Genomic DNA, 144,179 nt, shown 5'->3' with positions numbered 1-144,179 from the left:
GTTTTCAGTCCGAAACCACGCTGCTAGAAAGCTAAAGATCACAGCGTTAGTGAGACTAAATGTCCACGTGTTTCCATTTTCAGTTCCTTGTTTGCCTTTAAACATATCGTCAAACACTGAGCTGTAGCTGCGGGATCAAGTCTGTGACTTTTCGGATTATAGAGCAGGTTTCCTTAACGTCCCTCCCTCCCCCCCCCCCCATAACTCACCCCTCCTTCCCCTTTAAACTCTGTTTTGCCCAAACTCAATGGGATTACACTGGGCCTTGGTGAAGGATAGGTCAAATGAAAAGAAAGGAGGGAGGCGGGGTGGAGGGATGAGGATGTGATGGATCAGGGGACTGATGAGCCACAAACACTGTGATACTGTGAGATGGATGGAGGTTTGGGAGGGCGCTAAGAGAGGAGATGTCATTTAACTGTTAAAGACGAGACGACCTAAAGCCAGAAAACACTGAAAACACAGTTAACTGTTTTAAAAAAGCTGCTCTCACGCGATATTTTCTTAAGGGACATCATTTATTCCATCAGAAAGTAGAACAAAGCCTTTAAGTGAACACGTCTTTCTAGAAAAAAGTCTTTATTTTATCTCAATATACTGTCTGTCTCTGCTCCTGAAAGTGTTTCATGTCTGTCCTCGTCGCCCCTCACCCAGCCACCCGCCATCCGACACGACTATCGGACATTCAGCTGGTCAAACAAGTGTTGGATCTTTAAATGGGAATGTTTGACTCCACGCCGCTGCTGAATAATTGAGGAGCTCGTGGTTAAAGGAGGCGGATTAATGCACATCTACAGGCTCTCTGCTGTGCGTCCTGAGAGAGCGCGACAGACACCGAGACAGCGAGAGGCTAATAACACGCTTACTGCGACACCCAAACCCTTTTTGCAGCATAGCACGGACAACCATAAGATTTTAGCAGGCGGGGGGGTGGTGCTAAAAGCTAATAGTCTGACTTTAGACATACACCCCTCCACCCTGCACCTCAGCCTCCTCGTACAGCTCTTTAAGAAGGAGTGCTGTAATTGTGTTGTGACTCTGCAGACCGGATCGACCCTCTTGACCCCCCGGGGAGGCTGTTTCTGAGATGTGCCAAGAGTCACATCTCTAAATATGGCCAGAGCGAGGGGGGGAGTCACCTCGGCATGTTAGACTGTGGACTTCACCTCCGTGTCCTTCTATTAGTTTGACCTCAACTTCAGAACTCCACACTTCAGCTCCACAGATTTTCACTTTGGCAAGGAGGAGAGAAGGAGGTCTGGCCCACGGGAAGCTTCACACCGAGGCTGGAAAGTCACAGTCAAAGTGAAGGTCGTCGCACAAAGTTGTGGAAAGTAGTTTTTTTTTCCTACGTTAGGCTTTTGCTTTCTTTGCACCTTCAAGGTCGAGCTTTTGGTCCTGAATATATGAAAGTTACTGCATCTTTGCTCTTTCAAATGACCTGTGATGGGAAAAACATGCACAAATAATTATTTTTAGATCAGATTATGATCACCATGTTAAGAGATACAGATTCATTTGTATGCTTTTCAAGATGTTATGTTGTGTCACCTCCAGGAAAATGTTAGTCGTACTAGGATTTGATTTTAAGTATCAAGAAGAACATCTTAAGCACTATATTTATTAACTATTCCTCTAACAGTGTGTTTCCACCCAACTGTTTCATGTGCATGTTCAGTTTGTGCACAAAAACACAAAAAGCCTGATATAAAAACTTTCAGGTTTAGACTTTCTAAAAAATGTGTCAAAATTTGAGCTTGATTTGGAAATAAACCCGGCTTCATTCCTCATAATTTCAGAGGTCATCGGTGTCCTTAATATTGTCTGAATTTAATATGTGAACTCAAACTGTCATGGCAGATTATACATACACAGCTCCAAAGTCAGAATTCGAGCAAAGTTCTGCACATTAAACAACAGATGTGAGAGGATTTTGGATGCAGATTCATTAAAGTTCATCTACCGTTGCCATTTAGGGAAGGAGCAAAAATAATCTATCACAAGAACAAAAATCCAAAAGCTAAGAGTTTGAATGATGTATTAAGTAAATGAAGTGTGAATGTGTTTCGGTCTGAGATGCTGGTGATGTAGTGTGATATCAAGTGGCAGTGAATGCCGTTCAATTCACCTCTAAGTCTTTAAATTTGAATCAAACATGGTTTATGCTGTATTTACTGCAACACGTGAAATGCATTTAATTCATCGTAATGTGAATAAGTGAATTCAGTCTGGTGGGAACAGGGTTTTATCTCATGATTGTGAAAATTTGAGGACAAATTCTCAACTCGAGCAGAGAAAGAGTTAACTTACTGTGAAATCTGTTTTCAGGTGCACCCTTTTAGTCTGAGAGTATCACAGATCTACTACGACTTACATACATACTTACTACATTAGATCTGTGTTGATCTCTGCATTGTCGTCTCATGCATCCGTGTGTGTGTGTGTGTGTGTGTGTGTGTGTGTGTGTGTGTTGGTGGGGGTAGCTGGGGGCTGCAGGACGGATCTGAAGAGCAGAGGGATGCAGGGTGCTAACAGCCAGCGCAGCGAGGGGAGGCAAAGGCACTGCAATGTGCAAAGAGCCCCTGTTAGTAGAACTGACTCCAACCTTTATTCACTTAAACACCCCGACAACCCCGAGCACCCTCCCTCACCCGCCACCCCCTCTGCTCCTCACCCACCCTGCCCAGACTCTCCTCAGGGTCCGCAAGGTCGCTCAGAAGACTTTTTTTTCCCTCTTACACATCAATTTGATGCTCATGGTTTCATCCTTACATAATATCTCAATGCACGAATTGTTCAAGTTTGCACTGACTTCCCAATTTTTTGTGATTTGTTTAAATCTTGAGTTCTCTTAATGTAACAGACACAGTTTTAATTTGTTTGTTATATTGTCAAGTCTAATTTAAGTGGGCAGAGTTTGCCAATATGACCACTACAGTAGCTAACATAGCTCACTAGCTAACTGTAGCTAGAGTTAGCAGCAGTTAGCGATCACCTTGGGGATACGCTGCCTCATATTTGTTCGGAGTATGAATTCATGTGGCCAATTCTTCAAATTGCACCTTTAAGTAGAAAAACCAGGTATTTTTTCTAGCCGTGACTTAACATCAAAGCCCTTTTCAAGAAGACATCGGGACAATATAATTAAAAACGTACTTTTGATGAGATGTCAGATTATTTCCCGCCGTGTCTGTGGTGACAGAACCAGGTTAGCCACAACAGGATCTCTTCTCAACCCTAAGCAAGTGGCTTTTGTGCCTAAACCGAATCCAAGCACAGTGTTGTCACAACATAAAATTGAAAACTGAACATAAAGAAGTGTAAGAAGTAAACATTGCCGACATTTCATATCTTGCTTTGTATCTCACCTAGGCTATATGCTAGCAAAAAAGGAGGTATTTGCAGTATTTCATTGTTTTTTTAGAGTTTGTAATTTCCTTGAAAAGGTTAAAAAATATTGATGACTCATCCTGCACCTGGGGGTGTCGGCCTACACCAATTTTAGTTTTTTATGGCTGCAGCATGGACAGAAGCCAAATCCAAATTTTGCACAATGTGGGACAATAAAGTGAATCTTGAATCTTGATCTTAAAGCTAATTTGACCTTTTTATAAATGCTACGAGGACTTGCGAGTCCTGACAAAGCTCTGAGGACGATCTAATCCAAAATACGCAAAAACAAAAACAAAACATGTGTAGCACCTGTGACAAAGAGTGAAAAAAAGATAAAATAAAATAAACAATTCTGGATAACCATGAGAAAATAAAAGTAATTCCTGTGGTGGCAGATTAAAAAAACATTTCTTACATTAACTCCTGGCATAAACATCCAAACCCACAGACTCTCACCTTCCGCTCGACTCACACACACTCAGATGGACTTCCTGTGGGTTAGAAACAGCGATCTATAAGCCGTAATCTTGCGGTCTCATGGCCTGTGTTCGTCTCGGCTGCTGGACGGGACCGAACGCTGCTCGGAGCGGGATTAGCATCGCCGCTAAAATAACACAGAGAAAACTGGAGGGGAGCCAACGCGCCCGGAGAAAAGGTCCATTGTTGTCCAAGTGTTGTTATTGCCTGGTATTATCTGCGCTTAGTTACACCATAATGCACACACACACAGACACACACACACACACAGCTAAACACACACCAGCACATGCACAAACACACGTAGACAGTGTTGTTCTTGCGGCTTTCACACACAGTTCCCATGCATTTGTTGGTAATCCACACACCTTCCTCCTTTGTGGTTTCATACATGAACTGATGACAAGCGATCACCTCCACCGCTGCGTCCCCATCAATACTATCGATCGCCCCTGTGTTTAATCCTCATGTTTATCCGCCGCAGGTACATAATTGCTGAATTCCTGATGTGTGAAGGCATGAAGAGCCCCTCAAAGCGTCCTCTCGCCTCCAGCAAGCCGATACGTCAGAGTTTGCGACGTCGGTCAAGATGTGATGTGATCCGCTTTCAGTATTTGACCCCATTAAAATGGCTGTCGCGGGTCGGAGTTCAAAAAGGGGATTATGGCTTCTTGCCAATGACCCGTTTGAACCCTAAAGGGTGCCACAGCGTTGATTAGGGAATATTATCAAGACGACGTGGCTGAGACACAACAGAGAGAGACAGAAGCTGTATGAGTTCCTGTATGTAGTCATGTTCGTCGCTCTACAGACGTCAGTCAGCCCACGACTTTGGCTCGGACTGAAATATCTCAAGAACTATCGGATGGATCGACACTGAATATTGGTTCCCAGATAATGAAGAGGGGACCGTTCAGTGTCTCATGATGTTCATCAACAGTTGTCATGGCAACATAGGTCTTCAGATTTCAATTTTTTCATTTTCGTCGCACTTCTTGTGCACGTTGGCTCAAAAGCTGGAGTTCAAAGTCCCGTCTACAGCTGGAGATCGTGTTATTTATCCAGAGTAGCGACTAAATTGACCTTGTGGCGTTCCCGTGGTCTCAACTGCTGATTCAAGATGAAGAATGAACCTCAGCCTCCACGCCAACACGGAGGAGAAATCCTTAAACTGCTCAGAAAGAAATGCGAATTTGAAACATAAATTCCACGACAACAATGAAGACCAGTTAGTTCCTGCAGAGTTCATATCAGAAAAAACTGAAGAACTGGAAGATCACACATTATTCCTATAACTGGGTGTCATACAGACATTGAAGCGCATGAATAAGAAACGGCAGCAGATATTATACTTTATGCATATTCAAAGGTAAAGTTTGAGGTGAAAACAACATTTATATTTAGCTTTTCTTTACTGCCTGTAGTAGAGAGAGAAAAATCTTGATATTAACATTTACAAAAGAAAAAGTAGCAAACAGTAAGACCTAAAAAGCAATGAAAGAAAATGTGAAACCATGTGGGAAACATCAACTCATCCCTAATTTCCAGGCTGATATGAATGTTTTCCTCCCATGGGAGCTCATATGTCCAGTTAATCTGATATAAGAGGGCACTTTCATGTTTAAGGTAATTTTACTGTAATATAAAGATGCAGAACAGAAACATTTCTTCATAAAAACCTTGATTATGATCATAATTATGATCTCTGGAAGTTGAGATGGAGACATTGTGAGTGTTGAGGGAGACATGAGGGGAAGTTGATGGTGGGGGAGGCGCTGGTTGGGGCGGGATGGGGAGCCTCTTCCTCGTGCCTCCAGTCGAGCAGAAAATCTCAGCAAATTAGTTACCGCGACGACGGCTGGTCGGGGAGCTTTCATCCAGCGCAGCAGGGGAGCCGCCATGGGACGGGGATAAGAAACACCCCCTCATAACAACATCTTCCCTCACCCATCTTCACCCCCTCCTCCTGTCTCCTCTCCCCCCTGAGTCACCGTCCAACCATCCATTACTGTCTCCTGGCAGCTCGGAGGCCTCGGCGGCCTGTTTGGCTGTTAAACGGCTCTGCAGCATTAGCACCCCTGAAAAGGTGTCACATAAACACCGAGCAGCTGCTAAGAACTGCTGCAGCCCCAAGAGACTGGACCTGAATCTGTGTGTGTGTACAAGTACACAAAGAACTGATACACACAGAAATGCAAACAAGGTGAACTTAAGACAATAAACACAACAGAAAAAGCATCAAACTGTTTTTTTTTTTTCAAATATTTAATTCAAAAAGTTGATCCCACTCAACGAGAGAGGCTCGCAGAGTAACACTCTTTATTTATCAAACAGAAAATGTTTCTGTCTGACTGATGAACCGAGAGGTCAACAGGTTCACTTCTCCTTTAAAGATACAGGACAGAGGAAACATCATCTGACGGATAAGCAGCAACAGATTCAGACTCAGTAAAGACGAGTTTATACTGTAGCACATTTCAACATTGAGGCATGAAAAGGTATAAAGACAAAATAAACTCGGTGGCCAATTTATTAGGCACACCTACACAGAGGATGACATCATGTTGCCAGAGTTTATGTTTATGTATCACGTGTAGTCCTGCAGGTTTAAAATATAAAGGGCCAAAATATCTGGTGGGAAATATGCAAAATGAATAAATCAACAGCTTATTAAATAACTTTGCCAAGACAACTTAAATATAAACGTATGCAGCAGAGTAGTTTTGCCTTCGCTCTGAAGACATCATGAGATTCACTGAGCTTTTAGTGCGAGCTGGTCTGCGACTGATATCAGTGTGATATTGCGAGGACAGAAAAGAGTGACTTTTTCTTGCAGAAAAGAAAAAAAAAGAAAGAAAAAGTTAAGGTACGGCAAACTGCCGCTACTGAAAACAAAATATTGCATCGGCCCATAATGAACATGTCTCTCGATATGACAGGCCCAGTAGTTTTCTGAATTGGCCCAGTGAATGTGAACATTTTAAAAAGCATTGTTTGTCTGAATCTGCTGGTGGACCATCATGATGGAAGAAGGAATAATTAGATTTTTTAGTACAAGAGAGACTAAATGTTCTCTGTAATTGGGTGGAAACAAATGTTCAGACAAAATGAGTTTAAAAAAATATCAACGTATCAGATATCTGCAAAAATCCAGTATTGTGCATCCCTACTGTTTTGGACCTGCATGTTGGATTGGGTCTGATTAGTCTAAAAAGGGTAAAACAAATTCTCACAGTACAATGGTTTGTGTACGTGCACACTCAATACACACTGCACTGTACATGCATGTACACACACTCTGTGTCCAAACCTCCAGAGAAACACACCATCTGCTGAAGACTGAGTGATACCCGGTGGACACACTGCTGCTAAAATCTATGGAAGAATGAACATAAACAGCATCACCTCTGATTGGTCACCCATCTGCACGCACGCACACACACACACACACACACACACACACACACACACACACACACACACACACACACTGTAAGTGTCTGATGACACATACACACTGTCACACATCCCTGCAGCCCAACTCCCGACACAAATAAAAATTGTGTCCATTTTGTCACATTCAGCGTCTCTCTGAGCTGAGGAATGAAAATCAATCGTAAGAATCGTGTTTTATCAGGTTTTAAAACACCGACGATTGATTTCACTTCACTACCAAAGATACAGAGCCTGGTGAGCGTAAGACGGGAGACTTTTCATAAATCAATCCTGTAAATTGTTCAGTAAAGTCTTGCCTTTAAATTAAACAGTTGAGGCACTCACAGAAAGACAAAGAGAAAGAAAGAGAAAGTCTTTCTGATTAAAGGAAAATAGATTTTTTACATAAAAACTGAAACTTTACTGAGTTGTGTTCAGTTTGTATCAAGTAAAAATGTAAACAAATCACCAGAAGTCGTTCTTTTTCCAGAAATGAAGTGTTGATAGTTCTGTCGTTGCTTTGCTGTCGATTCCTCTGCTCTGCTCTGAGAACGAAGGCGAAGAACGATGGAGTGCTGATAGACAGATGTGGTCGGGGACTTCTGTTTCTCTGTGAACTTTGACCCCCGGCCCGGCCTCCCTGTCTGCAGCGACCGGCATGACGATGGATGATGGACGCTGTCACGCACACACACACACCCAGTAAAATATCTTTCTTGGAGCTCAGATGTGACAAACACACACACACACACACACCAGGGACAGATTCATGCAAACGCAGAGACGCAGATATAAACACACACTTGGCTTCGTGGTCCGGTCTGTGAGGTTGTTGGTGGTAGAGAGGTCAGGTCTAAGGTCAGGTGTGTGTGCTGGAGGATTAGCTCCCAGACAGACAGCCATCCCCTGAACCTTCAGGCCTCCCACTGTGACCTGCTGACCCTCCTGCACAGCACCCTGGACCCTGATAAACCCTCAGATACCGTTTTTCCACCAGCCCTAGATTCGCCTTTCCATCACCAGCTTCACTGCAGCAAGTTGTGCCGCCAATGGATCTGCTCCCGAGTAAGGCCAAGCCGGACCTGCCCTGCCTCCGAGCGGGCTGCGGAGACGTCTTGTGACTGCGGTCAACCAATAATGAGTCCCTGTCTCACCGTCAAACAAGTGTGTGTTGTAAATCAATGCTTAACTCATGTCTGTGCTGGAAACCTGAGAGAAAAACTTTCAGCTTCTTACTGAATCGCTTTAGTTTCTCTCATCCTGTGTTTTACTGTTTCATCGTGTTCGCTTTCAGCTGTTTCAGGAGTCGTGTTTAGTCACTGCTGGTGAAAACGCAACGTTTCCTGTAACGCTGCTTCACAATAAAAGCTTTTAAACGACTAAATAACAGGGGGCTTTTATCGTAAAGAAGTTAAAGGAGTTGAAACATGTTTGTAAGTGAATTAACAAAGTCATTTTGTTAGCCGTGATCTTTCGATAGGCCTGTGGGATCAAGACAAGTGCGTCATTGGCGGTTTAAGACACACCTTCAAGCAGGTAGACCCACACTGCTGCATCACCAGAGAGGAAGATTTAAGATTTAACAGTATTGCTTGAATACAAACTATATTAAATTACAGTTAAGATATTAATAATGTTTACAACATTTAAATTATTGTCTCACCAGTGCTGTATGTTGTCTACATCCTTGTAGTATTTTTAATAACTGTGTGTCGGATGTCAAAGGCCACAAATGTGTGCACGTGGTTGTGTATCTGCGTGTGTGTGTGTGGGGTCAGCTCATAGATAAACTATCTCACAGATCCTAATAGGAGCTCTACAGTCCATTAGCGAGCCACAATTAGAGAACGTCTTAAATTAGTGAAGAACTGAACACAACAAGGCCTCTTCTTCTTTATCAGCACGCAGCTCTGGTCATCACCGTCCAACACAATCAGCTCCCTGCAGACTGCAGGTTACAGCAGGAGAAGCTGCTCCAGAGGCCAAAATAATCTCAAGAAGACCTTTAGTGAGAAGGTGTGTCGAGTATTTAGGACAGGCGGAGATGAAGGGCAGGATTGTGAAGTGTGAGCAGATTCTCAACTGAAAATGGGAACAAAATATCAACTAAAAACATAATTTATTAAAATGAGAATATAAGTTATGTGGTCACTTGCATTAAATAAAGTAATTGAATATTTGTAACTGTCTTGTCAGCAGCTCAGTCAGGATCTGGTCTTGGTCTTTTGAAGGACTCGGCTCCTCTGCTCGTCTTATCTGAGCGCGCTCAGAGTGGTATGTAACGCTAACAGTGACGGCCTGCTGTCCTCTCACCCTTTCCCAGGGAGGAGGGGTGTGTGTGTGTGTGTGTGTGTGTGTGTGTGTGTGTGTTTATGACTGTGAGAGTGAAAGTGTCCGGGCAAGTAACAGTATGAGTCAACCAAACTAAATCTGTGGTCTAGTCAATCTAGTCATTCTCTGGTACAAGTGAGTGTGTCTCTGATGCAGAAAGTGCATATGTGCAAGTCTGCAGTGTGTGTCTGTGTGTGTGTGTGTGTGTGTGTGTGTGTGTGGTGCTCTGGTCCATACTGGGAGGACTGGGATGGTGTTGACAGTGCTTTGCTCTCTCCATATTTGTACATGGTTAGTGTGTCAAGATGCAGCCAAGGAGCTGAGAGATAAGGAAGGACGTCTGGATGGTGTGTGCGTGTGTGTTTTCAACACACCGTTTGTGTGTGTGTGTGTGTGTGTGTGTGTGTGTGTGTGTGTTCACATAAGTGAGGTGTATTTGCCTTATGACTTACTTTATTTACCTACTTGAAACACAACCCCTAAAATCAGAGCTCTGAACATTAATGTTTGTTTTTCTATAAACTACTTCCTGTTCATTAGCCAATGAAACGACAGCACTGCGGATCGTCATGGTGAGCTGTCAGTCCTGATTTCATTAACAGGCTGGATGGGAGACATGAAGCGACACAGAGACAGCAAAAGATTACAAAGTACTCTGATTACTTTTGGGAACTAAGAGGAGCTTCAACTCACTTTTTGGAAACACAATTTTTGTGTCTTTATATTTTCAACATTTATCTTAACATCTTAACACAAAAAAAGACATTTGAAATAAAAAAATGTAAGTAAATAATAACTGGGAATGCAGGTGTGTTACAGACTGTCACTGACAGCTTCTTCACTCGTTAGTTTCATTGCACCTTCGTTACAGCCCAAATTTAACTCCGTTTAATTCTATATGGAGTGAGGCGGGGCTGATTATCCCTCCTCACCTGCACTGCATCTCCTTTATCAGCCCAGCCCTGTTCCCAGTGTTTTCTAGCCAATCAGCTCCTTCCCTGCTCTGTATCCCCTCACCTTTGTTTCTCCACCCTACTCCACCTGCACCTCATCCCTTCGTTAGTTTAGTTTGTATTTAAGCCCAGTCTTCAGGACTATGTTTGTCCAATCAGCTGTTGTGTTTTCCCTTCCCTGATGCTGTTTTTGCCTGTTCCTGTGATTCACTACTGTACAACTCATGCTGCTACCTGCCCTCGCTGCTTTTCATCACACCACTTAAATTAATCTCACCTGGTGAAGTCAAGTCCGACTGCAGTTCATGGTGTTTGGTGACCTTCAACTTCAACCCTGAGCTGAACTTTATATTTACCAGAAAACTGTGCAGGGATTTAAAAAAAAAGATTCAACAGGCATCAAATCCAGCAGACAATCTGCATCTCTGTTTTTCAGAAGCTCTGTAATGTTCAGTTCTGTTAGAAGAAACAAGCAGTGACATGTTTTGTCTTTAGTAGGACTTCTTCAGTTTATGTGGTTTAATCAGTGCATTGAGTCTGATGATCTCATGCAGTTGCCATCACAGCTCCAGGTCCAATCATCTAATAACTGAAAACACCAGTGCAGATGATGAGATGTGCTGCAGAACCCCTGCTTTTTAAAAAGAACTGAAGTAGTTGAAACAATTTAAATTGGACCTCACAAAGACGGTCAGACACTCGCTCACGCAGTTTTCGGTTAGTAATCAGTGTTTTACTGGAAACCGGTCGTAAATGGCGGAGATGGATCCTGGTTAACTTATTTACCCATCGGGCTCTGCTTCCTAAAGCCTCGACTTGTTTTTTTTTTTCTTTCTCTCTCTCTTTTTAAAAGCTTTTCAGAGTGATAAGACCTCCAGTTCTCCCTCCTCCCACGGGACGGATGATGCTGTTGTCACGGCAACCGCAGGACAGTCCACCATCTCCACCAGACACACACACACTTCCCCACTTTACGTCCAGTGATGTCATCCGAGGCACGGAGACAGACGGGGGCCACGGCAGGACACAAATACACACAGTCAACACACACACACATGCACACTTATCAGGAGACATGGAGGACGGCAGTGTGTTTTGGGGAGGAGGTGGTGGAGGTGGTGGAGCCATGGAGGACAGGAGGAGCTGATAAGGGGGTCCAGGGACGGTGAGTTGGGGGAGCAGAGGGGGATGTCAGCCCCCTCACTGTGAGCTGACAGGATGGACAAACAGTAGAAGAAAAGTCGGCTGGTTCCTGAAGTCCTCTTTTTAATTCTCATTAAAGGAGCACTAATGAATAAATCTTATAAGAATAAGATCTTCATTGACCGATGACAAACTGATCTTAAAGAACAACACACAATTTCATACTGTTTAACTTTGTTTGTAGCGACCCGGCCACTTTTCAAGCTTCAAACAGTGTTCTGGGGACCTCATTTCCCTCTTGAAAAAATAGATATGTCTGAGTTTGTATTATTACCTCATTAATATTGTAAATATTAAAATTCAGGGATTGAATTTCAAAACAACATAGTGCCCCTTTAAAGTTTTCATATCCTTCAAAACAAAACTGCTCCGGAGGTCTCAAGATATCAAATTAATTTGAAACGTTATTTTACACCTTTTTCAAGCTGAAATCGTTAGCACACACCCCGTATTTAACATCTATTTGATGAGAACAGGTGTCTCTTTTTCAGACATCTGCTGGAACGAAGCTCTTCAAATGCTTATTATGGTTAACGCTGAGTCGAGGTCTGCAGAGGTCAGTTATCAGCTCTGCTCTGTGTGACTGAACTGTGTAACGCCTGTGAACAGCAGTTCCTGTAACAGACCTGCTGAAGGAGATCTGCTGTTTATCTCACTGATAGGCCAGACTCCAGGAAAAAAAGTGTTGAGAACAACAGCGTCTTATTCTGCCATTTACACACACACACACAGACACACACACACAGGACAGAGTGATGTCACATGTGATGAGCAACAAGCAGGCTGCTGATTGAAAGCAGCACATCAGGGTGTCAGTGTCCGTCCAGGAAATGACGGAAAAAATAGCAGAATGAGGAGAGAAAAAAATAACAAAAAAGTTTGAGCAAAATATTCTACATCAGGAAAAAAACATTACTTGTTGCTGCTCAGCTAATAAGCTGTGATACTTTCTCTTTTATTGGACTTTTCCCTCTAGTTCGGCACCAACTAGACGGCTTGCTATTTGTCAACCAGTTCACCAGACTTAACAAAATGCGAGCAAATGTGGCGTAATCACTGACCTCAGCAACTCCACTGCCGTGAATTGATTTCGCCACAAACTTCAGCCATTTTAAATGCCGGTGTGAGTACTGAGATGTACATTTTGTTGCATTTTTGAAGCACACTTGCATCTGAACATCTGAATCACTCCACAGCATCAGCCAAACGAGTAAATGAAGTGTAAAATGGGTCATGAGGTCAAAACAATGGCAGACCGATGGAGAGGGAAGTAGGAGGGACGAAGGAGAGGAAGTAAGGAGAGAAGGGGAGAGTAGAGACAGTAGGAACTCTGTCTGTCTCTTCTCTGGTGGAGGTGGAAACAGGGTTGTGTGTTTTTCCCACACTGGTGATTGAGCTATCTGTGTCGGTCCCAGTCATCCTGGCACTGCCCCCTCCCTCCACCTCCACCGCCGCCCTCCACCTCCACCCAGCATGGCTTACAGGCTGTCCTCAGGAGGAGCCAGCCAATAAAGATAAGCTTGACGGAGGAGCCAGCCAATAAAAGATAAGCTTGCGAGGAGCCAGCCAATAAAAGATAAGACCTGCGGCATGTCTGAGACTTCCTCACTGATCTTCCTTCAGTAGATACAAGGCTCCGCGCTGATACGGCTGGCGTCTCGCTGGCATCCACAGAGAAACCAACATAAACTGCTCACATAGTCGACTTTCAAACACGTAACAGGACTGCTTTTGAGGCAGTGTTTGAATCCAGATTCTTCGTTTTGAACAGACGGGTCTTACTTTTGTTGTTTCGGCCATCGTTCCTATCAGTTACGACAACATCTTTATAATGGAGTCCATTAGGGCTTCAGCCATCAGACAGACCGTCAGACAAATCTGCTGTTTAATCATGCAGACCCATTATTCAAACCATCCTGAACACTTGCTATATTTGGCAGAGATGCTTCCTGGCCACACAATCTGCTAAAGTTTTACGTGCACAGTTTTAACGACTTGTTTTCACTTTCAGTTTCACTTCATCTCCCGTATAGGCTGACCGAGCACACCTTGTTTCCTTGCAGACCATGTCCACATCGTGGGTAGAAGTGCACTTGGGGTGAAGTGCTTGTGTGCTGAGAGAAAAAACGCTGCTCAAATGTCTCTACGACAACAATATCTTGACCACCTCTGTTTTCTCTTTGACATCTTTTTTTTACCATCAGCTTGACCTCATACTTTGTGTGGACGATGAGCCTAACAATGTCCCCGCAGTCAGGGCTCCAGATATCAGCACCAAAGCAGCAAAAAATGCAGTGAAATACAATGCCTCCTCCAGGAAAAAGAAAAAGAGCAAAGGCGACCAGCGCCTTCCTGAAAAGTTGAGAGATTTTCAACCAGACGCAGCAGTGATGGTATCACACATGGCTAAAGCCACGCCAGCAGCTTTGTTAGGCTGTCTTCAAGAGGTAGAGCTAATTGTCCACTACCTGCCGCGTTGGTTTGACATGTTCCTCGCCCGCATGTCAAAGTTCCCCCCCAAATATCTGCAGCAGATGTCATGCCAGTTCAATTCTGAGAACTTCCTGCGCCGCTGGCCATCGATGTTTGAGCGTGTGATGAATGACAATCAGTTTGGTTAAAAGTTTCAGTGTATATCTACCAAGAATTTGGAGTCTGTAGCTGCTCTGCTACTCTGCTTTTACTGATCACAGCGACTGTCTCCCCATCACTTCATCCACTGAGATCAGGATCCAGATTTTCCTGAGCTGAGAAGATCAACAGGATATCAAAGATTAACGGGACTAAAAACATAAAGTGTCCTGTTTTTCCACTTATTTTTTAACCTTTATTTACACCCTGTGTCTCCTCTGAACGTGAGGCCCACCGCAGGAATCTGCAGCACGTTTGATAATCCGACAAACGTTTCATAAAGACGTTTTACCGCCTGCTTCATTGTTTTTCTAATGGCCGCTAATGGGAAGTCTACACGGGACATTGGCACATGAAGACAGAGGAGACGTCTTTGAGGCAGCAGAGATAAAGTGTAAGTCCTGCTCTGTCTCAGACACACACACACACACACACACACACACACCTCCCTCCACCCTAACAGCACCCTCGGCGAGCCCCCCTGTTCTCTAGTCGCTAATGACGGACAGCTGAAGGCACACTCCTGGGGCGCCAATCAAATTTGCAGGCCTGTAATTGGATTACGGCGGGCAGGGGGGAGGGCTTTTATCTCTCCCTCTCTCTCCCTCTCTTGTTGGTGCTCTTGTCTGCGGGTGAATGATGGACAAAAGAGCGGCCTGTCAACGTCAACTCTGGGCTGACAGAGGATGTGTGTGTTTGTGTGTGTGTGTTGCTGATTGTTGGGAGGTTTGGAGCCAGCTTCGACGGCTGCTGAGTGTATTGAAGGGACTTTGTGTTTTGTTTTTATACGTCTATCTGTGTGTGTAGATCTGTTTGTAGGCATGTGTGAGAGACAGCGCGTGTGTGTGTGTGTTTGTCTTGGTTCGAAGCAGGCAAAGAGCTAAACATCACTTAGCTCATTGCCTCGTCTCTGTTGCCTTTTCACCAGAGCTCAACACCAGAGCGACACAAAGGCAGCTGTCCCCCGGCCAAGAGTCCTGAAGGAAACGAGAGGATGACAAATCACAGACACAATAAAGCTAACAGCCGCTGTGGAGGCTCTGCTGAGTGAAGATGCTGCTGAAGAAGCAGGTGGGCCTCTCTCCAGAAAATGTTATTTGCTGCTCGGATTTTAGAGAGTAGGAAATCGGGAAAGACGAGAGGAAGGCCTGCAGAGATACTTACTTTAATAAAGTGCATATCAAGACATTTTAGTTTATCAATTACTTGTAAAACAGGTGAAGACTTTTGTTCAAGCAATTGAAAGGATGAGATATATAATGCTAAATGTGCTGAAAAATGTATGAATCTGCAAAATATTATTGCAAATGATCTTTCGTTGGTTGTTCCTGAACTATAAAAGTCTGTGATTCTTCAACCAGACAAACCAAAAGAATAAAGAAGTATGTATGCTGTTTATTTACATACATTTACTGTAAAGTTCATGCACAAAATGCAGCACAAACTGATTTACAATAAATCAAATAACCAAAAACATTTGCAAGAAAACAAGGATAAATACCACAAAATAGTATTTATTTAAATAAAAGGAAGATGAGATAAAATAATTGGAGGACAAAAACACTTAAGTGAAGATTTTATATATTGTATATTTTGCTAAGTCCCGTATTGATCTTGAACATGTTATAATAAAGTCTGTCTTCAGGTCTTCCATAAGTCTGACAAAGATTTTAAATTGTATCTGTAGTTTTCTAACTCTGAAAAAATTAGATTTACTTTCATAGATTGAGGAACTGAAATAATGCTGCGTTTACGCGTCTGACCAAAAGTAACGTAAAAGTGCAAATAAAATCAAATAAAGCACAGGAAGACATAAAGAGTGACTTAGCTTTAGTTACCTAAAAAAAAATTCTCGTCAGGAACATTGTGCATTGATGGATAATTCAACTGAAACTAGAAAACAAATTATACTATTATCATCTGTAAATCTAAACAATGTATATGTCTACATACATTTGTCACATGTGAAATACTGTTGAAAGGCTGCATGTGAAATGTTTGTGGCTGACCAGAAGAAAGCACATGTGTGTCATAGATGTGATGTCTCATGTTTCACAAATGCAAATATATGTATATATGGTGCCCCGCGTGAGACAAAAGTGCATTTCATGTGTGCTTTGTTGTAAAAGGTATTTCCCACAAAATAGGATTCCTAATGCAAAATAATTAAGTGTAATTTGTGTGAGACTGGGTCGTTTGAAGGACTAAAATTTAAACCGTCAGTGATGAATGCTCAGGTTCAAACCCTGACTGTTACTGAGTGAAGCACCCTGCTAAAGCTGCTGGAAATACCTGGATGAGGCGTCACTTTGTCAAAGTTTAAAAAGCATTTTGATCTCCTAATTGTCACCCGTGAAGCTTCCTCTTTAACCAACACCGACACTCACCCACCTCGTTCAAACACCCTCTAAATGATGTTTTTTTTTTTTTTTTAAACCATCTCTCTGGTTTCACAGCAGACGAGCTAATCAGTATAATGGCTCGATTAACTCACCACTGCTGACACACAGACGCAGCCTGAGGCTCCTCAGACGCCTCTCAGAGCTACGTGTGTGTGCTACTGTCAACATGACAGTGATGATGACGTCTGAACAACACACACACACACACACACACGCACATGCACTAACACACGTGCAGCGTATTAACAAGACGTGCATGGACAGAAAACACGCAAAGACACAAAGTCACCTGCTGCCTGGATTATGTCTGTGGGAGGGCCTGCAGTGTGTGTGTGTGTGTGTGTGTGTGACATTTTACAAGTTGATGTTATCACAACAGTTTCTCTTTTTACTGAAATATTCAAAGGTTTTTCAATAATCATTGAAACATTTGACCTTCTTGTCTCTTGACACTAACATGGTCCCTTCACTGGACACAAAGACCATCAAATATTCAAAAACACATCAGATCAACATCCAGTCTGGTTATCAATTAACTGACAGATCATCGCAGCACTAATAATGTGGATCTAGTCGCTGAAAAATCGGTGGGCCCCGGATGACTGACGGCAGACACGCTTGTCACCCATCAATGCTGTCAGTGTCGGTGGCTCTGGAGACGCTCCGTGTGGGAACGTTTCTGGAAAAGCGAGCTCCTATCAGCGCTTTCACACCGGGTTCCTGTCACCTTCCTCAGCCGACACCAGTGAAGCAGCCAGAGCCCGAGAGCGTCACGGTGTGAAACAGACCTGCTAACTCATGTCGCTGGTTGATTAAAGGCTCTGGTCTCTGGGACATCCAGGGAATGAGACCTTAATTTTCTCAGGAATTGCTACCAGCATGCTGTGAAGCAAACTACCTGTTGGAAAGAAACGTTTTGGACCTTTCTGATCATTTACAGAAGATCCAAAACTGATCATTTTGTTTACTGATCATTTTGCCCTCTTGAGCACAACACATGATGAGCGATGAGTAGGTGATTAACACTGCTCTGTTGGCAGACTGAGCTGTTGGTGCTGGAAAAGTCTATTACTGTGCTGTGCAGTGTTTCTAATCATGTCTTCTTATTGTTTATGATTTTTCTTGCAGGTGGATGAAAATAAAGAGACATAAACTCAAGTTTAAACATACTTTTATACTTACCTATTTGATATTTAATGTTATTTTGACAATATTGTATCATGCATATCTTAAATTCTGGATTTTATTGCATTTAATGTGTTTATTTTTATGGTAAAGAACTTTCTAACTCTGTTTTTGAAAGCTGCTTTATAAATTATTAGGTGTGTGTGACTATTTACACACAGTAGTTGCACCCACTTAACACCCAACCATAAATCCAGCATCAAGGCCAGCGTGGGCCTCGAGCACAGATCAGCCTCAAAATACTTCACATAACAGAAGATCATGCAGCAGTACGCAGCAGTCGACACTACTAAACGATTTCCAACCTTTAATTCATCTTCGCTGTGCAGTAATCTGTCACAACTTGAGTATTTTTGTCTCTAGACTTCGTGGATGTCGTCTGGGTGAAGGAGTAAAGCTTTAAATCTCTTTAAAACTTCCTCTCACTGTGTAATCCAGCGTTTCTGTGTGTTTCTCTAACAGAAGTGCTCCGGGCTTATGTCTTTAAGTAGGACTGAAGTGAGAAGGTACACACAGATGTGTGTGTGTGTGCATACAAATAGTTTCATGTTCTTTGTTTTTTTTCTCTGTATTCAGTTCTCACTTGTATTTGAGATCCCGATGTGTTTAACAGATTAAATAAAGGTTATATAAACTGTGAATAAATTCCTGCTTATTCTGAGTTGTACCTCATCCGTAGTGGAAGAGTGAACTCTCCCGAGGTGACTTCCTTTTTTATTATCTTATAGCTGATATATGCTGCACAGACTGCAAAACACTTTGAGGCAAATTTGTGATTTTGAGGGTGAGACATTTAAATTACTTCAGAATTACCAAGTAGACTACTAAATTTAAGTTGTACGAGCTAAAACAATTTTACAACTTCAAATGATTAGTCTACTTTGTAATTTTTAAGGTAAAGTCACATATAAAGTATATGTGCCTAACCCCAACCTTAAAGGTAGGGAAGGTGATCCTGGAGAAAGAACCAGACACCAAAGTACCAACGTATCAACCATCGTCTTCCTTTACCTAAAGGTAGCTTCAACTCAAGTCTTATTCCTAAAACATTTGCTGGAGTTGAATCCCCTTAATTTGACTGTGTGAGCAGATTTCAGGCAAATATTCAAAATGTTGTATAAGAAGACAATGTGTGTAAATATAGAAAGGGTTATTCATGTTATTTTATTTTAAACCTGGAGAATATATATATTAAAAAAAAAATCATTAGTTTGTGGAGCCACCCAAAAATCATTCAAATCACTGAGTGGTATCCTGTTGGATTGAGTACTAGCAAGTATTAGCTTTATTATACATAATGGCCCATTTTACAATAATGTATATTATGTCATTGTATAATAATGTGTAAATGTTGCAGCAGCTGAAGGTGATCTATGAAAATACATCAATTATTTGTTGATTGTATATATTTTTTAAATCTGAATCTGTGAGGTAACTGGTAACTAATGATTAAAAATCAACGTAATGGAGCATAAGGTTATATAGTAATAGTTAGATGGGAGGGTACGAAGGTACACAGGTTCAGGAATGGAAGTAAATTGATTATGATTGATTACTGAGTTGTGGAGAAGAGGTATGATTAAATAAGTGTATACTTCTTCTTACTGCTTTTCGGGCATGTCAGTGCTTGTTAATGGAATATAGTTTATGACATGCTTTTAATGTTTTTATGCTTATTTGTTGAACTAATTTAACTTTTTTTTTGTTTTCACGTGTCTAAAATAAATTTGCATTCATTCATAGGGTAGATGGTTGCATAAAATGGAAGGACAAGTACCTAAAACTTGAACAGTAAATTTACTTCGACTAAATACTTTCCATGCGTTTCATTGGTTGACCAAAGTAAGAATGTATAAACAAAGAGAAAACGATGACAAAACTTGACATTCAGCTTTAAATTCAGTAGAATCAAGTTGTCAGAGCAATAAGTGGGTCAGAGTCAGAGCCGGACCAGAGTGTGTACCTGTCTGTATTTAGGTGTTGGTGTGTTCTTTTTCTGTTTATGTGTGTTTGTGTGTGTGTGTGTGTGTGTGTGTGTGTGTGTGACCGCAGACAGGGCGTCTGGATGTTGCTGAGAACTTCCAGAGCCCCCCGCAGCAGAGTGCCTGTCCCTCAACCACGCCGGCTCTGAAACACACTCGAGACAAGTTAATCCTCCAGAGCTTCGGCTTTATCTGCACCCACCCAGCAGCCCCCCGACCGCTTCACTCCCTCCATCGCTGCCTCCTCGCTCACACGTTCCCTCCGTCCTCGTCCCTCCCCCTCCCGCCCTGTGTGATCGATCGCGTACTTTGCTAGCACTCGTTCAGCGCTCCCATTTGTTTCCTCGCAGATTATAAACGCCTCCATTCCTCAAACTGTCCACATCCACTTCTTGCAGCAAACGTCTTTATGTGGTTAACAGAGTGTTTTTTACTGGGTCGTCGTTCAGCTGAACGCACGTCTGACATGTAGACGTACAGGCAACTAACTGTACTTTCACAGTTTGGTGTTTGGCTTGTACAAAACATTTCTTCTTTTATTTTGATATTAGCCTGTGCTTGTGCTTTTCGAGCATTGTTTCCTTGTGTGATGGAGTTGTGGCTAACGGATATATGAAGGTAAATCTGGATACAGATGTTGAAGGTGGAGCCCCGTTCATTCCTATGAAAGCTGCTCATTGGTCCATAGAGTTAAAAAAAAATTGACTTCTTGGATAAAAATGACCCACAGCTTTTATATCGTGCACAGTTGCGCCAGCCGAGTGCTAACTTCTGGTTTAGCCTTATGCTAACTTGAACCAGGCGCTTGACCTGTGCAACTCTTTTTCAATGGTTATCGATCTAAATAAATCAAATTCTGACGGTGAAACCAGTCATCTCACAGGGTGACACTCAAAAACGTAACCACCGCTTTACATCTGCTTCTTTTTTGGGCCAGTGTGCATCATGTGATATTAAAAATTACACACTTTGGCCACTTTTTCAGATTGGCTTCAAAGCCCTGTGCTGTTCCCTGGGGGGGCTTTTTGTGGCCACCACATGTTAACACCACATAGTTCATCACACGGTAAATTCATATTTCCGTTTCCTTTGACAATCGCGGGATAAAGAAATCATGGTTTAGCTTAGAAGAGCTCCTCAGGGGATGAAATAAATTAAGGAATGTGTACGAGTGTCCTGTGATTGACCAGCCCACCCATCGCCCTTATCCTGAGATAACTGGTTCTCACATAGTTTCGTATTTTTATGTAATTAGGAAATTAACATACTCAAGATTAAATTAAACATAAAATATTAAATTAGGCCTTTTCTGTGTTTGATCCTTGTTGGAAACACTTGTAGTAATGTCAGAACACAAAACACAAAGCTGTCCAGAATGACTGGAAGCAAAGTGCATGTATGTGGAGAAACACCAACTGTGACGCTGGTTTACATTTTTATTAAGACCCTCCAACCCTTGAAACCTGCTGCGGCCACATTCTCCTTATTTCCAACCCAACTGTTCATCACTGAGCAACAAACCATGCTTTTCTTCAAAACTCACTTTTCGCAGATAAGTGCTCTCCCCTCGCCTGACGACAGCGTATCGAAGAAGGATGGCTGGATTAGCGGCTTGGCCCTCGTGTCTGCCCGCGGCTCGTCCAAAGACAGGTCACGGGACCCGGTGACCTATCGTTCTGCAGGGAGCGCCGTCTGTCAGCGCAGACCGGCTTGGGATGCAGAGCTCAGCATCAGGCTCTCTCACACCATCCCAGAGCTGGATGCCTGAGGATTAAAGTGTGTGCTGAGAGGTAGATCTGTTTTGTTTCTCTAATGCGCTAAGTACTTCTGAGGAGCGTACTTGCGTGAAAAATGTGGGTTTCATGATATTCATAAGTGTGGGTGTGAATGTGTGTGAGCCTGTTTGTCAGGATGTGTGTTTGTGTGTTTTCTGAGATGGTGGGTTCGACTGTATGAGTACCTGAGCATCCTGTCAGTAATAAATACAGTGAGGCTTAAGTGTGTGTAAACACGTCGGCAGTACCAGACTGTGAAACGCTCTCCTGTGGATGGAGGGAGCTGCTGGGAACAGCGAGCAGGTTTAGTGCCACATATATCTGTCTCCCTGATGTTTTTTATGTATGAGAAAACCAATCATAAAACTAATTCTCAACTCCACTCACACATGATTATATCAGGTTTGAGTCTCTCAGTTTTATAGCATATATAGTATAATAGTCAGGGAATTTCTGTTTCTATTAAAGAGGGAATTTAACATAAATAATAAATAATATAATAAATATCTAGAGAAAGCTAAATTTTACATCTACACAACATATTGATGCATATTTCCATGTTCTGTCCATCTGCCTGAATCCATGTGAATGCAGCCTGATGCAAGTTTTCCAATCACAGAGAGATGGTGAGAAATGTTTCATTTATTTGCAATTATATCATAGTGAAAGAAAGGTTCTGTAATAAAGAGTGAATATATAATAATACAAAAATTAATAAAGAGAAATATGGTTAGTGTTATTTGATGCTGTTAATTGAATCCTGCAGACGTGTAACGAAGCAGATGCTCAAACTCAAGTTGTTCCAGAGAACAGCTACAGTCGACTCATCCTGTGCTCGTTTATTCAGAAATAACAATAACTCTCATCTGAAATAATCTGCTAATGATCTAATGTGTGGGTTTACTTGCTGAAGCGGTATCATCCTGTTCCTGTCTGCACAGCTGTACGTGTATCACAGCTCCAGCACCGTCTCCGTTCCTTCCCCTCGGGGCTGATACCAAAGGCCGTCGACCCATTCAAGGCATTTACCGTTTCAAGGTGCAAAGTGGGCTCCCATTCTCACCCAAATCCTCCCAAAGCTCCTCTCTCTTTCCCGGCCCAGGTCCGTGGAGAGTCAGGCCAGTCTCCACAGGTGCAGCCTGGGAGAAGATGACAGCCTCTCTTCAGGAGGGCTTAGCTCCTCTTGTGTGGCTTTGAGGCTCTCAGCCGGTGGATTCCCCGGGGGCCATGGTTGCAGTTACACCCTCAACAACACAGCCACTGTTGTGCTGCAGACCGCACCGTTCAGATCCAAAATGGGACATCAACAGCAATTTGTGCTACAACAGACATGTTTGCGGTCTTTGAAGTGAGTGGATGATCAGGTGCCCTCTCCAAGCGTCTGTTAACACCCCGCCGACGCACGTTTGTTCACCGAGGAGGTGCGAACACCGAGGTAAAACCTGAGAGATCAAAGATAAAAACGGTTGTCAAGTGGTTTAAGTCGTGGCTTGTCGGTGACCTCACTGAACAGAGGCATTAATACACACTCAGTCACGTCCTGAAACATTAACACACTCAAGGAAATCTTTTAGGTGCAATACACTCCAGTTCATTTTGGAAATAAATCGCTCCCTGATTATTTGGATCCAGTCTGCAGTGAAGGATGAAGGAGTGTGCCAGAAGGGATTTAAAAGACCTCCTGTCCTTTCAACACTTCAAGGGGAATTCCAGTATTTTTAAACCCTGCTCTATATATAAATGTTTTGGTGTCTAAATGATTCATTCCTACCAAAGGTTTAGGAATCGGTCCAGTAGATCGTCTCAGCTGGCAGCAGCAACATGGCTGCAACTCTGACCATTAAAATCACGTCCACTAAAAGTGCTTGTTTTTGCCACCGACAGGCTGAAGTTGTGATTTAAGTGTCTGACAACATTGCAAAATGATTCCCATGGAGGTGGACCTTTTTGTAATCATAAACACAAATCTCGCTCAAGGTGAAGTCTCTTTCTGAAATCCTGCGAGAGGAGTGTTGTCGCAGAAAGACGAAGTTTACCGAGAGAGTTGTTGCAAGTCATGGCTGAATATTTAACTGATTTTGACGCTCTAGATGAGGCAACAGCTGTCTCTGTAGGATTTGTTTCTGTGATTTCGTAAGACACAGTGTTGCCTGTGAAACAAACACACACTTTTAATCGACGTAAATGTGATGGTTGGCGCTGCCCCAAAGGATTTACATTGCAGCCACTGCAGCCTTGTCGTGGCGGCCAGCTGGGACGATCTGCTGAACCGAATCCAAAACATTTGGTAAGTATGACCAAAACATGTAGATGTAAGGCCCAGGTTTAAAAATACCAGTTGTTAGTTGGCTTTGCATGAGGCTTAAAACTCTTTAAATAAAGATTGTCGAAAACATCAGTGGATGAATGGAAAATTCACTACCAGAACCGGAAACGTTCAAGAAACACAAACTGTACGACACTGAGCATCCACCCTCCAGTTCTCAGGAATTTGAAAAAGCTCAACTTGCCAAGTTCCTGAAGTTTCCAACCTGACGTTTGCTGCGTTGAGAAATGCCTTCATGCAACCCTCATGCTCACTCTGGAGGCAGGGTGGTCCAGCCCGCGAAGAACAGGAACTTAACATCTCCTCATTCACTCGTAAAAGCTGACACAAGCAAAACAACTGCCCGTAACGAACGGCATCCTACTTCCCATGGCATGAATGAGCGAAAGTGTGAGAGGGCGTACGCGTTGTTTGCCGGGCGGTTTTTAACAGCGACCGGTTGTTGTGTTTGACGCCTGGTGTTTTGTTTAGGAAGAGAAAGCTCTCCGCCTCTGTACCGTGTATGGTGCTGATGGCAGTAACCATTTTAAGAGCTTTTGTCCTGAACTTGACAGCTTAAGACAAAAACTCAAGACAGTTCGAAAATCCACACGCCTGAGTCACGGCTGGCTCCAACAGGAAGCATTAACGATCAACATCCTGTTAAATGAACCAAAGATAGGAACCAGCCTGTCTAAACACAGCAGGTAAAAGTGAAAGCAGCTTTTACTCTTCACTGCTGCTGTTACATTGCTTCATATTCTCATTATACTGCATTCATGATGAGGGATGTCAGCTTTGGTTTAGTTGCTTTCAACAGCCCGACACTTATAACTGGTAATTAACTGTGAAATAACACACTTGGACTCACACACAGCGGATACCGACTCAGTCATATCAAGCGACGACTCTTTCATTGTAATTAATTCATGTGACTATGCATTAACGAAAGATTTAGGGAACTTCTGTTTCAAGATTCATGTTACTTCACCTACTGTATGGTATGCAATGTGCCATGTAGCATTAGCTAACGTATCGTTTAACATAACGCACTTCTTCATTATACAGTGTTTTAGTGAGCTAATAACGTTATTAATGCATGTAACGTTATTTATGGTAATCCTAGGATAGAGACAGTAGATAGAGGAAGAGGCGAGAGCTAACAGGACACGAGGAGGAGGAATAAGAGGCAGATGTTGGAGAGGAGGAGAGTGGTGGCTCGGCAAGAAGAGAGAAGGATCAGGCCAAAGGTTTATAAAGGTTAGTTTCTGGACTATGTTATTCATTTTTAAGTATGAAGGAATTAAGTCACATTAGTCCAAGACAGGGACTTTCAAACTATACACAAAATATGTAATATGAATGCCTTTCCTCGCACATTCTGCCCAAACGTTTCAGTCACTTTGCTTGTGAGTGATGCCTCTCCACACTGTGTAGCGTTCTTCCATAACTGTGTTTTGTATTAAGACGACTTGAAGATGTTTTGTGTGAAAGTTTCTCTAGTCAGTTAAAAATCAGGTTTCTGAACTGCAAGACAGGAACGGAGGAACACTTTTAAATAAACTGCAGGCTGAAGTGAGCTCACTGAATCCTGTAATAGATTAGATTAACCCCAAACCTCCCAGCATGTGATCAGAATAAACATTCCCTCCTATAGTTTTGGATGCACACATGAATCTGCTCACAGCTGCTGAAGGCAAATCCAGTGTCAGGAAAGTAAATCCTGAAATTAAATGTGATCTTTTACAGAATGTTGTATTCATTTCCTACATTTTCATCATTCCATTTATGACGACCGTGCCGCTCTCCAGCTTCACGTGTCGTGTCCGTTATCTGTCTGACATTTACTCTCAGTTATTTTGTGTGCATATTTGTGATAGCGCTGTAAGTCTTTGAGCTGAGCACCGTATCACCTCTGCTGGAACCTGTTTGTCCAATCGGCGACCGACCAAAGTATTTGTGAGATTATAAATGAGCTTCTCACATACTTCAGCGACCCAGCTCTCACATCATCACGATAAGTTTTAAGTCTCGTTAGAAACAAAAGAACCAAACGTGTTTTTGTGTTTTTTCCCTGAGACAGCAGAGGAATGTCTCTGTGTGTGGTAGGGGGATAACGAACAACGTGAGGAATGCTAACAGACCGCTGGGCTTTATTTGGTGTGGCTCCGGCTCTTATCTGCTTCAGCCTCTCACGACCAGCCTTGTTCTCAGTATCGACCAATCACACTCCGGGTCCGAACTCAGGGAGCCAATCCAGACGGAGACAGAGCAAAACAACGTCAATCTTCCTTCCTGTGAATTGGAAATCACATGCAGACAATAATAATATGTTCAGAAGAATGCAGTTTGTGATAAGATGATACCACCGTCACTGTGATTTCAGACAATCAACGTTTTGAAATATTACAGGACACATCAGTGAGCAGATGTTTATATCAGTATGATAAGTTGTTAAACCTGCGTGTAAAGAGAATATCATGATTTAAGATCCTACCGTGGTGTGACGTCTGTCGGAGTTGATAAAATTTTACCTTAAAATATTACAGTATTGTCTTGGGGCAGTGTAGGCCTCTGAGCCGAGCCGTGGCTGAAGACATGATGTTTTCCCATGAAATTGTGTTTTTTTTTAAGCAAGTGTCTTGCTCCATGTATCACCTACGCACCACTATCAGGCCTGACAGTGGCAAAAAAAGCTGTTTTGTGGGTATTTTAATGGTATTTTACAGTTTGTTACTTCCTGGAAAATCATTAAAAATGTTGGTGACTCATCCTGCACTTGGGGGTGTAATTCATTTTTCGTCCCTGAAACACTTATTTTTTAACATCGCCATGGATGCAAGAAAAGAAAATGTTGCCAGAGTTGTGTTGCTAGAGACCGGACCTCAACTTTATAACTTTATTCAGTGATTTCAGTGAAACTTGGTCGTGTTATGGAGAAAATATTTCTGTTCTTCCTCTGCTGCCCTCAGGCTGCTCTGCCTGCTTGCCACTGTCAGGCCTTCTGCCTGGAGAAGTTCTGAATAAGTCACTTTACTTGTTACTATAAGTAACAGCTAACAAACGTACTGATGACCAGCAGCTTCTCAATGAACCCCTCCGGACGGGGGTCGTAACTATGCCGAAACAAACTGCACTCCATTAGCCGTTTCATGGGAACTTTAAATTTGGCACAAATGTCCACTTGGACTCCAGGCGGCAATGATTAGATTTTGTTGGTCAAAGGTCAAAGTCACTACGATGTCACGTCCGTCCCATTCTCCCAAACAATATTTCAAGAACCCCTCGAGGCTTTTTCTTCAAATTTGGCTCTAACGTCCATCTGGGTTCAAGGATTGACTGATAAGAATTTGGTGGTCAAGGATTGACTGTGTCGTCACACAACACAGTCCATAACTCTGAAATGTATATGCTAATTATGATAAAATCAGAAGAGACCTTGACTATATTTCACACTTGGACAGATACTGAATTAATAAAACTGTAGTAACTTAGATCTTCTGTGCTGTCGCGTTGACTGTGTGTGTGAAGCATTCTCCGGTTTTTAGGAGTTTTTTGTTTACAGAATGCAACCAAACAGCCAGAAGATCTTGGTCGTGTCTTCATGTCAAAGAGAATATTATGTACACTGAGAAAAGGGCGAGTGCATGACCACTGAACCGAACTGGCACCACCAGGAAACAGCACAAGTTCGGTGTGACTCAACCTCCAGGTGAACATTAGACCTTTAACACTGTCATTTGCATGTATCTCAAAGCACCACTGAAGTATGTAGAGATGGCTGTAGCTGTTCAGTCTTGCTTTCCTTAAATTGGTTTGTATTTCTTGACAAACTTGTGTGTTTCTTCTTGTGCCTGAACAAAAAAGGTTTTGTTCTGTTGTGTTATCTATCAGAATTCAGTGTCTGCATTTCTTGTTTTTAAGGTCTTTCATGTTCCTGACAGTTACCTAATGAAGCCAAACCTGTTTCCGTTTTTTTTCCCCCAGTCACCAGAAATGGCAATTGATGACATCATCAGATAGGGCCGGAGCTAATCTGGCCTCGTTGTCGGTCAGCAGCAGCGGTGGCGGCAGCGTGGTGTGATGCGATGCATCAGACGTGGAGCCACAGAGCTGCTTGGCTGCTCTGGATCTGGCTTTGCGGGGCCACAGCAGTGTTTATGGAGCCGGGCTGGAGATTAGCATGACTGCACCACACACACACACACACACACACACACACACACACACAGTCTGTCTCTCTCTGGGTTTCCACTGCTCGCCATGAACACTCGCTGCACCCCTCCTCTTTTTTCAGGGGGTCCCCTTATCGTCGGCCTGGAGACTGGAGCAGTGACACTATCTGCAGATGTGGGGAGGATGTGTGTGTGTGTGTGTGTGTGAGAGTGTGTGTGTGTGAGAGCAGCAGAGAGAGAGAGATTGAAGTGCTAGCGGCTGACTTGAAAAGGGTCAGAGCGTCAGATATGGCTGTCGCCAGCGCCGTCATGCCTTGGAAACTCCAACGCAACCCAACAAGGCATCACGGGAGGAGTTCACTGCGGCCTTATCGCGGCACACGGCCAATATTCACTAATGCTGCTGAAACATGTGGATACCGGGTGATGACCTCATATTGGCCAAATGTGTGTCAGCTTTTCAGGAACAGGGAAACATTTTGGGTTCGAACTTTGCCACTGTAAGTTTTTCAGATTTATTGTGTTTGCCAAAATCTGAGCGGAGTTCACATGACGGAGATATGAAGGTCGAAGCAGAGCCTCACTCGACATGTTTACAGTCACATGAGGTTATGTACATATACAGTACATGACCACCAGCGTGTGTGTGTGTTTGTGTGTGTGTGTGTGTTTGATAAGGAGCAGGGTGATGGCGCCATGTTGATCCTCCTCTCAACAGCGCTGCAGTAGTTCCCATGCTGTCCACATCCTTTAATGAGTGCACGTGTGTGTTCTCCAAGGATTTGTATGTTTGTCATTTTAGTTTTTTTAATGCTTTTCAACATTATACAAAAACGCTTGTTTTTTATTTATCAGTCCACGGGCATAATAAACAAGTTCTAAAACAGAGCGAACATAAAACAAGTGAGATTAACAAGTAAAAAGATTAAAGACCACCAATATTTTTTTTAAAGATACATAATAACAAAACAATAACTAACATATAAACCTTTTTTTTTTTAAAAAAGCAATCAATCTGAACAACCTCTGCAACACAACAATTAAACTGCCAGTTAATATCGTAAACCCTCTCAGTGTCGTTGAGGTCGAGGCGGATGGCCGCCCACCATTGAGCTCCGAGGTTTCAGCCTGCTATAAGGCAGTTTATTCCCCCAGTCGCAAAGTGCTTGATTGTTGTTGTTGCATCCGCTACAGCTAGCCAAGACCGAGATCACTGTTGGAGAAAGCGTGAAACCACTGGACGTGTGCGTGGTGACAAAACCAGGTATTTTAAAGCAACATGCTGTTACCACGAGAAAGGTTATTGATTGTTCAGCTTCATCCCAAAGTCATAAAGATGAGACTCGAGTGTTTTTTTGCCTAAACCTAACCAGAGCAAAGGTGTTGTTACAACATAAAAATGACAACAAAACCTAAAGAAACATCCGTGGTTTGCAGATGTATATTGCCAACGTTTATTCTGGCAACTGGATCGTACAGGCAGCTCCTGGTAGACGTTGTTTGAGCCCCTCTTTATGTTCTTTCAGGACCTCTTTCTAAAAAAGGACAATCCCACAAGACATGTAGACGTGTGTGCACTTCCTTGTTACATTTCAAACATTTATCATCCTGTTTCGAGGCTTGTAAAATAACATCTATGAACAATTTTATAATGGATGAGCTTACCTCTTGCATCCCGTGAAGCCTGGCCAACATGTTTTAACATTTTGTGTGCATGCAAGACCCTGTGTGTGTGTGTGTGTGTGTGTGTGTGTGTGTGTGTGTGTGCGTGTGTGTGTGTGTGTGTGTGTGTGAGTGTGTGTGTGTGAGAATCGAGTCAAAAGATGCCTAGCCTATCTGTAAGTGTGTGTGCCGTCTCCAGAGAGGGGCATTCTGATACTATTGTTAGTTAAATCTAATCTGTGTGTGTTGTATTGGGTTGGGGGGTGGAGGGGTTGGGGTATGAGGGGGTGGTGTGTGTGTTTATATGTGTGTGTGTCTGTGTGTGTGTGTGTGTGTGTGTGTGTGTGTGTGTGTGTGCGTGTGTGTGTGGTGTTGGTTTGGAGGACATTGTGCTGAGCTCGGGTCTTCAGCAGCCTCTTTCTCCATTAATGCTCCATTAGCCAAATTAGAGGCCTAATTGGGGAGGCGAGGAGAGCTCTGCACTCTTAAAGGCAGTGTGTGTGTGTGTATGTGTGTGTGTGTGTGTGTCGGTGTGTGTGCATGGGGGGTCATTTACTGTAAAAGCAGACATTTAAAGGGACGTTTCATTTCAGACAGGACGGCTGTTATCAGCAGGGCTTGTGAATGGGGAAAGGTGCAACTTTGGATGAGAAACGTCGGCTCTGTGGCTGAATGATGGACGGGTCGGAGCTCTGACGACAGTCGCTGATGCTAAAACTTCCCCGAGCCTTAAAGGGACGGGGACCTCAAATTTGATTAGCAGGTTATTAGCTAATTAGCTAGCTACTTACTGTGCTCGCTGCCCTGGAGGCCTGGTGGTGGTGGGGAGCTAAACTGGAGGTGACATGAGCGAGGTGTACGTCATTGTGTGAGTGTGGGTGAGGGTTTGTAGAGAGGAGGCGTGTTGGGTGTAGAAATGAGTAAGTAAAGGAGACAATAAAGACAGAAAGATTATTTTACATTTCCATTGAGTGAATTTCTAAAAATTCAGGATTAGACTTGAATCAGGAACATGAATATAAATCCTGACTCACGGTTCTGTTTATTTGGTTTCTAGCGGAGAGGACATGCGCCAGAGGCACATTTAATTTGAAGTAAATGAGTGCCACTTGTTCAGGGGCAGGTACACAGTGAAATGTGATCATTAGCATAAGCTCCGTCCAACATACCCTCTGTTCTGATCCACTGAGTGCAGTAGCAATGCCCGGAAAGCAGTTTTGCACAGTCGGTTCCCTCGTATCAAAGTCAACAAGTATTTTGAATGGGTTTTCGGTGAAATGCCTAAAATAACTTCTACCACAGGCTTACACGATTTGTTCTACGACATAAAATACATCATTGCTACACCGCTCTATTTGTTGTTCAGATTTCACTAAAAATGCCACCCAAGAGTAAAAAGCAACATTTCACACTACAGAGATCAACATAAGAAAACTTGAAAGAAATCAGTGTCAGTAGTGACATTAGGGGGACATCACTACACCTGTCAAAGCTGTATGAAGCCAGATAGATAAAAGATGGAAAAGGATATGAATTCAATTACAGGTGATGTATTGTCAAGTCTGCTAATTTAGCTACCAACTTACAGAAGAGTTTAAAAAATGTGTTAACAAGATTCTGTTTTATTGATCTTATTACAAAGTAATCAGATTTTTCTGTAACTTGAAAATATGTGATGTTGATTTTAGTACGTTTAATCACCACCTTCTTTGAACGTAAGGTTTTTTTTTAGTGTTTCATGAATAAAAATCCTCTGATTGCTAAATGAGACAAATTAACTTCAATCTGCCACTTAAGAACAAATCTATGCTCGTTAGAGGTTCTTGCGACAGGCCAACTGACACCAAAGCTCCCTTGAATCTTGAAAAATTAACTCTCTTCAGTTGATATTTGGTTCTTTCTGTGTGCATACGTCATATTGGGTGCATGCCTGCGAGTGTGTGTGTGTGTGTGAGAGTGTTGATAAGAGAGGCAACAATAAAGCCTCGATCTGTGTGAAACTTCCCAGACCCGACCTCGTTGCTGAAAGTGCTCTAAAGTAGTTGGCAGAAACAGCCGCTCCGTGATAGACTGTAAATGACTTGAGAGTTAGCTTAACCTAATCCCCAGCTTGTAGGAGGCCTGCAGGTCGCTCCAGCAACCTAACAGGTCTGTGTGTCCTGAGATCTCCACACCTCTGCACTTATCAAAGACTCGTATATCACACAGCATCTTAAAGGACCACTCACAGGCCTGGCTCCACAAACACTGCTCACACGAAGAGCAGAGTGGCGCTGGGGAGGTGGAGGGACGTTTGTGGGCTGAAATAGGGTTAGTTGAAGCCGCCGTGGCAAAAGCTACGTTTATGGTTTATGTAAAAATACATCTTCAATTAGAAAACGGTTTCTAACAAAGAGTTTAATAGAGGTGTGATAGACAGCAGGTGACATGAAGGAAGTTTTGAGGAGGGTTTCAGGATCTTTACAATGTGAGAACTATCACATCTTCATTGACGGTATATAGGAATAAAACATAACTAGCTGTAGGAAGACTGTGTGACTCTCACTAAGTCGAGCTGTCTCTCTCCTCAGTGTTGAATCACAGCCTTGTTTACTAAGAAAACAGCACAGCATCCAGGTATTGTGCCTCCGGATCAGCACCGAGGCTGGAGGAAAGAATAGATGTCGGTTTGAGCATTGTCTGAGAGACAGACGGCCACAGTGTGTGTGGTCGCACAAAAAAATCTGTAAATGTGAAGTTTAAGGTTTGTCTTTTCTTGGCTACTGTAGGAAGATGACGACGCAACATGGTGGAGTCAGTGAAAGAGGACGAGATCTGTCCGTAGATATTAAGGTTGTTCTGATACCGATACCAGTACGGGAAATGCCTCCACACAAGTCTGTGCACCAGTCCAATACCACATTATTAAATCGAAAATGCACCCGGACATTTCATAGTTGTGAGTTTTGACTGCACAAGCAGCAAATATCCGTAACATAACAACATGAAGACAGTAGAAAACAGCTATTTAAAATAATAATTATACCATTATTTTCTTCTTTTTTCCAACCTTTAGTTTAGTATCCGAGATTATTGCTTTCATTCCCACCACGGTCTGAAAGGATTTCCCCTTCATACCACCGCTTCCACTCTTAATCACTGATGCTGCAGAGGCTCATGGGTGATTATCCACAGGCACATCTCCACCTTCACTCCTCGGAGCGTCAGGAAGTGTCTGAGGATGATTGATCAATAATTTTAATGGCTGTTGTAAGTCTTTATTGAGGATCTCTCAGGGGAGAATGGAGGCATGTGATAATCGACTACGATGTAATACTGATGTGACAACAAGCACGAAGACGTTCTGATCAGATCTGACCTTTTTTATTTAAAGTATAACTTTAAATCTTTTCGGTATTTTACCCACATTAACTCATCTTTTGAGAACTCTTGAAACAAGTCGACCACAACAGTTTGGAAAATCCCTGATCAATAAAAAAACTCAACTCTCGACATCTTCCTTTATAAAGACAACCTGCTCAGCTGTGGTTTGCCCTTGGCCGAGCCGCTGTCCCCTGGAAACCCTGTCGATTTCCAGAAGAACTGAAGCCTCGTGGGTAACTGGGTTACCAAGCCTGTAATTTGTAAGTAATAGAAGTTGTCCTGGATGAGGGCACGTAGATATGGTCCAGGAAATGTTTTTAAACGCGGGAGGCAGCGGGGGGATCCGGAGAGGCCGCTCCACTTCAATCCTGGTAAACGGGGACAAACAGGATTAAGTTGGAGGTAGCGGGTTGGGGAGAGGGCGAGCTTGCCTCGGGACTTTCAACAGCTCTGAGTGGAATCTGCCAAAGAGCCGAGGAAGAATGGTCAAACACCAGTCATTCTTTTAGTCGGCCCGGTCCGCCGTACGGCAGCAGTTAATTCTCATTGGTGGAAATGTGCAGCGAGGCAAAGAAGATATCGTTTCTACCTGCAGTCTTTCAGTCATTTATTCCAATTACTTCCATATAAACCTGAATGTGGCAGTTCAATTCAATCCTGTGACGTTAACAAGGCTCTCGATATGCAGATTAAAACAAAATGTGACTCGTGCAGGATGGTGACCTCAACAACAACACCCTGTTTTGTTTTGTTTTGCTTTGCTGTGCAGCAGGCATGTTTCAGGTGGTTTAAACAGCTAATGCAAGCTGTCAAGTTGTGACTTTTTGGCCTCACTGTTGGTGCATATCATATTTTCTGCAGGGAAGTGAAAGCGTTCTTCACGTTGGCATGGAGATTAAGCAATACAACCGCTAGAGGGCGCCGCTCAGAGTCACATCGATCTCTCACGGACCTCCACTTTTCCTTTATCCCTGTCCAGTCTCCTACCGGCTGTTCTATATTAACTGTTTGTCCCAGTTCCCGGGCGAAGTAACATCATATACAGTAGATGTTCAAACGTCTCACCACCTCTCCTCATTTTAAAAACTCCTTCCACTTGTCCTGTGGTCATGTGTCATTTGGCTACACTGCCCCCCACGACTACCGGAGATACTTGGTCGATTCGTACCCTTAAGCTTTCAGAAAACGTGCAAAAATGTGGATGAAATGAACGCAGAGTACGGACGGAAGGCTCTGTCCCTGGCATATACGTATTTATTGTTGGGCATAAATAAACCTGTAGCCACCTCCAGTGGGTGTAGTAATTATTACAAGAGCAAAGGAGGAAGTCGGGCAACATAGTATGAGAACGACAATGTTCACAGATGGACAAGGGTGGATGTATAGGCACATATCTATCTTAATGTAACGTTTACGAAGCATAATTAATTCAACCCAAATCATGATCTTTTCCTTAACCTAACTACTCTGTAACGGTCATATACAGTATGTTGTTTAGGGAGTCACTGGCAATCGACCTATTCAGGTGTTCAGGCAGGAGGAGGTGTTGTCATTACCACTGCTGCTAACCCCTAATCTGTTTTGTGGCCAACAGGTCAGACTGTAGATGTGCTGGGCAGCTTCCAGATCAGGAGTGAAGCAGCTGTGGAAAGAGTATTTGTACTTGGCAAATCTCTCCTGGACAAAAACCTAAAAAATTTGAAGATTCTTCAATCCATCATCAGCTCTCTGTGTCGAGGTTCATTTCATTTTCAAACAGAAATTTCTTCTTCCGTCAGACTGTAAAAAAAAACGTCTCCTCTCTCAGCCGTGTCCGACTGTGGTACAGTTATAGCAACATTTCACTCCAGGGGCTTGTAATTGAATAACTCCCTCCCTATAAAAGCAATTGTACGGTTATTATCTTCTTAGGGCCCCATTTGTGTGGAGTGGCACTTAGAAGCAGGATAGTCAGAGGGACTAATCTCATATTTGGATTTTCTTAGTCATCAGATTCGCCAATGTCATTGCTGCTGCCGCTGCTGCTCATTCCAGCCGGTGTGATGATGATGGGTTCGCTGTGACCTCCTGACTGATGAATCTCTGTGTGTATGTGTGTGTGCGCTTCAGTATTGGTGGGACTTGGCTCATCAATGAGGTCACTATCGGGTGTGTGCGTGGCGACGCTGTGAGTGTGTGAGGTCATTTAGCACATTCTCGGGGTTTGCAGGGAGGCGACCGGCGAGATGTTTGCGGGGGGAAGTGAATATGGACGAGATTGATGGACTGCCAGGAGGAATTATTTTCCTGAGCTGATCAATGTCGCCCAGTTAAAACCTTGTGATTTGATTAGTAGACCACTTAGCTAATCTCCCTCTTTGATTTCATGTTAAGCACATGCAAAGAAGGAACACTTTCCCAAAGTTACGCTAAAGATAATAACGGTGCAAATAGACTTTAGGAACATTTAGCAAAAACAGGAGGTAGGCTTTTTCAAGATAATTATTTTACTTTTGACATACTCATCAAGTCAGTTGTTTGGATAGCTGTGACATCACTACAGCGTAGTCCGACGGGGCAAGAAAACACAAGCAGTTAAACTATCATACGTGTTGTAAACAAGCTGTTTATCTCAGCTTGACCATTGACCAACCTTGTATAGTCTGGTACTAGCATCACAAATGTGCAGAAATGCATCCATTTGCCAGTTTATATCATTGTACAATACATATCTTTGGGTATTAGACTGTAAAAAAAAAAGCAGTGTGAAGACAACTTTCACTGGAAACCGATAATGGGCATAATAACACCAAAATAAGTGCTCCTGAAATGTCAGTAATTCTTCCTCATTGTGCATGGATGGCCGACCACCTTGGTGCCGACTGAAATATTTCAACAACGATTAGATGGATTGGAATGAAATTTGGTACAAACATCGTTTATCTCAAGAGGATGAATCCTAGTGACTTTGCTGATCCTCTGACTTTTCCCCTAGCGCCACCATGAGGTTGACATTTTTGGCTTTCAGTGAAATGTATTTCAAGTCCTTGATGGATTGATCTGACGTTTGGTACAGATATCCCTGTTACTCACCGGATACATTTTAATAACTTTGGTGATTCCTGAGTTTTTGTCAAGCGCCATCCTCAGGACAAATTTAAGGTAGTCCAGTAATTTTGTTTATTATCAAATGTTTCCAAAACTAATGACATTTCCATCAGCCTCAGCTGTAGAGCCAGCAAATGCTAACGTGCAAAACACATTAGAGCTTCAACAATCCATTAGCTGTCCACTTTTAAATTAATTGCCAACTATTTTGATAAACAATTAATTGGTTTGAGTAATTCTTTAGAGAAAAAACAGGTAAACAATCTCTGAATCCAGCTTCTTAAATGGTTTCTTTCCTCCTCTATGACAGTAAACTGAATATCTTCAGGTTGTGGACAAAACAAAACATTTTCAGGATGTCATCTCGGCATTTTTCAGATATTTCATAGACCAAACAACAAAGTGATTAGTTGAGAAAATAACTTACAGGTAAATCGACAATGAAAATAATTATAGAGCTGCGAGCATGCCTGTGGACTTTTTGTGTCGTTTTACGTATCCTGTAAGGTTAGATCAGTATCATCCAAAGACAAGGGTTTCAATATCCGAATACGTGACAAAGGAAAATCCTCATTGGCAGCCAAATTGTTCTCTTACTCTTCCGCTCCAAAACATTAATCTGAAGCTCAATTCTGAGGCTGTTCTGTAAATAGTCTTCTAATAAATAGAAAATACAGGAACTCCTAATCAACCCATACAATTTAAGGATTAATGGACCCACTTTCGGTTTAAGCCCTGCCTACGAGTACGGATACATAACCAGATAATTTAGCTAGCTAATCCCTACTTTAATCCCAGTTTATTTGCAACTGTGATCTTTTCCAAACCGTAATTAGTAGTTGCCTAACACTTGGCTCTGGACCATGCCTCATCTGTGCCAGGTGACTTTGTCGTGTTTCTTTTGAAATACGCAGGATGCAGACGGCGTATATATTTCAGATTCAGCTGGTTTATGTTCGCCGAAGCCGAAGCTTCACCCATCACACTTTGGCTGCCAGCTCATTCTGCCTCTTCTGCTCTTCCCGCGGGGTGAAAGCTGTCAGAGGGCACGCTAGACGATGGGTGTCAGACTAAATAAACGCCGGGCAGCCAGACTCATTTGTGTGGTGTTAACAGTCTGACTGCAAAAGCCTCCACCACACCCCTTCACGATGAACCGCGGCCAGAGACGAGCAGGGGAGCGCCAGCCGTTGCCACAAACTGAAGGATTTACAGGTAAAATATACGTCCTGGATTAAAAACACACAGATGTGGGTATATTCAGGCCGACACACAATGAAAGAAGCTCACGTGGGTTCCAGCCAGTATTGATCTTTTAACATAGGATTATACAGTCTGGCTCTATAGGCTTAGCGGCCTTTAATTCCCTCACAGAATAGATAGACTGACTTTGGCTCTATACATATCTGGATCAATGCAAATCTACTTTCGCCCCAGCGGTTCAATTTTAAGCGAATTCCATTAGCCATAAGTAAAAGTTTTCTTGGGTAATGTGATTATAGAGGGGAGGAGGGGGGCGCTCCTCACCGATAGAGTCTCTCTGAAAGCGGTGAAACGTTTCTTTTTTCCCTCCTTCCTCTCTTCTTCTTCTTCTTCTTCTTCTACGTCTTCGATCTCGCTCTGCACGCGCTCTCTTTGTCTTTTTCTCCGGCGTGACCTGCGGCGGTGGGCGAGGAAGTGACGATAACGCCGAGAGACTAACTGGTTAGGATGCAAGGACACACACACGCAGGCACATGTAGCATCATGGATTGATTCTGCTTTTTGAGGACGGAAAGAGATTTTTTTGTACTTTCTGTATTACTGATATTTTCATGGACTCTTGGACAAAATTTCAGTTAAAATTTATATAATAAATAAAACAATAATTTAAAAAACTGAAAATTGATTAACACTGATTAATCCTTGGCAAAAGGATAAAAAAAAATTTATAAGCAATTTGAAGATTTTTCCTTGTGTTTTGGGAAAACTAATAATGATAATACATTTTATCTATATAGTGATACTCACAGACACTTAAAAATATGACAGTATAAAAAGAAACAAAACATTAAAAACAAATTGGAAAAGGATGTTGTAATGTTTGAGTATTTCTTTAGGTCTTACTGACTTTTGATTTATTTTTAAAATTAATAACAACAAAATGGTAATACTTTATATTAAGGTACACATAATAAATATTAACTAGTTGCTTATTAGCAAAATATTACTAGCTTATTTTCTCTTTATTAGTAATTATAAAGCACTCATTAATACCATATTCTTCACAATCATATTCTGCTACTACTCAGCCATCAACTAAGATTTTCCCTCGATTACCTCCTAATTACTGGTGGTGTGGTTAATAAGTGTACCCTAAATTAAAAAGTGTTCCCATTTAAAAAAAATGTTAGTTGCCACCATATTTGCCATCAACGTGTGGCCCCAAAGAAAAAAGTTCAGCCCAAAATTAAGATTCAGTCATTATCTACACACCCACAAAACATTTCTGCAACTTCACAGCAGAACATTGTTGTAGCTATGTACTAGTTGATGGGGACTGGGTCCAGTGCAATCTGAGTCACTGGAAACCCAGAGAGCCCAAATTAATTTTAAAAGACGTATTTACACCATTTTTAAAGATGAAATCTTCACAGTAGCTTCACCTCGTCTGAAGTGGGGGCACAACTGTACGCCAAGGGTGTAAATAACGTCTTTTTAAATCAATTTTGGGATCTCAGGACTTCTGTAGACTTGGATTATGCTTCACGAGCAGTATGGAGTCATTGTACGTTTTCTTTTTTGGTTGTTTTTGACGTTTTAAAACAAGTCCCCGTCTACTTCAGTTGTTCACGAGAATACTGCTGTGAAGCTCCAGAAATGTTTTGTGGGCGATGAATCTTAATCTTACTTTCATCAGCATGAGTGGTGAGTAGATAATGATTTTTTATTATTATTATACTGAGAAAGTTCATGTATTGAATAATCTTTGATTGGATTTCTTTTCTCTTTTCATTTACGTGCACATATTTGTATTTTTCTCCTCTTTTTGGTCGTGTTTTGCGTGTGACGTAGACACAACACAGAATTTTTATAATTGTAAAAAAAAACATTTGTCATTTATGAAAACAGAATTAATGATGAAGGTGAAAATATAAATGATAGTTTCTTTGTCCCCGTCGTTATCTGATCTCAAATAAAAGCCTAATATCGTCCGACAACATCAGTCTAATTCTGTTACACACACACACACTAACGCACACAACAGTGGATGAGACAGTAACAAGACAGCTGACGTCCTCTGATTGGACCTAATGCATCTGGGGGAATAGACACACAACAAAAAAAAACACACACACACGCAAATAATTCAGAACATTGTCCTGAGCAGTAAATGTAATCACGGTGACACGACTGTTTGTGTCTTAGGACCATTCAAAGAGCTCCCAGCAGGCCCGGCTCTACCTACAACAACAACAACAAGCGTCGCTAATATTAGAACAACAGGCCGTGATTTCCTCTTCACTTCCACTCTCGTCCCTAACGTGATTTCCTTTTCTTTACAGTAATTCGTTTGGTTGCGGAGGGGTTGGAGGGCGGCCTCGCGCCACGCAGCAGCAGCAGCTGTCTGTAAATGGACGGCTGGACGTCTTTGTTGTGTTGACGGGCAGGACGGAGAGGTCGCTGTCTGTCAGTCACCGGCTTTGTTCGACTGCTTTTCGATATGTCAGTTAAAGTGCAGGGCGGGACGAGCTCGGCCTGCTGCTGATTGTTGAGTTCTGGTCCCGGCACTAAAATTCTGTCAATTACAGGAGAAGTGACTTTATGTCTCCATATGGTCCGTATTGACTTCAGCAGCAGGGACACACATTAACATTATGTTTTTTGTGTGAGTGAAGGTGGTTTATCCTGACAAGCAGACTCAGACACATGGACACCTGGTTGCACTGACACATGTCACGTTACTGTTGACGTTTTAAATGTTTAATCAAATGGGGACCAGTTGCCCGACGACCCAGCGTCTCCAGGAAGTGAACGGGTCCCAGCCGAGGAGTAGAACGAGTCCTAACCCCTCGTGTTGTTTGTACACTTTTCTACAGATTTAACAAAAATATAAACACATGGATTTAGAGATTGTATGGAAGGAGCTACCTTGGAAAGTAATTAAATACATTTACTTCAGTACAAAGTGAGGTACTTTTCATGTTCTTTTAGGTCCATTTTATGCTTCTATACGTCCACTACATCTCAGAGGAGAAACTTTGTAAATTTTACTCTGAAACATTATATAACTATAATTATTATTAATTTATTAATTAGCCAATAGTTCACAAAGTAACAACATTACATTAAAAAGCAACCCCTGACCTATTTATCTTGACTTATCTTGTGACACTTCGGCGAGGGCCTGAAACCTAGTTTGGGAACCGCAGCCACCCGGTGAGGATTTTCCTTCATCACGAGTACAAACAATGATTCATCTTACTTGTAAAAACTACATTAACTGTGCCGGATACTCGTTTAGGTCAAGAATTGGCTCAACCCTATAAAGTATAAAGTAGATACAATTAGATCAACCTCGAGCAGCAACAACCTGCACGTTGATGTTAGTAACAATCTGATGACAAAGATTATTGATCAGTCTCGAGAGCCACCTTTCTGCAGAATGAGTACTTTTACTTTTTGTACCTTGAGTTACATTTTACTTAAAGGCACAATCTGTCATTTCTGCCACTAGGTGTCTCACAAGATGTAGTTTGATGACGTCAAGGGAGCTGTTGTCTTCATCCTCAAACAACCACCTACTGCAGATGAAAATCTGACTCAGATTTAGTCAAGTTAGCCGACTTCCTTCCTCACTCTCTGAAATATCATCTGGTGTTTACGTGGAAGCTTTGACTAACAGCGATCAGATGAAATGCACCGTTACATGCAATAAAATTCAGATTTCTGTTGTGTGAACATTGTTGGAAACAATTGGGATAATCTAATTAACAACTTAAAATTCAAATGCAGAAATGTTTCATATTATATGCTGTGTAGGGGTTTGCATGCAGGACTTTTACTCATATTGGGGCATTTTTACTAAAATATTATTATATTGGTGTTTAAGTAAAGTGTCTGAGTGCGCCTTCCACCAATAATGGATGAAGAACTTTATATTCTCTATTTATTTGGTTTGTTTTTATTCATTTTATTCAATATCAGTCAAATTTAAATAACTAATTGTCATAATTTTTATGCCTCGTGCATTAATCACATTTCTTTAATGTTTATTATTTGTGTTGTCTTATTATCAGCCTGTCAGTCGTCTGTAGAGCACTTTGAATATAACAGACCTCATGAAAGGTGCAGTTCACATAAAGTTTGATTGATTTTGATTGAATGAAAATACAAAAAATAAAGCAAAAGCTAAAGACAGCTCAGTCAAATACTGAACCATCCAGACTGCCTGAGTAAAATAAAGCGCCAGTGACAACTTTGAATTAACATGTTAATTAGCTTTTGGTTTCCAGACTGCGTGGGTCAAACCTTTTTTTTCTTCTTCCCTCCCTTGTTGTTACCTCTCTTCTTCTTCTCTCTCTCCCTCAGTATTCATCTGATGAGGCATTGAGCTGAAGCACCGCAGTAAAAACCCGTCTAACAAGCTGCTGACAGCGCGCTGAATCAGGGGCAGAAGCACAGAAAACCGTGGAGATGGATTTAAGTATGCCCCTCATCATTAGCTTCAACATAATCAAATCATTTTACTCATTCAGAAGTTCTCGGGGGCCCCGGTCGGGATGACGAACGCTGTCGAGAGGCTTCACTCTCCCCTCAGTCTCGCTCTGCCAGGAGAGCTGCCTGCTGTCCGTCCGTCCGTCCGGCTGCTGCTGCTGCTGCCAAACAAGGTCACTTAACAGCTTTTAATTGTTCGTGTCCGTCTCCAGACGCTTGGAAAAACATGTTGGCACTGCTCTGAAAGTAGAAAAGTGAGTTTAAGGGAGTTTAGTGCCAACTGCAGGTGAGACATGAAGATAGAGAGAGACATACAACTCCATACAAAGTATGAAATGTTTGGGTTTTTTTAACATCTAATAATTCAACTTTGCATCTCCATGTTTTAATATTAATATTTTATGTTTCTAAACAATTTAAGTTAATTTTTCCTTTAATTGGACATCTTTCTTTTAGTATAACAACAAAAGATGGAGCTAAATCATTTGAAGTCAGTTTTAGCATCATAAGGCTTCAGACAATTTCTCTTTAACTAATGAAAGACAAGAAAACAGATAAATGTGTTTCAAAGGTTAGTAGAAGTGAAAATAAATGACTGTCTTGTCCCTGAAGACGTTCCTCTCCTCTGTGACTCTTCATGTTTTCCAGAAGTGATTTCTTGTCTCTCTGCAGCACTTCGTCCTCACTGAGCCGAAGGTCAGGATGCTTCTCATGCTGTTATCGCCCCCTAGAGGTCAGCGGAGGAATAACACAACCCGTGCTCACTGTAGCTCCCAAACAGGGTAAACTGACTTTCTAAAGAATAATTATTGCGTTTTAAAGACACACATTATAAATGCAGAGAAAAACCTGAGGAGTCAAGGACAATAAATGCACAAATTTAAAAAAAAAATTGTATAAGCTGCTCATTTATCCAGCTTTTTTCTGTATGTTCAGATCAAGGAAATTATGCTGGACTTCCAGACACATCCATCAGTCCATTTCCATTTTTACAGAAATATCATCAGAAATATTGCATGTGTCAACTTTAATATACAAATATGGTGGATGTGTAAATAGGCAACAGTTTGAAAACAAATTCGACAGATCAACTCAAAAGGTGAAAGTGAAAGTGAAGTGAAAGGTTATTTTGGGACATTTCGTGGAAAATTCACATTCTTAAATCACCGTTTGTATAAAACAAAAGCATATTAGTCTTATTATCAACTATTTTTTATTATTATTTTACTCCTCTGTAGCCCGAGGAAGAATAAAAGCTCTCAAGTGTGCAACTAAACATCTTTGGCTTCAAGATAATCAAGATGTAATACATGTTTCAGGTTCATACTTATGTTTAATATGTATATACATGTCCTTTAATATTGGGTTGGACATGATCATTAAAACCATTTTTTCTCAATCTTAATTTTAAAAAAGCGTATTTTTAACAGAGATTCCAATAAAAGACACATTTCAGCAAAAAAACCTCCTAAAACTTTGATTAATGCTCTTCAACACAGTGATAACTCTGCTTTTACACCTTCTTACTCATATCGGCCCATAACTGAGATAATAAGAATGCAGGTTCTGAGTCGTGTGTGAGACTCTGATCAGTGTGTATCTGAGCTCCCTGGGTCTTGCTGTTGGTTTTTGTTTGTGTTTGGTCTGAGGCCCCGGGGGCCCGGTCCAGCTCAGTGACAGACGTGCGCTGCTCTTTAACGCCCCCCCCCCCTGCCCTCGGACTCTGAGAGATATATTGTTCCCTGGAACTTTTTGGTTCCCATGAATCCAAAGCTGTGTGTCCCGAGCTGGCAGGAGAAGAGCCGCCCGCCACATCAATTCATCAACACCGCCGGCCGCCCGTTTCACATGTGCTGTCTCGTCCAAGTGTGCCAGAGGTGTGTGTGTGTGTGTGTGTGTGTGTGGCCTCTGGATGCTAACACACAGCTCTTTTGTCTGTAATCTGTCTCCTTCTGACCTTTTCATGTTTCCGTCCCTTCGTTTATCTGTTTATAACACCATCAAATCAAACATATAACAAACCGGGCCATCACAGAATCCATTTTTTTATTCAAATATACTTTTCACGTGTGTCCACAGATCATCATGTTACGTGAAGGTGAGGAAAAGTGCGGTGAAAGTCAAACTTTCCAACATTTTTTTCTACCATGAATCATTCTCACATTGACGTGTTCGGCCTGTATTTTCTCACAATATCTCTATTTTACTCAAATATGAGTTTTGGGTACTTTTTTTTTTACAACACTGGCATCTGTCCCCGGGAAAATCAGATGTTCCTGGAAAAGCAGCAGATATCTGATAAGATAACTCATTTTTAAAAGCCTTTTGTTTCATGCGGGACCTTGCAGCTAAACCATGTGACTCAGCCGGCTGCCATTTGTCAAAGAAACGAGTGATCGAGACCAAAAAAAAAAACACTCCCAGTGATTCCGATAAACATCTGCGCTGATAAACTGATGAACCAACACATCGTTCGTTTCACTGAACCACAAGTCAGCGAATTCTTCACCACCACGCTTTTGTATTCTCCAGAAGTTCCCCTCATCATTTATTTTGACCTGAAACCAGCAGCAGTGATGGCAGCGCTTGATTTTTAGCCCATTTTCCAGATTAGGATCCAAACCAATAAAACAGAGTCTGGCTTCTCTCTTTTTTATATATATATATATATCTCATTTTTTATCAGAATTAAGGCCTGAAACTTTATCTCAGCTGCTTAATTCGTCGCAATTTTCTCCTGAATTAATCGTTAACGTCTTGGTCAACCGTATTAGGGCCCATTTGTGTTGCAGCAGACGGCGGCGGACGTCAGTTATTCTCTCGAACCTGCTTAATTTATTCATTAAATTGTTCACTTGTGCTGCAGTGGCTGTAAAGAAATTAATTATAAGAAGACAATGAGTTATTTCTCTGTGTTTGAGCCACGTATAAAACAAACGAGACCTGTGTCTTATTATAGCTTAATGATGTTATATCATTTAGTGTCACAGTTGCTAATTAATTAAAGTTAAGCCAAACAGATTTAAACATCTAAATGTAAGTGCTTGTGTTCTAATTTAAGTATTTTGTATTAAAATTGAATTGTTAAATTATTATTTTTGTCCAAAAAAAAGGTATTTTGAGTCTTCTTCCCCAGTATTGCTCATCAAAATTAATAAATATCATATGTTTCTGTATCAAACGAAGGTCAGCTGATGCTTCAGTCCAGTGAAAGTGCTTCTGTCCAGAACACAACTAATAAAATTCTCACATTTTTCCTGAGTCTATATTGATTAAAGTAATTAAAGCTTGAAATTAAATTCATTTTTCATGAGAAAAACAATTAGTTTCAATGATCAAAACCAACTTTTTCAAGTGTTACTCGTCATTTTTAACTTAATTGTACTTCGTCAGCTGCAGAAGTCGTGTGTGTGTTGAATTAGTCTCCATATGAATATGTTAATACTGCTGCCTGCAGCCTGTCCAGTGATGATTTGTCAAGTTGCTTTCTTAACTAAAGATGAGAGTCAATGAGGTTAATCATTTCTCCACCGGCTCCTCGGCCTCGGACCATCTTTCTTGGTAAGAACCTCGAGCCATCCGTCACGAGGGGCAAAAAAAACCCTCCAAATTCTCTGAAATTGCCCGACAGTTTTTCAGCTTACACTCAAAACAATCATCAGAGAAGATAAATATGCACAGCCATCGTAAAAATTGCCTCTATTCCGGGAACGGCCGACCTAATCCGTTCCGCTCCATCATCCCTCCAATTGACAGGGGGAGGCTCGGTCCGGGCGGTCGCGGACCAACCGCGAGGCCGGGGAGCCTCGCCACGGCCGGCTTCGTGGCTTCGTGTCCTCATGTCTTCCTGGACGCCGAGGGGGGCCGCAGCTGCTCGTCAGGGCTCCTCGTGCCTCCATTCTGTCAGTATCGGCAGCCGAAACTAAATAAAGATGTTTACTGACAGCCTAATGAACGGATGGGCCCTGGTGATTTAACCTTGATGAATGGTCCGCCCAGGTGTTTTCAATAACGACAATAAGCACTGCAAGCCACAGGCCCACTGATACTGGTATAATGCATTATTAGGCCATTAGAGGCAGGCCAAGAGAGACCACTTATGCACTGGCCTATCAATAATGCGGTGTCCCAGTCCACATTTGGGCCCGGGGAATTAGTCATACTGATATTCTATTTAATAAAAAAATCACAAGACGACGCATAAAGAATCTCATTACATTTTAACAGGGTTACAGTAACCCGGGAGGACTGAGAGTTTAATTTTCATAAGAGCATCCATTCCTCAATTATGTCAAGCAGAGAAAATGTAAATGGCAAATGGAATCCTAACAATATCTAACCAGCAGCGCATTGGCAGGAGAGCGAGGAGGGGGCTGTGTGTGTGTGTGTGTGTGTGTGTGTGTGTGTGTGTGTGTGTGTGTGTGTGTGTGTGAGTGTGTGTGTGTGCGCATAGTTTCTCATCATGCAAAGAACAAGAGAGCGAAGCCCACAATTTGTCAGAATAGTGTGTGAGCGTATGTATGTGTGTGAGTGTGTGTGTGTGTGTGTGTGTGTGTGTGTGTGTGTGTTAACCCATTCCCACCCAGTAAAACACACAAACACAGCGAGGTGTGTGAACTCAAACCAGTTTCAAACTGTCCTTGGTGTGATCGCACAGCTGACGGCTCGAGCATCGATGATGACGGATGCTCGTGATAATCGATCTGTTTGGACGTTGACGGCGACAGATGTGAACGTCTGAACGCCATTTTTGACCGGTTTGTAATTAAAGTCCAGATAATTAACTTTGCTGCGTCGAGTTGACTTGTGGCTTTGTGGTACATGACGAGTGTTTGGATAACATGCTACATGTTATAGCGACTTGTCAATCACAAGGTAGCCACGCCATGAAGCAAATTCTGCTTTATCCTCTATTTCACTCTTAATGACCTTGATTTACAAAAATGTACATTGAAGAAGACTGAGGTAATAAATCAAGTGAGAAGTAGGGTCATTTTCTCATAAGCTTAAATACAGTCAGATGTCTTTTTGCAACCAGTGGAGTAATCCAAGTCTCCCGAAGCCGCGAGATGCCCAATCTATTTGAAAAGACGTTACTTACACCCTTTTACAATCCGAAATCTTCACTGTAGCTGCAAAGGTTAAAGCGTCTAAGGTGTAAATAACATCGCTTCAAATCAGTTTGGGATCTGGATTACGCCAGATGAGCTGTAAGAAGCCATTTTATGTTTTTTCAGTTGTTTTTTTACCTTTTAAAACAAGTCGCCCTTTTATTTCAGTTGTTGACACTTCACCTGACTTTCCATCAGCATGACGGATGAGAAGATAATGACTGAATTTTACATTACAAGAAGCAAACGCTGAAAAATCTTATGTTAGATTGATTTGGCAGCCATACTTTTACCGAACAGAACATGTTTCATTGGGGCAGCACTTAGTCGGCACATGCAGACAAACACACACACAAGTGGATCTGTATATTGCAGAGGCTCGAACACACAACTCACCGCACGTCTCATCAAAAACCCCACAGACGGCTGCTGAAAGGTGTCACTCTGCACGCCGGCACCCCGTCTCTCTCCAGCACACAGCTCACAGACTGTCAGTAGCAGTATCGGCATGTAGCTATAAGCGCCCGGGGGCCGAAGCTGAGGGCCCCTGCAATAATAAACTGCTAATTGAAGGACTGCAGTGAGCAGAGAGGTGTTAGCGGGGCGCCCAGCCGCTGAAAGATCACTGCAGCACGCCGGCCAGCCGAGGCGCTGAAAGAGCCTATTACACCTCGCCTCAGTACCTGGGCCCCGTGTTAATGAAAATGCACACTAACACGCTTCTGCCTGGAAGAAATATACACTCTGTACATCTGACCCGGTCTGTTGGACGAGCATACGGATGGACGGAAAGGCAGGGAGGAACTGTGGGAGTGTTTCTCGACAGTATACACAACAAAACTCTTTTAATTTAGGTTTTATTACATATGGAATAACCTGAGATCTGGACAAGCTTGATGTTAACCGTTGTGGATGTCATGATGGTGTCTGAGTAAAACTGACTCAATGGTACAACTATACTACGTGAACAGTCTTGAGTTACTCTGGTCCAAAACCTTTTCATTCGTGACATCAGAGAGACTGTCCGCCCAAGAACGACATCACCAGTCGTTTCAGCAGCAGGTGTCCCAACACAGATGTTTATATTCAAGTGACAAGAACCTTTACCAGATGTGGTGATTTTAATAGGAGCAAAGGGTGAAGTCAGCTGATGTTATAGAGCTACAGAGTCCACAGAGGGAGGAGCTCGCTGTGGATGGATGGGCCAGCAAAACATCAGACGGTAATACGGGACACTGCTGTGTGTTTCCCATACAACTACAGTCTTTTTAAACATGACCAGGACCATTCCCTAACATAAACTTAAACTTAAACTCTCTAACCTTAGCAAAGTAGCCCTTCTGTATATATTTTAAGCCAATGATGTTAGATGGTTTTGAAGGCACAGAGAGTGTGCCACATTTCTGCCGCTGTAGGCACCAGACGAGCTCAACCTGCCTGATCGGCTCGGGGTGCTGCTCTCACAGATGACGTCTCCCAGACCTGCGAAAGTTCTCGCAAGAGTAATCATGATCTTTCTCTCACCTTAAACAGCTGTTTTTCTGTCCCAAACCATAAGCAGGTCTTAAACAACGCGTTGTCACGTTATAAAACATAATCTGTTTGAACAATGTGCACATGAAGAAAGAAAGCAACCAAATCATGAGTTTCACAAATGTGGCTGAGATGGTCATGAAACTTGCCAGAAAGGTCACTGCCATGTCCGACAAAACCACGCCCACCCGGGGTCCAGTTTTTAGTGAGACCCAGGTCTTAGCGAAGGGTTAACTCAGACTTATAAGGACAACCCGATGCATTTTTTCTTCTCAGGGAGTGGAATTTCCAACATTTAATGCATCATAAAAACCCTCCTGCTCTCGTGCCAACGAGCTAACAAGAAACCCACAGTATGGCACTGTGGTGAAGTGGCCAAAATGTTAGAAAGTTTCTCTCCCATATCTACGAGAGAAAGTAGAGGAAACTAAAAAAAAAATAAAAAATGCCCTCCACCACCTCCACTGCTCCTCCGTGCCTCTCTCTCCCCTGGTCGGCCTCCGTCTCACCCCCCTGAGAATGAAGTGGTGGGGCCCCAGGAGAAACAGCCCCTTATGCGGCGTGCATGAAGCCATGCAGAACGCTCATAATCTTTTAATACTTGCACAGGCAGGAAAGATTAAACCGTCAGGGTGTTGACAAATGACAGAAGAACCTCGTCGAGTGTGTAGGTCACAGCGGTCGACTCGCACATACACACATACCGTACTGCGCACACACTTCGAGCAGGGTCTTCCCACCTCCCCGAACGGTCAGGCTCTCTTCACCTTCATTAAAGCAATTGGCTTTTCCTGGTTGCTTCCCCAATACTTGATCAGGTACGTCTGTAGCAGAGGATTAGTCGGAGGATTAGTCAAAAATCGCTGTGGTAATGAGAGAGTGAAAGAAAGAAAGAGAAAGAGAGAGCGAGGGCACATACTGGAAGAGGAGGGAGGGCGAAGGAGGGAGAGGAAGAAAGAGAAATAAACACAGACAGAGGCAGACGAAGCCATTAGGATGAGACAGACAGACACAGAGAGAAAGATTAGGCAATTTATTCATATCACTCAGTCAGTCTCCTGCGAGGAGACATTAAAAACTGTGTGTAAAAACATCTTTACTTTATTTTAGTTAATCAATTAAATCTTGGCATCTCTCTAATAACAATGTTGTCACAGCAGGTTAAAAGTGAGTTATAGATGTGCAGGACTGTAGTTATTGTGCAAGATTCTCATTATACTGTTTTCCTATGGACGGTGACTTGTTCTGTGCGTACGACTTTCTTTATTCTGAATTATTTATTCCATGGTAAAAAGTTACATGGACAGTTGGACGTATGGATATAGATATTTTATCGTTATCGTCAGTGTGTGTCACTTTCAGCTCTTCAAATGCGGCAGCTTGGTCATTGGCCTTAAAAGTGCTAATTGTAGTGGAAGTTGATTTTTTGAGTCTCATTCCCAACTTGTCGAATAATGACACTCCTGGCCAGCGGACGACCCGTCCTACAATCCTAAAGAGTCATTATTTGAGGAGCTGGTCAACGTTTCTTACAAATAGCACCTTTAAGCTATAAACTGTAACGTTCTTCCTGCACCTCTAGTGTCAGTTTTGCATGTGAAGGGCTCGACGGTCAAGTCAGCAATGAAACGTAATATACAACATCTGGTTACAGCCACAACTCAGACTTTTCTTGGCCTTTTCTCGGTCCTCACACTACTGCACGAGAGGGGCGCTTCAAGAGACGGTGCTAGAGGAACACCTGCAGAGTGTTGGGCTGTTATTGCTTTATCATTATATTTGATATCAAGTGTCCTTTCCTGGTTTTAAAGGCTGTACTGCAGTGAAGTGATCTATTTTTCTGACTGTGCTACTTTTCTTTACCCATTTCATCATCCCTACAAAATTCTCAGAATATCAACATCAGTCAAAGTCAAAAATATCCACTCTGGTGAATATCTAGGTGTTAATTAATCTAATGCACGTATCATTTAACTGATCTGTTTCTCTCATCAGACAAACATAAAAAATCTTCAAACATTCACCGCGTTTGCATCCAAATGATCCACAACTTGTCATGTGTTTTGACAATATCTGCATGTCTCTTTCTTGAAAATGGTGGACGATAAAACTTTAAGATTAGGCAGAAGCAGTCACACTTAACAAGACATACATTTTGACTCCAAAGAAACCTAATAAAGAATTTTCTTTTTCTTTGGTAAAGAAGCTGGTCCGTGCATTTCAAAAGAAAAAGCTCATCATGTCTCTCTTTCTATCACACACACACACACACACACACACATGAACACAGTGTGTTTGGCAGACGGTCCCACATTGCTAACTGGTCCCCGTCTCCATTAGCCTGAAGGTCCCAGCTGTGGAGGTTAGTGGTCGCCGTGCTGAGGGAGAGCAGGGCCCCTCTGGCATTGTGTAGGGTCTGAAAAGGAGGTCACTGATTTGGGCTAATTATATTACATAGACCCTACTCAGGGCTGGTTAGGTCTGCATTTATGTGTCTGTGTGAGTGTGTGTGTGCATATATTCGTGAGTGTGCTTTGTACGTCTATGTTCGTGAGCACCAGTTTGAGTTTTAGAGCTTGAGACTGATGACATGTTGGAGAGAAAGCACATTTTAACCTTTATTTTAGGTACTTTATGTCAATGAGGGTCCATAAAACTATGTGTGTGAGGGGCAGAAAGTGTGTGTGAGGAGGTGAAAGGGTAACAAAAGAGGAAACAAAAGCAGTTGTAAGTGAGAAACGGCGTCAAACAAAGCCTAGGGCCAGCACTAACAGTGCTAACATGTAGCTAGCCTGGGTAGCTCCGCCGACATCACCTGTGTGTCTCGCTCTCTGCTGCAGTTAATCCTCAGTGTGTTCGCCTGCTGACTCTGTTGCCGCTCTGCTTCATTTGTCGGCACAGCCGGCGTGGAGCAAAGCCCGTCATATGACTGCATGCTCTGCACATCGGCCTAATCATATGGAAGAGATGATCACAGGGCAGGAAATCGCAGCACAGGGCCAAAGGAAACAATCTTTCTGCACTGACTTAAGCCAATCATGTCCTCTCTCTCAACTCGCCACTTGGCCTCTCGCCTGCCCTCCGTCCCTCTCTCCTCTTTAATTGTACCGTGTGTGCTTACAGTCGTCACATATGGCTGCCTTAAACTTAAAACATCATCAGTCCTTGAAATCATCTTCACCTTAATAAGGCTAGTTATTTTTTTTGTTTGAAATTATTATTTGCTTTGCTATGTTTATTTTTTAATAAGAACACCAGTAAAAATGCTGAATACATTGAATTTATTTATTTGTGGACATTAAATATCCATTGAAGTATTTTTGAAAGCGTGCAGGACTGAAAAAAACATTAACATCTTATAGTTTTGTATCTCCAAATTCAGTTATTGAAGAAATATTAAATTAAAGGACAATCATATCATCTTTCAATCTGGGTCTTATCCTTGTGGTCATTACACTTCCCACCTCTGTTGCAGAGATTTGGGAAACATAAAAGTCCAGCAAAATGATGTATTCATGTAAACTTATAAAGCTAGTTTGGTTAGCTACAATAGCTGATTCACTTTTTGTTTTTAACTCACCACAAAACCACATTAAGGTGAGGATCATGGTTAGAAAGTTCATGTTTTGTGTCCGTGGTTTTCAGAAACAAAAAATAACAACATTTTATTCTGGTGAACGCTCTGGATTTATGTCTTGATTAAGTTTATTTTAAAGGCTTCAGGTGGCTCATTCTGCTCAATGAAATACAAGACAAATCACCAAAAGATCCAGCTTGGAAAATATTGTACTTACAGGGAATTAATTTAACTGGACTTCCAGGTACAATAAGACAAGAAAATGCTCGACCCTTCCAGTTTACCCCAGCAGTCAATGACGAGAAAGAAAACATTTCTGATCCCGTTTGAATTGTGCCATGAGTTACGTGTTGTTTGTCAGTTTAAAAGATCATTTTTAAAATCAGGAAAGTCGCAGTTTGTCGTAAAGATACTGACATATCATCTAGTTTTGTGTTGAACAGCTCAGTGAACTAAAAATTAGTCTATAGTAAATTCAAATGAAATAAGGTCCCATGATGGTCCATCGTCAGGGCCGTGACTTTGCCTCTCTAACTTCTAAGAAATGAGCTGCAGGAGCTTCTGAAACTATTAAGCATTTGAGATTGATTAAAACACAGTCATGGATATCTCTGCAGATTTACCATCAGCTCAGCAACAATAAATCTTATCAAAGGTGAATGGCACTGACTTGCTGATATGAGTTTTGATGATCATCTGATACATCAACTAAAACACTGAGCCGGTCCCCCAGCAGCTTTTTCGTTTAATGAATTGAAGCAGCGTCTGTGATGTGTATCAGGCTCGGTTCAGCCCGACGTCTCCTCCTCGCCTTATCTCTCCATCAGCGGAGCGGCAGGTGAACCGGCCGACAGCTTTGTCCCGGGAAGCGAGGGATTCATACGCTCGAGGTCAAGGTGCGCCGGTAATCCGGGCAGCTGTGTTACTGGGATTAAGACGAGGCCAAGGCCTTCATCCTGTCCACCTAAAACAGGTGTTACCATGACGATTACCTGAGGGGGGGAGTACTCCAGCTGCAGCACCTGCTGGAGTTAAAGACAGAGCCGGACAAAACATCCAGTACAGTTCACATGTCGCACACATACAGGTACACACAGATACTCACAATCAGCCACACAATTGGACAAACTTTGTTCCTCTTTCACTGCAGATGAGACAGTTACACTCAGGACCCACAGCTGGTAAAGATATAAGTTAAATGAGGTTAGATTTCTTTCTAAACTTAATCTTAACCTCTGAGATTTAAATTCTCTCTCTCACACAAACAGACACACACACACACACACGTCCTGGCTGCGACAGCCGCTCTCGTCTGCGGCCTGACTGATGTGGTGCTGTGGCCCCGGGGCCCCTGGAGAGCGCTAATTGAATTGGTTTCCAGAGAATACTAATGGGCCTTAATGTTGAGATAACTGATACTCAAACAACGAGTGATCATTGACAGCATGTGTTTCTGCTCCGTGATAAACATGTCACAGCTACACGGCGAGATGGTCAGCCCGTAAATTAAATCCTCCCCCCCACCCGTCCGTCCTGGCACATCCCCTGTCTTACACACACACACACACACACACACACACACACACACACACACACACACACACACACAGTATTATAGACAATGTTTATAGGTCAGGCTTTGCAGAAAAGACAAACAATTTGATAAAATTATGATAATTGAATAGACAAATACTGTCAAATAAGCCTGTTTGAAGCTGTGAGACATGAGCTTTTTAGTTCTGATTAAAGATTATGTTTTTCCTTTGCGTGGGACATGATGCTACATGATTTCAGGAAAATATTTACCTGAGATCATGGTGCAAACTTAAAACTATGACCATTTTAAGGCTAATGATTTCTCCATGGGGCTAAAGTACCAAATAAATTGTTGACAAAGTAAAACAACTGTTCCCAGTTCCTAAAAAGACTTCCTGGCTTCCTGGTAAAGAGACATTTGACACAATTCCCTATTCAATAATTACTTTATTATTATTATTTTATTAATTACCATGTTTATCCTATAATCCTTAACCTGCACCTTACTTAACTTTAACACATTAAGCAAGTGTCAAGGTTGTCACACCTTCTAGAACGTTCAATTCAAGGACTTTCCAGGATCAGTTTCTCATTTAAACTATATGATATGAGGCGTGTGCAGTGTGCCATTTACATTTATGTACATTTATATTCCACTTTGTTGTTAAATGTCACGTCATGTTGTGGTTCTCAAGCAGTTGCCACAGACAGAAACAAGAATTTCCGAAAGGATAATAAACAAAACTAACTCAGACAGCTGAGTGCAGCCTATTTTCTAACGTTATGTTTAAAAAAATGTATCAAAAAAACTTTCACTTGCACAAAATGTTAAATTCAAGCACTTTCAATGACCCATGTCTATTTTCAGAAACCTTTATAACTGATATTTTCCTTAAATTCACAAACTTTGAAGGATTTCAAGGACCCGTGGGAACCCCTACGTCTTCAAACACTTTGAAGAAGAGGTCAAAACCCAAATATCTGGTATTTCACTAAAGAAAAGTAATGTGCGCACACGTACACACACACACACACAGGATGGTGCCCGTTGCTCCACTATAACAGCGAGGAGGTAAGTTCAACAAAAATTGATTCATACTTTTGCAATTTCGTAATTACTACCCATTGTATTTCATGATTGATCAAACACACACACACACACACACACACACACACAGCCATCTTCCCACTGTCCTCTGGTTACTTTGGCATCGATGGGTTCCCTTGCTCTCCGTGCCAGAACCCTCCTCCTCCTCTGTTTCCTCAGTTCCTCGCAGCCATCTGGGAGATGTTTGTGCAGCAGAGACGACCTCGCTGCTCTGAAAGCTCAGCCCGTAAACTGTTTCACACCTCAGCCTGCTCTCTGACAGGACACACACTATTTTGGAGTCCGCTGCTTTAGATAAATAAATGATAATACTGCTTTACAACGGACACAGACCTGGTTTAATTGTTTAATTTGTTCGGTCCAGCTGTGTTTAATTAGCAGCAGGTCCCTTGAGAAACACACCCCGTGAAGCGTCTTGGATAGGTGGTGTCGTCAACCCTCAGCCACAACACTGACTCAGCCAAAAAAACCCTCTGACTCTACCCACACACTCTCACCCCGCTGCCTCTGCCATGCTGTGTTTGGTGTAAAAACAATTCCAGTGCAATCGAAAGGCTGAGCTAACTGTTTTCAATAGCTTGTCCTTCACCACCGTCCCGTCCGGTGACACCTCTGGGTTTCTGACAGACCTGACGACAACTCAGCCTCAGTTATTGTATATCGGCCGGACCCCGCCAGCCATAAATTGGCCGGGAGTTTGAGAAAATACCACCGTGAGGGCGAGGAGGAGCAGAGGGGCTTTTGGTGGGTTGGAAACTGGGGCTGATGATGAGAGATGTGGCACGCAGGGAAGGGTTTTTATCCCATGCGATGTCCACATGTGCTGGTGGTTTTTTTTCGACAGACAGAACGGGGAGGGCACAAAATGCACGGCGCTCCAACAACAACTGCTGTAGGGTGGTGTAACAATAAGCATCCCGTCAGATGTGCGTGGGCAGAAAGTCTGTGTGAACGAGGCAGTTAGATTATAGCAGGTTTGGACCAACAGTGAGAAACAGATTGGGGCAACGGAGACAGGCGGCCTTGATGAGGTCCAACTTCACATAAAGTTGATTATTGAGTTTCATTCCCAGCTCGTCAGATAGGCCTACTGAAGCTTTGGGTTGGTGGCTGGCAGAACAAAATTGAATGTATCCATGATTTGCAGAAACGTAAACGGCTCACATGTTATTATGTTAACTGGGCTGAGAGAGAGAAGAAGAGAAACTGATGCACTTTCATTAATTCAAGTATGTTAGTAGCGTCATATTTCTGGCACAAATATCAGTACTTTCTACTCAAAACAGGCTCTTTAGTTTCGATTATTTCTGTTTTGCATCCGTGCATGGCAGACGCAGCGAGACGAAACAACATAAAAGATGAAAGAAGAAGGAAACAGACAGAGAGGGAGACTGGAATGGGGAGAAAAGGCGTGTTAGTGTCTCGTATCTGCAGAGATTTTCTTATTTCTCACTTTGTTGCTGCTCGGGACGCTTTACCAACCCAAAATGTGGCTATTTGACGTCCTGGGAATGAGACTCAACAATCAACTATCTTTGTGGTGCGTTCAGGAACAGCTGGGACAAATCCTACTGATTCTACCTTTAACTTTAATAGTCTTTGAATTATATTAATATGACGTGAGCTTCAGTTAGCTTTGACCACAAATGTCGTCCAGAGGGAGACTTTTTACTGTGATACTCTGAGTACATTTCAGAGCCTGTACTCTATTACTTTTACTTGAATAAAGACTGTGTGGACTTTTGCCACCTCTGTTCATTTTCCTTGTATAACATGCTGCTGGTCAGATCTCTGCACAGACAGCTTTGACTCCATGTTCATCTTCCTCTCTTCTTTTCCTCTCTGGTGATCAGCTTTTGGCTCGTGGTACTGAGCCAGAGGAGAAAACAAACACACTTTGTCCCTGAACTTCTCATCCCTCCCCGGTTCTCTCACCCACACACACCTCCAGAACCGGCCGGCACACCCTGAGCGGGAATCAGCCTGCGATTCCCCCGGACGGGAGTTTGTTTGTGGAGTTTGAGGGAAGCTGTCATGATGTTACCACCAGATGGCAGACAGTTTTTTTCCTCCTCTTGCTCCCTCCCCTGTCCCTCTCCAAGCTAAACAGATGAGATCAACTCATCTTTCCTGATGTTCCTGTTACTGTCACCAGATAGAGAACGACACCATCCAGTTAGACACTATGGCACCCGTGTGCGTCATCTGCTAGTCTCTTCATATGACAGAAGTGTCACTTGGCATATTTTTAGGAAAATACAGTTTTCCTCTTCCCCTTGTGACTGCTGATATATCTGCAGAATCTCTTCAGTCCACAGAGGATGACATCAAGGCTGCAGCTGTAGTCAGCTGCTATCAATAAAATGAAACAGAATGACAACATATACGAGAATATGAAGGAAGAGAAGAGAATAAAACTAAATCATGAGGCCCATTTGACCCCTTTAATAATTTTACAAACTTTGGAGTCTAAAATGTTGAATTGTGGGTTTAGAGTGCAGATCTATTGTGGTCCTTTAGTGACATCTACTGGTGTTAAAATGCTGGTGGAAGTTTTATGACGCCAACGGGAGTAAGGCAGTAAGTTGTGGTTAAATTTAATTTGTGGCCTTTTTGGTACCATCTGTTCAGCCTTCACTTTGTCATTGTTGTTTGTATGCAGAGCTGCTAGTATTTAATGTTCTTTATTTGTTGTATTATCATGAACAAAGTAATTTTATAGAAATGTGTGTGAGGCAGTGATTCCTGAGGTATTACTGTGTCTCAAATTCAATTAGTGCACTGTGAGGTTTTAATTATGAAACAGGCAATATGCCACAATGAGTATCTTAGTTATGACTTAGTGACTCAAATCTCTGAGATGCATACTTTGCTTGTCTTTTCAGGGAGAAGAAGAAGAAGATGAACAGAAGAAGAGGAAGAGAAGAAGAAGAAAATAATACGAGGGAGAAGAAAAGAACAAGATAGAGAAAATAAGAAGAGAAGGAAAGAGAAGTAGAAGAAGAAGAAGAAGAAGAAGAAGAAGAGAAAACAAGAGGACGAAGAAGAAGAAGGGAAGACAAGAAGAAGAAGAAGAAGGAGAAGGAGAGAAGACAAGAAGGAGAAGGAGAAGAAGAGAAGAAAAGAAGAAGAAGAAGAAAGAGTGTGTGTTGCATAGACATATATACATACATGTATATATGTATATGTATAATTGTATATTTATACATGTATACGTGTATATGTATATATGTATATGTATACATGTATATATGTATATACGTATATGTATATATGTATACATGTATATGTATATATGTATACATGTATATATGTATATGTATGTCTGGTGTGTGTGTGGTACCCGCCACCCGTCGTTTCCATGGTGACCGTCAGAAGCTCTTTGTAGTAGCGCCTAACGTCCGGCAGGGGGCGGAGCCTGCTCAGATTTCTCCGGGTGTCTGAAGCGAGGAGCCAGTGAAGGCATCACTCAGGTAGTAAAGGGGCAGATCCGAGGACCAGATACGAGCAACTGTGGGGCTGCTGAGCTCACACACACCCTCGGGTTTTTCCACGGCTCCCCGCTGCCGAACGTCGGCTCTTCCTGGAAAACCATGGTGGCTAAAAACAGAAAGCAGACCGGGAAGAGTCCAGCGACCCAGACTGACCGCGACAAGAGCCCGCTTGTTTCGCCCCCTGGCAAAAGTAACGTTAGGCGACCAGGCAGGGAGAGCAAAGCTTTCAACAGCTCTCATTCAAACGGGCTCTCGGGCATCAGACACAAGCTTGGGCTAACTCCCTCCGCAGTCGCGAAGCTGGGAATCACTCTTCTGCTCGGTAAGTTAGGAGCGTTAGCCTGCTAGCTTCTCGACGGACCCCTAGCTAACGGCTGCTAACGATACGTACACCAGTAGCATTAGCGGGTCCGCTAAATTAAGTTATCTCCGCCGCTGATCAGTTAGCTAGCGTTAGCTCACCTTAATGCTAGCTCAGCAGTGTTAGCTACCTATTGTTGCTAATCATCCCAATCGCATCAAACTGTCTGTGTTTTTCTCTGCTTACGTGACATGTCAGTTTCCTCACGTGTTAACAGTTTGGTTTTTTTGGAAAAACTTAAAAGCGAATATTTGTTATGTTTTCTCCTTCAAAATGCACCACCCATGTTATTTACCCAAGTCTCCATCCATCGTAGTTAAACTGGCTCTGTGTTTGTAGTGTGTTTCTGCACGTCATTGCAGTTTGTCAACCATAAAGTTGGATTTGTTGTAGCAGCACTTTTCTCTTCTGTCCACAGCTGCTCTGACAGGGTATCTCCACTGGTACGTGTCTCTGTCAGCATGTTATTACTCAGACATCACTGCTGTGTTTACTTGTTGATGCTGCTCTTGGCTCACATATCTCTCCTTCTGTGATCAGGCATCATCTCACACAGCTGTTTGAGAATGACAGACATTTCTCTCACCTGTCTAATCTGGAGAAGGAAATGGCTTTTCGGACAGAGATGGTAAATACTTCACTGTTTTTTTCTTTACTTTTTCATTAGGGATGCACTAATAACACAGTTTTGAAGCTGATGCCACTATTTCCTCATGTCTCCTCGAGCTGATATTCATGTTTTTGAGGTGCAGCTCAAAACAGGTGAAGCTTAAGGCTTGTTTTCAAAGGAAGACCATAAAACTGTCAGTCTCACTTTCATTTTCATTTTCATTCATACATTTATTATCTCATTCTTTTTTGTAGTTTGTTGCAGTAACATTTCAGGGAGGGAAAAAAAAATCCCCAAACTCAGAGCCCACAGTGACGTCTTCAAATGTCTTGTTTTGTACAACCAACAGACAGAGATTCAATTTACAAGCATACAAAATGGAGAGAAGACTGATTTTTTTAATTGTAATTTTTGCCTGATAACCGACTCAGAAGAGTAATCAATTATCAAAATAATTGCATATAAATTGCTTGTAGAAAAAAGAATGTATTCTGAAAAAGGCTTTGGTATTGAACTCAGTACTTTTAAGGGTACTGTCTGAATTACGTTGGTACTGCCAAGTACCAATTCACATGAAATCAAATGGTGCCAAATTTTGCTATGGTTTTCTAATGCATCTGGGTTAGAGAGTAAGAGAAAACCCTCTTTCACTTGCTAACATCTGGCTTTTGTCTTGAACGTGGATGGATACAATCTGCATTAACTCCTGGGTCAAATGACTCTGTAGTAGTCACGGGTGTTTATCGGCTCCAGCTCTGATTGGCTCTGATGAAAACACAACATCTGGGTGGATACACCAAAGTAAAAGCATTTTCATCTGTCAGTCGGTGCAGAGTTTCAAAGAGAGACTGAGTTAAAAGATATTTAAGAAGTGACTGCCGTCAGTGGCTTCTGCGCTCATTCGCTGCCAGAGATTAAAAAGGAACACATTTTCTCACTCCTTAACACTTCTGTTATCAGTTATCTGCAAACTTTTTAAAACAAGTTTAATGTCCCCTGGATGTAGTCTGATGAGGTGTATGATCTACTGCTTTCTACTGTTCCCTGATTTACTGGCGCCTTCCTGATGACAAATGTGACACAAGGGGGGAAACAAACAAAGGCAAACTAGTCCCCTGGCGATGGGGAAGGAGTCACTCGCCTGTTTTTAAAAAACCTGCTTGTGCATGCTAATTTAGTTGTAAAAGTGGTGAGCGAGAGAGAGACACAGTGTCACCGCAGCAGCTTGGTTAAGTCACAGGAAGTCGAAAGCGTTTACTGTGTTCACTGTGTGGTTACACTTCTTCACTCCACGCAGACAGTGATTGCTTCAATATTGTGATGCAACACTCTGAAAACAAATCAACCAAGTATGTACAGTATCAGGTATATTTAAGAACAGTAAAGCAGAAGATTGTCCTAGAAATCAACTTGGGTATAAACAAGCAATATGGGGACAGCTGCTTGGGCTTAAGGAAATAATGACAGGCAACTTTCAGTAACTCACTGATGATCGAGTAATTCAGACAATGATGTTCAGATAAATGGTGATGAAACTAACTGTGATTTGCAGCCCTCATCGCCACAGAGGTGCTGTCACATTAGCCTTCTGTTCAACGCTCAGCCATGAAAAACGATGTGATGTCACAGCTCCAGTATAGGTGAATAAATATCAAGCAGCGCAATCACAAACTGAAGAGTCTGTGTGAGCGATGCTGCAGTTTGTACTCTGGTATTATGTTATTGTACAAAACAAACAAGGTGACGGCACAGCGGTATGATAATGACTTTGACATTTCCAAACACTGTGCATCTGTGTTTCTGTTTGACAACTGAGCGTATTTGCAAGGCAAAGTAGAACAAAGATAAACTCTGACCAAAGCGTTGTACAGTTCAAGACAAGAAATGCAGCCTTGAATGTGTCAGTTTTTTCCAGGCTTCAGTTGAAACCGGTGAGGAAGATAGAGCGAATATTCTCAAGTGTTATGAGCCTGTATCTTAACTCCAGTGACTCAGTATCATCTGCACATTCAGAGGAAATCATATTTCTTCTCGCAGTATTGGACTTGCTCTTCAAAACTGACATTTGTTATTCTAACAATATGCAAACTGTAGTTGCCTCTCTTATTTCTGCGGTGTCTGCTTTCAGTCATTTTTTGTCATTGTTACTGCAAAAGCAGCTGCACAAGTGCGAAATCCACAAATGTGTAATTTATTGTAGCATATGTTTACTCATCCCCATCCGTATAACCGAGTAAAAGTTTCAGATATTTATCATGCAGCTCTGTCTTCGTGCCCTCTGAAGGTGACAATGTAATCATGTGCAAACAGAATATTTTTCTTCCCTCGCCCCCTGCTGCGTGCTGCCAAATGGGCTGTGAGCCGTTACCATCTGCTGAGAGCGTATAACTCGTCGGTGTTTCTTCTGTCTGAGTTGTATGTTGTAGAGTTATATTTGGTGTCAGTCTGCTGTCTCCTTCTATCTGTTTCACTCCGTTCGCTCTCTGTCTGAGGCTGTATTCAGACCAAATCAGGCGTTGCAGCGATTAACGCAGCGTTGTGCGAGTTACATGGCCTATTTGTGTGAACGCATCCACTGCAGTAGAAAAGTCTAAAAGGTACAATAGTGTTCATTTTTGCACGTTTCTGGTGCTATTTTACTGCTTCTTTTTTTCTCATTTGTTTGTGTTATTTCAGGATGATTGGTGGTTCGGTTTCTTCTCCTAGATTCTGCTGCCATAGCAGTTTAATACTGTAACAATTACCACTTGCAGTGTAGCTGATATATATTTATTAAAGTGTGAAGCTGTGTGGCATTCCTGTGGCAGCCTAAACTTGTAATGCATGTTATCAATACTGTTGAGGAGCCTGTCTGATCAACGAAGCTACCAGCCTGAGTTGATCTACATGAACAATCAAAGTGCTACTGGCCTGATTCATCCCCACCACTCGTGGGGCACATACTGTCAGACTCACTTTCAGGTGCTCGACCTGTAAGTCACATCATTCAGTCACCGTCATTTTTGTATCTTAAGCATCTCTATCTGTGAATTATGACAATCTTAATATCATAACTCATCCTCACCTCCCCTTTCCTCAAAATGTGGCCTTCTGAATGTAAGATCACTTTCAAACGATCAGTTACTGCCAAAATCTAAACTGCTTACGAATCACTGAGTCATGGCTTACCCCTGATGACCTCCTCACTCTCACTGAAGCTACTCCCTCAGGCTGCTCTTACTCTCATCAACCAACGTTTCATGCATTAGTTGTTATTTCATCTTTAAAATCTTTGGCCTTTGTGATAGATGGCTTCCTGGCAGCCAGTCTTAAGTGTCGTCAGTATTGTTTTTTTTTCAGTTAATTTTCTGGTCTTCTTCCCCACATTGCTCCGAAATCCAACGATGTTCTCATTCTCTGAGATTTCCACACCCACATTTTCTGTCCCTCTGAAGCCATGACCTGTGATTTTATACATTTGCTTGAGTCTTTTGGTCTCCAGCCATCTGTGATTGGCTCAACCCAATGCACCATCTAATGTGAGCACAAATAACTTGTCTCTCAGCTACCTTTGACTGTGTTTGCACCGTTCAAATATAAAACATGTCAGTTCTTGACCTCACTGGGGCTTAATGATAATAACAATAATACTAGAGAATAAAGGAGAGTTTGCAGAAAGGCAGAGTGAAGGTGGAAGCGGGATATATTGCAGATCTAATTTCAAATTATGAAGGATCTCTTCGTTAAATACCAACTGGCTGCAAACATGCGAGGTCTCAATATTCCCTGATGTTATTGCCCAGAACTGCCACAACCCGCAGACACTTTTTAGTGTTTTAAACTCTGTCACCAGTATTTTGTGTGGGTTCCCCTGTGGTCTGCACCCCTGCAGCTTAAACAACTACCTGCTGTGAATGAATGGAAGAGAATACAGACTCACTGGCTCCCTTTTTCTTTGTCTTTTTTGGTCGTCCTCTCCCTGCCACTCTGCCCCGACGTTTCCCTCTCTAACTACTGTCCTATTTTGAGTTTTTCTGCATGAATTATTTCACCAAGTATATGCATCTTCTTCTGGTTCCAGGGTTTGTACTATTCCTACTACAAGACCATTATCGAGGCTCCCTCTTTCCTGGCTGGCCTCAACATGGTCATGAATGATCGGCTGACAGAGTACCCCCTGGTCATTAACACACTGAAGAGATTCAATCTGTATCCAGAGGTAATATGATGTTCATATGATTTGCAGTATGGCAGCTTTACCCATCTCAGTGTTTGCACATTATACATTTTTTGTTGCTTTTGTCAGACTTCACAATAGTCAAAAATCAGAATTATATTCAACTGGACAAGTTCCTATCACAGGACACATCAGAGCTCTAAAAATCATTTTTGTATTCCTGCAGTAGATTAAAGATTTATCTCTTGCAAACAGAGAATAAAAGATCTGCTGTGTGTTGAATCTTTATCAGCAAGAAGTTCTTCAGCTTTGCAGGAATAAATAACATATTTTTATTATAAGGTCTGAAGTGTGACGTGTAGCAGTCAAAGCATCTGGACACATTGTTTTAGGCTTTTCGCTGCTCAGTTAATTTGTGGAACATCATGGAATTAGTACCTTCATATTATAAGATGAGATCTAAATTTAGTCTTAAACTGGTTTCTCACACTCATCAGCTGTTTTTCTTTCCTGCATTCTCTAAAGCTAGTTCAGTTGTATGAGGCACTGTACTGTTGATCCGTTCACACAAAACAATGCAGGAAGGATCAACATTTTTCTGTTCAGGGAAGCTCAGTCTCATACTTCTAAAAAAAAAAGTAATGACATTCTGCCGTCTGAATCCTGTTTGTCTGTCCTCCGAAGAGATAACGGGACAGAAAGGCCCTTCAAACATGTAAATAGGCTTTGTGCTGATTCTGTCCGTCTCTGCTCCCCAGGTGGTCCTGGCCAGCTGGTACCGCATTTACACAGGCGTGATGGGCTACTTCGGTATTCCCACAAAGATGTGCTGGTCCATTAACAGAGGAGAGGGACTCACTCCTGTGGACAGCTGTGAAGGTACAGACTGTCGCCTCGGAGCTCCACTGTTTTCTACAAATACACTCATTTGTGAACACACTCCTACACAGGCAGAAGGTTGAATGACTACATTACACAGGCAGATAGTTTCACTGTAGTGACCTAGAGCTACGCTAACATTTAAAATACTCCCACCGTCTCACGCTGAATTGACTGAGTGACTCATTTTCTCACAGACTTTGATGATTTTCCTCCCGCGTGGACGGATGTCAAAATAGCCTCATGGGGAGTTGGCAGTCAAAAGAAATAGCATACATTTCACAGAGGGAAAACAGTCCTGATTCAGATGTTTTCACTTTTAGCTGAAACACTAATAAAACAAATTGCTTTTGCTCAACAGATAGCTGATGAAAGAGTTTTTTCACGTCCAATTCTCAGGTATATTTTACACATACAGATCAAAAAGAGTATAACATGAGAATAAGCTTATTAATCAGTACTGCAGTTAAGGATTATTTTTGATTAATCTTTCAAATACCTTTGTGTATTAATCTAATCTTTCTTTCTGTCAAATCTCAAAAGTTTCCAAAAACCATAGATGAGGTGCTTAAGTTGCGAGTTTTGTCAGACGAATAGTGCAAAATTCACATGTGAATTCACAAACAAGCAGCCAGTTAGCTTAGCTAAGGATTATAATATTTCCAAAATGTTGAATTATTTCTTTCTAACAAATGACTTTAGTCTCATTAAAGGGAAAGCAAAGCAGCCAAGCATCACATTTGAGAAATTAGGCAATGTGTTCATTTCTGTAAAAAGTCTTGAAAATGAAAATGGTTGCTGATTAGTTTTCCAATAGTAGATTACTTACTTTAGCAGTGTTAGCAATAAAAAGAAGAAAAAAATCGGAGGTAATATTAACAAAGCAATTCTCCCAAAATCATGTCAGGCATCTCAAGCAGAGGTATGACGGTAAGGATCTCAACTGCAGCAAAACACATAGGTGAAACAGCGGTTACAGCACAGCAAAGGAAACATGATTATCATCATTGTGCCCTGAGAAATGCTTTTAACCTATTACACACAAATGGATATCTGAGATTTGTTTGCAGGAACATTTCCACGAAGGCTAAATCTGCTGACAGTAAACAAGCAAAAACCGTTGTCAGCTTTGCTTTGTGGAGCCGTAATCTGTGTGTTTCTGTCAGTCTCATTAGAGAAGCGAGGCACCCCAGGGTCGATGTACACAGGCTGTTTTCACAGTGTTTACATAAACCTGACGCAAGCTGCCTTGCATAACTGCTTACAGAAAGTGGGAGCATTTACTGTAATTGTCAGCGAGCGCATTATTTTTGTGCGTCGCAGGATGACACATTAGAGATAGAGAGCGTGGAGTCTATATTAAATTTTCACTCTGAGCTGCTGTTCGAACAAGATCCTCTTTCTGTTTGTCCTGTGTTTTACCATCACGTCGCAGTGATGAAACAGCTCTTAGTAATTTCAACATCGCTTCCAAGTGCCTTGTTATTACTTCAGCCTGGTCAATCTGCTCTGTGTACCTGCTGCAAGTACAAAGTCTCTTTGTCAAAATTAGTCACATCTATTCAGTGTAACACGCTTAATTTAGGTCAACACATAAGCTGGTCAGGTCTCCATATGCAACACACTCTCTTACTAATTTCAGTCCAGTTGTGGTGTCATACAGAGCTGAAATTTCTGTAGATCTTTATCGGCTTCCCACGCAAACAGACATTTTGGCTTTTTTTCTGCCCTGCCCTGCAAAAACAACCTCGAGTCTGATCCAAACTGATATTGCTGAATCTCCTGTCCGATACTGATACTACGATTACAATTACTAGTAATCAAGGAGAAAGGAGCTGTTCCTCAGTCTGCTGGTCTGGCATTTGTGGGTTCTGTATCTCGTCTTTGAGGGCAGCAGAGACACCAGGCTGTCGTGAGGGAGAGGGTGGGGCCATTGATGACCTTCAGGGACTTCCCGAAGCATTGCTAGTTATACAGTTACTGCAGCCTGGGCAGCTCACGCCCTGTGCTGTGCTGTGCTGTGCTGTGCTGTGCTGTGCTGTGCGGACCACCCTCTTCAGCGCCTTAAGGGTCCTTGCCTGTACAGCGGCTGTACCAGGCAATAAAGCTGCCTGTCAACAGGCTCTTTACACTGCCCCCGGTAGAAGCTGTGGGTGGGACAATGAGAGAGACCAAGGAGTGGTGACTGCAGACAGGAGAGGGATGCTGCTTCAGATCCAAAATAGCACATTTTTAATTTATTTTATCTGAAATTGAATAAAGGAAAAGGTCAGGTTGATATTTCTCAGGATGTTATACCTTTATTGAAAGCAGACAGTAGAGAAGTAGCAGGAAATGAGGGAGAGGGAGTATATGGTTTGTGTTTTAAACCAGTAGTTTAGATTTTATCCTCCACTTTTATCACCTTTTGTTTCGCAACGTAAAATCTCTAGTTTCACATATACTAAAGTCTCTATCATAGCCAACAGCCTCTGTTGGCCATAAACTGCCTATTTGTCTGCTTGGCAGGGCACAACACACAAAGAGAATTAATTGCCAACTATTTACATAATAAATTAATCATTTCAGTCGCTTTCCAAGAAAAACATTCGCTGGTTCCAGCTTCTTATATGTGAGGATTTTCTGCTTGTCTTTGTCAATTATGATAGTAAATGAAGAGTCTGTGGGTTTTGGACTGTTGGTTGAACATAAGAAGCAGTTTGAAGACGTCACTTTGGGCTCCGGGAAATTGTCACAAGCATCTTTTTGACATTTTATTGACCAGTGATTAAACGTAGTAAACTATAGTTTAAGCCGTACTTCAATAGCCAAAAGTGTATAAGACAGCAGACAAGTTAAGTCACTTCAGTAGTGGGAGTTCAACAGTGACCATAAAAAGAGAAGTTATTCTAATTATGCTATATTGTGTTTATGTGTTAATGTGCACTATTGTACCACATTACATTACATGTTGTTTAGTTGTATATGACTTAGATGTCAAACAAAGCTCGCAGGTTACAGAATCCCCAAATACTGAGCAAAAATATAATTTTATAACATTTGTAAAAAGGAGGCACATTATGTATAAAAAAAGGGACATGTTATGACACATTTACCTCACATAGTATATATTGTTAAAGAAGTATGAAATCACAAATGGGATTACATGGCTGAAAATAAAAACAGGCCACAGAAAGCCTGCAGCAGGGGATTAAAGTATGTTGCATCCTCATTAGGAGAACAGAGCAGGGTGACTTTTATCACCTTGGCCGAGAGCTCTTGCAGATATCCTACCTGTACCTGTGCTAACTTCTAGACTGTTACAAAAGCTGAATTAGGGCACAGGTGTGTTCAGACTTACCATTTCCTCTCTCCTGTACTGGTTAGTACTATTTGGTCTTAAACTAACAGCTGTGTCTCGTTTTTTGTGGTTGTGTAGTCTTGAAAAGTGACCATGTCAGAGCCAAATAATATTCAGTAGTGTTTATGATTAATTGTGTGGCCCTAATCAGGTCACAGTCCGAATGTGAAACACTGTAGGCAGTATGAAGGAGTTTACCACTAATACTGGGCATGTGCGAGCTGTGTTGCTATGGATACACATGCTATATGCCTACTGCCTTGGTGATTGTCTGTTTGAAAGCATTGCAAACCGACCAAACTTCACACACAGACAAACAAAAAACACACAAGTATCCACTGCCTTAAAACCAGATCAGATACAGCGTCTTTCCTCGGGCTGTGAAACTCATCTATTCCTCCTCAGCACTCATTACTCAGTCACAAAACAGTTTTAATTCTCAGAATCAGACCCGGTGATGGCAATAAGAATAACTAAGGAGAAAAAGGCTTTCTTTTTGCAGATGGTCTTGTTTGCCATGTAGGTCATAAAGAGACAAGAGTTTTAAATTGAGACTGTCTCCAAACAAGTTCAATGTTCTTTCTAGTGCGTTGTTAATCATGAATCAATTATGATCAAAATGGCTGTCAAGTAATTCCTCTGTTCATCGGTGACTAATGAGCACCAGTAACGTTTCTTCAGCGCTAGCCTCCATTTGTAACTCTGTAGGCTCAGCATCTTCTCTGTTGTGTGCTGTGTTGTTGTGGATGATAGGGATGGGCGACCCGGCGTATTTCTACGTGACCTGTGTGTTCCTGCTGAACGGCGCCATGATGAGTCTGTTCTTTATTTACGGTGCCTACCTGAGGTAAGTCCACTCTTGCCTGGGGCTTTTTTCCTGTCATGCTCAGACGGGCATCGGAGAAGAGAGGATGAACTTTTTATGGTCCATTTCATCCCTCAGCAGTTAGCTGTCAGGGCCTAGGACGAAAAACAGCTTTATGGTTTCTCTTCTGTCAAATGTGGATGTGAAGCACCAGATTGAGGATGACCTTTCTAAATCGGTTGTATGCTCACTGACTCTCTAAACGTGCGTCCCCCACTTCTTTCCATTGTTCCTGTGCAGTGGCAGTCGACTGGGCGGCATCGTTACCACAATGTGTTTTTTCTTCAATCACGGCGAGGTGAGTGCACCGCCCTTATGATCAGTGTCAGAGGAGTTAGACGTTTGTTGCCTCGTACTATAAGTCTCTTTAGGTATAAGCTTCTGAAATGTGTAAAACTTAAAAAGAAAAAGCTCTCAGAAAAGCAGAGTATGGTTAAAAGGGACCCATTTCAGCCCTCAAAGGAGCTTAGAGTTGCTTTTGGCTGGCATTCAAAGCTTAGTCCCTCCACCCACCTCCTTTTCTCCTCCTTTTCAGTTTCCTTCAGAACAAATAAGAAGTCTCTATTTTTCCAGATCAATATGGCAACATTTCAGTCTCACGCTCACACACACATACACACACACACACACACACACACACACAGGTGCTCTCCACTTCCCAGCATTTTCTTTCCCATGAGTGCAGTGATATTGTATTTGTGTGTGGGTGTTTTTGGGAGGAAGCAGTGGGCTGGTAATATGGCTGCTTGTTCTGAGGTGACAAACATGTGTGAGATTGTAGTGCTAAGTGTGTTATTATGTATAAATAGTGGTGTGGGATTTTATCAAGCGGTAGAGACAGGTTCCCCTTTTACAAACCGAGAGCGTGGCAGCCAGGGAAATGAAAACCAGGGATGTCCCAATTCTTTTGGCCACGATCCCAGTCCTTTAATACCAAACATCTGTCGGTACAGGGTCGAGTCCAATACTCTTATTTCTTAAAAGACACTGCTGGTCAGTGGACACTCAAGCTACAAGAGATCAGACAGACAATACTTAATTCTGAAACGTATTTTTGTGCTGGTGATGCTCAGTATGGATAATAAAACTATTTATATACTTAACGTTGGAAGATATGCAGCGTTGGTTGAATATTTATCTGGAACACTGAAACAACGGCTCTTATTGTAGTGAATTTGGAACGTGATTTTTCACGAGCTGCTTCAACAAACTCTGAAAGGCCTGGTTCATAACTAATATGGTTAGAACAATGCATTGTATTTAAATGAAAGTTAAACCAGGAGAAATCATTAGTGTTTCTGAACGACATGCGATCCGTTAAATCATTTAACCAGAAAAGGCTCATCAATCTGTTGGAGTTAAACCAACAGAAAGTCCACTTGTGACTGTGCAGAGTGTTGGTTCTTCCCTCAGAAATGACTTTTGGTCGAGCACAGACACCAGAGAGTACACAAACCTGACAAGAGCCAAATTTAATCGTCCTGTCATCAAGTTACTCATGGACTGATCCGTAATCAGCCATAACTGATATGATTTGCCGCTGCTGCTGTTGGTTATTTTAACTCAGCGAAAGCGAAGGTCAGTGGCAGCTAAAAATAAAAAACGCTACCTGAATGTTTTCTACACTTGTCTTTGCTAACAAAAAAGAGAGCCAGAATAAAATTCACATTTGAATTTTCAATCAAACTTTCACTGACAGGATGTGAGAGCATTGTAGGACCCGACTGTCGTCAAGGAGCCTTTGCAGCAATAGCAGGCTCAGATGGAAGAAACACAGAAGGGTTTTTTTTTTTTAGCCGATTCAAATCCATAGGATCTGCTGGGGACTTCTCCCTAGACATCCTAGTAGTTTGTTGTAATATGTTAAGTATAATCATTATCAGCATTCAGATATACTGCATCTTGCTGGCAAGCAATAAAATAAAGCTTTTAACAAAAACGTCTCTCGTGGAAGAATGATGCACGGAGACATGCATTTAAGTATTGACATAGACATTTGCCAGGTGTCTCATACTAAATGTCTGCAGTTATGTACACAAGCAATGTTTGACTTGTACGTAAATAAATACAGCATTTAATGTGTGTGTGTTTGTGTTGGTGTATCAGAGTACTCGTGTGATGTGGACTCCACCCCTGAGGGAGAGCTTTGCCTATCCCTTCTTAGTCCTGCAGATGCTCCTTCTTACCTACATCCTCAGGTAAAGTCATTATCAGCCTCCCTGTCTTAAAACCACATTGAACACCTGCAGCTTTTAATGGTGCGTCAGTTTGGTTATCACTCCCGTGAATTTCTCAAGTTTTTGTTGGAAGAAAAACATAAAAAAAAACTGTGGAAAAGCATCTGATTTTCATCTCATTTTAACACCCTGTGGAATATGTGAAGTGAACAGAAGAAACACATGATCAAAAAGCTGTTTCCTTCTGACGATACAGACTAACAGTTTGTCCTGCCTGTTATATTCTCTGCTGAAGCAAAGCTAGCGTCTGTTGTCTGCCGAATTGTGCACTGACGCAGGCAGCCTGGTGAGCTAATGTACTTGTCACACAGACTAGAAATCTTCTCATTGCACATCAACTAGCGGACGCCACCTTGTGTTGTGCGAGTGCAGCCAGTAAACTGTGACTTCTTCTCCCAGCAGCTTTAAAAGGAGAATGAACTCCGTGTCGTATTTCTGAGGCTGGCTGGGTACATAACCCGCTCTTTGTAGTACACTCGGAGCGAAATTGAATGTGTGTGCTTGTGTGTGTGTGTGTGTGTGTGTGTGTGTGTGTGTGTGTCTTCTCAGCCGTCTTAATGCATCTTCCCTTATCTTCTCTACACCCACACTCTCTCACCACTCTATTTCTTTTTTTTCTCCCCTTCCTCCGTCTCTCTTCTCTCCCCAGGACACGGAGCCCGAGCAGGACAGCCATGGTCGCCCTAGGCGTCTCCAATTTGTGCTTCATGCTGCCTTGGCAGTTCGCCCAGTTTGTGCTGCTCACTCAGGTAAATAGAGAGCAAGAGAAACACTGAGAAAGAATTGGGACGAGAGCAGAAGGGGCCAGAGAGATTAGGGAGCAAATAAAGACTCGGAGAGAAACAGAGGATTCTGGCAAGGAAGATGCGCGACTGAGAGAAGGGACGGAGATACTGAAATTACAAAAGTACCTAATTTATTCATGAATCTCTCATTACATGCAGTATGAAAATATGCATATAAAATCCTCTGAATATTTGAGTGGAATAGTTGAGACTGTGAGAAGAATAGATTGTTTCAGTGACAGGGGAGTTGGGAGTGTAGGCTGGTGGATTGAACCAAGGACTACAGAACAAACAGGTCACTGCTGCCAGCTTCTGTGCTCACGAACAGTTTAGCCCACGCTGTCGGCTGCCCCCTCAGGCCACCGCTGCTTTCTGTACAGGGATTTTCACATGAAACCGGTTATTTAACAACTATAATTCCTTTTGTTTTATATTTTTAAGCTGCTAATTGAACCTGTTCGCTTCACCCACTGTATGAGTAACTCAACCTGAGGCCAAATAATGCGTATCCACCCGCACTGCTCGCTCTTCAGTGTGGATACATATACTGAAAACAGTCGAGGTCTTAAAAGTTGACAATATTACCTGAAAGTATTTGCTATTACTCATCTCTATAATATTATAATACAGCATATCTTTATTGATATTCCATACATGTACATAGCTCTGGAGTGTGCCACCAGAATAATTATGATAATGAATAATAAAAAATTGATAAAAGACATCTATATTCTCTGATTAAGTCAGCACTAGACACGTTTCATGCTTTAACTTACCATTATAAAGTTAATGTTGATTACACAGTGCGATGGCTATGGAATAATATCACCATAAGTGTTTTTACGATGCAATTTCTGTCTGCCAGCGTGCATGAAATCTCCTGGGAAAATGAGACCCGACTGGCGGTCCAGTTGTCTATTTCCACATAAGATTCATCATTTAGACTCAGAATAAGGAAAATGAATGATTAACTGGTAAATTTGTTGTTGTTTTGTTTTTATTTTTACTCTGAGCTGTGAAATGCATCATTTAAATGCAAATGCAATCAGTCAAGTTACTGTGTAATGGATTTTTTAATGATATCTTGGGGGTTGCAATTAATGTCTTTGTCAGATGGCAATAATGGAGAGATAACAGGAAATGATGAGGACAAAAAACTGGGGACTTTCCTCCAGCCAGCCTGCTTAGTTACAGACCCTAACGCAATGTGACAGTGATAACAACATTGTCTACTGGAAATGCACTATAAATGTTACCGGCCGGTTCTGCCTCCTCAGTTGTTCGAAAAGCTGCTGACAGTGGCCAGCAATGCAAGACATACTCCAAAAACTCTGTTTTAGCATATTCTGTTTCTAACCGGTCATCTGATTAATACAAACAGCTTTCTATTGAGATCAATAAAGTATTCTGTCTATATGTCTGTCTGTGTGGGTCGATGTTTTAAGCCCACACAGGTTTAAATTTCCTGGAAGTGTAGGATGAGAAAAAAACAGTTAATGGACATTAAAATCTTCTGCTTCTATCAGAAATGCATATTATTATTTGGCAGCAAAAGCCTCAACTTTCAGGTCCTAACAAGAAATTATTTGGTATTTCAGAACAGAAAACATGGACGAACTCTCTTGTTGGGTGGGGATGTGACAAGCTGGCCTCCTAGTTATCTGGCCCCTCAACTCCAGATATTAAGTGTCAATGTTTTCTATATTTTTGTATCTTTTTTCAGGTGGCGTCTCTGTTTGCTTCTTACATCCTGGGATACCTCGGCGCCTCCAAGATGCAGTCCATCCTGGTCACTCACATGGTACAGTAGACGACCTTTTTTAAAATCCTACATCAGTTAATCATTAGTGTTTCTGTTTCCAAACAGTGGCATCACTCAGTAGCTTCATGTATCACAAAATGTAGTTTAGTTTTCTGTGTGTGTGTGAGTCATATGTTGTTGCCCAGCATAAGCGAAAGTCTCCAGCTTCTGTCCTCTGAGCTGTAATGTGCTCTGCCTCGGTCCTCCTTATCTCGCTCAGCTTCTCGGCCGGAGGAATTTCATGATCCGCGAGGACAACACCAGCAGGGACAGGGATGACTTTTTTCTTTTTTTCCTTTGCAATGATGATGCTACTGAGTGCACACGAATGCCTTTTCAGCATGAAAGAGGGAGGATATGTGGGCAACTTGGTTCACCCTGCCAAGGACAAAAGTATATCTGTGTTGATGTGAGAATGTGTAAAGATGTTTGTGTTGGGGTGTGTGTGTTATTCTGGCCGGTCGTCCCTCTCCTCCACATTCTTTCTCCCTAATCCCCTCAGCATGCCAGGCTGTTAGCCAGGGACTGTGTGCTTTGCTGATAAGGAGAAGGCCCTTTGTGGTGAGATGGTGGAGATTTGTGTCAGAAGAAGGCATATGGCTCTGCATAATTTAGTGAGCCTGGCAACGATGACTTTGGCTTTGTGTGAGAAAAGAAATCCAGGCACACAACCAGGCGTGTGTGTCCTCTATGACCTACAGCGTCGTTAATGAGGCCGAGCAGTGTCGCTTGTAACAGGGCAAACAAACTGTAGGACTGCAACGAACAGACGCTTTCAGTATCAATTCCTCTGTCAATTATTTCTATGATTGAGTGTTTCTTCTTTAAAACGCCACATCCACACATCCAAAACTGCAAAATTCAATGTACAATGATACAAAGTAAGGATACACCAATCCACTTTTGTCAGTTATGATCCCATTCCAGTGCTGGAATTTGGATTTCTGCCGACACCGAGCACAGATCCAATACCAGTGTTTAATTAATGAGCTGCATGCCTCGCTGTGTGGAAGAGACTGGGGTCATTCTTTTATGTGCAACATCAGTCGTAAGTTAAACTGGCAATAGTCAGGGTTTTTGGTTTAATGTCAGATTATGAAGTAAATGTTGATTTCACAACATAATATTGAGCAACATAACAGTAAAAAAAGTAATATTCTACTGTTATTTGTAACACTGTAGTACAAGGCACATATCTGTATTTCTAGTAGTACAGTTATTTTTATATCTGAGTACCTTAAATATTTCATTCTTCCTAGCTCTTACTTGTTTTTTAATTTACATCTTCTTACAATCTGTCTATAGTGTGATATTTCTATTCTAGAAGAAGCAACTGTAACGTACCCAATTTCCCCCTCGGGGATCAATAATGTATTTCTGATTCTGATTCTGATAAATGGTTACAGAATAATGACACCACTGGCATCTTGATTGGTTCCCTATAAACATTCCCCTCAAATGCTTTCACAATGCAGTTCTGTCTGCCAGCAGGCAGAAAATCTCCACGAAAATGAAGGCTGACTGTTGATCCAATCAGGCTGTCAGCCTGGCACCATTTCTATCTGCTTTCACGTCTCCATAATAGACTAAATGCATGAACAAAACTCATGTACATGTACTACAAACATGCATTTTCCAATTGGTTGAGGTTCCCCACTGGCAATTAGGGCTGAAGCTAACGATTACTTTCTTTATCAACTGATCTGCCAAAGATTTTCACGATTAATTGTAAAATCTGTAAAATGACAAAAGAATTGTGTGAAAATGCGAATCACAATTTCCCGAAGACATTTTCTGCCATAAATGACAAAGAAAAGCAGAAAATCCTCCCATTTAAGAAGCTGGAACCAGCAAGTGTTTGACATTTTTGTTTGAAAAATGACTGAAATAATATATTGATTTATCAAAATAGTTGGCAAATTATTTGTATTTCTATCTACCAATTGATTATTTGAAAAAAGAAATGTGCAGCTCTTCTGTCACCTGTTGTGCTGGAAGTGCCTGTGGTTGGGATCACTGCCTGGCTGTCTACATAATGCAGAGTGGTGCATTATTTCCCTCTTCACTGTGGGATTAAGCAGCGAGAGTTCATTCAATAGGATTATATTGTGCCTGCGGCTGTGTATTCAAAGTTTATTGCATTAGTTTAAATCTCTGGAGTGTTTTCAACAACTCTGTCACACAGAAGGACTTATTATCGACTTTTAATACAATCTACTCCAGACCACCCGCCTACTCCTGAGAGAGATGTTATTTGTGCAGGCTGCAGTGAATATGGAGCTGAGTGTTTTTTTTTTGTGACCACTGGAAACCCACAGAAGTTGGCTTTGCCTCTGAGCTCACTGCCAAGCTTGCATGTTTGGCATTATTTCTAATTACACTGACAGATCATGCACATCAAGCCGCTGGAAAACACTTAACTGTAGCTTGATGTGCCGCACTGCACAGTCCACAGCCGTGTGAATACCACAGGATTGTGATGAACGACACCTCTCTCTCCTTCCTGTTCTCCTCCTGCAGCTCACACTCGGCGTCTGCTTCATCCTGATGTTTGGCAACTCCATGCTGCTCACGTCCTTCTACGCCTCCTCACTCGTCTCCATCTGGGTGAGTTGGACCTTGGAGCCAGAGTGCTGTGTGTGCAGTCACTTAATGCTCTGAGATTTATTGGGTCAGTCAAGATAAGTTCAGTTTGATCAATGGATCCAGCTGGTCTGAAATAACAAATACATTTGTCAGAGTAAATGTAGAGTAAATGGAATCGCAAAGGGAAATGGACTGAAAATACAAAACCATGGTTGAGATGATATATATGTTTGTGTTTTATCATGTTGTCTGGATTTTTCTTTAGGTGATCATTGCATTGAGACATCGATTTGCTCAAGTCTTCAGACCTGGAATTGTCATCTGGGTATGTGATATGTGTTTGTCATTGTTGTGTTTAAAGGGTATTCATACTTTTGCCACTTTATTATCGCAAAAATGAAATTCACGATTCAATTTGACTTTGTTTTTCATCGCTGACGGCTCTGCCATTGTCTGACTATCGAATCTGGATTAGTAAAGATCAACAGATCATTGGTTTTATTCCCTGACGACTTTCATTTACATTTTCAAATTCTTCTTTTAAAAGAGAGAGGTGTTAAACAACAACAGCTTCACTTTGTCCTGGTGGCTTTCTGTAGGTTAGGGTTAGGCAAGTTTAAATGATGTTCGGCAAAAATTAAGAGCCCAGAGTTCAACACAAATATCACCTTTCAGGGATCCTACAACAAACAACAGAAGAGTGAAATTCAGTTTGTTTTGTTGAAGCCCTCTTTCCAAGCAAACCAATAAAGCATCTCTGAAAAAGAAAATAAACCCATCATCTCTGATGCTATAGGAGTTACTCTGGTGTCAGTCAGTCAGTTGTTGCAGGCTAACAGAAAGTTAGCTGTGTCATATTTGAAGTGGAAAAAAATGACACGGGGAGAATCGTTGATCCTGCTTTCGATTTCCAAATTGAAAGCTGATTAAGATCAAATATTGACACCCTTACTATGTTCTCATATTAGAAACAAACATCTCAAAATAAACATGCTGTCATCAGTTCATTTGCCAGCTGTCTCTTAGATCTCTCTTAGAAAATAAAACTCAAGCTTAAAGAGGTCAAATAAAGGAACTGGCTGAATTTGTTTAGCCTCAGTGTCCAGTCAGCATCACAGCCTGCATAGCTGGCTCCCAACCCCACAGCACTTTGGGCTGAAATTACACGTTCTGAGTTGTATGTGTCTGCGCGTGTGTGTACTTGTCAGCCTTCCAGTGTGTATCTCTTCTCCCTCCTCAGGTCATGCAGGGTTTGGCGTGGGTCGGCTCTACAGTTTTGCTCAAATTCATGCTGTCCACAATCCTCTGTGCCTCAGATGATGTAAGATACTCTCATTGTACTTTTTGTGAAGTTAAGGTAGCTGGAACAACTGTTAAAATTCAGATTGAATGACAGAAATACTCCTGATATGGTAATAACAATAAGGATCGCATGGAAAAAGACAGGAACTTGGAATTGTATGTTACATTTCATAGTTAAAAGTGAAACTTGTCTACCAAGGTTTAGACCGGCTTAATACATTTTGCGAATTTTGAAATACATAATGTTTGTATAATTTCTTTGTCTTTTCCAGGCTCACATCAGCGGACTGATCAAGTCGAAGTTCACAAGCTACAAGGACTTCCACACTCTGATGTACACGTGTGCTGCCGAATTCGACTTCATTGAGTTAGAGGTAAGTTCTGTATTGACCAAAATCTGCCTCCGATCAGAGTTAGTGTTCATTATCTTTGTGAGTTTGTGTGCTTGAGTTGTTCACTGATAAAATACAGTTTCATTGGGTTTGGTGTGAAAATCTCGCCAAACATTTGTTTTCAAAATGTCCCTCAATCGCCTGTTTATTTGATTCATTGGATCCTCATTAGTAGTGACTAGGGTAGCCACTGTTCTTCACGGTCTCCTGGGGGCCTGTGACGGTATCGGACATAAAAAAAAAAAAAAAAAGTTGCCTGCTGTTTTGTATCAAAGTGGCTGGGATTTTCTCACAGCAGGTCTCACAGCAGGTGAAGAGGGAAGCAGATCTGTGCTCTGAATTTCACAGAAAATAGAAACCAGACAGCAGAACTCGGCTTATTCTCGGCTGAGCTCTGTGCTAGACACCCTCCTGGTTTTGTGTTCACACGCTCAGAATATTCCAGTTTTTTGCCCTTTTTCCAGAAAATACAATATTCCGACTTAGTTCTTAACATGACTAATGAAAATGTATATTCCACTAATATTTCTGTTAACATGCATCCATGAATACTCATTAACGGACAGTCTCCCTCTTACGGCATTGCGAAAAATATTATTCTCCTCCTGACCACAATCATGGGCTTTGCTTTTGTGCATGTGTCTCTCTGCTCCGGTAAACTGTAAACAGGCAATCAGATGGTCTTAAACTGCATTTAAAAAAAGACGAACAATGGAGACGCTTTTTCAATCCAAAGAATGTTGAAAAAACTCGAATAATATCAGCATACCCCTTGTCTTCAGGCTTCAAGGCCTAATTTATAATATCAAAACAGAATTATGCCGTTTACACGAATTGTATCAAATTCTTCATATTGTCATATTCTGAATAGTAGAAAGCTCTGACTCTCTCTCATTTCTTACCTCACCTCACTGTGTATCTCTGTGTCTCACTCCCTCAGACTCCTCTACGTTACCTTAAAACGTTGCTGCTGCCCATCAACATGCTGGTGGTTGCTCTCATCGTTGGCAGGGTAAGTCCTCTGTACTTCGGAGATGGACAACCCTTTGGTTTGGTTTCAAAGCAGAAGAAAAAATCTGACCAGAATAAACCAAGCATGTTAATTACAAAAAAGTCTGGCTGCAAAGCATGAAGACGACATCAAAGAGAGCAAAGATCTGTGTGTGGTTAAATCTCAGTCGGTAGGCTCATCAGCTGCAGGGTCTGAGATCCGCTTCCTACCTTTTCGTGAGAGCGTTCAGCCGCATTTCACATCTCCCATTGTACAGCCCGATTCCAAAAAAATTTTGATGAGCATAATTAGAACGGTAAGCAATGATGAAGTCAGATGAACCAGGGTTGTGCTACACTGTATTATCACCACAAGCTGTAAAAAACAGAAGGGGTTTGAATCACAGGAGCACCTGACTCGGTAACACGTTCAGTAATTATCTACATACGTACGTAGAGAAAAACTCTTGAAAAAGACAAGTAACACATCTCGTTATAAATAGAATGGAATGAAAACCTCAGAAGAGAAAAATGCAGCACAGATTAACAATAATATATTTAACCGTCTTGTGCTTTTTCAAAATGGTTGGTAAATGAGCAGTCCTCTGTGTAATGTGCAGTAGATGCAGTTGTACAGAGTGAACAATACAGCAGCAGTCAGACATGAAGCTCCAGTTCACTTCAGAGCCTTTAGACGCTGGCTGACAGCAGCAGGAAGACAAACTGTCTCTCTGTCACATGTAGAACGGGTTCAATAAAGGAAGAGACTTCAGGTGATACTGTGAGTTTCTGATAGTTACAGTTGTCGTGTGTTTTTCTGCATTGGAAGAGTAGTTGACATTTACACATGTACATTTAAGCTTTGAGAAAAGCAGAACAGGAACATTTATTTCTGTTTCCTGCAACATGAAATATCATGGGGGGGAAACATCAGAGAAAATAACTATTTAAGGAACTGCTCTTTATGTAGTCTAATCTCATAATGCCTTGCCCACGCTAAGCTAAGAATACATGAGTCGATTTGACAAAGCATGGTATGTACAAGCTGAGCAAGCTGTTAAGATGATCTTCTCATGCAGTGCACTGTGTGTTGGGAATATGACATTTGCAGGAATATAACGATTTGTCCCTTTCAGACGGTCCAGGATATAGTCCGGTTCCTGAGGGATGGAGGGAAGACTGACAATGTTGATGAAGCTGCAGGGTGAGCGTCCTGAGGCCTCCTCGCTGGCCTTGTTGCTGATATTACTTCGTAGCATAGTTCATTTAATCAATGACAACATATTCATCGATTTTAACATTAAAAATGCAAGTACATCGACACACGAGCCTCTGGATTGATCTAAATATACTATGAACCAGTCGATGGCCCAATCCTATAGTTAGTATCCGTTGACTGAAGCATTGCTGCTAATTCTACATACCGTCTCTGTCTCGTTTAAGGTTAAAGGTCAAAGCGAGACTCCTGTGTTGATGCAAGACCTTTGCATTACTTAACAAGAGCCCCGATAGCATACTGCTGCTTGCAAAGGTAAAACCAGAACATGCCCGACAATGCTGACACGGTCTACAGTGCGCCATCCGTTCTTTAATCTTAAATTTGGAAGACATTTGAATTTTATGAGAGAAGAAAAATTGGGCAAAAGTCTGGCCTTTTCTAAGGCCTGTAAAACAGCGCTTAAGTACACCAACAGCACGGCAAATGTTAACCCTCACCTGGTGAGACGGCATGGTGAAAACCATACGAAAGCTAAACAACAAAGATTCGGATATAAAACATTCATCCAGCCACAACTCGGCGAGTAATCAAAGGTTATTTTCATATTTCCACCCCTAAGTGTTTGGCACCTGGTCTTGGCTGTGTGAGACAGACTTACAGTAAATTTACATTCATATCAAAGTCAGAATCATTCATTTAGCCAGTCTAACAAAGGTAATAACGAGAATGACACGTTGTTCTGAAATGAGAAATATTTTTGCATTCCCTGTTCTTTCGTGAAGTATATCAGATATTCTTCATAAAAGACCAGGGTATCCCAAGTATTGCCACTTTTATAGAATTGGCTTGCTTTAATTTATAATGGAAAAAGAATGACTAGATAAAAAAAATGTCAAGAAATGCATCAGATTGCATTGTATTGCATCGAAGTCCCATATTAAAAATGTACCGTCCCTGAGCTGCATCGAAGCCCATGTATCTAGATGCGTATCAGACTAATTATATGTATTTCTTCATATTTCAAGCGATTGCACTTCAGTCTGTCCCAAGTGGACAGCCGAGTTTATATATTTCTGTCTGTTCTGTGTTGCAGGTCAGAAAATGCCGGCAAAGGAGAGGTGAGAAAAAGTACTTTTCACATCCTTTATGTTATTCAGTACGTGCACAAGCATTATGTTGGTAACACCTCGGTGTCAATCTTTTTAAAGAGTCGCTCCATTTTTCTAAACCTGTTAAATTTGATTAGATTCCTCCAGCGCTCAGTTACCACGTCCCTAAGTGATTTTCATCCCTTTTCTCATTACTAAGAAATGAAAGACAGCTTCTCCTTCTGCTCTGAAATCACACTGTGCTGCCTTTTGTCAGCTTTCTCCCAGCTGCTTCGTGTCATTTTCTGTAATATCCTTCCCGGGGCTAGAAACCGCTCAGATGCTCATCCACCAGCCACATTGTGTGGAAGTTTCCAGAGTTTCTCAGATAATTGCTTTAATGTTTCTGTATGGCTCAGTGAGTAGCACGGCAGAGACCCACGGCTGTTCTCAGTCCTCACAGGGACATGTGTGTTACAAGATCAAAGCATCATGAAAAATGTCATTATACAGACAGTCCAGCTAATGATTAGTTTGAATTGGAGAGGAGCTGCCTCTAAAGAGATCATAATTTCACTGAAAGAAGGGCTTTTATTATCAATCAAAAGTGTCACTTGAACATATTTTCATGCCCAACCCCCTAGTATCTACAACCCTGAGTCCAAAAAACGTTGTCACACTGTGTAAAACGTAAATAAAACTGCATTGGGTTTGGTCTGAGTTTGCTGTTTGTCTGTGTTGAACTTTCCCGACTGGTTATTGGATTGGTCTCAGCTCCTGGACATGACCTTGCTTGTCTGATTGCGGCTGCACCTTCCTGTAAGTTTTGCTTATCAGACTGTGTAAACTTGTCACTCTACAGCTGGTGTACCACAGTCTGCAGCTGGTGGCGTTTACTGTCCTGGCCGTCCTCATCATGCGCCTGAAGCTCTTCCTGACGCCACACATGTGCATCATGGCGTCGCTCGTCTGCTCTAAACAGGTCCGTCTTTCCCCACAAGTAAAGGGAGCGATTCAAAAACGACAATATATTCCTCGTTGTCATCAGTGTTTCTTCTCCACTTACGTATATTGAGCATTACTGAAGAGGTGATCTTTTCGAGCACCCATCCTGTCCTTTAATGATGCCCTTTCTCTCTCTATGTCAGTTGTTTAGCTGGATCGGGGAGAAGTCTAAACACCAGATTGTGGTGTTTGCACTAATGGCGATCATGGCTATACAGGGGGTGGCCAACCTTCAGGCCCAGTGGGCGATCATTGGAGAGTTCAGCAACCTGCCGCAGGAGGAGCTGCTGGACTGGATCCAGGAAAACACCCTGCCCGGTGGGTTAAGGCGCCGACATTTCTGTTCAGAGGAACATTATGTGTGAAACAGTGTATCGCAGGTTAATGTGACAAGACGAGCTACAGTACATTTACTGAAGTACCAAAAATAATCAGCTGATGGAAATGGAGAACTCTGTATTTTCCGTGGCTGTAGTATAAAGCTTTAATAAAAAATACATTACTATGTAGAATTAAGATGTTTTTTGTTTTGTGTGTGATTGATGCAGAGTCTGTGTTTGCTGGGGCCATGCCCACCATGGCCAGCGTGAAGCTCTCCACAGGTCGGCCCATCGTCAACCACCCCCACTATGAAGACGCTGGTCTGAGGTCAGTGGAAACCATGGCAACACAGCTGCTCTTGTGCTCAGATCGGAGCTGCACAGAGAAACAATTTGCTCAACTAAGCATCCATGTTTGGCAAGAAGCAGTTTCCAGTCCTGTTCAGAGTGCTGTATCCTGGGCAATATACATCATGTATAGTTTGTATTTTGTTTTTGACAGCTGCATCTCGTGAAATTTGTGTAAAATCTATATGACGATATTTAAATCTTGTCTCTTTTTCCGACGTGTATCAGTTCTTCTTTTCAGAGCTAAAGAATACAACACACAACAGAATGTGTCATGTTAAACATCCAGGCAACACATTTTTTATTTAACCCCTTAAATTGATGTAAGTTGATCAGAAGTTGCTATATTTATTATTTATTAGAAAACTATGTTCAGAAGTGCCCAGACAAGTTTTTTTCATAAACTTGAATGAATAAAATTCAAATTTTCTTTCATCATGAGGACGGATATTGACACATTTTACTCTCATTATTTGTCATCCAAATATTTACAAGTTCAAAGTTCTGCGTTAGAAAAACCTGTGACTTGTGACGACTGATTAAAATCTGACTGAAGTCAACTTTATTCTTTGTAACAGTGCTGTATTTTGTTCCTCGCAGGGAGAGAACCAAGCTGGTGTACTCCATGTACAGCCGCATGTCTGGAGAAACAGTAAAGAGGAATCTGATGAAGCTGGGAGTGGATTTCTTCGTCTTAGAGGATTCTTGGTGCACCAGACGAACCAGGTACCTCTACGTCATAAGTGCCCTCGTTACATATTTTTCACATTTTGATTGTGGGCATTTATCTGATGTTTGGAAAGGCACAACTAGACAATTCTGATTTAACAACTGTCAAAAAAATGTATCTCTGATTTCTCTCCCCATCTTTTTTTCCTCCCCCGTCTCTTTGCCCAGGCCCGGGTGCAGCATGCCAGAGATCTGGGACATTGAAGACCCCCAAAATGTCGGTAAAGTCCCCCTCTGCACCCACATGGCCAGGAACTCGCGACCTCACTTCACCACAGTCTTTTCCAATGACATTTACAAAGTTCTCAAAGTCCCCAAAGCGACCAAAGATCTCAGATAACATCATGGGACGGACTTTTTCTCAACACCCAACTCGTTTTCTTTCCACCGCTTCTTTTTTTATACGTTTTGATCGGTCACTGCCGTTGCTGCTTTTTACTTGTTACTTCCTCAAACCCCCCACAGTTCCACTTTTTTGCAGTGCTCTGACTCCCTGAGCGGTGGCTATTAATAGGTTGGATGAAACATTTTGCTGAGAGTCTCTCCACTCTTGGTGCCCTCACAGTTTTCAGTATTTGACTTCAAGAATCTACCTGTCCCCCACTTTGTTGCCAATCATCCTTTTTGCTGCATCCTCCAGCGATGTTTTTACCACGCTTTAGTTGGTGCCCAAGTGAACGCCAGAAGGTCTCGTAGCTCTTCATTCAGTTCTTTGAATTAGTTCTGTTACACAGAATCTTTGTTTTAGGAAGCGCTGTCCTCACAGAGATGCTGTTCAAACCTCAGTGTTGTTTTTCTACTGTAAAGAAATCATTTTCTTTGACTTGCGCTGAAGAAGTAATTTTTGTCTGGCGGGACCAATCGAAGATGTCCACATACTGTGAAGCAATACCCTTTGCAAACTTGACAAAAGCTGACTTCTTCTATTGTTATGCACAGTGTTGATCTCTGAAAAGACTTTTCAGTAATACACTACTTTTTATAATTTATTTGTGTGAGTATTTTTATGCAGACTTCAAGGTGTTATAACTTTTTCTTTAGAAGCGAAAAGTATTTTAAGAGTCTTCGGAATTGCAGGGAAAATTCTGTTCTTGTTTTTGAAAGCTTTTAAAACTCTTTTTTTTTTGCCTTCACTCGAGGATTTTTAGCAAAATTTCACACAGTAGAAAAGTTTTTGTTCTTTATTCAGTTATAAACTGGCGGAAAGAGATTTTTATGGCAAAACACAGTAAACGAAACAACTAGATTTCCCCTAAACATGCCCTGTAACAACGTTTTTGTAAAACAATTGTTTTGTAAAATACCAATGTACAGTACAGCCTTTAAAAGGTACTTCTCTGTTTCCTGGATGATTGTTTATTGCCAAAGTAAATCTTGTTATTAAAGCTGCGTATTTGAGGTGCTGTAGCACATGAAAGACGTGTTTTTAGTGATTGAGAACCGTCAGTTTGTGAGTTCTGTAACAGCCAATCTAAACTATTTGTAGCAGTGGATTTCATGTAAATGGTAGCAGTCGTCGGTTACGTCTTGGAGCCTCAGTAATGACTGTTTGACGTACTCAATTATTCGCTCATTTGATTAAAGTTACAGTAGATGAGAAGATGGATACCACTCTCATGTTAGGGAGGCTATCCTGGCAACGTTGAATGGGAAATTCGTAAGAAATGGCCAGAATTGTACAACTACAGTGTTGACGTTATGTCAAAGATGTCTTTGTACCGTGTTGTAGAGGTGTCTACTGAAGTTAGCATGCAAATAAGCTAGCACTGGCCTGTCCTGTCTCCTAGTACTGCTTTGTACCTCAAGAGGCCTCTAGTTTTAGCTGGGAGGACTGCTAGTCTAATAAGTAAACAAAATAAACTCGAGAAGATGTCAAGAAATGAAATTTAACAACGGTTTTCCTGACCAAACAGTTTTTATTTTTCACAGACGAGTTTAATTGCCTCATTAACTCATTGTAAAACGCACTTCATTAAACAATTAAACAAACAGCTCTAATTTGGTCGAAATAGATCCTCAACTCATAGAGTAAGATGTGAAAAAATTCCAGCTCTACATGCCAAAAAGCCCGCTGATGATGTCCGACTCTTCTCTCTCCTCGGCCGCTTCATGCCTCTTTCGTCCCCGCCCGCTATGTCTTCTCGTCCCTGGAGTCATAGTCCTGGTCAGAGCTGCATCCGTCGGTCTTGTCGTGTGCACTGGGAGACCTGTTGACAGAGCCCTGTTGCCCACGGTGACTCACCCTGTGATTCAAGGTTGCTGAGTGGGCAGACTTTGTCAGCTAATAGGGGCCACTTGGCTCCACAGCTAACTCAGCTACTTGCTAATAACATACAAACATAGCTACAGCTAAGAGGATGGTTTGAACAGTAGTAGGCCGTTATGTCATGGGCTCTAACCCCCTACAGTTTTGGAGCTACTTTACTTTCGAATTCCAGCCATTTCTTACAAATTGCACCTTTAAATAATATTTGAAAGAATCTTTTTCAAAATGGACGGTTTAGCTGATAACATTTGTAGCTTGTACTGTCAATAAGTGTCCTTCACACCCACTGTAGGTTAAATCATAGCTGCTGTTCTATCTATGGTTCGAACTTATATAATCAGACTTTATAACACATAAGTTCTTTTTTTCACATAAAGGCTCCATGAATGGGTCAATAACGCTTTTTCATTATGCCGCCCAGAGTAAGTTCAGCAAATCGAGTCCACTCTGTGCGGTAAATACAGTATGAAGTATGTTTCCATTCTTTATGCTAAGCTAACCTACCAACATGCTGGCCTTAGCTCCATATTTAACAGACAGATATGAGAGTGGTTTAGATCTTCACATACAACTTCTGACAAAAAGCTGTGTAAGTGTAAGTATTTCCCAAAATGTCAAACTGTTCCTATGAGAGAGAAGAGTTGACGTGTTGGATGAGTGGCAGCAGGAGAAATGAACATTATCACTATCTTCCTCCCTGACCCCTCCTCTTCATCCAGCAAGAGCATGAATTTAAGACCTTGCAGACCGTTGGCTGTTGATGTTGATGGGCTCCTCCAACATGATGACATGTCCTTCACAATAGTTAAATACTTAACTAATATTCAGGATAGGTTTTGTTTATAAAAAGGCTGCAACCTTCTCTCAGCTTTAATGTTTTTTTTTTTGTATATGACAGGTTGAAATCATTTCAGTACAGCACACCTTGTTGCAGCTGATTTCATTGACTGGGAACCAGAGAGAGACTTTAAACCAAACAAATGTACATTTACAATTCAAAAAGTCCCACTATGGTGAGATAAAATGTGTCAAAGCAAGCAGTTGAAGAAATCATAAATAACACATTTAATCTGTGACATTTGGTCCGTATGATTTCAGAGCTGTCCGTTCGTACGAAGACTGAGGTTTCACGGTGTAGACGTTCGCTTGTAAGTCAAGTGCCCGTTCTTAGGGACTGTGGCTGTTGTCACACTTCCAGAAACTTTGACAAAAATAGGATATTGCTGTCGCAGGCATTGCTGTGTGTTTCAGATGTCTTTTATAATATTTGTCTATTTTGTCTGTATTTTAAAAAAAAATAAAAGCACTTGCCGTCAGCACCATTGTTTGTTATTTTCCTTTGTTCTTTTTCCTTAAATGTTTGTCTGAAAATGAGAAATGAAAGTTATTTTCACTACTTAGTCTACATGCTGTCTGGTTTAAGTATACTTACCTTTGTCATTTGTTCAATGTCAGCTTATATTATACTAAATACCTGCTAGTAATGTGTGTAGGTTGGATTTGGTTAAATTAAGGTCTGCCCAAAAAGTCGCTAGATTTGACATTAGGAACCCTTTTGAAGTCACTAAATTGGTCTTAAAGGAGTTTTCCCCATGACAAACATGCTCATCATGACTTGAAATGACTTAGATGCAACACTACACCTCTGCTTTTTATTTAGTATGAGCGAAAACAGTCCCTGCCTCTCCACCCCAACTCCAACACGTTTAAAAGGTTAAGAAAAAAAACTATTGGAGGGGATTCAAAAGTCGGCAAATTTAGCAAGAAAGCTTGTAAGCTGGCAACTAACAGTGTTTGGGAAAAGGTGCTGTGAAGGGTGACGGATCACTTCTTAGCTCCATATTCTGTTATTGCTTTAACATTTATTCAGGTGTGTAATCAAATATCATCCAGACCAACGTGTTAGGCTTTTGTAATTGTTTATTTTTACTTCAGCAAGGATAACATATTATGCAGCAGCACAATAACAAGTTCAGTATTAAAAAGACATTTCAGAACGGCATTAGGAAAGAAAAAAGTGGATCAAATCTTTTTTCAGCCAGAGTTTAACCTTGTGAATCACACAGGGCTGTCTTTTCCTGTTGACAGCGTTTTGTGGCCGTCTGAGACAAACTTTGCCCATGTTGCACACCGTCAAATTGAAGCTTAATCTATTATTTTGATTAGTTTGAGTGCATAAAAAATGTATTGGCTGAATTCTCGAGGACAGAGCCATGCACCTCCACCTCGCACATCGTCAGGTACTCTTGTCTTCCAGGGATAACCACGGTAACATAGCGGCCATCCATACCATTACACCGGTATTCAGCAATGCCGCTTGCCGGGATCCTTGTGATCACAGCACACCTGGTAGAGTAAGCAGAAATCACTTAATTATCTGGAGAAGAAACAAATCATTTTGTCCATTGTCATGTGTCTAATTTGACATTGTCTCCTGGTATTCATGTGGATGCGAGATCGCAATCCAATTGACTATCCATGGGATGTACAGGAAGACGTCTGATCCATGCAGGCCAAACCGTGGATCAAACTTTGCTCTGACATACTGAGGCATTGAAACAAGACCTCTGGGCATGTCCTATAGTCTGGAACCAGGGCATTGTTGGGCAGTCCTGTGGGTTGCAGGGTGAGGCCTCCATGAAGCAGAGTTGTTCAAGCATGTCCCATAGATGTTGGATCTGATTGGGATCTGGGGAATTTGAAAGCTAGGTCAATGCCTTGAGCCTGTTTGTCAGGGTGCATTGTCCTTCTGGGCAGTGTACTGCCATCGGGGAGTACCATGGCCATGAGGTTCACTTGGTCTGTTTGTGTGAGTAGATGGTCAAATCACGTGGCATTCGCATATATGCCAGGACCCAAGGTTTCCCAGCAGAGCATTGCATTGTAACAAGAGGATCAATGTTATTGACTTCACCTGTCAGTTGTTTTTTAATGTTGTAGCTGATCAGTATACAATATACACTCAGAGCGACATTGTAAAACCCTGTAAAAATGAATATGCACTCACCTTGGGTTTATGATACCATTGTCTTGTAGAGAGTTGCCGATATAAATCTGTGCTCCGTTGATCCTTTTCTGCACAGCAGTCTCCTCTGTTGGTGATGGTGACAGAGGTGACAATGTAGGACTCCAGCAGGTCCACTCTCCACCAGGGGTTGGTCTGTGTAATAGTATGGCTGCATGAATCGGCTAAGAAATTGGAGTCACAGTTTTCATCAATGACATTGTATGCAGCCCCAAAAGTAACATACGGTCCCTCGTAGCGGTGTGATTGTGTCGCTTTGCCACGTAAGGCCACATTTTCTGTCAACGAAATACATACATTTTTTTATACCGTGCAGAATTTTCCTGAAAAACAATGTACAGACTACAAAAATACGCCCTCTCAATCATCATCTGCATGTCCTCTGCTTGTATTCTTTTATTTTCTTCTTATTTAGTTGTGTTCGGGATGTTTTATGGGCGTCAACCTTTGGGTTATGGTGTGCAGCCATGTGCTGGGATTTATACAACACAACTGTGTCATCTGCAAACTTTATGATGGAGTTGGTGGAGTGTGGGGCTAGTCAGTTGTGGGTGTGTATGGAGTACAGCAGTTGGCTCAGGACACCGTCTTTGGGGGCTCCAGTGCTGACTGCCGGAGGTGCACCCACCCACTCTGATCACCTTTGATCGGCCAGTCCCTATGTTCTGAAGCTTGCTGGCCAGCCAAAGGGACAGAGCCGGTCCTGGGCATAGGCTGTATAGGCGAATGCTAAGGGCGCCGTCATCCACAGGGGGCGCCACAAACAGGGGAGAAAAAAAACAACAAACTATTTTTAACCAGTGCTATTACTTCTATTATTTTGAAATATTATATAAGCCCACAGCAGCATAACTTCACAGCAAAGCCTATTAAATAATGGAGCGACCATTTTTCTGAGTTCCTGGCTGGCTCGTTGCACTGTACCTGCCCTCTGTAAGGGGGCGGGGTCGAGAGGCGAGTTGCCTGAATCTGACCGGACCGTGACCCCAAGACCAAGAGAGAGATTTATTGATACTGTAGCGGAACCACAATGTCCAAATGATTGAAACCATCCAGCGCCCAGGGAAGGAAAAGAAGGAAAGAAGAGGAAGAAAAACAGGAAAAAGAAAGAGGTACAGTAACGTCAATGTGATGAAGTGAATGAAATTTATAGTACTAATAATGGTACTTATTACTGCTTTTTGCACTCTGGTTAGACTGAATTGCATTGCAATGATGATAAAGTTGAATGAATCTCATCGTATTTTCATTATTAGTCTATATTAGTCTCATGTATAGCACACACCAAGCATCTGTTTTTTAATTCAAATGTAACATCCAGTGGTCACAGTAATGCCTTATTTATATTGTATTTTTAATGTATCACTTGTTTCTTTCTTTCTTTCTTGATATTTTTGACTTAAAATAAATAAAATCTTGAAAAGTGTAGTGAAGAGTGTATGAAAACTGATTGTGAAATTGACTGCGATGCAAGGGGGCGCCAGCTAAAATCTTGCCTAGGGCACTAGAGCCTAGAGTCTTTCAAAACATTTCATCAGGGAGGAGGTAAGGGCTACAGGATGATAGTCATTCTGAGGTGACCACACAAGGGCCAGACAGCAGCAGACGTGTGTTTTGAGAAATGTATGCAACTACCCCTGCTGATGTTTTATAATTAACACATAAATACAGGATAATACCAGATTATACCTACGGTAAGTATAAGCTGAGCATGACCCTAAGAAGAGCAGCAAAACAAATACACCAGTTTGCTTCATTATTCTGTTTGAGACAGACGAGAGAGAAATGTGAATAGCATAAAAAGCTGCACATTGCATTTCCAAGCACATTTTGACTGTTTGACTAATGACCAAAATGTCCAACATGACAAAGAGATGACAGAACTTTGCTGTAATGATCTTGAATAAAGAATAGCTGTAAACAGCTGGTGAATCTTTGATCTGTCTTTGATTGGCTATTCCAGCCCTGAGCATGTGATTATAATGGCGTTGTTTGTAAAACTGCTCTTAAAATTTACTTTGCTGTATGTATCGTTAAAACTCTTGATAAGTCTTATTCATTGTTAATGAAGACATTTTGGTAACACTTAAATGTGTATTTGTACACTGTATTTTTTATTTTAGGCCTGAAAAAATATCTCCTACTGGTACTTAAATCTAGGTACAGTGAAAGAAAAACAAGACTATAAGAAACAAGGAGTAACTATTGGACATTTTAGATGAAAGGAGAAATAAATTACAGTATATACGTATATTTTACCAATATTTGGGTACCAACAGGACATAGTAGTTCAGGGAAAAAATATTAACAGCACTGATATTCTGCAGAACCTATTAGGTAATTGTGGTGTAGAGTGATATGCTACCAAGACTGCAGGCTGACAGGTAAAGAACGAAGCTGTTGGAAAACCTCTCCTCTCCAAATTAGCCAGGAACATATAGTATTAAATATTTTGTTTGTGTTCTCAAAATAGGGTCCTCACTAATGCTTGGGCACAGCAATATAGTTTTAGGTGGGACGCTCAAATCATGGAATAATAGGAATAAAGATAGAAATGATGCCAGGCTGCCAGCCTGACTAGATTTTGTGCATGTGGTAGACAGAAAACAGGAAAGCTATATGATTATTGTAGTGTTACCAACATTTTTTAGTCAGATGGCGGCTAAAAAAATCTGTTTACAGTGTTAATTAAAAACGAGAAAGGAGTGTCAATGGACACGATCTCTCCCTTGCCTCATCTCTGCCTCACTGTCAATCATTAATAAATAACGCATTAATTGGAGAAAACTATCCAATCACATCACATTATGTCGTCTACTCCTGTTCACATGCATTAGGTTCCATAGGTCAAATGAAGACGTGTCCTCATGCTGGATTAACCCATTTTTGGCCACTAAGGTGCAAAAATACCTCAAAACAAAACACATGTTGAATCAAAGGAAAGACACTTGAGGGGGCCATTATGTGAGAGGGTCACATCACAGATGGAGCCAGCCAAATGCATATTCAGGCGACAATTCCTTTCTTTCTTCTAAAATTTTAAATGTGAAAGTGATGAAAGAATCTGAAGACTTGTAAACCAACTTCCATTCGAAATAATTGCATTCATGCAAACATAACTTCGCTGTAGTAAAAGGACAATTATGTTATTTTCAAGAAGTGGATAGTATCCATTGGAACAGTTTTTAGAATAACATCCTACCAGCCACGGTACCATCAACGTGTTGACGTTCTCAGTACGCACATCTTCATTCAGATTTCAACTTCACTCCTGTAAATTGTCCTGACTGCATCTTGCACAATTGACCCTGCAGTAGTTTTTGCCACACAAGTATCTCTGAGACCACATTTTGCCTTGATGACACCACTGTAAAATAAAATGTTATTGTTCAGCTGTGATGTATTAAACTTTAAATTTGGAGAAAAAAAAAGTTTGTTTGGGACCAATAACGATAAAATGGAAAGGAAAATTGACTTCTTAATGATTTAATTGTATTTCAGTATTGATGACATTCAGAGTTTTATCCTGCAGCTGATAGTGACAATGCCTCAGAGGTTTACCATTTCAAAATACAAGTAAACAACAGCATTAGAAAGGGTGTTATGAAAAAAATCCATAATATGTGTCCATGTTTTTAGTGTCCATAACACTATACAAGTGTAACAATACAATACAATCACTGTCAGATGAGGAGATAAAATCACAAGGACTTGATTTGGGGCAACTTGTTGCAAACATGTTTCTTCTGACGATATTGAATCTCAAGCTGTGATTCCAGTTAGTATGAGTACATGTAACAGCAAACTGTTACTGTTCGGCATTTTGAAGGTCTTCAGACCTAATCCAGCCTCGAGCCGTACACCTCCACTTCACACAGACTCAGGAACTCTTCTTTTCCTGGGATGACTATGTTAACGTAGCGACCGTCCAGGCCAGGACACTGGAATTCAGCAGTACCTCCTGCTTCGATACTTTGGATCACAGCACACCTGATAGACGAAGCAGAAATCACTTGATGAACAAAAGGTCATGAGGCAGTTATAAAATCATACTTCTAGGGGTGGGCAATCTGGTCAAAATATAATATCATGATCAATTTAATAACAGTCTTTTTCCTCAATTATTAAAAGCCCAGTAGATGATAGTGTTGGGACTCTCACCACATGCTTCCGACAGTAGAGCGGCCTGCATGTAGACCAAAGCTTAAATGCGACCTCCTTGCGCTAACAAAGCCTGGTAAGCAAAGGAAAGTGCACCGACACTAATGTCCAGTAGGTGGCACCTGATTTTCATCATTTTAATGATTTGATCATATTTTTTTATTAATATGTATTAATTTAATTTGAATAATTACACACCTGCCCTACCATAGATCCCAACAATGGTGCCCCGTGTGAGGCCATCTCAAACAAGCTTTATTGCAATTCTTAATCCCAACAATAGTCAATGTTGCAAAATAGTTAATGTTGTTCCAGGACCAGTATTGCAAATGATTGACCAAAAAGAAACTGTTTTACCAGGATAGTTTACCATTTTACCATCTGCTGGCGTGGCTAAAAATACTGATTAGAGCGGTCAAGAATACATCGTGCTGTAACCTACCTGGCATTGTTGTTGCCATTGTTGTCAAGAGAATCTCCAATTCGGATCTCGGCTCCATTGAGGCGTTCTGGGTTTGATTTCATGTTGGTTATCTTCACAGTAAACACTTTATAGGTTTTGCGCAGATCCAGTCGCCACCAGGGGCCGACATCGTTGTTTGTGTGACTGCAGGAGCCGTCCCCCCACTCGCTGTTCTGACTTAAGTCTATGGCGTTATTTGCAAAGCCAAATTCAAACATTGACGACTGTGTGGCTTTTCCTTGGAGGGCCAGGTTCTCTCCTGCGAAAAGAACGAACAAAAATGACCATTAAAAGCTGGACTTACAGCAAGATCACAGCATATTCATAGTGTACTTAAATGAACTACTAGATTTTTTTTCGTGGAATGTTTAGTTAAATTTTTCCTGTGACTCTTTGAAGAAATGTTATTTTCATTTGGAGTCATAATTTAGGATGCAGGATACAGTTCTTACTGAAGTTTCTTCAATGCAAAAGCATTAAAGCTTCTAAGAACGGTTTAATAACATAAAAATCAATGATATGATTTTCCTTTTGGTTCATGCCACACTTTATAGATGAGATTGACAGTTACTGCATACCATTCACATTCATGTAATAGCTCAGATTCTCACCGGTTGGGGAACGGTACCCATAGACTTCCACCTCACAGACTGTAACGATCCTTCGTGAACCAGGCACAACCAAAGTCACGTACCGTCCCTCCACACGATCAGTGAAAGTCTGACTGAACGTTTCAGCTCTACCGATGTCAGCAATCGTTGCAACCCTGATAGAGAGAGAAAGACAGAGAAAGCAGCACATGAATCACATGTAATACCTTCTGTTAAATGGTAACTAAGGATTAAAGAAACAGGCTTGCAGAGTATGTTTTTTTATTTTTTATTTTTATTTCCAAGGACATACCTGGGATCCCTCCATGCACCACCAGTGGTAATAGAACAGCGTTTTTCAAAAATACTAACGTTATCTAGATATATGGTGTAAACAATGCGACATACTGTTGAGTAAGGTGAATCAGTTATTTACACTGTTACGGCCACGAGCCTAGGGACTTAAAGATTATATGCTGTTTCCACAATTAATTTTAAAAATGGTTTTACAATCTGTTTAAAAATGGAAAACTATGCACTTAAAGACCTTTTAATACTATCAAAATACTTCAGAATTTCAAATAAAAATACTGAAAATGTATTACTGAAATGTAATATTTTGCTTCAGCCTGCTGCGTAGTTGCATTCATGCACGTCACACATGCATGCGTCATCCATGATTAGTTATGAGCTAAATTCAAACTGTGATGACAAAATATTAAAATAAAAGGTTCAAAAAGACTCCAAGCAAATAACGCAAATCAGTAAGTCAAGCTATGCTACTGTATTTTAACATTGATCATAATGGTGGTACGTGGAGAGCCTAATATTTTCTGAGGTGTTACACAGTTCAGAAAGTTAGAGAAACACTGATCTAATATATTTTACAACAAATGTTTGTAGAAAATGCTTTTGTTATTTTTCATATCAACTCACACTGGGTTTTCAAAACCATTTCTTTCCACAGAGTTGCCTATGTGGACTTCCATCCCGTTGATCCTGGTTTCACAGCAGTCTCCTCTGTTGACGATGGTAATGGAGGCGATGATGTAGGACTCCAGCAGGTCCACTCTCCACCAGGGGTTTTTCGCTTCAGTGGTGTGTGCACATGATCCAGCAATGTATTCAGATTCGTGGTTTCCATCGATAGCATTGTAGGCAGCCCCGAATGCGTCCCCATAACGTGCTGATTGGGTCGCTTTTCCACGCAAGGCCACGTTTTCTATGAATGAGATACATAACAGATACTTTACATCTTTATTGGTCACATGGACACAGGAAGTAGGGGTGCTGCAGCAGCCCCTTAATCAAGGCATTATTAATAAAAGTCAATTGATTTTCCACGTGATATAAAAGCGTTCTTTGATCATGACACCTGACGTTTCTCTGGTCTGTCAGTCAAGCGCATGAACGACACTTCAGACTGGAGTCTCTGTTACAGTGACAAACATGAAAATATGCTCCTCCTCTCCGTCTCTATGAAACAACTGTATTGGACACAATGTTTTTTAAACAGGGAAAGAAACAACTTAATGCATAGCACACAAACGCCCTAATAATGACAAATTAATCATATACTGTGTTTCACCATGTTTAAGTTTCTCCAAACTCAACAACTCACAATATTAAGAGATTTTATAAAGAAGTCTGGGGAATTTCTCTTCCTCTTTATCTCCCTGCTGATGTTGACTGTAGTTGCTGTGACTGCTTTGACCTTCATTAAGCTGGTGTTCACATTTGCTTTGCTTTGCAATTAATACAAAAAACATGAATGTCACACATTCCATCAAACTAAAACCATATCAAAAGTCCTGTGCATTTATCAGTGGAGTTGTAGAGGTTTTTCTACCCAATATTAGTTGACTTGGTTATGTGTTTTACTGTGAAAGAAAATAACTTGCTTCTTTGTTCTACAACTCCAGATATATAATACACATAATCATCAAATGAAACAGCCAGATGTTATTCAGAAATGTATGCGACTGCATTTAGTGATGTTTTACGGTGAAGACGTCACATACTCTTAGGTCATACTTACGATATTTTACAGCTGAGCATGTCCCCGGGAGGAGCAGCACCACGAAAACACTGAAATTCATCGTTCTGGATGAGTCAAATAAGAGCCATTAATAGACCATATCTGAAAAATGTACACCTCCTTTTCTTTTTTACTGTTAGAAGTTTATCGTATTAGAATCTCAGCCCAGACAGCAGAATATAATATTAGCACTTAACGTTTCTACATACCACAGATACACCCAAGGTTGACATTTGAACAAACGTGGCATATCGCGCTTACATTATAGAGAAATAGAAAATGAAACCTAAACAAAACGTAAAGAAATGTTCAGTTTTCTGAAGTGTGCTGTGCTTCACAGAAAAACACAACCATCCACAAACCACATAAATTAGAAGTTGAAAAAAAAATATTGTATGTATCAAAACACAGAGAGGGTTATGATCAATAAGTCATTTTCAAAAAATACCAAGGCACAGTGCTTTGCAAATATTTATAGCCTTTATTGAATGGGCTTAGCGCCTAGATGTTTCAATTTACAGTGTTTGGTGAAGAAGTTTTTTGGTTATGACCAATAACTACTTATTGATCACAAAGCAAAAAAGGTGTGCTACTTTCTCTGTTTTCAAAGTTAGAAAGTCTTCAGTTAGGCTCGAAATTCAAACTATTATGGCTATTATTTACTTCCTTTTTCTGCAGAGGTACATACAGTGTCAACATACAATAAAAAATATTTAGTGTATTCACAGCGCAAGAAAGAAGAAGACACAGAAATGAATGTACAAAGATGACCCGATGCAACAGAGAAATGAAATGTGTTACCTGGAGTCCTCACAGAGTCTGATGATTCAATGAAAAAAGCATTCAAACCCCTAAAACAAAGCACTTTGTGTGCTCTTTAAGTAGCTACATCGCTTTCTTCACACTACAGCAGTTGAATCCAATCATCTTCTCACTATCATCTTCAGCACTGTCCTGTGCCATCACATTGTTTACTCCCATGCACATTTATTTCACTTCCCTTCTTGTGAATCTGTAATTGTCATCCAAGTAGCTGCCACGAAGTAAGACAAACATTACACAATACACCGTCTACATTAATTTGATAAAATCATAATAATAAAGACTAATGACTAAGGTGTTTGTGTTGTGTTTGCAGTGCTATTTAACATTTCATCTCCGTAGGAAATCATTTACTTTGAACTCCACTACATTTGTCTCTTCATGATTTTACATACAATACATGTGATCAGTGTATTACAGTAAGTATAATACATTATTATAGATTAAAGGATCAGTTCACCCAAAAATGACAATTCAGTCATTATCCATGCTGATGGAAAGTTGGATGAAGTTCGGTCTTCCACAAAACATTTCTGGAGCTTCACAATAAAACAGCCTTGCAGCATTCTCCTAAACAACTGAAGTCGATAGGGACTAAAAAAAACAACCCAAAAACATCAGAATGTAAGAAATCCCAAACATTTTTTAAAAGACGTTTGCGCTTGTGCACCCACTTCAGACGGAGTACACGCTAACACTTTTATTTTAGCAGAGATGACAGCTTTAAAAAGGATGTACATAACATCTTTTTCAATAAAATTAGGATCTCAGGGCTTCCAGAGACTTGGTTTAGGCCATAAAAGATGTCTATGGCCGTCACAATATCTAGAAAGAGACATTGCTGTTGGGTTTTTTAAAATGTACTTTTGGTGCTTTGAGCACCGTAAGCCGAGTGCCCTTTGGTTTCATTATATGCGAGACAAGGCAGACATCTCTGTAGCTGATATCTCCAAAACTCAGCAACTCACACCAAAAGAGGGATAAATAGCACCACAGATGAAAGGAAAATATGTATTCTTGAGTTTGGGTCAACTGTCCATTTACAGGGTGTATGCGGGTTCTTAAAAAGTATTAAAAGTTGATAAATCAATTTAGTGCAAATTAAGGCCCTTAAAATCTTAAATGCCTTTTTCCAAGGTATTACATTTTATAGCTTGTTTTCAGTGTGTATATTTATTCAAATGGGTAAAGTTTGCCTGAATTTAATCATTGCCATGAGCTGTTACCAGAAATTTCCCCTCTTAACTCCTCATATGGTTTAATTTAAATGGATATCTGAGGCTCTTAGAGATAAAACTCTAAAAAAAAATTAAGATTAGACTTTCAAGAGATTAAAGTTCCAGAAAAATATAATAAATTTGTGTAGCAAAACTTTTTTCCTTATTTTCTACCCTATTAATAATCTCAGCGCCCATCAGATTTATCTTGTGAACCTTTGGAGGGGCCCGACCCTGAGGTTGGGAACCACTGGATGACTTACCTAATAATATATAAAGTAATTACAGCTACAACAAAATTGATGTAATACTAATAACCTAATGAACAATTATCTAATATTATATCAGTCACAGGGCCAATTTTCTACGTAGCGAGTTTTACTTTTGATACTTATAGCTGATAATACTGTACTTTTACATTGCATTGGGTTAGTCATTGTTTAGTTGTACTATCTTAATATTAGTAAATGTAAGTTAAACTGTGTTGCTGATATAAATCCAGTTAGAACTCGAAGTGGCAATGAGGTCTTAAAATGTATGAAAAGGGTCTTAAAATAGGTCTTAAAAGGTATTAAATGTAATTTCAGGATTCCTGCAGATACCCTGATTTAACAGTGCCAGCCTTTCTCTGTGTGCTTTTGAGCAGGTGTGCAGTGCAAATTGTGGCCATCCTTGACATCCTGTACATTCACTAAATTATCATGAATCTGACCTTTTTCCAAGGAAAGTTACCAAATAGACCGGAAATGGAAGAAAAAAACAACAGTAACTGCTAATCCTGAAAATGCTTAGTCTTAGATTTTTACTTTACGCAATGCACACACTCCCTGAAACTTCTCTGTTTTCTGCCAGATTCACTTGAATTTTTTGGCATTTCCACATTTCAAATGCTCTACTTCTCTGTTTTCTTCTCTCTGATAACCCTTAAACACATCCAGCTCTCTCCAATTTTATCAAAACTCATCTATCAATTTCATCAAAAAGGTCTATCCCATTACACTGGAAGTGTTGGGTGAAACCTCCAGGTGTATACATCACAGCACACCTTGCAGAAGAAGAAATGACTCTTTTAACTCATCAAATGGTCAGGTGAAACACTAGATACTCCGAACGTGCTGTTTTCTGAAATAATTTCATATACACAAGTTAGCACCAAAACTGTTATGTCAAACAAGTATTTTCTATATTTTTTAATTGAGCATAATATATTGTTCCAAAAAAGCCCTATAACACATATACTTTAATCCGAAACTTTAAAGGCCCTCTATGTAACAATTTATCGTATTTTACATGTATTAATCACATTTCTATTGCCCATACATGAGCAGATTGCAACCTGACGTGAAAAATGAGATGTCCCCCATGCCGATTATTTACTTTTTTTCTGCTGAGGTACATACAATATCTACTTGCTGTATAAAATATTTGGCAAAGCAAAATATTCTCTGTGAAAAGCAGAACAAGAGAAAAGAAGACACAGAAATTGATGTACTAAGACGATCTCATGCAACAGAGAAATGAAATGTGTTACCTGGAGTCCTCACAGTCGGATGATACAATGAAAAAATCTTCCAAACCTCTAAAAACGAAACACTTTGTGTGCTCTTTAAGTACATCTCTTTCTTCACCCTACAGCAGTTGAACCAATCATCTTCTCACTATCATCTTCAGCACTGTCCCGAAACATCACATTGGTTTACTCACTTCCCTTCTTGGTAATCAGATTTTGGAGGTCATCCAAGTTACTGCCAAGAAGTAAAACAAACATTACACAATACACTGTCTACATTAATTTGATAAAATCATAATAATAAAGACTAATGACTAAGGTGTTTGTGTTGTGTTTGCAGTGCTATTTAACATTTCATCTCCGTAGGAAATCATTTACTTTGAACTCCACTACATTTGTCTCTTCATGATTTTACATACAATACATGTGATCAGTGTATTAAGTATGACACATTATTATAGATTAAAGGATCAGTTCACCCAAAATTGAAAATTCAGTCATTATCCATGCTGATGGAAAGTCGGATGATGATTCGTCTTCCACAAAACATTTCTGTCTTTCTTTCATGACAAAACAGTGATGCAGCATTCTCCTAAACAACTGAAGTCGATAGGGACTAAAAGACAACCCAAAAACAGCAGAATGTAAGAAATCCCAAATATTTTTGGAAAGATGTTCACGCTTGTGCACCCACTTCAGACGGACGCTTTTATTTTAGCAGAGATTACATCTTTTAGAACATATTTTCAAATAAAATTAGGATCATTATTAATAAAGAACACATTAATCGGAGGAAACTATCCAACCACATCTCAATATGGTGTCTGTATTAGGTTCCATATGTCAAATAAAGACACACCATGAAATATTCCCCAAAGTTCATGTAATGTCTTTCCTCACAGCAGGATGACTGCACTGATCTAGCTGTAACATTAGACCAGCCATAAAACATTCATGCTTACAATAATGCTTGTACAATTTCGCTGTGCATTATGCAAGGGTTGTCAAAACTACATGTAGCCCAAAACATTACATTATTTGACTTTTCATATCAGTAGCAGGAAGCCAGAGTCATTTGGCTGAGTAATGTGATAAGTATTGTGGTGAAAACAATTAATATCATTCGATCAGAGCGCTTGAGTAAACTGAGCTTCCTGAGTGAAGGAGTTAATTGGCTGTCTTGATTTGCAGAGGTATGTACCAGGATGCCATGTGGAGGTTTCATTCTTGATGACTGGCAGCCTGTTGTGCCAATAGTTTTTGTGTCCTCATGCTGGATTAACCCATTTTTGGCCACTAGCGTGCAAACATACCTCAAAACATGACAACACATGTTGAATCAAAGGAACCACTATGTGAGAGGGTCACATGGAGCCAGCCAAATGCATATTCTGGCGACAATTCCTTTCTTTCTTCTAAAATTTTAAATGTGAAAGTGGTGAAAGAATCTGAAGACTTGTAGTAAACTAACTTCCATTCAAAATAATTGCATTCATGCAAACATTACTTCACTGTAGTAAATGGACAATTATGTCATTTTCAAGAAGTGGATAGTATCCGACAGGCTCAAAACACTCCTGCAAAGAGAGTCATTTTGGATTGATACATTGAAAGCTACATATTACCCAGGTTTGAATGGGAACTGGATTTCTCTCCCTTTTTGTAATTGTTTTCTCTTAGAACTGATAGTTCTGTTGTCTCTTAGAAAGGTCCTTAGAGAGAGAAATTAGTAATTTTTCAGTCTTCTATCAAGCTTAATATTTATAACATGAATGTATATATTATGTATGTTTTTTTTTGTTTTTTTTTTATTATTTGTTAAATTAATGATGTTAAATTGTGTGGTGCAGATTTCCCTTTGGTTGTACAGAGTCTGCCATATTCTTGACCTTTTTTTTCTGTCATTAGCAGGTCATGCTGATCATGTGACTGCCTACCTTCTCACACTGAGCAGCTGTCTCTGATTACCTATTTAACAATGAGCAGAGCTGACTGACAAACACTTTGCCCTTGCCCTGACAAAGGCCTTTTAGGCTGTTTGGCATGTTAGACTAGCCATGTACTAATAAAGGCGTTTTAATCATTACCCTCTTGAGTGCCTCAGATGTTTCCTTATAAGTTTTAAGTGGATAGTATCCATTGGAACACTTTTTAGAATAAAATCATACCAGCCACAGTACCATCAACATGTTGACGTTGTCAGTACGCACATCTTCAAACTCAGCCTTCATTCTGATCTCAACTTCACACCTGTAAATTGTCCTGACTGCATCTTGTACAGTTGTGACATATTTGCATTGCAAAAAACTGTCCTCAGACAGACAGACACACCAAAATACTAAAAACTGACCCTGCGGTAGTTTTCACCACAAAAGTATCTCAGAGACCACATTTGCCATGATGACACCACTGTAAAACAAAACTTATTGTTCAGTTGTGATGTATTAAACTTTAAATTTGGGGAAAAAAACATATCAATTTGGACCAATAACAATAAAATGGAAAAGAAAATTGACTTTTTAATGATCTAATTGTATTTTAGTATTGATGACATTCAGAGTTTTATCCTGCAGCAGATAGTGAAAATGCCTCAGATGTTTCACATTTCAAAATACAAGTAAATGACAGCATTAGAAAGGGTGTTGTAAAAAATCCATAATATGTGTCCATGTATGTAGTGTCCATAACATGTCACCCCACAATACAATCACTGTCAGATGAGGAGATACATCCACAGCGTTATTTTGGGCAAATTGTGCCACTTGTTGCAAACATGTTTCTTCTGACGATATTGAATCTCAAGCTGTGATTCCAGTTAGTATGAGTACATGTAACAACAAACTGTTACTGTTCAGCATTTTGAAGGTCTTCAGACCTAATCCAGCCTCGAGCCGTACACCTCCACTTCACACAGACTTAGGAACTCTTCTTTTCCTGGGATGACTATGTTAACATAGCGACCATCCAGGCCAGGACACTGGAATTCAGCAGTACCTCCTGCTTCGATACTTTGGATCACAGCACACCTGACAGACAAAGCAGAGATCATTTGATTAACAAAGGTCATGAGGCAGTAATAATCAGTTATAATCATACTTCAAAAGTAAAGCCAGAGATAAAATAATAAAGAATAAAGAATATGGGTGGGCAATCTGGTCAAAATATAATATCATGATCTATTTAATAGCAATCTTTTTCCTCAATTTTTAAAAGCCCAGTAGGTGATAGTGTTGGGACTCGAACCAAATGGTTCCAACAGTAGAGCGACCTGCACATAGACCAAAGCTTAAATGCGACCTCCTTGCGCTAACAAAGCAAGGAAAGTGCACCGACACTGATGTCCAGTAGGTGGCACCTGATTTTTATCATTTTAATGATTTGATCATATTTTTTTATTAATATTTATTAATTTAATTTTAATAATTACACACCTGCCCTACCATAGATCCTAACAATGGTGCCCCGTGTGAGGTCATTTTAAACATGCTTTATTGCAATATTTATTTATGCACAATAATGCAGAATTATTAATCCCAACAATAGTCAGATTTAAAATGTCTTTTATCTGCATTGGTGCTAACTACTCTCATTTAATCCTATAAAATACATCACCCAAAGAAGAGCCACATTAAGTAGTTCTTCCACATTTTCATCTACCTGGCTACATCATTCAATCAGTGATTTTAAGAGCTGATGCATGAGGAGAAAGACAGCTACGACGAATACTAAATCTTTGGTGCCTTCTTAAAAAATCGAGAATACAAAAAGATACAAGATATTAAGATGTTCCTTTCCTTTCCTTTCCTTTCCTTTCCAGCATGTCTGCTTCTGTGTCTAAAGTATGTAGTTCTTCCCAACAGCTGTTTGAACACACTGTTTGAACTGATTGCACCATTTACGCCAAATTTACTAAAGAATATAACATATTGACAGTAAACATGTCAAATTTTTTAAATTCTACAAACAGTAGCTAATAAAGGCTCCTTCTTGATGACCAAGGAGAAGGTCCCCAGACTACTTTTAAAAAACACCCAATTTTGAGACTTGTTGCATTCGGAGGAACTGTACAAACTTTGTGAAAAGCTGTCTACGACAAATTCTTAAATATTTGGGCCTACTTGTGAATTCAGCAACTGTTTTACATAAAGATATTTCTTCTTTGTGTGTGCTCCAGTGATGAAGATGCTTATTTGCACATGGAGTGGGGAAGTGAGATCCGATCACAAGTGGTTACTCTCAAGTCGATGTTAAGATGCATTTAACGTTGGGTGTGAAATGAAGGGCTTGAAGCTGACAGTGCTGCTTTGGGTAAAATGCCAATGACGGCATGCTTAAATGCTGAAGTTCAAAAGGCTGTGTTGGTCTCATTTAGTATTGCAAATGATTAACCAAAAAGAAACTGTTCTAGCAGAATAGTTTACCATTTTACCATCTGCTGGTGTGGCTAAAAATACTGATTAAAGCGGTCAAGAATACATTGTGTTGTAACCTACCTGGCATTGTTGTTGCCATTGTTGTCAAGAGAATCTCCAATTCGGATCTCGGCTCCATTGAGGCGTTCTGGGTTTGATTTCATGTTGGTTATCTTCACAGTAAACACTTTATAGGTTTTGCGCAGATCCAGTCGCCACCAGGGGCCGACGTCGTTGTTTGTGTGACTGCAGGAGCCGTCCCCCCACTCGCTGTTCTGGCTTGAGTCTATGGCGTTATTTGCAAAGCCAAATTTAAACAATGACGACTGTTTGGCTTTTCCTTGGAGGGCCAGGTTCTCTCCTGCGAAAAAACACACAAAAATGACCATTAAAAGCTAGTATTTGCAGTTACTATTATAGCAAAGTCACAACATATTCATAGTATAATTAAATGAACCACTAGATTTTTTTCTTGGAATTTTTTTTAAATTTCTCCTGGGACTCTTTGAAAAATGTTTTATTTTTTTTATTTGTAGTCATAATTCAGGATGCAGGATACAATTCTTACTGAAGTTTCTTTAATGCTTCTAAGAACGGTTTAATAACATAAAAATCAATGATATAATTTTCCTTTTGGTTCATACCACACTTTATAGATGAGATGACTGTTACTGCATACCATTCACATTCATGTAATAGCTCAGATTCTCACCGGTTGGGGAACGGTACCCATAGACTTCCACTTCACAGACTGTAACGATCCGTCCTGAACCAGGCACAACCAAAGTCACGTAACGTCCCTCCACACGATCAGTGAAAGTCTGACTGAACGTTTCAGCTCTACCGATGTCAGCAATCGTTGCAACCCTGATAGAGAGAGAAAGACAGAGAAAGCAGCACATGAATCACATGTAATACCTTCTGTTAAATGGTAACTAAGGATTAAAGAAACAGGGTATGTTTTTTTATTTTTTATTTTTATTTCCAAGGACATATCTGGGATTCCTCCATGTACCACCAGTGGTAATAGAACAGCATTTCAAAAATATTAACGTTATCTAGATATATGGCGTAAACAATGCGACATACTGTTGAGTAAGTTGAATTAATGAATGATGAATTTGATTTTGAAAATGTGGGCAGCATTTTGTATCAGAAACAACCTCTCCTGATTCATTTGACTTTTTTTTTTTACATTTTGGGGCATTTAGCAGACACTTTTATCCAAAGCGACTTACAGTAATTCACATATGCATTCATACACTGATGGCCGTTGCTGCCATGCAAGGTGCTGACCAGCACATCAGGAGCAGTTTTGGGGTTCAGTATCTTGCCCAAAGACACTTCGACATGCACACCAGGGGAATTGAATTTTTGTTATTTTTCATATGAACTCACACTGGGTTTTCAAAACCATTTCTTTCCACAGAGTTGCCTATGTGGACTTCCATCCCGTTGATCCTGGTTTCACAGCAGTCTCCTCTGTTGACGATGGAGATGGAGGTGATGATGTAGGACTCCAGGAGGTCCACTCTCCACCAGGGGTTTTTTGCTTCAGGAGTGTGTGTGCATGATCCAGCATGGTAATAAGATTCACGGTTTCCATCAATTGCATTGTAGGCAGCCCCATATTCGTGCCCATAACGCGCAGATTGGGTCGCTTTTCCACGCAAGGCCACGTTTTCTATGAATGAGATACATAACAGATACTTTACATCTTTATTGGTCACATGGACACAGGAAGTAAGGGTGCTGCAGCACCCCCTTAATCAAGGCTTTATTAATAAAAGTCAATTGATTTTCCACGTGATATAAAAGCGTTCTTTGATAATGACGCCTGATGTTACTTGACGTTTCTCTGGTTTGTCAGTCAAGTGCATGAACGACACTGTAGACCGGAGTCTCTGTTACAGTGACAAACAGGAAAATATGCTCCTCCTCCCCTCTCTATGAAACAACTGTATTGGACACAATGTTTTTGAAACAGGGAAAGAAACAACTTAATGCATAGCACACAAACGCCCCAATAATGAAGAATTTATCATATACAGTGTTTCACCATGTTTAACTTTCTCCAAACTCAACAACTCACAATATTAAGAGATTTTATAAAGAAGTCTGGGGAATTTCTCTCCCTCTTTATCTCCCTGCTGATGTTGACTGTAGTTGCTGTGACTGCTTTGACCTTCATTAAGCTGGTGTTCACATTTGCTTTGCTTTGCAATTAATACAAAAAACATGAAAGTCACACATTCCATCAAACTAAAACCATGTCAAAAGTCAAGGTTTTGCTATCCAATATTAGTTGACTTGGTTATGTGTTTTACTGTGAAAGAAAATAACTTGCTTCTTTGCTCTACAACTCCAGATATATAACACACATAATCATCAAATAAAACAGGCAGATGTTATTCAAAAATGTACGCAGCTGCATTTAGCGATGTTTTGAAGACGTCACATACTCTCAGATCGTACTTACGATATTTTACAGCTGAGCATGTCCCCAGAAGTAGCACAAGGAAAACACTGAGTTTCATCGTTCTGGATGACCGATTCTGAAAAATGTACACTGTTAGAAATGTATTGTATTGGAATCTCAGCCTAGTCAGCAGGATATAATATTAGCACTTCAGTGTTCAGTTTCTACATACCACAGATACACCCAAGGTTGAAATTTGAACAAACGTGGCATATCGCTCTTACATTATAGAGAAATAGAAAATGAAACCTAAACAAAACGTAAAGAAATGTTCGGTTTTCTCTTAACTGTGGTTTTGCAGTACTTAACTAACATTTGTCCTCGTGGTAACCAGGATTATGAGTAGTAAATTCTTCTAATTTCCACCAATACGCCCTCCTAAGTCCTACACACTGGACCTTTAACCTTTTCTGTGCTTCACAAAAAAACACAACCATCCACAAACCACATAAATTAGAAGTTGAAAAAAATGTCATGTATCAAAACACAGAGAGGGTTGTGATCAATAAGTCCTTTTCAAAAAATACCAAGGCACAGTGCTTTGCAAACGTTTATAGCCTTTATTGAATGGGCTTAGCGCCTACACGTTTCAATTTACAGTGTTTGGTGAAGACTTTTTTTGGGTTAGGGTTATGACTTATTGATCACAAAGCAAAGTTTAATCTCACTTCATAAAAAAGGGGTGCTATTTAGTTTTTTAAGTTAGCAAGTCTTCAGTTAGGCTTAAAATTCAAACTATTATGGCTATTATTTACTTTTTCTGCAGAGGTACATACAGTATCTACATACAATACAGAATATTAAGTGTATTCACATATGCTCAGTGAAAAGCAGCATAAGAGAGAAGAAGACACAGAAATTGATGTACTAAGACGACCTGGTGCAACAGAGAAATGAAATGTGTTACCTGGAGTCCTCACAGAGTCTGTTGAAAAAGCTTCCAAACCCTTAAAAGTTGTTACCAATCTCAGCACCCATCAGATTTAACTTGTGAACCTTTGGAGGGGCCCAACACAGGCCTGGACTGGGACAAAAATTCGGCCCTGAACTCTATGGTCCAGACTGGCCCACGACAATCCGCACGCAGATACTGTGCCAACTCAGTTCATGTGAAAGCATGTTCTTGAGTGACAATAAATGAACCTTCAACCTTGAACTCGCCCCGTTGATGTACATAAACATACAAGCCCTTAATAACAGTACTGAACAATATCCCTTATATTCTGGAGCCTAGAACATGTATGGGTGGGACTCCTGGCCTGTGTAGCCTATCATAGGGCCATTGGGCCAGGTATTCTTTAGACAGACAAGCCAATGGGCCTCTGCTGTGTCTGCAGGCTGCAGCAGAGCTCTGTGGGCCGGTGCATGTCTCTGCCCCTGGGCCGGGAGAGTTACCATGGCAAGGTGCAGCAAAAAAATAAATAAACAAATAAAAAATTAAAAAACGGACAGTCATCGGTCCATTATTGATCGGGCCCACTGGAAAAAGTCTCGGAACTCCCAATGGCCAATCCGCCCCTGGCCCGACCCCTAGGTTGGGAACCACTGGATGACATTACCTAACAGTATATAAAGTAATGACAGCTACAACAGAATTGATGTATTACTTATAACCTAATGAACAATTATCTAATAATATATCAGTCACAGGGCCAATTTTCTACAGAGAGAGTTTTACTTTTGATACTTTTAGCTGATAATATTGTACTTTTTTGTTGTATTGCTACTTTGACTTGAGTAAAAAAATTTACCACTGAGTATTTGTGAGTGAGTTCCTACGCGGCATGACCCTCCTGAAGCTCACCAAGTTTAATATATTTAATTTTTTATTTTGTCGATTGATTTGTTTATTGGTCAAATACTGGTTTCTAATGGAATCTTTCTAATAAACCTTGCATTGGGTTAGTCACTGTTTAGTTGTACTATCCTACAATCAATATATAGTGATGTAAGTTAAACTGTGTTGCTGATATAAATCCAGTTAGAACTCGAAGTGGCGATGAGGTCTTAAAATGTATGAAAAGGGTCTTAAAATAGGTCTTGAAAGGTATTAAATGTAATTTCAGGATTGCTGCATATACCCTGATTTAACAGTGCCAGCCTTTCTCTGTGCTTTTGAGCAGGTGTGCAGTGGTTTGTGCAAATTGTGGCTATCCTTGACATCCTGTACATCCAGTAAATGATCATAATTCTAACCTTTTTCCAAGGAAAGTTACCAAATAGACAGGAAATGAAAGAAAAAAACAACAGTAACTGCTAATCCTGAAAATGCTTAGTCTTAGATTTTTACTTTACGCAATGCACACACTCCCTGAAACTTCTCTGTTTTCTGCCAGATCCACTTGAATTTATTGGCATTTCCACATTTCAAATGCTCTACTTCTCTGTTTTCTTCTCTCTGATAACCCTTAAACACATCCAGCCCTCTCCGATTTTATCAAAACTCATCTATCAATTTCATCAAAAAGGTCTATCCCATTACACTGGAAGTTTTGGGTGAAACCTCCAGGTGTATACTGTACATCACAGCACACCTAGCAGAAGAAGAAATGAATAGAGTAACACTAGATACTCCAAACGCACTGTTTTAGGAAACAATTTCATAGACACAAGTTCTTACCAAAACTGTTATGTCAAACAATCATTCTATTTTTTTTTAATTGAGCATAAATATGTTGTTCTAAACAAACCCTATAAAACATATACTTTAATCCCAAACTTCAAAGGCCCTCTATATAACAATCTATAGTATTTTACATGTATTAATCACATTTTTAATGCCCATACATGAGCAGATTGCAATCTGACGTGAAAAATGAGATGTTCCCCGTCTCTCTACATTTCCTTTATTATGCTCTGGGCTCATTTCTTTGTGAAACCCTTGAGATTATTTTTTTATCGCCCCAGGGAAGTGGCGTTATGTGCGTTCTCGACTGCCAAGTCTCAGTGCCTCTCTCCGCTCCGCCATCAGAAATGGAGTCCGCTAACACAAACAAATGACTGACTTCTAGCACAACACAGACTCCCTGAGCTGCCTTTCTTTCTATTGAAAAGGTATGTGAAATGTATTGTGATGTTTTGTTTTTGTTTTTTTCTTTGTTTTCAGTTACCAAAATGGATTTTGGTAGATGCATGGACATTCTTAATAATTGTTGACAAATTTTGTGCTTAAACTTAAAAAAATTAAGCTGTCGCTGAAATGGAATGGACTACAGTAGAATCTCTGACTTTTATATCATCCACCAAGCTTGTCTTCTGGTGTTATAATAAAGGCTGATTTATAGCTGCACGTTGGCTCTATGCAGAGCCGACGCCATAACCTAGACAAGTGGCTGGCGCCGTCATGAGCATTTATGCATGTGCGCTCGTGTGTCTATGTTGCTGGCCGTGGTGAGCAGATTGCCAGCTGATTTTCCCCGGTAAAAGCAGTGAAGAGTGACTCTAGATATGGACTATAAACCAAGAAAATCTGCAGCCGGCTGGTCAGGAGGGACTGCAACTACCGATGAGTGTATTGTGTTTACTGGGGAAACTACAGGTCACAATCTCTGTTATTAGCATCGCCGCTAAGCACCGGAGGAGAAGCCGGAAAATTATTTACTATATTAAAATTATTGACAGCCCTAATATGAACATTGCAAATAGTAAAGCTATTGTAGATATGATTATAATTTATTTCCCAGCATTGTAAAAGTGGTTGAATTATTTTCTAAGCTATGGGGGAAAAAAAGAAGAATTCAGTGTTAAGTAATTGTTTGTGTGTTTGCTTCTTTACTTCAGATCTGGAGAAAGGGAGGTACAAAGTTCTGCCTTGTGTGGTTGGAAACACTGGTGTAGTTTTTTTCTCTCTCTCCATACAGGAACGACTTCGTGCACATAAGCAAGTCAGAGCAAGTGAAGAATTGAGAGTGTGGTTTACCATTGTTTGTTTATTATAAATATCTTCAGAAAAACTATAATAATAATAATAAAAATAAATATAATAAGTAATATGTATATGTGGATATAAAGACATTCTAAAACTTGTAAAAAGAAACAAGATAAGACATTGAAATCTAATCTTATCTAAAATAAAAGACCTCTCTCTGCATGAGAAAATCAGTCCTATATAGTTTTCAAAATTAATGAGTCTTACAGATGAGTCTCAAATGAGTTACATTTCAAAATGAGGGGGATCAAAATTAAAATGCCGATTATTTACTTTTTTTCTGCAGAGGTACATACAGTATCTACTTGCTATATAAAATATTTGTGAAGCAAACTATTCTCAGTGAAAAGCAGAACAAGAGAAAAGAAGACAGAAATTGATGTACTAAGACGATCTGATGCAACAGAGAAATGAAATGTGTTACCTGGAGTCCTCACAGTCTGATGATTCAATGAAAAGACTTCCAAACCTCTAAAAACAAAACACTTTGTGTGCTCTTTAAGTACATCTCTTTCTTCACCCTACAGCAGTTGAACCAATCATCTTCTCACTATCATCTTCAGCACTGTCCCGTGACATCACATTGGTTTACTCACTTCCCTTCTTGTGAATCAGATTTTGGAGGTCATCCAAGTTACTGCCAAGAAGTAAGACAAACATTACACAATACACTGTCTGCATTCACTTGATAAAATCATAATAATAAAGACTAACGACTAAGATGTTTGTGTTGTGTTTGCAGTGCTATTTAACATTTTGCAGCATTCTCCTAAACAACTGAAGTCGATAGGGACTAAAAGACAACCCAAAAACAGCATAATGTGGAAGAATGGAAGGATGTTCGCGCTTGTGCACCCACTTCAGATGGACGCTTTTATTTTAGCAGAGATTACATCTTTTAAAACATATTTTCAAATAAAATTAGGATCATTGTTAATAAAGAACACATTAATCGGAGGAAACTATCCAACCACATCTCATTATGGTGACTGTATTAGGTTCCATATGTCAAATACCAGGATGCCATGTCGAGGTTTCATTCTTGATGACTGGCAGCCTGTTGTGCCAATAGTTTTTGTGTCCTCATTCTGGATTAAACCATTTTTTCAGCCAATAGGTTGCAAACACACCTCAAAACATGACAACACATGTTGAATCAAAGGAAAGACAAAATGCATATTCTGGCGACAATTCATTTTTTCTTCTAAAATTTTAAATGTGAAAGTGATGAAAGAATCTGAAGACTTGTAGTGAACCAACTTCCATTAAAATCAATTGCATTCATGCAAACATAACTTCACTGTAGACACTTAATATGCCAAGACAATTATGTCATTTTTAAGAAGTGGATAGTATCCATTGGAACAGTTTTTAGAATAAAAACTCAGCGATATGATTATACCAGCCACGGTTCCATCAACGTGTTGATGTTCTCAGTACATAATCTTCAATCTCAGCCTTCATTCTGATCTCAACTTCACACCTGTAAATTGTCCTGACTGCATCTTGCACAGTTGTGACACATTTGCGTTGCAAAAAACAGACAGACACACAAAACACCCGGCAAAATACTCAGAACTGACTCTGTGGTAATTTCCCCACAAAAGTATCTCAGAGACCACATTTGCCTTTCATGACACCACTGTTAAACTAAATGTATTGTTCAGTTGTGATGCATTAAACTTTGAATTTGGGGGAAAAAACATATAAATTTGGACCAATAACAATAAAATGGAAAAGAAAATTGACTTTTTAATGATTTAATTGTATGTCGGCATTGATGACATTCAGAGTTTTATCCTGCAGCAGCATTAGAAAGGGTGTTGTAAAAAATCCATAATATGTGTCCATGTATGTAGTGTCTATAACATGTCACCCCACAATACAATTACTGTCAGATGAGGAGATACGTTCACAAGGACGTACGTTCTGACGATATTGAATCTCAAGCTGTGATTCCAGTTAGTATGAGTACATGTAACAGCAAACTGTTACTGTTCTGCATTTTGATGGTCTTCAGACCTAATCCAGCCTCGAGCCGTACACCTCCACTTCACACAGACTCAGGAACTCTTCTTTTCCTGGGATGACTATGTTAACATAGCGACCGTCCAGGCCAGGACACTGAAATTCAGCAGTACCTCCTGCTTCGATACTTTGTATCACAGCACACCTGACAGACGAAGCAGAGATCACTTGATTAACAAAGGTCATGAGGCAGTTATAAAATCATACTTCAAAAGTAAAACCAGAGATAAAATAATAAAGAATATGGGTGGGCAATCTGGTCAAAATATAATGTCATGATCTATTTATTAACGGTCTATTTTCTCAATTTTTAAAAGCCCAGTAGATGATAGTGTTGGGACTCTCACCACATGGTTCTGACAGTGTAGCGGCCTGCATGTAGACCAAACCTTAAATGCGACCTCCTTGCACTAACAAAGCCTAGTAAGCAAAGGAAAGTGCATCGACACTAATGTCCAGAAGGTGGCGCCTGATTGTCACTGTTTATAGTGATTTGATCATAATTTTTATTAATTTGAATTAATTAAATTTTAATAATTACACACCTGCTCTACCATAGATCCCAACAATGGTGCCCCGTGTGAGGCCATCTCAAACAAGCTTTATTGTAATTCTTAATCCCAACAATAGTCAATGTTGCAAAATAGTTAATGTTGTTCCAGGACCAGTATTGCAAATGATTGACCAAAAAGAAACTATTTTACAAGGATAGTTTACCATTTTACCATCTGCTGGCGTGGCTAAAAATTCTGATTAGAGCGGTCAAGAATACATCGTGCTGTAACCTACCTGGCATTGTTGTTGCCATTGTTGTCAAGAGAATCTCCAATTCGGATTTCGGCTCCATTGAGGCGTTCTGGGTTTGATTTCATGTTGGTTATCTTCACAGTAAACACTTTATAGGTTTTGCGCAGATCCAGTCGCCACCAGGGGCCAATGTCGTTGTTTGTGTGACTGCAGGAGCCATCCCCCCACTCGCTGTTCTGACTTAAGTCTATGGCGTTATTTGCAAAGCCAAATTCAAACAATGATGACTGTGTGGCTTTTCCTTGGAGGGCCAGGTTCTCTCCTGCGAAAAAAAACACACAAAAATGACCACTAAAAGCTGGGCTTTGCAGTTATAATACAGCAAAATCACAACGTATTCACAGTTTCATTAAATGCACTACTGGATCTTTTTTCTTGGAATGTTTGGTGAAATTTCTCCTGTGACTGACTTTGATTTAATTTGTATTTAAAATTCAGGATGCAGGATACAATTCTTTCTGAAGGTTCTTTAATGCAAATGTAGTTTCTAAGAACGATTTAAAAACATAAAAATCAATGATATGATTTTCCTTTTTGTTTATATCACACTTTATAGATGAGATGACAGTTACTGCATACCATTCACATTCATGTAATAGCTCAGATTCTCACCGGTTGGGGAACGGTACCCATAGACTTCCACTTCACAGACTGTAACGATCCTTCGTGAGCCAGGCACAACCAAAGTCACATAACGTCCCTCCACACGTTCAGTGAAAGTCTCACTGAATGTTGTAGCTCTACCGATGTCAACAATTCGTGCAACCCTGATAGAGAGAGAAAGACAGAGAAAACAGCAGATGAATCATGTGTAATACCTTCTGTTAAATGGTAAGATAAGGATGAAAGAAACAGGCTTGTTGAGTTTTTGAATTATGAGTATTGTTTTTGAAATATGTTTTTTTCATTTTCCAAGAGCGTATCTAGGATTCCTTCATGTACCACCAGTGGTAATAGAACAGTGTTCGTGGTTAAACTTCAAAAATACTAACGTTATCTAGATGTATGGCATGAACAATGCGACATACTGTTGAGTAAGGTGAATCAGTTATTTGCACTGTTACGGACACCAACCTAGGGACTTAAAGCTTATATGCTGTTTCCACAATTAATAATTTTAAAAATGGTTTTACCATCTGTTTAAAAATGGAAAACTTTGCACTCAGAGACATTTTAATATTATCAAAATACTGCGGAAATTAAAATTAAAATACTGAAAATAAATACTAAAATGCATTACTGAAATGTAATTTAAATTCATGCATATCACACATGCATACTTCATCCATGATTAGTTACGAGCTAAATTCAAACTGTGATGACAAAACAGTAGGTAAAATGAAAGGTTCAAAAGACTCCAAGCAAATAACGCCAATCAGTAAGTCAAGCTATGCTACTGTATTTTAACGTTGATCATATTGGTGGTACGTGGAGTGCCTAATATTTTCTGAGGTGTTACACGGTTCAGAGGGTTAGAGAAACACTGATCTGATGTATTTTATTTATTCAATATTTCTGCTTTTAACGTCCTTTAACAAAGCCCAGGAGCCCTGGAACAGCTGACTGTGGGTTTTACTGATTTCTTCGCAAAATGATTTAATTTTGAAAGGTGGGCAGTATTTTGCTTCAGATACAAATGAGCAGGATGCTCTGACAAACAAAAGTTTGTAGAAAATGCAAAAAATGCTTTCGTTATTTTTCATATCAACTCACACTGGGTTTTCAAAACCATTTCTTTCCACAGAGTTGCCTATGTGGACTTCCATCCCGTTGATCCTTTCTGCACAGCAGTCGTCTCTGTTGACGATGGTGATGGAGGTGATGATGTAGGACTCCAGCAGGTCCACTCTCCACCAGGGGTTTTTCGCTTCAGTAGAGTGTGCGCATGATCCAGCACGGAAATCAGATTCACGGTTTCCATCGATAGCATTGTAGGCAGACCCAAATTCGTTCCCATAACGCGCTGATTGTGTCGCTTTTCCACGCAAGGCCACGTTTTCTATGAATGAGATACATAACGGATACTTTTCATCGTTATTGGTCACATGGACACAGCAAGTAAGGGTGCTGCAGCAGCCCCTTAATCAAGGCATTATTAATAAAAGTCAATTGATTTTCCACATGATATACAAGCGTTCTTTGATCATGACGCCTGATGTTACTTGACGTTTCTCTGGTTTGTCAGTCAAGCGTATGAACGACACTACAGACTGGAGTCTCTGTTACAGTGACAAACAGGAAAATATGCTCCTCCTCTCCGTCTCTATGAAACAACTGTATTGGACACAATGTTTTTTAAACAGGGAAAGAAACAACTTAATGCATAGCACACAAACACCCTAATAATGAAGAATTTATCATATACGGTGTTTCACCATGTTTAAGTTTCTCCAAACTCAACAACTCACAATATTAAGAGATTTTATAAAGAAGTCTGGGGAATTTCTCTTCCTCTTTATCTCCCTGCTGATGTTGACTGTAGTTGCTGTGACTGCTTTGACCTTCATTAAGCTGGTGTTCACATTTGCTTTGCTTTGCAATTAATACAAAAAACATGAATGTCACACATTCCATCAAACTAAAACCATGTCAAAAGTCGTGTGCATTTATGAGTTGTAGAGGTTTTTCTACCCAATATTAGTTGACTTGGTTGTGTTTTGCTGTGAAAGAAAATAACTTGCTTCTTTGCTCTACAACTCCAGATATATAATACACATAATCATCAAATGAAACAGCCAGATGTTATTCAGAAATGTACGTGGCTGCATTTAGTGATGTTTTACAGTGAAGACGTCACATACTCTCAGATCATACTTACGATATTTTACAGCCGAGCATGTCCCCAGGAGTAGCACAAGGAAAACACTGAGTTTCATCGTTCTGGATGAGACAAATAAGAGTCATTAATAGACCATATCTGAAAAATGTACACTTCCTTTTCTTTTTTACTGTTAGAAATGTATGGCATTAGAATCTCAGCCCAGACAGCAGGATATAATTACAGCCAACAAAGCTGCCAAACGAGCACATTCATCTCCGTGGGGACATTTCCAGTGGTTTTTGTGGCTATATTCACAGGAAATCGGATCATCTCCATCTGTGATAGTGGCGACCAAAACAGATATTTGAAGCCAAATTGTTAGGATTTCCTAACTCTTAACAAGTGGTGTTTTCTGCTTAAACCTAAGTAGAGTATAGGCACAGAGTTGTTACAAAAGGGAAACAGAAAATTAAACCTAAACAAAATGTAAAGAAATGTTCGGTTTTCTCATAATCAGGATTATGTTTCAATTTACAGTGTTAGATGAAGAAGTCTTTTGGTTATGACTTATTGACAACAAAGCAAAGTTCAGCTCACTTCATAAACATCTGTGCTATTTAGTTTTCAAAATTAATTAGTCTTCAGTCATGGTTAAACTATTATGGCTATTATTTACTTCCTTTTTCTGCAGAGGTACATACAGTATCTACATACAATATAGAATATTTAGTGTATTTACATATGCTCAGTGAAAAGCAGCACAAAAGAGAAGACACAGAAATTGATGTACTAAGATGACCTGATGCAACAGAGAAATTAAGTGTGTTACCTGGAGTCCTCACAGTCTGATGATCCAATGAAAAAAGCTTCCAAACCCCCAAAAACAAAACACTTTGTGTGCTCTTTAAGTACATCTCTTTCTTCACCCTACAGCAGTTGAACCAATCATCTTCTTACTACCATCTTCAGCACTGTCCTGTGACATCACATTTGTTTACTCACTTCCCTTCTTGTGAATCAGATTTTGGAGGTCATCCAAGTTACTGCCAAGAAGTAAGACAAACATTACACACTGTCATACTGTCACACACATACACTGTCTACATTGATAAAATGTATACTTGATAAAATCATAATATTAAAGACTAATGACTGAGGTGTTTGTGTTGTGTTGGCAGTGCCATTTAACATTTCATCTCAGTTGGAAATATTTAATTTTTTACTCCACTTCATTTGTCTCTTTATGATTGTACATACAATACATGTGATAAATGTAGAAAGTAAGATACATTGTTATAGAATAAAGGATCCATTCACCCAAAAATGACAATTCAGTCATTATCCATGCTGGATGAAAGTTGTTTGACGTTTCGTATTCCGCAAAACATTTCTGGAGCTTCACAACAAAACAGTGTTGCTGACTTCTCCTAAACAATTGAAGTTGATAGGGACTTGCATAAAGTGGCTCCATACAGCTCGTCCGGCTCAATCCAAGTCTCCAGAGGACCGGTTGTGAGCATGTGCACCCACTTCAGACGGGTTACTTGCTAACGCTTAATCGCTACAGTGAAGATTGCAGCTTTAAAAAGGATGTGAATAAAAGCTTTTCAAATACATTTGGGGAAAATATTTCCAGATCCATTTTATTTTGTTTTGCTTTATTTACTTGTTTTATGTTTTAAAACAACAAACCAGATATCTTTGGCTTTCGTAGCTTTGTTTAGCTAGCTTCTTGAAGTAGATGCACAGGTCCTTCTATGCGGTGATACGGTTGGCGGGTTATCTTGGGTAACTGAGTCATGATTTCTGGAAAGAGACATTGCTGTGGAGGTTTTTTGCCATCTGGTTCCATACTATTCGAGAGAAGGCAGACAACTACACAGCTGATATCTCCAAAACTCAGCAACTCACACCAAAACAATGTAGAAGGACAAATAGCACCACAGGTAAAAAATGTATTTGTGAGTTTGGGGTGAACTGTCCCTTTAACCACCATGTGATTAAAAACAATAGAAACATTGCCAGTCTTTCTCAGGTGCAGGTGTGGTTGGTACAAATTGTGGCCATCCTCGACACTAAAACTGCATTGCACCACCGTTCATCCAATGAATTATCATAATTCTGACCTTGTTCCATGGAAAGTTACCAAATAGATGGGAAACGAATAAAAAAATCCCACAGTAACCGTTGATACTGAAAATGCTTAGTCTTAGATTTTCACTTGACGCAATGCACACAAACTTGTCTGTTGCCAGATTCACTTGAATTTCCACATCAATGCACTACTTCTCTGTTTTCTCTCTCTAATAACCCACAAATGCATCCTTCTCTCTGCATAGCTGTGGAAAGCCCCACAGCTTTCTGGCGTCAGGGCTGTGTCTGACCATTTCAGTAACTTTCTGAAGAAAAAAGTTCACTTCATGCTGTGGAGGTGTGAGAAAAGAAGAAAGCAGTATAATGTACAGTATATTGTGCACTGAGTGGTAGTTGGCCAGAGCTATGTTTGAGGTGTCTCTAATATGATTTTAACAAGCAGAGCACAGTTTGAAGTTTAATAAGGTTTGCAAGGCTAAAACCTGGAACTATGGAAGCCCTAAACGGTCATGGGTTAAGTTTAAATTTGTTTTCTCGAGATTGAAAGTTATTTATGTCATTATCACAGAATTAAATAGTTGCTATCCTGAGATAACAAGATAAATAAATCCATTAACACGAGAAAACAAAAGGTCGATCCCTTTTATCACTTATATCTTGTGTTGTTTATGTTTATTTGATCAGCAGTTCCATGCCAGAAAATGTCAGATCAAGGAGTACCCTTTATTAATGGCAACAGTTGATGAAAAGTTCACATGATTTGCTTTGATACTGTCAGGCCCACACCACAGAGCAGTGTGTGTATGTAAAGCTCCACACTCAGGAATCTTATGAAGTAGTTCACTCATGTTAAATGATCTCGTTATCTCAGGAAAACAGCATGTGTTATTCTGTAATAATGACATAGGTAACTTGTGAAAAACAAATAAAATTTAACTCATTATCACAGGAAACCGGAGGAACTAATATATTTGACGCATGACCATTTAGGGCTTCCATACGCAACAAAAATGTACAGCAAGCTTGAGATAAAAAAAGGCACATGAAAATAAGGAGGTAGTTATGAAAGGTCAAAGGTGGTGACAAAAGGAAAAGAGTAAGAAACAGCATTGTTTGTTATATTGTTGTTTCACGTACTATTAGTTTCATACTAATGTTTCAGACATAGTAAAAAGTCTTGCATACTGTTTTATCATACTAGATAGAAGAAGAGCAAGAGATACTAGAAGAGCATGTTGGATGCAGCCAGTAGCAGAGTTTTGGCTAATAGTCAGGTTCATTATATTTAGATTTTAACCTTTGTGGGAATTTTCCTAAATTATACATTTTTGGAAAGGTTATTGTATAAGGAGTCAGAAAATCAATGTTTGCATTTGCTCAGATGTCTATATCACGGCCATATTGAAGTTTAAAAAATGGCCGCCGTAAAATTTAAAATTGTAATGTCTCGGCTTCTGAATAAGCTAGAATGTTGATTTTTACTGCCAAACCCACACTGTAACGGTTAAGGAATCCAATGGTGCTAGTTACACTTTACCATATTAACCCTTCGATGCATGAGTAGGTAAAAAATGACCTGATGTGGTTGTTTTCTTGCAATATCTTTGTAATGAAAATAGTCAATTTTGCAGAGGATCCAGCTGTGGATCCTGCAGAGCAATGGCTGCCTGTGCCCATACTCTTGTTTGGACATGGACTCTCAAGATGTGCTGCTTCAGAGCTCCAAGTGTTGGAGGGAGCTTGTCACTTTCTGCCCTATGTTTGTAGAAGAGATGCCATCGCAGTTGAGGGATTGCCTTGATGTTGATCCCCTTGGGTGAGTAAGCTGCACATATAAAGGATTCCAGGGCTGACAGCATTCCTTCTGTCACATCTGCTTCATTCAAAATCATCTGCAGAGCATTGACAATATCTTCATCTGCTTTGAGGTAGACCTGCAGCCAGGTTGCCTCGCCTATGCGGGAGAACCTTCCTGTGTTATCGGCCCCAGTGAATGCATGGAAGGCTGGCAAAAAAAAACAATAAACAGAAAGTGACAAGCTCCCTCCAACACTTGGAGCTCTGAAGCAGCACATCTTGAGAGTCCATGTCCAAACAAGAGTATGGGCACAGGCAGCCATTGCTCTGCAGGATCCACAGCTGGATCCTCTGCAAAACGGATACTTCAAACACTCGGATGGCATGCTCAAACCGGTGACCACAGAGGTCCTCCCAGCCCAAAAGGCCATCCTTGAGTTGGTCCACTGCAAGTGTAAATCTGACTGCCCTTCTTGAAGGTGCTCCTGCAGAGCTAAGGACTTAGCCTGTACTGACATATGTCAGTGCAGCAGCCAGTGCCAGAACGATGACGATTCCCAAGCCGTGCATGAAAGCGATGATGATTATGATGATGTATAGGAACTGTCTAATAAAAGGTTGCTTAATCATACTGTGGTCTAAATGTGCATGTTGATAGTTCCAGAACATCCAAGTTTTACATTAGCTAATTTTAAACTCAAAGAAAAAACTCTTCAATAAAAAGAACTCTGAGTTATCTGACCAACTGCTTGTGATGTGTAGTTTTTTTTTACCCATATTATGGATGTATTTCAATGGGATGATAAAAAAAAACATGTTTTTTGAGGAACTTGGAATATTAAATGCGAACAACTTTTCATTACAGTGATATTGCAAGAAAACAACCACACCAGGTCATTTTTAACCCACTTATGCATCTATGGGTTAATGTGGTAAAGTTTTGTACCTAGCACCATTGGATTCCCTGACCCTGAAAATGTGGGTTTAGCGGTTAAAATCAACATTCCAGCCTATTCAGAAGCCGAGATATTACAAATTAAAGTTTTACGGTGGCCATTTTAAAAAAATCAAAATTGCAAATGCAAACATTGATTTTCTGACTCCTTATACAATAACCTTTCCAAAAATGTACAGTTTAGCAAATCCCAAAAAAATTCCCACAAAATTATATAGTGAACCTGACTATACTTCCCTTCTTGTGAATCAGTTTTTGGAGGTCATCCATGTAGATACCAATGAGCAAGACAAATATCACACAATTCACTGTTTACATCATAGTAATAAAGTAACTAAGGTACTTGTACTTCCATTCTTAAAGTGCAAGTATTTGCAGTGCCACTTAATAGTCGGAAACATTTTACTTTTCGCTCCACTACATGTGTCTGTTTATGATTTCATTTGCAGTACATTTGATCAACTTATTAAGTATGAATCATTATTATAGATTAAAGGAGAAGTTCTTCTAAAAATGAAAATTCAGTCATTGGCCATGCAGATGGAAAGTCAAGTGAAGTTTCATAGTCCACAAAACATTTATCCCAGAGCCCCGAAACCCCAAATATTTTTGAAAAAATGTTGTGCACCCACTTCAGATGGTGTGCGTGTGAATACTTTTAGTATAGCAGCTACAGTGAAGATTGTAGCTTTAAAAAGGATGTAAATAACTGCGTTTCAAAATAAAATAGAAGTTCTAAAGGGGTTTAACGCTCCATTAAGGAGCCCAGCACTGGCTGCAGGCGTGCTGGTCACACTGGACACTGGACACACTTCAGCTTTTATATTTCATGTTTGACAAGGTGTTTTCACTCAGACTAGACATGTCGCCCTGCTCAGTCTTATATAAATACAGCGGCGATTGTTGCCCTGACTCACTGTTACTTTTTGCAGGGCTGACGTCTCGCTCTGTCTCTTTCTGTCTATACTGTAAAGATGAAGAACACGAAGTTTGGCACAGTTTGATTTATTGTGAATTGGTACTCTGCAGTACCAGTATAATTCAATCTTTCTCAGAAAGTTGCAGAGTGATAATGATGGAATACAAAAGAGAAAAACATCTCACAACAACAGATAAAACACACACACACACACACCATCACAACATTACTGTCATTGTAGGTTGAATTAAATACACATATTAGTACCTAAAAACATATTACTGAGCCTTGTAACACAGATATTTTGACATGTGACATAAAGAAAAGGAAAGATAATCTAACGTGCCATTCTCTCCATATATAAACAATATCTTGTTTTCCATTAAAACAATAGTAAGAATGCTTCTTGACTGGCTGCTATTTGTGAGCAACAACAAGACATAATAAAGTTTGAATGTCAAATTTCTAACAGTGCATTTTTTTACACTCATATATATACTTTTGACTCACATGTTTTTTTGCGACCTGGATAACCAATTATCTCACACAGAATCAATATTAATCAACATTAATATTCAGGGAGGTAATACGCCTACATTTTGTGTGATGGTTGGAGATACTGTACAGGGGGGATACATTAATCCATGTGACATGAATCTGTTGATCAGCTAAACATCTGCAAAATCAAATATCATTGTTATAAAACTTTGAAGCTCACGAGAATGAGCCTGTACACGAACATCAGCTAAACATCATTGTTATGAATTATGAACTTCCTCAGACCTAATCCAGTCTGGAACCATAGACCTCCACCTCACACACATGCAGGTACTCAGTTCTTCCCGGGATGACTATGGTCACATAGCGGCCGTCCATCCCGTTACACTGGAAATTTTGGGTGAAACCTCCAGGGATGCTTGAGATCAAAGCACACCTAACAGAAGAAGAAATGACTCAATTAACTCATCAAATGGTCAGTTAAAGCAAAAGATATTCCAAATGTTTCACAAAATAATTTAATAGACATAAATCATTACCAAAACTCTTATTTCAAATGAATATTCTTAATAAATGTGTTGTTCCAAACAAACAAATATCTCTTCTCCTTATCAATATTATTATGATTGTGAATCAGTAATTAGAAAATGTTTGTCAGGTCCAAAATGATTAAACAGTCTTGATAGTTTTGTGGAAAAAAACAACTTAAAAATGTAGAGTTGCAGTATGCGCCAAGCATTAGCAAAGTTAGCTAACGCTTTCTAGTGCTTAAACTGGCAATCACTTGATGGGAAAAAGATTTGAAAAAGAGTGGTGTTGTGATGTGAATGCAATGGTAAGAGGGAGATGGAATGCCACATTTAGTGACTGAATGTTATCACACCTTTAAATCAGTTGTATGATCATGAACAAGCTAACTGTAAACTACCTGGGATTGTTGATGCCATTGTTGTCAAGAGAATCTCCAATCCGGATCTCAGCTCCATTAAGTCTTTGGTAATTTTCTTGGCGGTTGGTGACGCTAACAGAAAACACTTTATGTGTCGTGCGCAGGTCCAGCCTCCACCAGGCGTTGAAGTTCGCGCCTGTGTGAGTACAAGAAGCCTGGCTCAAGGCGCTGGCTCGATTCCCATCGATGGCGTTATTTGCAACACCTGTAGAATGAAGTGTCGACTGCGTGGCTTTTCCTTGTAGTGCCAGGTTCTCTCCTGCACAAAGGACACAATTTCAAACATCAACACTGACAGTTTTCATTGATGCAAAGGGTCCCCAATCTGTGTTTGTCTTGAACATGAATCAGTCCCTCCAGGTAATTGTGATGTTGTGAACGCTTATGCCCACGAAAATCTTCAGCTTTTTTCCAAACATTGCATCATTATGATGATATGTCAAATTTTTGGGAAGTTTCAGCTGACAAACGGCTCATGGTTGTGCAGAATTCTAAGGGATTTTCTTCATGCTATCAAACTTCTGGGGTGACCACAGCTGTATGGAAAATGAGGCTGCAGCATCACCTAGAAAACCACATCTTGTGTGGCTTTGGCCTGATATTTAATTCTCACCAGTAGGGGCACGGTAGCCGTAGACTTCCACTTCGCACAGCGTAAGGACCTTTCCATAACCAGGTATAGACACAATCACATAACGTCCCTCCACATGACTGGTTAAAGTGATTTTTAATGATCTGCCTGCTGGGATTTGAGGAATAACAGCAACCCTAGAATAGAGAGAGAGAGGAAACAGTGGATGGATCTGTTTAATACTGCAGTGTTTGAAGGTATAAAGCAATGTAAAGAAATAATACCAACACTTGGCCACTCTGCCAACAAACTGCATATGTCATCAAATTGAAAACATCAATCGTTCAGTCACTTATAAAGGAAATCAGTGGTATATCACACATCTCTGTAGGATCATCTTTAAGCTAACAGATCATATGATGAGTTGCATCGGGATCTGGGTGGATCATGTCCATGTTATGACCAGGGCCTAGAGGAAACCCTGCTGCAACTTGAAAATGAGCCTCCTCTCTGACCATCTCCAAAGCACCACCAGAAGCAAAGTATTTTGAACATGAAAGAGCTGGCCTTTAAACTTCTGGCTGCGAGGCAGGAACCAATCAGCTCCCTGAACAACCGACACTCACTCAATTACCTAAACACACCTGCAACCAATCACACACACACACACACAATCAGGTAACACAGAGGGGCATTAAAGCACAGAGGCAATTAAAGCACATACAAAAGAAATGTTTATACGACCTCTAGGGTCGTAACAACCTTATAACTTGTAACTATAAGTTTACTAATAAGTCATAAGTCACATTCTCTTACACTGGGTTTGTGACTCCATGGTCTTGTAAAGCGTTGCCGATGTGAATCTCTGCTCCATTGATCTTTTCTGCACAGCGGTCCCCTCTGTTGGTGATGGTGATGGAGGTGACGATGTAGGCCTCCAGCAGGTCCACTCTCCACCAGGGGTTGGTCTGTTCAGCAGTCTGGCTGCATGATCCATCTGAGAAGTTAGATTCACGGTTTCCATCGATGGCACTGTTGGCAGTTCCAAATGGGTGTCCACGGGACGACTGGGTCGCTTTTCCACGCAAGGCCACATTTTCTATGAAGAAAGTTAAATATACATCATATGAAGTTAAACATTTGAAATACATATAAATGTATGAGGCAGAATGGTTTGTAAAAAAAATCTTGGCCACTTGGGGGCAGCACAAACAACATGTGGACACAACATCTTTCAAGTTGATATGACAAACTGTTAGAAAACGGTTTCCAGCAGTTACAGAGCAACTTTAACATTCATTTGGAGTTTTGTGTTTTTCTTCACCTGATGACTGTAAGTCTAAGGCTTTTAGCTCTTTTTTTTGGTCTCTACTAACTTCTGAAGTGAGCTGGAACTCCAAAACTCACATTCATTTCCAGTAACCCTGTTTTCACATGCAGTATATACTGATCATAAACGCTCCTTAAATATATGTCTCACCCACCACGTTGCTTAAAGATTTTCACTCAATACATGAAAATTCTGCGATATATATAAATATATATATAAATAATGACTAAGTAACTAAGTAAAGTGTGTTTTTATTTACTCTTCCCTATTTCCCTTCTGGCCACTCCCCCTCATTGCTCCCCAACACACTCTCTCACACACTCAGCTCATCCTAGCATTTTCTTTGTGAGGACCAGGCAGAAGGTCCTCACAAGTAAAAATGTCCTCCCAAGAAAGGTGGGGTGTCAAAGGTTGGTCCACACAAGGATAGCTATACAAACACACACACACACACACACACACACACACACAGGAATCACACCCATACACACACTGCCATAAAGCGTCTCTATAATATATCACTGTGCCAATATCCCAGTATGTTCCCCGTATTTATTGTTTTTGCTGCCTCCATTGTCTGTAATCAGTGTTTATTTGTCTTTTCTCAACATGTTGCTCTTGTCATGTCTTCAGGTACACCTAGCTATGTCCCGTCTTGCCTCACTTTTTTGTCTTGTTCCAGCTTTATCCTGAGAATTAATAAAAATGTAGTGAAGACTACTGCACAATGAGGGCCATACAGCCAAAACAGGTTGATCACCTTGACTGCATTGCAAAAATTACTTTTTTGAACTTGACCAATCATGTGGTGACCCTACAGAGATTTTTTTTAGTTTGAAGTTTAAGCTGAAGACCCTGCAGAGAGCATACTGTTCTTAGATAATCGTGGAAATAAATCCACGCAGTTCATTCAAGCAACATTAATCTTTATTATCGCTCCACCATTGTTTAAATTATTTCTCCGTTTTACCGCAACATAATTCTTTACTGTGAGAACAAATCCCCTCCAGACATGTTTTAAGACATCTACTTTGAAAGATAATGTGCTTTTAATTTTTTTTTCCTGTTGGGTGCACCAGTACTTAATTTAGGTGCTCAATACTCATACTTGACTAAAAGCTGTTTTTCAGCATACATGCTCTCGAGTTTCTACATCACACTTGTGTAAGTTTAGGAAAGAACTCACAGATAGCCACATCATACTTACAATAGGTGTTAACTGAGCACGTCCACAGAAGGAGCTGCAAAAGCAGAACTGAACTGTGTTTCATTGTTCTGGTTCAGATGAAAAATAAAGTCATTAACAGATGTACACTGAATAAATTAGACACATTACAAATTAAACAGCGTTAACTGTCAGTGTACAACAAGCAGACAAGTACATACCCTGACTTGAAGGATAAGCTGAAACGATGAGGAGTTTATGTGATGATGAATATGATTTGATGTGAACCACACAGGGATATTTATGTGCACGTTATCATCGTATGTTCTGTCCTTTGTTGATGATTTACCACATTTGGCCTCATCTTTTTCCTTATAGGGCTCATTTCCAGTTATCAGTAGATCAGGATCTTTGCAATTGCAGTTATCAAACAATCAAACTTTATTGCCACATTTACTAGGCCATCTGACAAGAACTCATTGACAGGACAACACGTGAAATATAAAGCAAAGGAAAAAATAAACAAAGCCTGTTGATAAAGTATTAAGTGAATGAAATACGCTTCATTCTTTTGCTGGTGCAAAATGCAAAAACAGTATTCTGGCACCAAGAAGTTAAAAGACTTCATACAACGAGGAATTCTGTATTATGTAGTTTCAAATATGCTTGAATAGAATCTTCTGTCCCAACATCTGAGTGTAACTCTCATAAATTAACTAAGTTATGCAGATGTTTGTCCAACTGCTTATTCAAATAGAATACAAAAGATTTATTTGCTGTTGTTTTTGTTTTCAGGGATAATGCAGGTTATTGATTTATCATTTTTGTGACCCCTCAAATAAAGTCAGTCTTTCTTTCTTTTAAAATGGGTCACAAAGTGTTTTTTTCCCCCTATCCTAAGTATAAAGCAGTATAAAATGGAAATGGTCACGTAAAATACAGGTACCTCAAAATTGTACTCAAGTACAGTAGTTGAGTTTATGTACTTAGTTACATTCCATCACTGAATAACCTCTTGGTTTTACCTGCCTAATTAGCAACAACAATTAAGAATAAGCATATTTCCAAAAATATCGAAGTCCTCATCGTTAGCAAGCAGTAAATACACAAAGTGCTGTTTCTAAAATACTAGTATCAACAGCAGCAGAGAAACTTTGGGGGATAACACTTTTTACAAATGTTTTTTATAGTATTGGATTATTTCAGCAAAGGTGACATGATGTTAACCTGCATGTAGTGATGACAGTACTTCCCTTCTTGTGAATCAGTTTTTGGTCATCCATGTAGATACCAATGAGCAAGACAAATATCACACAATTCACTGTTTACATCATAGTAATAAAGTAACTAAGGTACTTTCTTAAAGTGCAAGTATTTGCAGTGCCACTTAATAGTCAGAAACATTTTGCTTTTTATTCCACTACATGTGTCTGATTATGATTTTATTTGCAGTACATTTTATCAACTTATTAAGTATGAATCATTTATTATAGATTAAAGGAGAAGTTCTTCTAAAAATGAAATTTCAGTCATTGGTCATGCAGATGGAAAGTCAACTGAAGTTTCATAGTCCACATAACATTTATCCCAGAGCCCCGAAACCCCAAATATTTTTGAAAAAACATTGTGCACCCACTTCAGATGGTGTGCGTGTGAATGCTTTTAGTATAGCAGCTACAGTGAAGATTGTAGCTTTCAAAAGGATGTAAATAACAGCGTTTCAAAATAGAAGTTGGGATCTCAGGGCTTTCAGAGACTTGGCAATGGTCCACTTAAGTTTTCACCATTTCTAAAGGGGTTTAACGCTCCATTAAGGAGCCGAGCATTGGCTGCAGGCGTGCTGGTCACACTGGACACTGGACACACTTCAGCTTTTATATTTCATGTTTGATCAGGTGTTTTCACTCAGACTAGATGTGTCGCCCTGCTCAGTCTTGTATTTTACATTACAAATACTGCGGTGAGTGTTGCCCTGACTCACTGTGACTTGTTGCAGTGCTGACGTCTTGCTCTGTCTCTCCTGTCTATACTGTAAAAATGAAGAACACAAAGTTTGGCACAGTTTGATTTATTGTGAATTGGTACTCTGCAGTACCAGTATAATTCAATCTCTACTCAGAAAGGTACAGAGTGATAATAATGGAATATAAAAGAGAGAAACATCTCACAACAACAGAAATACTCACATGCACACACCATTACAACATTACTGTCATTGTAGGTTAAATGAAATACACATATAAGTACCTAACAACACATTGCTAAGCCTTGTAACATATATTTTGACACGTGACATAAAGAAAAGGAAAGATAATCTAACATGTGCCATTCTCTCCATATATAAACAATATCTTGTTTTCCATTGAAACAACAGTAAAATGCTTCTCGATTGGCTGCTATTTGTGATCGATAACAAGACATAATAATGTTTGAATGTCAAATTTCTAACAGTGCATTTTTTTAACACTCATATAATTTTTACTCACATGTTTTTTTGTGACCTGGATAGCCAATTATCTCACACAGAATCAACATTAATATTCAGGGAGATAATAGGCCTAAATTTTATGTGATGGTTGGAGATACTGTACAGGGGGGATACATGAATCAATGTGACATGAATCTGTTGGTCAGCTAAACATCTGCAAAATCAAATGTCATTGATATAAACATTTGAAGCTTACGAGCATGAGCCTGTACATGAACATCAGCTAAACATCATTGTTATGAATTGTGAACTTCCTGGGACCTAATCCAGTCTGGAACCATAGACCTCCACCTCACACAGGATCAGGTACTCAGTTCTTCCAGGGATGACTATGGTCACATAGCGACCATCCATCCTGTTACACTGGAAGTTTTGGGTGAAACCTCCAGGGATGCGTGAGATCAAAGCACACCTAACAGAAGAAGAAATGACTCAATTAACTCATCAAATGGTCAGTTAAATCAATAGCTACTCCAAAAGTTTCACAAAATAATTTTATAGACATAAATCATTACCAAAACTCATATTTCATATGAATATTCTTCCATTTTTTTAATGGGGCATAAATGTGTTGTTCCAAACAAACCCTCTGACATATATACTTTAATCACAAACTTTAGAGGTCATATTGATAACCTTTCTTTTTAATGATAGAGCTTGTGGAGAGGAACAAATATCTCTCTGACTTAACAATATTATTATGAATGTGAATCAGTAATTAGAAACTGTTCAACAGTCTTGGTAGTAACATAAAAATGGTAGAGTTGCCGTATGCGCCAAGCATTAGCAGAGTTAGCTAACGCTTGCTAGTGCTTAAACTGGCAACCACTTGATGGGAAGAGGATTTGAAAAAGAGTGGTGTTGTGATGTCAATGCAACAGTAGGAGGGAGATGGAATGCCACATTTAGTGACTGAATGTTATCACACCTTTAAATCATAGTTGTATTATCATGAACAAGCTAACTGTAAACTACCTGGGATTGTTGATGCCATTGTTGTCAAGAGAATCTCCAATCCGGATCTCAGCTTCATTAAGTCTTTCTTGACTTTCTAGTGGGTTGGTGACGCTAACAGAAAACACTTTGTGTGTTTTGCCCAGGTCCAGCCTCCACCAGGCGTTAAAGTTGTGGCCTGTGTGACTACAAGATCCCTGGCTCCAGGCACTGGCTCTATTCCCATCGATGGCGTTATTTGCAACGCCTGTAGAATGAAGTGTCGACTGCGAGGCTTTTCCTTGTAGTGCCAGGTTCTCTCCTGCACAAAGACACAATTTCAAACATCAGCACTGACAGTTTTCATTGATGCAAAGGGTCCCAAATCTGTGTTTGTCTTGAACATGAATCAGTCCCTCCAGGTAGTTGTGATGTTGTGAACGCCTATGCCAATGAAAATCTTCAGCTTTTTTCCAGACATTGCATCATTATGATGATATGTCAAATTTTTTGGAAAGATTCAGCTGACAAACGGTTCATGGTTGTGCAGAATTCTAAGGGATTTTCTTCATGTGATCAAACTTCTGGGGTGACCACAGCTGTATGGAAAATGAGGCTGCAGCATCATCTACAAAACCACATCTTGTGTGGCTTTGGCCTAATATTTAATTCTCACCAGTTGGGGCACGGTAGCCAAAGACTTCCACTTCGCAGAGCGCAAGGACCTTTCCTGAACCAGGTATAGACACAATCACATAACGTCCCTCCACATGACTGGTTAAATTGAATTGTAATGAACTGCCTGCTGGGATTTGAGGAATTACTGCAACCCTAGAAGAGAGAGAGAGAGGAAACAGTGGATGGATTTGTTTAATACTGCAATATTTGAAGGTATAAAGCAATGTAAAGAAATAATACCAACACTTGGCCACTCTGCCAACAAACTGCATATGTCATCAATTGAACAAACTTCAATCATTCAGTCACTTATAAAGGAAATCAGTGGTATGTCGTACATCTCTGTATGATCATCTTTAAGCTAATAGATCATATGATGAGTTGCATCAGGATCTGGGTGGATCATGTCCATGTTATGACCAGGGCCTAGGGGAAACCCTGCTGCAACATGAAAATGAGCCTCCCCTCTGACCATCTCCAAAGCACCACCAGAAGCAAAGTATTTTGAACATGAAAGAGCTGGCCTTTAAACTTCTGGCTGCGAGGCAGGAACCAATCAGCTCCCTGAACAACCTACACTCACTCAATTACCTAAACACACCTGCAACCAATCACACACACACACACACTCAGGTAACACAGAGAGGCATTAAAGCACAGAGGCGATTAAAGCACATACAAAAGAAATGTTTATACAACCTCTAGGGTCGTAACAACCGTATAACTTGTAACTATAAGTTTACTAATAAGTCATAAGTCACATTCTCCTACACTGGGTTTGTGACACCATGGTCTTGTAAAGAGTTGCCGATGTGAATCTCTGCTCCATTGATCCTTTCTTCACAGCAGTCTCCTCTGTTGGTGATGGTGATGGAGGTGACGATGTAGGCCTCCAGCAGGTCCACTCTCCACCAGGGGTTGGTCTGTTCAGCAGTCTGGCTGCATGATCCGTCTAAAAAGTTAGATTCACGGTTTCCATCGATGGCACTGTTGGCAGATCCAAATGGATGTACAGGGCGGGACGACTGGGTCGCTTTTCCACGCAAGGCCACATTTTCTATGAAGAGAGTTAAATATACATCATATATAGTTAAACAGTTGAAATACATATAAATGTATGAGGCAGAATAGTTTGCAAATTATCCAATCTTCAACATCTGATTTTTATGGCCACTTGGAGGCAGCACAAACAACATGTGGACACAACGTCTTTCAAGTTGATATGACAAACTGTTCACTAACCATCCCTATTTCCCCTCCGGCCACTCCCCCTCATTGCTCCCTAACACACTCTCACACACACAAAGATCATCCTAGCATTTTCTTTGTGAGGACCAGGTGGAAGGTCCTCACAAGTAAAAAATGTCCTCACAAGAAAGGTGGGATGTCAAGGGTTGGTCCACACAAGTATAGCAATACAAACACACACACACACACACACACACACACACACACTCACACACAGGAATCACATCCATACACACACTGCCATAAAGCTTCTCTATAATACATCATAGTGCCAACATCCCAGTATGTTCCCAGTTTTTATGGTTTTTGCTGCCTCCATTGTCTGTAATCAGTGTTTATTTGTATTTTCTCAACAAGTTAATCTGGTCATGTCTTCAAGTACACCTAGTTATGTCTTGTCTTGCCTCACTTTTTTGTCTTGTTCCAGCTTAATCCTGAGAATTAATAAAAATGTAGTGAAGACTACTGCACAATGAGGGCCATACAGCCAAAACAGGTTGATCACCTTGACTGCATTGCAGAATTACTTTTTTGAACTTGACCAATCATGTGGTGAACCAACAGAGAATTTTTTAGTTTGAAGTTTAAGCTGAAGACCATGCAGAGAGCATACTGTTCTTAGATAATTTAAACATCTACTTTGAATAACAATGTGCATTTTATTTTATTTTTTCCCGCTGGGTGCACCAGTACTCCATTAAGGTGATCACAATGATATATTATAACTTTACACATTATGTAAATGATCTTGAACAGGAATAAAGTTGGGTATGCATGTTTTTCTTCATTTAAATCACATGTAAATTGTGATAATATCAGTTGTTTAAAACATAAATTACTAAATCTCAGGCACACCAGTTCGACCAAAGAAAAAATGCTAAGTCGCACTTGTGACCACAATAGTTGCACCCCAGAGCCCTGCATTCACTCATTCTGCCTCACTGAGTAATCCAGAACTTGTGTTAAAAACGTTTCATGCTCAATACTCATACTTGACTAAAGGCTCTTTTTCAGCATACATGCTCTAGAGTTTCTACATCACACTTGTGTAAGTTTAGGAAAGAACTCACAGATAGCCACATCATACTTACGATAGGTGTTAACCGAGCACGTCCACAGAAGGAGCTGCAAAAGCAGAACTGATCTGTGTTTCATTGTTCTGGTTCAGATGGAAAAGAAAGTCATGAACAAATGTACATTGAATAAATTAGACGTATTTGAAATGAAATAACAGAATTAAATGTCAGTGTTAGGGTTGTACGGTATACCGGTACTAATTTGGTACCGTGGTACTGAGGCATTTAAAACGGTACTATATTATATATATCATTTGGATGGGACCGGTACTGGCAGCGCCTCCGGCCCTCAACAGCGGCGATCTCGCCACGTGACGTCACCGCGTTGTAACTACAGCTGAGAGGACGCGGAGCAAGCCGGAGCTTGGGGAGAAAAAAAGAAAAAGCAAGCAAGCCGGAGGAAACAGCCAGCAAGTCAGCGAGCAGCGTGGACTGGAGCAACACACGGAGCAGGAGGAGAGCTTGGAGAGAGCAGAGATGTTGGAGAGGGGGAGAGGGAGAGAGGAGCACGGAGAGGAAACTGGCTGCTGCAACCGTCACCACGCCGCAACTTGAGGACAAACCAGCGGCGCTAAGTGCGATATGGAAGTACTTTGGCTTAAAAACAAATGAGCAAGGCGAGGCAATTAACGCTGATGCACCACTGTGTGAACAGTGTTTTAAAACGTGCATGGCTGAGGGCGGAAACACCTCCAACTTAGACAAACACCTAAAGGACAAGCACCCAGACCTGCACACCGAGTTCAGGGAACGACAGGTCATTTACTCATGAAAAAAAGCCACATTCAGTGCTAAAAGTAAGCGCCACCCCTTCACTCTTAACAAAAGTAGCTCTGGAAGAAAAAAAAAATAGAGCTGGTTTATTTATATTATGTTATTATAGTTATATTTTCACAGTGACTTTTAAACATTTTGTCATACATGTAGACATGCTGATTTACAATAAATCTGAAGTGGTCCCTTATTTTTTTCCCAGATCTGTAAAATGCATACATGCATGATCTTTATAAAGTAACAAACTTTTACATACACATTTAGCCATTTAATAGTCTAGACTAGTAACATACCATTTAAAGACATTGAATTAGAAATATTAGAAAAGCTTGTCTTTGTGGTATTTTATTTTATTTACTGATTAATATGTTATTGTTCTAAGATTTTCTATTAAAATAAAGTCAGTAATGACATTTTTTGCATTCTCTTTTTATTTGAAAAAGTATCTAAAAGTATCGAAATACATGTTGGTACCGGTACCGATACCAAAATGTTGGTATCGTGACAACACTAGTCAGTGTACAACAAGCAGACAAGTACATACCCTGACGTGAAGGATAAGCTCAGACGATGAGGAGTTTATGTGATGATGAATATGACTTGATGTGAACCACACAGGGATATTTATGTGCACGTTATCATTGTATGTTCTGTCGTTTGTTGATGATTTACCACATTTGACCTCATCTTTTCCCTTATAAGGCAGCGTGCTGGTCACACTGGACACTGGACACACTTCAGCTTTTATATTTCATGTTTGACCAGGTGTTTTCACTCAGACTAGACGTGGTGCCCTGCTCAGTCTTGTATTTTACATTACAAATACTGCAGGTAGTGTTGCCCTGACTCACTGTGACTTGTTACAGGGCTGATGTCTCACTCTTTCTCTTCCTGTCTATACTGTAAAGATGAAGGACACAAGGTTTGGAACAGTTTGATTTATTTTGAATTGGTACTCTGCAGTACCAGTATAATTCAATCTTTACCCATAAAGTTACAGGGTTAAAATAATGGAATATAAAAGAGAGAGAAACATCTCACAACAACAGAAATACTCACACACACGCACCATCACAACATTACTGTCATTGTAGGTTAAATGAAATACACGTATTAGTACCTAAAAACATACTACTCAGCTTTGTAACACATATATTTTGACATGTGACATAAAGAAAAGGAAAGATAATCTAACGTGCCATTCTCTCCATATATAAACAATATCTTGTTTTCCATTGAAACAATAGTACAAATCCTTCTCAATTGGCTGCTATTTGTGATCGATAACGAGACATAATAAAGTTTGAATGTCAAATTTCTAACAGTGCATTTTTTTAACACTCAAATATAATTTTTACTCACATGTTTTTTTGCAACCTGGATAAACAATTATCTCACACAGAATCAACATTTATCAACATTAATATTCAGGGAGATAATAGACCTAAATTTTATGTGATGGTTGGAGATACTGTACAGGGGGGATACATAAATCCATGTGACATGAATCTGTTGATCAGCTAAACATCTGCAAAATCAAATGTCATTGATATAAAAATGTGAAGCTCATGAGCATGAGTCTGTACACGAACATCTGCTAAACATCATTGTTATGAATTATGAACTTCCTCTAACCTAATCCAGACTGGAGCCATAGACCTCCACCTCACACACATGCAGGTACTCAGTTCTTCCAGGGATGACTATGGTCACATAGCGGCCGTCCATCCCGTTACACTGGAAGTTTCGGGTGAAACCTCCAGGGATGCTTGAGATCAAAGCACACCTAACAGAAGAAGAGATTACTATTAACTCATCAAATGGTCAGTTACAATCAAAAGCTACTCCAAATGTTTCACAAAATAATTTTATAGACATGAATCATTAACAAAACTCTTATTTGAAATGGATATAATTTAATTTCTTTTTAAATTGAGCATGAATGTGTTATTCCAAACAAACTCTCTGACACATATACTTCAATCACAATCTTTAGAGGTCATATAACATGCTTATGTAGACAAACCATTTTTTGAAAATAATAGAGCCTGTGGAGAGGTGCAGAACAAATATCTCTTCTCCTTATCAATATTATTATGATTGTGAATCAGTAATTAGAAAATGTTTGTCAGGTCTTGATCGTTTTGTGTGAAAAAAACAACAACATATAAATGGTAGAGTTGCAGTAATGCGCCAAGCATTAGCACAGTTAGCTAACGCTTGCTAGTGCTCAAACTGGCAATCACTTGATGGGAAAAGGATTTGAAAAAGAGTGGTGTTGTGATGTGAATGCAATGGTAGGAGGGAGATGAATGCCACATTTAGTGACTGAATGTTATCAATAACACCTTTAAATCATAGTTGTATTATCATGAACAAGCTAACTGTAAACTACCTGGGATTGTTGATGCCATTGTTGTCAAGAGAATCTCCAATCCGGATCTCAGCTCCATTAAGTCTGGCAGAAGCTTCTATGATGTTGGTGACGCTAACAGAAAACACTTTGTGTGTTTTGCCCAGGTCCAGCCTCCACCAGGCGTTGAAGTTGGCGCCTGTGTGACTACAAGATCCCTGGGGCCAGTCACTGGCTCGATTCCCATCGATGGCATTATTTGCCAGGCCTAGAGCAGAATAATATGAGGACTGCGTGGCTTTTCCTTGAAGTGCCAGGTTCTCTCCTGGACAAAGGACACAATTTCAAACATCAGCACTGAGAGTTTTCATTGACGCAAAGGGTCTTGAATCTTAATAGTTGTGGTGTTGTGAATGCCAATGCCCATGAAAATCTTTAGCTTTTTTCCAAACATTGCATCATTATGAAGATGTGTCAAATTTTTGGAAAGTTTCAAATGACAATCGGTTCATGTTTGTGCAGACTTCAAAGGGATTGGTGATCGCGAACTTCTGGAGGGACTAGTACATTGTTGCCCTTCTTTCAGTAGTGAGAAGAAACTGGAAAAGTTATTTGACATTTTCATACCGGAGGAAGCTTTTCACAGTTCTAAGAACCCCCCTTTTAATTGTATTTGCACCACAAGAGCTCTGAACAATCACAGTTTTTAGAACTCTGTTTTGATGGACTTTTTTAGCTCCTACTTTAGAATAAGTACTCTCCCAGCACCAGAGGAACTTCTAGTGATGTAACTGTACACTGATTGGTTGATCTAAGGATACTGTGCAGGTAGCCACTATTTTTAAAACCCCAGTCAGCCGTGTAAACATCACACAACACAAAAACGAGACAACAGCTTGTAAAGGAAAAGCCGACTGGCATACGTCACTTCAGTGCCCAGAACTGTTTGGTCCAAAAACACCCATTTTCAAGATGAGAAGCTGCTTGCTGTTTAATTGGAGCAGCACTGCAAACTGTAAGTAGTTGTGAATGTCAGAATCTACAGTATGTTTAACAAACTTGTAATGTTCCTGCAGCTATCCAGAATCCCAGAAACTATTGAGAAACTGTATCTTACAATTTACCAAAACAAAGGAAGGAGAAAAAAAACACTTTGCAAGGGGAGAGATAGTTTCGTTAGAGGAAGTGCATTTTGATAATATTGTTCATGTGATCAACCTTCTGGGGTGACCACAGCTGTATGGAAAATGAGGCTGCGGCATCACCTAGAAAACCACATCTTGTGTGGCTTTGGCCTGATATTTAATTCTCACCAGTTGGAGCACGGTAGCCGTAGACTTCCACTTCGCAGAGCGTGAGGACCTTTCCTGAACCAGGTATAGACACAATCACATAACATCCCTCCACATGACTGGTTAAAGTGATTTTTAATGATCTGCCTGCTGGGATTTGAGGAATTACTGCAACCCTAGAAGAGAGAGAGAGGAAACAGTGGATGGGTTTGTTTAATACTGTAAAAAAATAGTTAAAAAAAAAAAAATCAATAATATAAAAAAATAATACAAACACTTGGCCACTCAAACTGCATATGTCATCAAATTGAAAACTTCAGTCATTCAGTCACATATAAAGGAAATCAGTGGTATTGCACATCTCTGTAGGATCATCTTTAAGCTAATAGATCATATGATGAGTTGCATCGGGATCTGGGTGGATCATGTCCATGTTATGACCAGGGCCCAGGGGAAACCCTGCTGCAACATGAAAATGAGCCGCCCCTCTGACCATCTCCAAAGCACCATCAGCAGCAAAGTATTTTGAACTGGGAAGAGCTGGCCTTTAAACTTCTGGCTTCGAGGCAGGAACCGATCAGCTCCCTGAACAACCTACACTCACTCAATTAGCTAAACACACCTGCAACCAATCGCACACACACAATCAGGTAACACAGAGGGGCATTAAAGCACATAGGCGATTAAAGCACATACAAAAGAAATGTTTGTACGACCTCTAGGGTCGTAACAACCTTACAACTTGTAACTATAAGTTTACTAATAAGTCATAAGTCACATTCTCTTACACTGGGTTTGTGACACCATTGTCTTGTAAAGAGTTGCCGATGTGAATCTCTGCTCCATTGATCCTTTCTTCACAGCAGTCTCCTCTGTTGGTGATGGTGATGGAGGTGACAATGTAGGCCTCCAGCAGGTCCACTCTCCACCAGGGGTTGGTCTGTTCAGCAGTGTGGCTGCATGATCCGTCTAAAAAGTTAGGTTCACGGTTTCCATCGATGGCACTGTTGGCAGATCCAAATGGATGTACAGGACGGGACGACTGGGTCGCTTTTCCACGCAAGGCCACATTTTCTATGAAGGAAGTTAAATATACATCATATATAGTTAAACAGTTGAAATACATATAAATGTATGAGGCAGAATGGTTTGTAAATTATCCAACCTGCAACATCTGATTTTTTGGGCCACTTGGGGGCAGCACAACACACTCTCACACACACAAAGATCATTCTCGCATTTTCTTTGTGAGGACCAGGCAGAAGGTCCTCACAAGTAAAAATGTCCTCCCAGAAAGGTGAGGTGTCAAAGGTTGGTCCACACAAGGATAGCAATACAAACACACACACACACACACACACACACACAGGAATCACACCCATACACACACTGTGTTACGTGTGCCCAGGTAGCAGTACCTGTATGTGTCCTGTCTCCGCCCTGCTCTGCCTGAGCTCAGGTGCTGGCAATCACCTGAGCATGTTAAAAGGAGGTAGCAGCGGGGCTGCGCTGTCTCTCTCTCTCTCTGCAGGTGTGGTGCCGGAGGAGGGAGACAGCGCTGGCCGCACAGTTCTGTTGGTTGCTCTGTGTGTGCAGAGTTTGTTTGGTTTTAGTTCCCTGGCCTGTTAGAGTGCCAGGGCTTTATTATTTTTCACTTTTGGGTTGGAGTTCCTGGTAGTCCTGTTTTCGTCTCTTTCTTGTTTTCTTCTTGTAGGTTAGTTATTTTGGTTAGGTAGGTTTAGTTGGGAGGGATCCCGGATGCGACGGTCGTGGCAGGCTGGTCTGGGGTCTCCTCTCTCTTTTGTTAATTTTGGCCAGGAACTCCTGTCCCTTGTTTTGTTTGGGGTTATTTCTATTATCGGGGTTTGATTTCGGCTACAGCCGTTTGTTCACTGTCAATAAATATTCCTTTTTGAATTGACTGCGTTGAGTCAGCGTTTTCATATGTTACTGGCCTTCTTGTGTTTGAGCCTGTGTTTCCTTATTTATTTTAAGGTCGTAACACACTGCCATAAAACTTATCTGTAAAACATCATTGTGCCAACATCCCAGTATGTTCCCAGTTTTTATGGTTTTTGCTGCCTCCATTGTCTGTAATCAGTGTTTATTTGTCCTTTCTCAACATGTTACTCTTGTCATGTCTTCAAATACACCTAGTTATGTCCCGTCTTGCCTCACTTTTTTGTCTTGTTCCAGCTTTATCCTGAGAATTAATAAAAATGTAGTGAAGACTACTGCACAATGAGGGCCATACAGCCAAAACAGATTGATCACCTTGACTGCATTGCAAAAAATACTTTTTTGAACTTGACCAATCATGTGGTGAACCAACAGAGAATTTTTTAGTTTGAAGTTTAAGCTGAAGACCATGCAGAGAGCATGCTGTTCTTAGATAATTGTGGAAATAAATCCACTCAGTTTATTCAAGCAACAATAATCTTTATCATCACTCCACCATGTTTAAAATTATTTCTCCGTTTTACCGCAAAATAATTCTTTACTGTAATAACAAATCCCCTCCAGACATGTTTTAAAACATATACTTTGAATAACAATGTGCATTTTAATTTTTTTTCCCGTTGGGTGCACCACTACTTCATTAAGGTGATCACAATGATACATTATAACTTTACACATTATGTAAATGATCGTGAACAGGAATAAAGTCGGGAATGCATGTTTTTCTTCATTTTAATCACATGTAAATCACAATAATGTCAGTTGTTTAAAACATAAACTCATTCTGCCTCACTGAAAAATCCAGAACTTGTGTCAAAAACGTTTCATGCTCAATACTCCTACTTGACTAAAAGCTCTTTATCAGCATACATGCTCTCGAGTTTCTACATCACACTTGTGTAAGTTTAGGAAAGAACTCACAGATAGCCACATCATACTTACGATAGGTGTTAACCGAGCACGTCCACAGAAGGAGCTGCAAAAGCAGAACTGATCTGTGTTTCATTGTTCTGGTTCAGATGGAAAAGAAAGTCATGAACAAATGTACATTGAATAAATTAGACGTATTTGAAATGAAATAACAGAATTAAATGTCAGTGTTAGGGTTGTACGGTATACCGGTACTAATTTGGTACCGTGGTACTGAGGCATTTAAAACGGTACTATATTATATATATCATTTGGATGGGACCGGTACTGGCAGCGCCTCCGGCCCTCAACAGCGGCGATCTCGCCACGTGACGTCACCGCGTTGTAACTACAGCTGAGAGGACGCGGAGCAAGCCGGAGCTTGGGGAGAAAAAAAGAAAAAGCAAGCAAGCCGGAGGAAACAGCCAGCAAGTCAGCGAGCAGCGTGGACTGGAGCAACACACGGAGCAGGAGGAGAGCTTGGAGAGAGCAGAGATGTTGGAGAGGGGGAGAGGGAGAGAGGAGCACGGAGAGGAAACTGGCTGCTGCAACCGTCACCACGCCGCAACTTGAGGACAAACCAGCGGCGCTAAGTGCGATATGGAAGTACTTTGGCTTAAAAACAAATGAGCAAGGCGAGGCAATTAACGCTGATGCACCACTGTGTGAACAGTGTTTTAAAACGTGCATGGCTGAGGGCGGAAACACCTCCAACTTAGACAAACACCTAAAGGACAAGCACCCAGACCTGCACACCGAGTTCAGGGAACGACAGGTCATTTACTCATGAAAAAAAGCCACATTCAGTGCTAAAAGTAAGCGCCACCCCTTCACTCTTAACAAAAGTAGCTCTGGAAGAAAAAAAAAATAGAGCTGGTTTATTTATATTATGTTATTATAGTTATATTTTCACAGTGACTTTTAAACATTTTGTCATACATGTAGACATGCTGATTTACAATAAATCTGAAGTGGTCCCTTATTTTTTTCCCAGATCTGTAAAATGCATACATGCATGATCTTTATAAAGTAACAAACTTTTACATACACATTTAGCCATTTAATAGTCTAGACTAGTAACATACCATTTAAAGACATTGAATTAGAAATATTAGAAAAGCTTGTCTTTGTGGTATTTTATTTTATTTACTGATTAATATGTTATTGTTCTAAGATTTTCTATTAAAATAAAGTCAGTAATGACATTTTTTGCATTCTCTTTTTATTTGAAAAAGTATCTAAAAGTATCGAAATACATGTTGGTACCGGTACCGATACCAAAATGTTGGTATCGTGACAACACTAGTCAGTGTACAACAAGCAGACAAGTACATACCCTGACGTGAAGGATAAGCTCAGACGATGAGGAGTTTATGTGATGATGAATATGACTTGATGTGAACCACACAGGGATATTTATGTGCACGTTATCATTGTATGTTCTGTCGTTTGTTGATGATTTACCACATTTGACCTCATCTTTTCCCTTATAAGGCAGCGTGCTGGTCACACTGGACACTGGACACACTTCAGCTTTTATATTTCATGTTTGACCAGGTGTTTTCACTCAGACTAGACGTGGTGCCCTGCTCAGTCTTGTATTTTACATTACAAATACTGCAGGTAGTGTTGCCCTGACTCACTGTGACTTGTTACAGGGCTGATGTCTCACTCTTTCTCTTCCTGTCTATACTGTAAAGATGAAGGACACAAGGTTTGGAACAGTTTGATTTATTTTGAATTGGTACTCTGCAGTACCAGTATAATTCAATCTTTACCCATAAAGTTACAGGGTTAAAATAATGGAATATAAAAGAGAGAGAAACATCTCACAACAACAGAAATACTCACACACACGCACCATCACAACATTACTGTCATTGTAGGTTAAATGAAATACACGTATTAGTACCTAAAAACATACTACTCAGCTTTGTAACACATATATTTTGACATGTGACATAAAGAAAAGGAAAGATAATCTAACGTGCCATTCTCTCCATATATAAACAATATCTTGTTTTCCATTGAAACAATAGTACAAATCCTTCTCAATTGGCTGCTATTTGTGATCGATAACGAGACATAATAAAGTTTGAATGTCAAATTTCTAACAGTGCATTTTTTTAACACTCAAATATAATTTTTACTCACATGTTTTTTTGCAACCTGGATAAACAATTATCTCACACAGAATCAACATTTATCAACATTAATATTCAGGGAGATAATAGACCTAAATTTTATGTGATGGTTGGAGATACTGTACAGGGGGGATACATAAATCCATGTGACATGAATCTGTTGATCAGCTAAACATCTGCAAAATCAAATGTCATTGATATAAAAATGTGAAGCTCATGAGCATGAGTCTGTACACGAACATCTGCTAAACATCATTGTTATGAATTATGAACTTCCTCTAACCTAATCCAGACTGGAGCCATAGACCTCCACCTCACACACATGCAGGTACTCAGTTCTTCCAGGGATGACTATGGTCACATAGCGGCCGTCCATCCCGTTACACTGGAAGTTTCGGGTGAAACCTCCAGGGATGCTTGAGATCAAAGCACACCTAACAGAAGAAGAGATTACTATTAACTCATCAAATGGTCAGTTACAATCAAAAGCTACTCCAAATGTTTCACAAAATAATTTTATAGACATGAATCATTAACAAAACTCTTATTTGAAATGGATATAATTTAATTTCTTTTTAAATTGAGCATGAATGTGTTATTCCAAACAAACTCTCTGACACATATACTTCAATCACAATCTTTAGAGGTCATATAACATGCTTATGTAGACAAACCATTTTTTGAAAATAATAGAGCCTGTGGAGAGGTGCAGAACAAATATCTCTTCTCCTTATCAATATTATTATGATTGTGAATCAGTAATTAGAAAATGTTTGTCAGGTCTTGATCGTTTTGTGTGAAAAAAACAACAACATATAAATGGTAGAGTTGCAGTAATGCGCCAAGCATTAGCACAGTTAGCTAACGCTTGCTAGTGCTCAAACTGGCAATCACTTGATGGGAAAAGGATTTGAAAAAGAGTGGTGTTGTGATGTGAATGCAATGGTAGGAGGGAGATGAATGCCACATTTAGTGACTGAATGTTATCAATAACACCTTTAAATCATAGTTGTATTATCATGAACAAGCTAACTGTAAACTACCTGGGATTGTTGATGCCATTGTTGTCAAGAGAATCTCCAATCCGGATCTCAGCTCCATTAAGTCTGGCAGAAGCTTCTATGATGTTGGTGACGCTAACAGAAAACACTTTGTGTGTTTTGCCCAGGTCCAGCCTCCACCAGGCGTTGAAGTTGGCGCCTGTGTGACTACAAGATCCCTGGGGCCAGTCACTGGCTCGATTCCCATCGATGGCATTATTTGCCAGGCCTAGAGCAGAATAATATGAGGACTGCGTGGCTTTTCCTTGAAGTGCCAGGTTCTCTCCTGGACAAAGGACACAATTTCAAACATCAGCACTGAGAGTTTTCATTGACGCAAAGGGTCTTGAATCTTAATAGTTGTGGTGTTGTGAATGCCAATGCCCATGAAAATCTTTAGCTTTTTTCCAAACATTGCATCATTATGAAGATGTGTCAAATTTTTGGAAAGTTTCAAATGACAATCGGTTCATGTTTGTGCAGACTTCAAAGGGATTGGTGATCGCGAACTTCTGGAGGGACTAGTACATTGTTGCCCTTCTTTCAGTAGTGAGAAGAAACTGGAAAAGTTATTTGACATTTTCATACCGGAGGAAGCTTTTCACAGTTCTAAGAACCCCCCTTTTAATTGTATTTGCACCACAAGAGCTCTGAACAATCACAGTTTTTAGAACTCTGTTTTGATGGACTTTTTTAGCTCCTACTTTAGAATAAGTACTCTCCCAGCACCAGAGGAACTTCTAGTGATGTAACTGTACACTGATTGGTTGATCTAAGGATACTGTGCAGGTAGCCACTATTTTTAAAACCCCAGTCAGCCGTGTAAACATCACACAACACAAAAACGAGACAACAGCTTGTAAAGGAAAAGCCGACTGGCATACGTCACTTCAGTGCCCAGAACTGTTTGGTCCAAAAACACCCATTTTCAAGATGAGAAGCTGCTTGCTGTTTAATTGGAGCAGCACTGCAAACTGTAAGTAGTTGTGAATGTCAGAATCTACAGTATGTTTAACAAACTTGTAATGTTCCTGCAGCTATCCAGAATCCCAGAAACTATTGAGAAACTGTA

The 144,179-nt window shown here is 40.5% G+C and overlaps 7 protein-coding genes across 7 annotated transcripts in view; 1 reads left to right on the top strand and 6 right to left on the bottom strand.

The window, feature by feature from the left end:
• The first annotated feature begins 58,327 nt into the window (after window positions 1-58,327).
• Window positions 58,328-87,010, top strand: dpy19l1l (dpy-19-like 1, like (H. sapiens)). Its single transcript, XM_084357494.1, has 22 exons — window positions 58,328-58,737; window positions 59,195-59,219; window positions 59,317-59,404; window positions 63,447-63,584; window positions 64,301-64,421; window positions 68,515-68,608; window positions 68,867-68,924; window positions 70,733-70,824; window positions 71,513-71,612; window positions 73,372-73,449; window positions 75,970-76,056; window positions 76,301-76,360; window positions 77,276-77,356; window positions 77,610-77,711; window positions 78,670-78,741; window positions 79,856-79,923; window positions 81,032-81,056; window positions 81,889-82,008; window positions 82,175-82,349; window positions 82,580-82,679; window positions 83,300-83,425; window positions 83,597-87,010. The coding sequence occupies exons 1-22, from the start codon at window positions 58,515-58,517 to the stop codon at window positions 83,766-83,768; spliced, it is 2,205 nt and encodes a 734-aa protein (XP_084213620.1). The 5' UTR covers window positions 58,328-58,514; the 3' UTR covers window positions 83,769-87,010.
• On the bottom strand, window positions 85,560-89,430 carry LOC311260076 (fucolectin-like; the record flags this gene model as incomplete). The annotated part of the gene is given in 5 exon segments (XM_084357587.1): window positions 85,560-85,649; window positions 87,914-88,040; window positions 88,702-88,766; window positions 88,768-88,997; window positions 89,352-89,430. Coding segments are annotated over 5 exon segments (591 nt in total).
• A 2,759-nt stretch (window positions 89,431-92,189) lies between these two features.
• On the bottom strand, window positions 92,190-99,684 carry LOC311260342 (fucolectin-2-like). Its single transcript, XM_084358055.1, has 6 exons — window positions 99,542-99,684; window positions 95,972-96,036; window positions 94,870-95,155; window positions 93,955-94,109; window positions 93,323-93,602; window positions 92,190-92,709 (listed from the first exon to the last, which is right to left on the bottom strand). The coding sequence occupies exons 2-6, from the start codon at window positions 96,030-96,032 to the stop codon at window positions 92,559-92,561; spliced, it is 933 nt and encodes a 310-aa protein (XP_084214181.1). The 5' UTR covers window positions 96,033-96,036; window positions 99,542-99,684; the 3' UTR covers window positions 92,190-92,558.
• A 550-nt stretch (window positions 99,685-100,234) lies between these two features.
• Window positions 100,235-110,798, bottom strand: LOC311260343 (uncharacterized protein). The gene is made up of 6 exons (XM_084358056.1): window positions 110,764-110,798; window positions 106,412-106,487; window positions 105,331-105,616; window positions 104,645-104,799; window positions 104,014-104,293; window positions 100,235-102,546 (listed from the first exon to the last, which is right to left on the bottom strand). The coding sequence occupies exons 2-6, from the start codon at window positions 106,467-106,469 to the stop codon at window positions 102,396-102,398; spliced, it is 930 nt and encodes a 309-aa protein (XP_084214182.1). The 5' UTR covers window positions 106,470-106,487; window positions 110,764-110,798; the 3' UTR covers window positions 100,235-102,395.
• Window positions 110,799-112,361: 1,563 nt separating this feature from the next.
• Window positions 112,362-116,876, bottom strand: LOC311260075 (uncharacterized protein; the record flags this gene model as incomplete). Its single annotated transcript, XM_084357586.1, has 6 exons — window positions 116,765-116,876; window positions 115,993-116,054; window positions 114,888-115,173; window positions 113,787-113,941; window positions 113,157-113,436; window positions 112,362-112,512 (listed from the first exon to the last, which is right to left on the bottom strand). Exons 2-6 carry the CDS (start codon window positions 116,048-116,050, stop codon window positions 112,362-112,364), a joined length of 930 nt encoding a protein of 309 aa, XP_084213712.1. The 5' UTR covers window positions 116,051-116,054; window positions 116,765-116,876.
• Window positions 116,877-135,045: 18,169 nt separating this feature from the next.
• On the bottom strand, window positions 135,046-138,287 carry LOC311260074 (uncharacterized protein; the record flags this gene model as incomplete). Its single annotated transcript, XM_084357585.1, has 5 exons — window positions 135,046-135,196; window positions 135,806-136,088; window positions 137,077-137,231; window positions 137,844-138,129; window positions 138,221-138,287. 5 exons carry the CDS (start codon window positions 138,285-138,287, stop codon window positions 135,046-135,048), a joined length of 942 nt encoding a protein of 313 aa, XP_084213711.1.
• A 4,063-nt stretch (window positions 138,288-142,350) lies between these two features.
• Window positions 142,351-144,179, bottom strand: part of LOC311260073 (uncharacterized protein) — a gene marked incomplete at both ends in the record, with an annotated part of 3,242 nt that continues 1,413 nt past the window's right edge. Inside the window, 2 exons of the mRNA XM_084357584.1 lie at window positions 142,351-142,501; window positions 143,111-143,393. Of these exons, the coding sequence (XP_084213710.1) occupies window positions 142,351-142,501; window positions 143,111-143,393 (434 nt within the window). The remainder of the gene's footprint in view (window positions 142,502-143,110; window positions 143,394-144,179) is intronic.

Source organism: Pagrus pagrus, assembly GCF_965226575.1.
Source record: "Pagrus pagrus genome assembly, chromosome: 7".
In the NCBI taxonomy this organism is placed as follows: domain Eukaryota; kingdom Metazoa; phylum Chordata; class Actinopteri; order Spariformes; family Sparidae; genus Pagrus; species Pagrus pagrus.
The sequence above is the reverse complement of the archived record's forward strand: the minus strand, read 5'-3'. Positions and strand labels throughout refer to the sequence as shown.

Coding starts and splice junctions, on each gene's coding strand:
- dpy19l1l (XM_084357494.1), top strand. CDS start 58,515: ATGGTGGCTAAAAACAGAAAGCAGACCGGGAAGAGTCCAGCGACCCAG. Junction 71,613..73,371: donor AGTTTGTGCTGCTCACTCAG/GTAAATAGAGAG, acceptor ATCTTTTTTCAG/GTGGCGTCTCTGTTTGCTTC. Junction 76,361..77,275: donor GACCTGGAATTGTCATCTGG/GTATGTGATATG, acceptor CTCCCTCCTCAG/GTCATGCAGGGTTTGGCGTG.
- LOC311260342 (XM_084358055.1), bottom strand. CDS start 96,032: ATGAATTTCAGTGTTTTCGTGGTGCTGCTCCTCCCGGGGACATGCTCA. Junction 94,110..94,869: donor AATGGTTTTGAAAACCCAGT/GTGAGTTGATAT, acceptor TCTCTCTATCAG/GGTTGCAACGATTGCTGACA. Junction 92,710..93,322: donor AATGGCAACAACAATGCCAG/GTAGGTTACAGC, acceptor TTCGTCTATCAG/GTGTGCTGTGATCCAAAGTA.
- LOC311260343 (XM_084358056.1), bottom strand. CDS start 106,469: ATGAAACTCAGTGTTTTCCTTGTGCTACTTCTGGGGACATGCTCAGCT. Junction 105,617..106,411: donor ATGCTCAGCTGTAAAATATC/GTAAGTACGATC, acceptor TCTCATTCATAG/AAAACGTGGCCTTGCGTGGA. Junction 102,547..104,013: donor AATGGCAACAACAATGCCAG/GTAGGTTACAAC, acceptor TTTGTCTGTCAG/GTGTGCTGTGATCCAAAGTA.